Raw genomic sequence first — 144,179 nt, forward strand, 5'->3', positions numbered from 1 at the left:
ACAGATTCACTAAGCACTTAATATGACAGGCTAGTAAGTTGGTGCAGGCTTAGAGTACTCAGTGTGGAGTCAGGAAGACCTGAGTCCATATCTGACCTCAGATACTTACTAGTTATGTGAAAGTGGGCAAATAACTTAAATTCTGTTTGTCTCAATTTCCTCATCTGTTAAAATGAGTTGAAGAAGGAAATACCCCTTCAGTATCTTTGAAAAAAATCCCCAAAGTGGCTAAAATGAAAGTACTGAACAACATGACAGGCAGTGAAATAAGCTTTGTAAATATTATCTTATTCTATCCTCACAATAATGCTGGGAGATAAATACTATTATTTTCCTCATTTTACATTTGAGGAAGTTGAGACATATAGAAATTAAACACCTTGCTCAAGGTCACACAAATAGTTAAGTATTTGAGACAATCTAAATTTGGGTTTTACTAATTCCAGCCAAGTACTCTATCTACTCTACCACCTACATACTGAAGTGAGATAGATGCTGTTTTTTCCAAATTGAAATTTTGAGGAGCAGCTAGGTAGTGCAGTGGATAGAGCACCAGCCCTGAAGTCAGGAGGACCTGAGTTCAAATCTGGTCTCAGACACTTTACACTTCCAAGCTGTGTGACCCTGGGCAAGTCACTCAACCCCAATTGCCTCACTTTAAAAAAAATTGAAATTATGATGATTATTATCAAGCCTTAGAACATTATAGAGCCTTCTCGATGAGACCAATAATCACTCTAGAGGATGACCTAAATCTTTACAGTGGGTAAAAACACATGTATATGAAGAATTTCCATTTTCTAAGCTACCAGACATAGTTGCTGGGGTATATGGATAAATATTTAACAAATGACTCAAGAAAAAAAGTTGCATGAGACATACTTTCAAATATAATCTGCATTATTAACTTTTTCTCCATCACTTTAAGTCTATGCAATCAACAAAATAATAAATTAAGTCCTGATTTGTAGTATTTGACAATTTCTGTTGTATAAATGTTTGTACTAAAAATTCAACAATTTATTCTTTTAAGTATGTAATAGCTGACTAGCACATTCTTAGTTAGATAGAAAACCTCTGGAACTAATTTATCCATCCATCTATCTATCTATTTAGATAGAGAGACAGATTTGTGCATATATATATATTAAAGCAAAATATGTCATGAAACCCATGTATCAGCAAATATATATATCTATATATATGTGTGTGTGTATATATATATATATTTACTCATTTGTTGAGAAGAAATGATCGTGAAGTATATAGAAGCAAATAATACTTGTAGCTTAGTACTCAATTAAATTCAAAGCTGTCAACTACTAAGATAGGGACTATCTATTTGAGGAAAACTGATAGAAAAATTGGACAGCAATATTAAAGAGTTATGTTTAGACCACAAATATGTCAACCAAATTAAAAAGGCCATATTATAAACAAATTTTTAAAAATGGGAAAATATCTTCCAGATCTATGAATAGAGGAAAAGATCATGGCCAAAAAGGTATAGAGATGATTACAGAAGAGAAAATGGATAATTTTGCATTAATAAAATTTAAAAGGTTTAGCACAAAAATTTATCAGTACTAAGAATTAAATGGAAACAACTAGGAAAAATCTTTGTGGCAAGTTTCTGTGAAAAAGCTTGATTCTAGGATAAACTGATTCAAATTTATAAGAATATTAGTCATTCTCCAATCCATAAACAGTGTAATGACATAAACAGACATTTTTCAAGGGAACAAAATCCAGGCTCTTTCCAGTCATATTAAAATAAAACACTTCAGACACTAATAATTATAGAAATGCAAATTAATGAATGCAATTTTGAGGTTTTACCTTATACTGACAAATATGATAAAAGGAAAATGATAACTATTGTATAGACTGTGATGGAGGAAAGTATATTAAAGCATCAATTAGTAAGCATGTAAACATATAAGACCATTCTAGAAAACAACTTGAAATTATACATAAAAGTTAATAAGTAATACATTTCCTTTGACCCAGATCCAAAGATATCAAAGAAAAAAGGAAAAGATCTATATTTTCTTTTCTTTTTTTTTTCTTTAAATTTTATTTTATTTTATTAAAGTTTTTTTATTGACAAAACACATGCATGGGTAATTTTTCAACATTGACCCTTGCAAAACCTTCTGTTCCAAATTTTCCCCTTCTTCCTCCCATTCCTCCCCCCTAAGATGGCACATAGTCTAATACATGTTAAATATGCTTTAATATATATCTGTTAAATCCAATATATGTATACATATTTATACAGTTATCTTGCTGCACAAGAAAAATTGGATCAAGAAGGAAAAAAACTAAGAAAGAAAACAAAATACAAGCAAACAACAACAGAAAGAGTGAAAATGCTATGTTATGGTTCACACTCAATTCTTATAGACCCCTCTCTGAGTGTAGATGGCTCTCTTCATCACTGACAATTAGAACTGGTTTGGATCATCTCATTGTTGAGGAGAACCACATCCATCAGAACTGATCATTGTATAATCTTGTTGTTGCATATATAATGAAGATCCTATATTTTTAAAAATAGTTACAGTAACTCTTTTAGCTGAAAATCAGACACTAAGGGAATCATTTGAGGAATGACTAAACAAACCATGGTATATGAAGATAATGGAATACTATTGTGCTTTAGGAAATCATGAAAAAGATGATTTTAGTGATACATAGAAACATTTGTATCAATTATTACAGAGTAAATGAGGAAAACCAGAAGATGAATTTGAATTTCAACATCAATATTATAAAAACAATTTAAAGATTTGTAAAAAGTGATAAAGAATGAAATAAGAATCAGAAAACCTATTTATATAATGATGACAATATATAAAGGTAAATAACTTTGAAAACCATGAGAACTTTTAAGGACAAATGATGAAACATGCTATTCACCTCCTGATAGAGAAATGATAGACTCAGTGCAGAATGAGATATATTCTTTTTTTTTTTTTTTTTTTTTTTTTTTTTTTTTGCTGAGGTAATTGGGCTTAAGTGAGTTGCCCAGGGTCACACAGCTAGGAAGTGTTAAGTGTCTGAGGCCAGATTTGAACTCAGGTCCCCCTGACATCAGGGATAGTTCTCTATCCATTACACCACCTAGCTGCCCCAATATATTCATTTTTTAGACGTAACCAATAATGGATTTTTTTTTTTGGTTACAAGAGTTTTGTTTCTCCTTTTTCTCTTTTTTTCCAGTGAGTCAGAAAGTGAGAGGGAATGGAGTAGGTTTATATTAATTAAATAATAAGATTTAGTTAAACATCAAATTTAAAATAGCAATAAAACTGGATGGCAGAGAGGACACATGCTTCATTCTGAGCTTCCCTTCTACCCTCACTACTGATTACCAAATTCAGTCTCTGAAATAGTGCTTGACTGGTAGAATCCACAAATATTGGGAGTACAACAAATTACTAGCCAAAAATAATCTGGAAGATCGCCAGAAAAGGTTTATGTTGATCAGGCAGGAGGAGGTCAGCACAGGTAGGGAGGCAAAACACAGAGGCTAGCACAAGCTGAGCAGATGGGGGTGGGTGCAGTTTCCATGGGTGGAGAATTTTCAGGGAGGACTATACCCACAGGTTGGTTGCTCTGCTTTGCAGAGCAATAGATTGGCAGAGAAATTACACAAATGCAAAAGATAGAGTATACCCCCAAATGCCAGAGTTTCACAGGACCTGGCAACACCCACCCCAGCACAGGAGTGACTCAACAGGATCACAGCGCAGCCGCACTCTGAAGCATGGCCACTCTTTCCAGGGCAATTGCACTACTGCAGCAAAGCCATTCTTTGCAGCCTGTTTGCAGGACAGCCACTGTCCATTGTTGTCTGTCTCTGTTTAGTGGAGGAAGCCGGGAACCTCCTTGCCCCAAAGGCAGACCCCAAGGGTTTTTTTAAAAATTAGTATAAAAGCAAAGCAAGCTCTAATTATAAATAGCTTCTATGCTGAATGAGAGGAGATTTCCAACCCTGAGGAGACAGTCTCCAGAAAAAAACCTGGGGACATAACCTAGTCCCCACCACACAAGGCTCTCCTAGAAGAAATTATAAAAGATCTTTAAAAAGAGCTAGGAAAAGAATGGAGAAAGGAAAGAGAAGCTCTGCAAGAGAGTATGGAAAAGGCATATAATTCATTAAAAGAAAAATCTGAAAAAGAAAACAACTCCCTGAAATGTGAAATGGAAAAGGTAAAGAACTCCCAAGGAAACAGAACTTGTGAATTGGAAAAGATAAAGAACTCCCAGGAAAGTAGGATTTATGAATTGGAAAAAGAAAAATATTTGTGAAATGGAAAAAAAATTCCATAGAACAAGACAACTCATTTAAAAACTCAATTGGGCATATACAAAAAGAAGTAAAAAAAAAAAAGTAAATTAAGAAAATAACTCATTAAAAATCAGAACTGAACAAATAGAAATGAATGATTCAATGAGACATCAAGAATCAGTCAAGCAAAACAAAAAAAATGTTAAATATCTACTTGGAAAAACAACAGACATGGAAAATTGATCTAGGAGAGATAATCTAAGAATTATTGGGCTCCCTGAAAACCATGATGAAGAAAAGATCCTAGACATTATTTTTGAGGAAATCATCAAAGAGAATTGTTGTCATAGATGTCATAGGATCATAAGGTAAAATAGCCATTGAAAAAATTCATCAAACACCTTCTGAAAAAGACCAAAATAAAAACTCCAAGGAATATTGTGGCTAAATTTCAGAACTATCAGACTAAGGAAAAAATATTACAAGCAGTCAAAAAAAAATTCAAATACCAAGGAGCCACAATAAGGATCACTCAGGATCTAGCAGCTTTCACATTAAAGGATCGAAGGGAATCTGATATTCCAAAAGGCAAAAGAACTTGGAATGCAACCATGAATAAACTACCCAGCTAAGCTGAGCATTTTCTTCCAGAGAAAAAGATGGACATTCAATGAAACAGGTGAATTCCATTTATTTCTAATGAAAAAACTATAGCTAAACATAAAATTTGACCTCCAAATATAGGACTTAAGAGAAGCATAAAAAGATAAAAAGAATTCTTGACAACTGTATTTCTGTTACAAGCATAAATAAAGAGCACATGTATAATTTGATTTTACTGTTATAATATTTTTAAAAAGGGAATTAGAAGTGGAAAGGGGATTGTATCAGAAAAAGGGGAAAGTACAGGTAAAAAGAGGGAAATTATATCTCACAAAGAGGCAAAGGAAACCTATCACGTCTGGGGGAATTAAGGGAGGGGGAGGAAAATTTTGTAAATCTTACTGTCATCAGATTTGACTCAAAGAGAAAATATTAGACATATTTGGTTTACAGAAAAATATTTCTCAACTAATTAAAAAGTGGGAGAAGAAAAACGAAAAAGAAAAGGTAGATAAATAAAAAGGAATTTAGAAATAATAAGGGAAAGGTATAAAAAAAGAGGAGGGACTCTAAGGGAAAGGAAGGAATTCTAAAGAGGGATAGCTGCATGAGGCAAGTAGTGCCCATAAGTTTAATACTAAGGAGGGAAGTAAGGGGGAAAAGAAAGAGAAAAGTATAATCTGGGGATAATAGGATGGCAGGAAATACAGAAATATTAGTTTTAACCATAAATATGAATGGGATGAACTGTCTCATAAAGCAGAGGTGGGTAGCAGACTGGATCAAAGCCAGAATCCTACAATATATTGTTTACAGAACCACATTTAAAGCAGGATGATACATACAAAGTAAAGGTAAGAGGCTGGAGCAGAATCTATTATGCTTCAGGTGAAGTAAAAAAAGCAGGGATAGCCATCCTATCTCAGATCAAGCAAAAACAAAAATTGATCTAATTAAAAGAGATAAGGAAGGAAACTATGCCTTGCTAAAGGATAGCATAGATAATGAAGCAATATCAATACTAAACATATATACACCAAGTGGTATGACATCTAAATTCCTAAAGGAGAAGTTAAGAGAGCTGCAAGAAGAAATAGACAGCAAAACTATAATAGTGGGAGGTCTCAATCTTGCACTCTCGGAATTAGATAAATCAAATCACAAAACAAATAAGAAAGAAGATAAAGAGGTAAATAGAATATTAGAAAAGTTAGGTATGATAGATCTTTGGAGAAAACTGAATGAAGACAGAAAGGAATATACTCTCTTCTCAGCAGTTCATGGCATATATTAGGACATAAAGACTTCAAAATTAAATGCAGAAAGGCAGAAATAGAAAATGCATTCTTTTCAGATCACGATGCAATAAAAACTACATTCAACAAAAAAACTAGGGGAAAATTGACTAAAAAGTAATTGAAAACTAAAATAGCAATAAAACTGATTGAACATCTAAGTGGTAGTGGATAGAGTTCCAAGCTTAGATTCAGTAAAACTCACCTTTCTTAGTTCAAATATAGCCTCAGGTAATTACTGGCTATGTCACCCTGGTCAAGTCACTTAATCCTATTTGCCTCAGTTTCCACATCTATAAAATGAATTGGAGAAGACAATAGCAAACCATTCCAGTATCTTTGCCAAGAAAACTCCAAATGTAGTCAGGAAGAGTTGGACAGATTGAAATAACTGAGCAACAAGTATCTAAGTCTAATTATCTTAGGCACTATAGGGTCATTTGTGAATAAGTAAGGTTATTAGTGATAAAGGAAGGTCTGGAGGTGATCTGTGTGTCTCTTCAGGTAAACTGATACCAACACCCACACTAAAACTTACATGAGCAATTCTCATATATCAAAAGTTATCTCATAAGAAGGGGGACAGATGCTTCCCAGATTGTAAAGCTGTTTTCTGTGCTAGGGAGTATTGCTATCTATGTTACTGACACCTGTTAAGTATGTTTGGTATTCCTGTGCATAGTTGAAATACACAGATGGATTTTAAAAGGTATAATGAAAATGTTACATTTGGAGTAAGAAGACTTTAGTTCAAAATGCTGAAATTCATGAAAATGAATATATTTTAGAGAAGAATAAAATGCAACTAAGAGAATGAAATCACATTGACTCAATGAACTAGTATAAAAATTTTGTCAGCTAGTGTTTTGTTTCCTCACAGCAGACCAAATATCTGCAAATTAAATGTTAATATCCTTAAGCAATTCACCAAAATTAAAGTTAATTAACATTTTCAAAAGTTTTTTTTATATAAAACATTAAATGGTGAAACAAAGAAAAATTATGAAAACAAAAGAAAACAAAAAGAATTTCAGGAGACACAAAAAGTTCGATTTTATTATAACCATGTTGAATTTAATATACATTTTCAAACTGAACATAATAAAAGTTTATGATTTCATTAAAAACTAAATGAATAAATGAATGAAAAACATTTATTAAGAATTTATTATGTGTCAAGCATTGGGATAAAAATGCAAAAGATATTTGTATTTGAGGTAGACCTGGTTCTTTAATTCTAATACAAACACAATGGGTTAATATTACTGATGGCTAAAAAATATATTATCATCAGAAAAGTCACAGGGATGGTGAGGAGAACCATTGCGGAGTGGATTCACATGCCTTTTTCAAAAGCAATGGCAGTATTGAATTGTTATAGTTCCCAGAGAAATATGTGGAAGAAAAAAAGGGGGCATAAAGCTTATGGCAACAAGGCAAATCATAACATATTTGGGATAGGGGCTGAAAACAGTGTCTGGTAGTTTGGGGCCCACTAGATATGATGGTCTAGCTACCTGAACTTTAGATCATTAGCTCATCAATCATGACAAGCATTCTCCAAGCTGAAAGTTAAAAAGTTAGGTAGAATAAGCCCCTAGGATATAATCTCTGGAAGAGTCCCTAGATGATGTAATAACATAATGGGTATCAAGAAGATGACTGGCATGGAGTGATGGAATCCATTAGTCATGAAGTCTTGGAAACAACCCATAATGATAATTGATAGGAAAATTCTGGCTGTATAATTTCTAATACCATGAGACCTCATTATTTTTGGAATACTTTTCTAACTTTTGGATTCTTACTCCCTGTGCAAAACACACAAAAAGCATCAAAATACAAAGCAGAAACACACTTTGGTTTGAGGGGAAGTCACATTGAGAAGTGGCACAATCCAGTCTCTGTCAGCTTGCTGATAAAGAACTGAGTTTAAATGTGACTGAGTGGAAAACTTACTCTCTTGCCAAAGTATTCATTGGAATTTTGATAAGGTGATGATTTAGTAGTAGGTAAAAGTTCATAGAATTATTGAACTTAAGAGGAGGATTTTTTTTTCCATTTAAATTCTTTGTTATAAGGGAAGGTTCTTTGGGCCTGGAAAAGAGGAGGGATACAGGAGAAATGTAGGTATTATGTCAATCAATAAAAAAAAAACTATTTAAAAAAAAGAAATTAGAAGAGGAAAAGATGTGTTCTATCACTCCTTCATGTCTTGCATGACAAAATGTACTTTGCTATGTATCTTAGAGCATTTCAGATTTGCTGAGAATGCTCCCCATTCTCACCTCTACCTTCTAAAATCTCTGAATTCCTTCAAAGCTCAATTAATCCACCTGCAGGAGATCTTTCCCTATTCCTCAACTCCTAGGGCCTTCTCTAAGATTACCTTCCTTCTTTTCAGTATCATGTATGTAGGTAATTATTTACCTTCTGTCTCCAACCATTAGAATGTAGGTAGATAAGTAGTCCAGTGGATAGAATGGTGGATCTGGAATCAGGAGGACCTAAGTTAAAATTTGGACTCAGATACTTACTATAGTTGTGTGATCTTGGGCAAGTCCAATAGCTTCTGTTTGCCTCAATTTCCTCAACTGTAAAATGGTGGTAATAATAGTACTCACCCTCAGAGTTGTGAAAAATCTAATGAGATATTTGTAAAGTATACACAGTGCCCAGCATATAGTTTATGCACAAATACTTTCTTGTGGAAACTTTCAATCATCAGTATGTTAATTCTACAGCCCAAGGTAGGAAGGAGTGGTCTTCAGAAGGCGTGATTCTTGGTTTACCAGATTATTACTGACAAGATTACCAGTCAGCAATGAATTGGAGTGGTCTTATTCACTATAGTCTCAGGAGTTTGATCTGTAGGAGTTTCCTGAGGCTAGAAGCTATCTGGCAAAGGAGTGGTCAGAATAAGCTAGATTGGGTTTGTGAGTTTCCTGAGGCAGATTCCAAAACCAGAAGACCCAGGACCACTGATCCATTAGAACAGAAGCCCTCCTAAATCAGGAGACCCCAAAATCACATTATATCACATTCATCCTTTTCTTTGAAAAAAATTTCACAAATTAAAATTTTCTCAAAGTAATTTTCTATTAATAAGATTTAAACTTAATTTGAATTAAATTTCACGTTGATATTGTAAGCTATCCTCTTTTCTCTACCTATCTAAATCTTATCTGTTTTTAAGTTCAATTTTTAACAGACTTCCTTCCAGGAAGATTTTTTTTGAATTGTTTTTACCCTGAAGAGTCTGGACTACACAATAAAATGTAAAATGAAACTGAGGCAAGACAGAGATTAGGTTTTTAATATTTTAATAGTGGAGAATTTGGGCTAGCCAGTCCAACAGGACTCTTGTCCAAAAGATGTCCAACTCCTAGAAATTAAAACATAGACCTTTTATAGGGCTCCAGCTATAAGGGAAACAAAGGCAAGTGGGGAGAACACTGGATAAGTCATAACTTCAGGAAGGATCATAGCTTTAGTACTGAAAGGTTGGGGGTCAAGAAGGTTGGAAGCAAGAGATAGAGTCTGAATCAGGAGATAGTGAGCAAAACCCAGACATTTGAGATAAGCCAAATGGAGTATGACTTACTGGAATATGAGAATAGACAGTGCTTAATAGGGTAAGGAAGGGAGGAGTGGCCATAATAATTTTATTCAGGGTATAGCATAAGAATTCAGGGAAACTGAGGCATCACAATTCAAGGAAGTCGAAGCATTACAGTAATATATTATTATATGCTGGTTTGTCTATTTGCTGTAGTTTCATGTGTATTACTTTTTAATATTAATTCCCTGAGTATACAGACTGTCAAATATTGAAGTTGCCTAATATTTGGGGGTTTTTTTAGGTCATTCTCTTATTGGTACTTTATCTCATAAGGATGATAAATTTAGAGCTGAAAGGCTCAGCACTGAATGTACACATTTCACTTTTCAGATAAGGAAACTGAAGCCCAGAGAAATTAGTTTTTTGTCCATTGTCACTCAGATATAAGGACATTAGGCAAAATTTGAACTCACTCTTCCTAGAGTGAGTAAGGACTCCCATTTTATTCAAAGTAGAACAAAAAAAATCAAATGATCATTGGAGTTTATTCCCAAAATATATTAGTGAATTTCAGAATGTAAACTGTCTGAAAAATAGAATAGAATAAAAGAAGTCTTAGGAAAACTATTCTTCCTGTTTTTCCTATAATGTAACAATATTTAAAGCCATCTTCATCAGTTTCTTAGATTTCCTTATTCCTACATAGCAGAAGACAGGAAAGAGATTTTAACAAAATGTCTAGGGCTGAGTACAATACCTACCTAACCTGACCCCTTCTCCTAGACATAGATCAGCATTGAAGAGATCTATATCTTTTTCTCCCAAATTGGCTTATTTGGTGCAGCTGATATGTTAGAAACCATCTGTTCTCCCTTGTGCAGGAATTTCAAATGGTGACAAAAAAAAAAAAATCTTAGTGCTGAACTTCTGATGACTTCTGACTTCTCAACTCTTTTTTGTCAGAATCCTGCTTTTAAAAAAAAAAAAGTCAAATGCATATCTATAAATGTACCAAGACATAAGTTGGAATAAAGACAAATTTCTTATATAAAAGTCATCAGCCTTAGGAAAGAAAGAGAAGAGTTTCTTGGCTAATTTTCTTTGATGACGTGAATAGGTGAGATGTTTAAAATAATGTGTGGTTTTATGCGTATGCTTTCAAAATATTTGATATTAATCAGTGATTAGGTAATTATAATTGGGGATTGAAAAGGACCTAGAAAAACCCATCTATTCTCTCCCCTTACCTTCAAGAAGGATCTTAAAGTCTCTGCTATCTGGGATATATCCTATTTTATTTTAAGGTAGAAGTGGAAGAATGTATCAGTTCCCCTAACCTCACCTCACCAGTAAATCATATCAACATTTAAGAATCTGGACATTGTCTAACAAATTCCTCATATTCTTAGAGATAGAGACCAGTTGGTCACCTCTTTTATATAAAAATCTTTTTTTTTTTTTTTTGCTTAAAAGATTCATACTAAAACATTCTTTTCTCCAACCCAAATCATCTGAATTCCTTTAATTTTTTTCTTGTTTCTCATCCAACCTTTTGTCATCTTTATTATTCCTTTGTGGCAAGTCTTCCCAAGGTTTCTATTCCCTCTAATTATGAGATCCTTCAGAAAACACAAATTTCAAAGTAAAGAAGTGACAATGTTTTTTTTTACTCGTTTTCCTCTTATTTATGTCTCTATGCAGGGTTTCTAGAAGTTCCTTGAGTACTTTTGAACTTGAATAAGTTGGATTGAATAAGTTGATTGTATGCATAAAATGAAAACTCATAAATAAAACTTGGAAATATTCAACCAATGTTTAACTTATTAAATATCTACTGTGTGCTAAGCACTTTGTTGGGCATTGGAGAAACAAAGAAAAAAAATGAAATAATTCTTGCTCTCAATAGCTTGGAGGAGACAGCATGTAGATATAAACATATATTCAGAATAAATAGTTTCTGAAGACTTTTTTTTTTTGGTAAATAGAAGGTAGTTAGGCAAGAAGAATAATAGTAATTGAAAGGGTCAGGGAAGGCTCCCAGGCAGTGATTAATTGAATTTTGAAGGAAGCAAAGGTGTGGAGTGAGTACTTTTTAATAATAGAGGATTTTGCTGTTGTTCAGTTGTGACCAGTTTTTGACCCGCTGATGGTTTTCTTGGCAATTTCTTAGCAAGATACTGGAATAGTTTGTTATTTCCTTCCTCAATGTGTCCCCATTTTACAGATGAGGTAATGAGGCAAACAGGGTAAAGTGAATTGTCTAGGATCCCACAGCTAATAAGTATCTGAGGGCAGATTTGAACTCATCTTCCTGACTGTAGATTTGATGTTCTATCCACTCTACACCTACCTGACATAGAGGATAGCCACTGCAATATTAAGATAGTAGAATTGGAATGATGAGTATGTGGAAGGAAATAAAATATATGAAGACTAGAATGGCAGGAAAGAACTTGATCTTGAAGACTTAAATGCTACAGGAATGGATAATTGATCTTAGGAGTAAGTTACTGAATATTGAGTGGAGGGTTGAGAGATGGTTTGGAGGACAGAGGGAGAAGCCTTTCACTAATAGAACAATTAAGAGGCCATTGCACCGAATGTTTGTGGCAGCCCTTTTTGTAGTGGCTAGAAACTGGAAACTGAATGGATGTCCATCAGTTGGAGAATGGCTGAATAAATTGTGGTATATGAATATTATGGAATATTACTGTTCTGTAAGAAATGACCAACAGGATGATTTCGGAAAGGCCTGGAGAGACTTACACGAACTGATGCTGAGTGAAATGAGCAGGACCAGGAGATCATTATATACTTCAACAACAATACTATATGATGACCAGTTCTGATGGACCAGGCCATCCTCAGCAACGAGATCAACCAAATCATTTCCAATGGAGCAGTAATGAACTGAACCAGCTACGCCCAGAGAAAGAACTCTGGGAGATGACTAAAAACCATTACATTGAATTCCCAATCCCTATATTTATGCCCACCTGCATTTTTGATTTCCTTCACAAGCTAATTGTACAATATTTCAGAGTCTGATTCTTTTTGTACTGCAAAATAACGTTTTGGTCATGTATACTTATTGTGTATCTAATTTATATTTTAATGTATTTAACATCTACTAGTCATCCTGCCATCTAGGGGAGGGGGTGGGGGGTGGGTAAGAGGTGAAAAATTGGAACAAGAGTTTGGCAATTGTTAATGCTGTAAAGTTACCCATGCATATAACCTGTAAATAAAAGGCTATTAAATAAAATTAAAAAAAAAAAAAAAAAAAGAGGCCATTGCACTATCTAGGGGAGTGGGGGTGAGTGTCTAAGGTAATGTCTTTTCAAGAAATGAGAAAGGATAGGATTCCAGATGTCATAGATGTAGAATTGGCAGTATCTGACAGCTGGCTGAACAGATGAGGTGAGGGAGAGTGAAAGATCAAGGATAATGCTGAAGTGAGAAATCTTGTATAGAAAAGAATGGTGTGGCTCTTGATCCAAACAGGAAAGTGGGTGATTGGGTTTGGGGAGTGGTTACTGAGTTATATATTTTACACCTACTAATGTTGAGATTCTTCTGGATATCCTTTGGAATGTCTAATAGGCTGTTGGTGATGTAGGCCTGGAATGCAGGAGAGCTCTGGTGATTGGATATATAGATCTGTGAGTACTGAGCATCAAGCTGATAATTAAACCAATGGCAGATGATAAGGTCTCCAAAAGAGAGAAAAGAGCTCAAGGCAGAGACTGGGTATATCCACAGTTAGTAATCCCTTCCATTCCCAATTTAGGGTATGAATTAAATTTTGGATATGTTGCTAATTCAAGTTCATTCACACACAGATGAGGAAAAAGACCAATTCTTACCTAAAAAATTCTATCTTAAACATTAAACAAACATCTTTTCCATATTTGTAAAAAATAGGGATTTTCCCTTTCAACCTCAATAAATACAATGAATCCCAAAAGGACCAGATGGCTGAATAAATCAAACAAAAGTACAGAACAAGTTTTTATTCAACTTGAAAATAATAATAATAATAAGTGCTCTAATATTTGGAGAAATACAGGTGATGTCACACATAATTGACTAAATAATCACATGCACACTCTTGGGTGTATAAAATGGAGAAAGAAGTGCTGCTTGCACAGTCAACAAAGGTACTGACCCTCCAAGACTGAGAGCTACAACTAATGAAAATTTAAGAAATACTCCAGAAAGGTAGATATTCAGGAACCAGAAGTTGTGAAGTATCCTTTTGCCACATGTTTCCTCAACATTTATGTCTTGCTACATAAGTCTTTCAACACTTTGAACTCATTCTTCCCAAGGATCTTGTGTATACAGGGGGAGAGTATATCCCCAGTATTGGGAGGAAATGGGGAGGGGGGGTATTTCATTCCAACTGTTGTTACCTTATTTGCCTAGAAAATATCTTTTGTAAAAGCTAATAAGTTTGGATGATAATGAGGAATATTTCAATAGGAACATGCAAATGACAATACCAGAAACCCTCAGAGTTATTCCTAGAACCTTGAGGAAAATAGCATTCAATTGACTTTCTGGGGAATCCCAGCACATCAGTGTGTAAGAGGATTAGGAAAATAACCATGATTAATTAAAGTTTAAGACAACTATATGACAAGTACAAAGTTATTAAAGTTAAATAAGATGATTATTTAAAGTTTAAGACAACCAGCATGCATAATGGATTCTTATTTCAGACGAAATGATAAAGAAGTGGAAGCCATAGACAAAAAAATAAATTAAATTTTGTAGGTGACAGAAACAGAAAACATATTAACTCTGAAGAGACCATTTCCTTTAAATGTTACTTACAAGTTAATAATAAAAATAATGATATTTCACTTCTAATATTGAGCAATTCTCCCCCTCCCCCATTTTCTTGACATTAGGACTGGAAATTCAGTTTAAAGAAGAGCCCAAGAAAAATCCTGAAGCTCTGACCACCTTTACATACCATTGTATCATAAACTCCAGTGCATTATCTTAATCCATATGATTCTTTCCTGGAATTATGGCTTGTCCATCCTCCCAGTGTCCTCGCCTCCCCCACCCCCCTTTATTTGTCTTTGTTTCCCCTATAAGATTGTACTCAAGTTATTCTGTTTGCAAACCCTAGTTAGCTAAACCCTACATAAGTTCCCTGCCTTGTTTTATCTGCGCCAAATGCTTTGGATAAGAGTCCAATTCGGGCAGCTAGCATAAATACTCCACACTAAAGCTTAAAAACCAATCTCTGTCTCCCTCAGTTTCTCTGGTATTATACTACACAGAACTTTAAGCTTTGTATAGTGCTTGATATACATTATCTCATTGGACTAAGTATGTAAAAAATGTCTTAAAAACATTATGAAAGTTTTATGAATATGCAATAGATACCTAGCTACATTTTGGGATGTTTTGGAAATTAGATTGCTGACTCAAAGGCAGATTGTTTCATTTACTAAGGTCCATAGTTATCTTTCTATAGACTATTTATTTATAGAATATTAACTCAATATTCTTTTTCATTTATGCAATTTGTTTTTCCTGTTTCCCTACTCCTTCCCTAAAACCTTAAAGGGAAAGGACTATCATCCTAATATTCTGCATATCTACCCTCAAAATGCATTTGGTTGAATAATTTTTATTAGAATAATTCTTAACTAAAAAGGAGTTATATTTTGACATTGCAGACTTTTCCAGACACATTCCATATAAACATGTAAAGGTGTTGTTAGAGCTCATTTTTTTAAGCCTTGATACCATAATTAGGTGAGCACTTGTTTCAAACAATCAATCACTCAAAGGCCTTGGATGAAGTGCTAAAAAGTCTTTGAGCTAGAATAATTTTCTACTAAGAACTGACTTTTGATCAGGTCCTTGGCCAAATTCCAGGAATGTTCTCTAAATTATCAAGTGAGTTGAGAAAGGAGTGATTTCAAGAAATTAGAGGAAAAGTGGCTTTTGAGGAAGGATCCTCCCTGAGGGGAGAAGGTAAGGTTTCAGGTTTTGGATCCCATTTATAGCATCTCTTTCCTACTCCCTCCTCTCCTCCTTCTTTGGTTGGAGATGGAGAGTATGAAGGTCCAGAGGATTTGGATTTCCCATCTTCCCATCAAGCAATCATCAGCCCAAAATATCAGTGATTTACAATAATGTTGGAGTCAGGAACCAAAGAGTCCAAACTTAAAAAACCATTCCTTTCCAGGAAGGAAACTACACCAGGACTAAAGGAAATTTCCTGAGCACCCTACTAAGAGGAAAAAAAGGACTTCCAATAACCAAGAACTGGGAATTACTTCTTTGTCACATGTATTTTCTAAGCTTCAGTCCACTTTTCCCTGGACTCTGTGTGAACTTACAGGATAGTCCAATATAGATGTTTGAGGTTAGAGAGAGGGATGTTTTTAACAAGTGTTCTTATTTTTTTTCCTTAGTAAATATTTCTCTTAAAATAATTACTAATTACTTAGTGACCAAATTGCTCCGGAAGAGAAGTATATTACTGGGAATCAAGACAGAAGAATTTGAGAATAATCCCCCAAACCCTTAGGGATATTCTATAATCCTGAGAGGGAGATGTAATTAAGCTCTGGTGACTCACTGGAATCTATATAGGTTATCCATACACATTCATACTACACAAATGCAGGCTGGCTTATGAGTAATGTGCTAATCATTGGAAATAACAATATACAGACTGCAGCAACTCTTTTTATGTGGGCTATTATCTATCATATATATATACGCAAAAGTATATATACAAAAGCATATAAATATATGTATATATACATCTTTAACCATATATGTGTATATGTACATTTTCCATTTATAAAACTAATATATGTATGCATTATATAACTGGTATACATTTGTGTGTGTGTGTGTGTGTGTGTTGTGTATTTATATATAGTTTGTCCTTCATTTTTGAAGAGGACCAGTGACATGAAGGCCTAATGTCTTAACTTTCACATGAATTGAAGTGAAGCAGATCGTACCAAGTCATCAGCTTCACTGTCTCTTCCAGAGTCATCAAAATCAAGTGGCAAGGCAAGTCTAGACAAATGGCATTGGCCTGGGATGCAGAGGACAGCCCTGGTATCTTCAGTGTCTAAGCAAGCTCTAAGCTCTCCACAGCTCTGCTTCAGCTACTTTCATGAGGTTGGAACAAATTGTTCCCATCTGCCCATTCCACTGAGAGAAATATTACATGTTTGGGGTAGACACCCCTAAACTCGCTAGTTACTCTCAATCTGCTTTATCCATCTGCCCAAATGGTTTATTATGTCCTCTGTGAATTCTATAGCTTCTTGGAGCCTCAGGTAAAAGTTGAGTGCCAGGAAGACACCAAAGGTGGATAAGCAGTGTTGAAAGGGTTTGGCAAGCCCTTACACCAGAGGTAGTAATCCTCCCAAATTCCCCAGAAGTCACACACACACACACACACACACACACACACACACACACAGTAACTATTACACTTGCCTTTTAATTCCTAGCAAAATTAGAAGTCAATTAGAAACCAAAGTCTGTAATAATGATTGTTTTCCTTGGATTTTAGATATATATTAAATCATTCATTTGATTGGGTTTTCTGTAAATCTGTTTCTTTGTAGGTTGTTTTTCAACAGGGACAGAACAAAGCTCAGAAAACAGAAGACTGCCCTATTTCCATGGATTATAGACACTAATTTAAAAAAAAAAATCAGACTGATTTAGCAAAACAAGATTATTTAATCTTTTTTCCCCCGTCCAGACACTGTTGCTCTTAGTTCATTTACAATTTTATCTCCTTATGCCATGTGATATGTAATCAGAGGCCAGAGCCTCAACAGGAAGTCCATAGTAGTTTTTTCAAACAAACTTGAACAAATGTTTAATAACATTATCTAACAGCATGTTAAATTGTTTTGATGTCATTTTTGTGAAACTCAGCTCCAGCTCCACATTTTTATATGCCACATGAGTTTACACAAATCATATAATGTCTACTATGTTGGATTCCATTTTAAAAATTGCATTATATTTGGGATAAATCAAGTAACACCAAATTGTGTTATTTAGAATAAAATAGTGTCTTGCAACAGGGCTTTGATAACAAAATAATCCAAAAAGTCACAAATTATACATAATTTAAATCTGCTTTTGAAACAATCTCCACTAACTTCACTACTTATGATTATATATGGCTTTGAAATTGTTCTTGTCATTTTCACATTTTATCATTGAGTGAGCCTAATACTCTACTATCTTCTCTTGATATCACATGTATAGTAACAGACCATACCATTTAGTACTCAAATTTTCTAAACTATATTTGGAAAGTTCTTGACTATGAGCTTCATGAAATCAAAGATCATTTTTTATTAAACTTCTGAATTCTCCACAGTACCTAGCACAGTGCTAGTTATGTAGGAGGCTGTAATAAATGTTCTAATAGCACAGAGATCTCACTGATGAGCTATAATAGTGATAGCTACAGCCCTCTTCCATACCTTTGTCCTAATACAACTAGGGGTCTCCTTTCCTTGAGTTCCATTTACATTATATGGACATCAATAGCATATGCAGGCTCTCTATCAGTTACCTCTTAGTCTTGCTTAATGAGAAGTCCATCTTTTTTTGCCCTATTCACACATTTTTTAAATGACATACTTTATTGAAGTGGTTCTCAAAATGTGGTCCAGATAAACCTAGGAGTCTCTGAAATCCTTTCAGAGGCTGACTAATTCAAAATTAGTTTTTATTTCTAATATGACAAATATCTAAAAATATAGTCCACATAAAAACTCTTTGGACAGGTCCTCAATGATTTTTAATAATATAAAGATAGTGAGAATAAAGGTTTGAAATTCATGGCTTTATAGTTATCAGTCACTCAGACAAAAATTTAGTAAACACTCATTGCGTGTATCAGGAATCACATTAAGCTCCAGGGATTTGGCATTATGTACAAATAAAATAGATATAAGGTATAATGGTTATCAATTTAGAGGGAAAATGCTTTAGCATGAAGGGGAATTGGGAAAGGCTTCTTGTAGAAGGTAGAATTTTAGCTAGGATTTGAAGGAAGCCAGGGAAGCTATGAGGATGAAAAATACATGCATGAGAGATGGCAAATAAGAATGCAGAATTAGGAGCTGGAATGTAGTATATGAAGAACAGTCAGGAAGCTAGTGTCATTACATCAAAGGGTACATGGAGGGGAGGAAGGTATAAGCAGATTGAAAAAGTAGAAGAGGCCATATTAAGTATTTTAATAATTTAGATATGAAACAATGAAGGCTTGTATGTCAAAGGAGAGAATGGGGAGTACATGGGAAAATCAACAGGATTTGGCAACAGATTGGATATAGAGTGAGAAATAGAATGAGAGCTACAAACCTGGGTGACTGGGAGGATGATGGTGCACACAATGACAATAGGGAAGATAAGATGAGAATAGAGGAGGAAAGAAATACATTCATTTGGAAGGGTTGGGGAAAAGATGTTGAGTTCAGTTTGGTTTTTTGTTGTTGTTGTTTGTTTGTTTGTTTTTTTGAGGTCAGTTTGGGATATGTTATCTACAGAATATCCAGTTCGAGATGTCCAGGAACCACATAATTATATGTAATTTCTTTCTTTTCTTTCTTTCTTTTTTTTTTTTTTTTTGGAATAGGAATAGCTTGCTCCCACCCATTCTGTGCCTTTTGAGTGAATCTCAACTGCAATTCTTCATAGATTGTGCTGTTCCATAACTCACAACCATACCTTATCATCAGATTATTGGTGTTTAAAAAGATGGACCTTTGTTTCAGAGAAACTTGCAGTCATTAAAAAAAAAAAAAAAAAGCTTTGAAATTTTCTCAAAGACAATCCAGACCAGTCTCTCTGTTCAATTCTGAGTTGAGTTCATTTCTAATCCAATAATTATTTATTAAGCACTTTCTATGGGCCAGGCACAGTACTTGGCACTGAGGATACAAATAATAAAAAGAAAGACAGATACTGTTCTCAATGAGCTTACAATCTAATGGATTGTAGCCTTTGAACAATACAAGCTATTAGAATGTAAATTCCTTGAGAACAGGGCCTATCTTTCAGAATATATATGAATGTGTGAATATACATATACATATATGTGTATACATACACATACACCCAGTACATACATGTGTGTATCTGTATATGTACATGTGTTTACTCACATATACACATTTATATACATAAATATCTGCATGAAACACTGAAAAGCACTCTGTATCATAATCTGAATAATGGGTTTTCTTAATCTATTTATTTTTCCTGTGTGGGTAGTTAAGTCAAACTCTTGCGTCATTTAAGAGACTCTTGGATGCTTACTCACTCCTCACTGAATAAAGATCTCACTTTCACAATGCCAAAAGCTGAGTTGTTTATAGACCAACTAAAAATTGTGATTTTTTTTTTATCACAGGAGCAATCAATGTTATTTGATTTATTTATAGTAGTGGAAAGGAGTAGGGAGGAAGAAAAAAGTATTTATCAAGTGACTATTATGTGCCAAGCAACATGCCTAAATGCTTTACAAATATTATCTCACTTAATCTTCATAGTAATTCTATGAATGAGGTACTTTTTTAAATTCCCATTTTAGAGATGAGGACATTAAGGCAGGCAGAGTTTAAGAGACTTGTCCAGTATCCAGTAGTAAGGAACTGAGGTCTGACCTGAAATCTTTCTCACTCCGGTCCAGTGCTCCATCTATCTGGAAGGCACCCTAATATCCTCCAAGTGCAACCAATTGGTTATAGACTTGCCAAAAAGACCAGCTCATATGGAATTCATTTACTAATGTCAAAGATAAGCTACTAAGTGGCAATAAGCAACATATTAAAGGAGGAAAAATGGACTTTCCAGAAGGATATTTGACTCCAAGTGCTGACTATATTGCTCCCTAGGGATGTGACATTGGATAAATCAGAGGACTTCAGTTCAAATCCCACTGCTGATTTGTATTATTTGTGTCATTGCTTTAGCTTCCCAAATCTCAGATGGTCTCTGAAGTCTCTTGCAACTCAAAAACTAGATAGATAGATAGATAGATAGATAGATATATGCAGAGAGAGAGAGAGAAAGGTAGATAAATATAAAATTCCTTGGTCCTATTTCCTTGTGTGAAAATTGAAGAGTCATTTCAGATGATCTCTAAGCTTCCTTTCAGGTCTTTAAAACAACAACAACAATATTCTGTGAAGCAGGTATTTTAATGCATAAATATAAAGAACTGGATGTTTTGTTTCAGAAATTGAGATTTCCAGTAAATTATTTGGAATAATACTTAGGGCAATTTTTATCTCCTTTCACTCCAGGAATGAGCATTTGGGAATTCAGTTCTTAGAATATAGATATATTTTCAACTTTCAAATAAGATCCCAAAGTATTTTGCTTATTGGAACATGAGATAATGGTAGATGGAACAAATTTTGAATGTAATATTCAATCTTTAAGCCAGTCTGAAAAGAAAAGTTTAACAGTTTTATTTTGGAAATGTTTATAGGTATAATCTAAAGACCAAAATGGGATAATGAAGTTCTACTTATAAATGTTTATGGAAACAATCACTTCAGATTCTGGTGACAAAAGTAGCTACATCCCAGCAATATTGTTTCATAATAACAACAACAACAAAAAACCCTATAAAATCAAAAAATAACTATAAAATATTGGGGAATTAATTATTATGATAATATAACATGGATTATTTGAGGTAGGAAAAAAGAGTCAGAATTCAAATAAATGGAGAAAATTATGATTTGGAATATTAAAATAATTAAAGAGCTGAAAGTATATCCAAGGAGTCATAGAAGCCATTCTACTATTATCCATAAACCATTCAACTATGCTTTTTCTGATTTAAAAGCACTTCTATGTCAGCATCTCTTCTAGATTACTACAAAATGAACTGGAAATCTGCAAGTGGGCCAGGGAAGCTATCAGAGCCAATGTCAATGACATTTCCAAAATAGATCATTTTTGTGGTTAGTTTCAGAAAAGGATTCTCTTTTGAAGTTTCTTATTCTGGCCAGTGATGTCTATTTCAGGCTCAAAAGAGGAAATTTTGAATGTCTTCATTGCATTCAATTAAATTAAAAACATCTATTGGGTAACTACTATGTCTCTGACCTATAGCCACTTATGCCATAAATAGAATGCTTATACAAAGCAACAGCTGTGAATAAATTACCTATATCAAAAACTTACTTTACTTTTGAGGCATGCATATTAAAATGTAGATAAGTAACTCAGATTTACAAGACTGATGTCAAGTGGGCATATGAAGTATTCTAGCAATACCAAATCATAAGAACCTAAGACAGTCTTGAATTATAATACTAGATGAAAAAGAGAGTGGTTTAATAAAAAATGTAAAGTTAATCATTTTATCCACATCTGCTTCCTTTTACTTCTCTCCTTGAATGAATTTTAGGCCACTACAAAGCTAGCCCTACCGCTGAATAATATTGGCTGTATGATCTTAAACAAATCTCCTGACTTTTCAGTTTTTCTAAGCAACTCTTGAGGATTTGCAGAGATAATACTGACTTGGTTTGGTGTAGGGATTTTTTTTTTTTTTTTTTTTTTGCCTCTAGGAGATCCCTTTAATAAATGAAGTCACAGGTCCAGTCTCTATCCCTATCTTGTAAAGCAGATACTTATGTTACCATATAAATATAGTGGGGAGAAGAAAAAGATAGTGAAGATCATTGGCTCTTGAAACAGCTCAACATACAAATCCACCAAATAACACTTGATTAGTACATAGCTATAGACTAGGAATGCTTAATCTTTTTGGTGTCATAGACCCCTATGGAAATCTGATGGAGCCTATGAACCATTTCTCAGAATGTTTCTAAGTGCATAAAATAAAATACATGGGATTACAAAGAAAACCAATAGTTGCCAAAATATTTTTTAAAATGTCACAGACCCAAAGTTAAGAATCCCTACTTCAGATACACTTTATTTTAAAAAATTAGGTTCTGTATGTGAATTATTTATGGAACAATCTTAGTTATGGTTTTAAATAATGTTGTACATGGTTTTAGAGAAAAAGCTGCAAAACAAAAGATATTTCCAGCTGCCATAAATGTTGATGTTGGTGCACACAGCTGTCTTCACATAGGATAATAAAAAAGTTGAAGCTGTTCTTATAACAACATGCCTAGATTTTCAGAGAAAAACATTCCAAGTATCCAAAAAGCTTCTTGCCAATGGAAAAAAAAAAAAAAAAAAAAAAGACGATCATAAGAAAAAGTAGTTACTTAGAAATAAAATAAATCTGAGTTGCAAATGTCTTCAATAGTCTCATATTTAGGCTTTCAAAATGGGCATTTTAAAAGTACTTACCTTATTTAAAGTATATTTCTTAATTTAATGGCTTTTAATGGAATATAATTATGGCAAAATAATTTTTGATATTTTAAATATAAATTCAATAATTTCAATTATTTCCTTTTGTGACCCCATTTAGGGTTTCCTTGATAAAGACAGTAGATTGTCTTCTTTTCCAGCTCATTTTTTTTTAAATAGAAGAGGAAACTGAGGCAAACAGGGTTAAGTGACCTGACTAGGATCACACAGCTAGTAAGTAGCTGAGGCCAGATTTGAATTCAGGAAGATGAGCTTTCCTTACTTAAATCTACTTTGTCACCTAGCTGCCCTATTAAATAATTGAGAATGCCAATTAAGGATTAACGCTGACACTGGAGTTTCTATTAGGAAATCACCTTCCCTATGAGAAGAGTGGGAAATAGTATTGGATTTGGGAACACAAGTTTGAGTCCAGACTCTTCACCATTACTTGTGAGATTTTGAACAAATCACTTCCCTAATTTTAGTTTCCTCATCTCTTCAAATGGAGGTTGAACTGGATGGTTTCAGGATCTTCTGCAGTTGTAAACTCTGTAAATCTATACTCCCTTTCTTTAAAAGTGGCCACTATATCATCCTAAAACTTAAGAAAATAGAGTTTAAAAGAATTTATTTTGAGGTGAATTCAAATAATAGGGTTAAATGTGTTCAGAAAGATTAAAAATGAACATTATTAACAAGGATATAAACTGGTTGTTGAATTTATTTTGTAGAATAACTCTTCTTGGATCAGTTAACTTTAAGCCCAGTGACTCCATTTCCATTTATAAGCAAAAGTCCATCTTTTCAATACTAATATGTTAAATTATACCAGTTTTGCCATACATCAGCATGATATAGAATGAGTCTCTGAAGAATTAAAAATGAATGCCACAGAGGCAATAATAGAGAGATACATTGTGCATGTGAATTGGCTGTTAACATATAATCAAAGAGGAACATCAAAGGATATGGATAAAAGATATAGTAAGGAATTATAGAGCAGGAAGAGTAAATGGGCTGATCATGTGGCAAAGGATGACAAATGGACAAAGTAATTCAGTGGCATTTTTCTGTCAGGAGAAATCAAGAAAGACCTTCAGTATGGTGGGTGGACTTCCTATGGTGACACAGGATGCATGAGACTTCCACAAGACAGGCAGGTATGGATGGATTGAGATCTGTACCATCAGAACTTCAAATTACAATCATGGAAATGAGTGAATCTAAACACTTTATTTGTCTAACATTTTAAATCAAGCTCAGTTCAAATAAACTCTAGGAGAGTTTTTATCCACATCTGCTTCTTTAAACAAATAATGCTTCTTTAAATAGTCTCATACTATAGCAAACAGAATGAGGATACTTGGGTTTTCATGTAAAAATCAGGAGTCAATCAAATTCTATTTAAATTCCTTTATTTGGCAGCAAATGTATCTCTAGTGATTATGTGGTAACCCCTAGTCCACCCTAGGGAGAGAAAGGAAATCTACACATAAAACATACATGCCCAAGGGAGAGTTCTTAAAAAGTATTCTTTACACTTAGTTGGAGATGGGAGTCGTTTACTTTGGGCCTCCAGATGAGGTCCAGATTAGGGAGTTATCACAATTCTCCAAGTTGGGCTGTGGGGAAGAGGCAGGTTAACAGCTGCAAAGCTGGCTTCTCAGCTTTTCTTTTTGTGTAAGAAAAATTTCCTTTTCTGGTCTGTGTTAGAAACGCTCCTTCCTTTTGTGGAACTTCTAGGACAACATCTGGTATAACAAAGTATGATTTCCTATCTGAAATGTTTCCTGCTAACGTGTGTATGTGTAAAGCATATAGTCATTGTGGCCCAGATGGACACTTATCTATGAAGCAACTGAAGAAAAAAAAAAAAATGGAAATGTTTTTAGTTGGTTTTTTAGAGGTAAAAGCAAAGATCAAGGCATTCGGATATTGTGATATATAATTCCAGGTACGAGAGAGGTGTAGGCTGGGGCAGTTCTGAACTGCAGTGGACTACCTAGATCATATGTTCACACCGAGCTGAAGGGTAAAGAGACACTAAATCACTTAGAGAAGGAAATATAAGGCCAGGTTGTTAGGGAAGTAGGTCAAAACACCTATGCTGAATAGAGGGTTCAGGTCTATACAACATGGGGAGATTCAGCATTTCTTAAAAAAAAAAAAAAAAAAATCAAAGAATAATTAACTTTCAGGATTCATGCCAATTATCTACAGAGTGTCAGAATGACATTAAGTTGTTCTTTCAAGTGAGGAATCAAAGGCCTCTCTGAGGTGTTGACAGTTCTTTGGATTTTTTTTCTTTCTTTTTTTTTTTTAAGATCCTATATATGAAATTCTAATTCAGATCCTATAAGGAAAGGAGAACTTCTAATACATGAAGATCCCTCATCAATAAAGCAATGAATAAATATGCACATGTATGTATATATTTGATAGCAAGTAATACTGATTCACTTACATTCCTCAGAGTAAGGAAGATGAGCACTCAAAATGACAACATTCTAAATAGTAAAACTATAATCTTATACATATAAGGGGATATTCAACTACCACAAGCAGACATTATATAAAACATGGAAGAATTCAAAATTTTGTTAGACTAATACTATTCCATATTTTTACTTTTTATTGTGTGAATGTAGAAAAAGCCTAGTCTAAAAACTATTTTCATAAAGCAAAAAAGAAAATCACCAATTTTAATCACCAAAGGCCCCTCCCCCAAGAACAACAAACACCTTAGCTCATTTTATTTATTTTAAAAATATATAAAATGCTATAAAAGTTCCATCTTGTAAAAAATGGAATGAATTTTATCATAACATTCAGTACTACATGTAATAACTAATTCATAATACTTTCAGCCTGGTGTACATTTTGTTGTACCTCATTTTTGTCATATATGGCCTAAATCACTCCCAGGAAGTTATTTGGAAATGAAGACAATTATGCATTCATCTATACAAGTCAGACAGAATCCTAAGGAAGAGTTACAAAAAAAAAGAGAAGGTACTTGAAAAATGGACAATAGTCTGCTCTTGCTGTTTTCTCACAGGCTACAGGCAACAGAATTTAAGAAAGCTTTAGAGTGGAAAATCATTTTCATTCTCATTGAAGATTCAGTGGCAGCCAGTCAGCATACTGTATATTTTATTGCAAATGTAAATTATGAGAAAATAAGCCTCATATCAAAAAATTATGGCTATTTATGTGCTTTTTAAATAAAGTGCATGTATATTCATAGGGGAGGCAACTTAGATGCTAAAAGGAAAAAAAAAATACACATGTGGGGTTGAATAATTTAAGCTCATTTTTCAGTCTTTTAATCAATAGCCAGCTTCATGCTTCCATTCATTAAAATACTTCTCCATTGTATTCCTGAATTTCCAGGAACCAACATTTACTGTAGGTATGATTTTTTGTGGCTTTAGCCACTGGACAAAGCGTTTCATTTCCAGATAACTGCTGTGTTCACTGTAAGGAATTCCTGCAATACAAAAAAGAAAATGGTTGTTGCTTTATTAAAGTCACAATAACCACAAATAAATTTTGCATGAAAGAAACTTTTTAAAAATGTCAAAATCTTTTGCCAACCTTAATGATTTATATTTCCCATTATAGGTAAAAAAGATAAATTTACTAGCAAACTAGAACTAATGTATATCTTTGCTATAAGTATACATGATAGTCACTTTTATTTGGATTTTCTTAACTGGGTCCTTTTTTCTCATTCTAAGATACTCATTGGATAGCTTTTTCTTCAGAATTCTATTTTTGGTCTATAGATTCTAAGTTTTTGAGACAAACTATGGAAGACAAGAAGAGGGCTTGAAAAATCTTGATTTTTGCCAGTTAAAAGAAGAAGAAAAAAGAGACAAATAGAAAGCTGCTCTTTCCTATTACTAGCAGGCCAATGATTGTGTAGAGGAGTGTAATCACTTTGGAAAACTGGAGTCTAAAATTAGAAATTAAGTTCTTAGAAGCCAACAGGGCCCCTCTCAAATGAGCCCATTGATATACAAAAGAAACTTTTGCTTAAGCTTACTTTTTACTGAAGAATTACTTTGGAGGTAAAAACAAAAACAAAAACTGGGAAATTAAGACTAAAAATAACCCTAATGACAAAGGTCTGTTATTGACACTTTCCTGCTTTTCATAACCCTCCCTGCCCCACCTCCTCTACCCCCCATCCCCCAACACATCTGCCCAACTTCTGGACTATATGATTGCCCATTAAGAGTTTTTACATTTCCCTTAAAGTATACTATCAGTGGCAAAAATCAGGATTGAAGTATTATTTCTAATATTTAATTCTACAGTAGATAAGAGATTCCTTCACATCATCAAGTAATTTTATAAAATTTACCAGGCATTTTTTTTGATTACCAGAGATTATAGTTTATATAGTATACTCGTATTGAACAGAAAAAACCTTGAAATACTAGCAATTAATGTATTAATTTTTAATAAATCTTGTTTTCAACCTCTGGTAAATTGTAAAATCAGCATGGATATGAAAAATGGGAGTTTAAACACTTATACCATATATTGAAATATTTCCTTTGGTTTGGGGAACAATATCTGCTAAAGAGCCAAACTTCTCAGAATGTGTCCACCCTGTAGGTCGGAAAGCCAAAATGTTTTCATATTTCCCACCATATTTGTTCAAATGGTTCTGCAAACCCTGTCAAATAAAAACAACATAATGACCAATGGTATAAGTTGATGAAATATGAAATTATTATAAAAATTTAAAAGTTATACTATATTAAAACAATAAATCAATAGGAAATTTTCATTTTTTCACACATTAAATGTCAAGTAGCAACAATTAAGTAATGCTTCTAACAATGTACCAAAATATTCTTTGCTATTTATTTAGCTGAATCTAAACATTTAAGTCTGAGAATAGACTTGAAAAGATGGAAAGATATTACAAATAAATTCAGAGAACATATTTAGAGTTAGAAAAATCCTTATTGTTCATCTAGTTCAATACCTAAGGACCAGATAAAGACAATAAGGATCAATCTATTTACCAAGTGTCATGCCTTTGTAGTAGGAATAAAAAGAAAATTGCTTTGAAAGAGCCCATATTCTAACTGGAGGAGACAACATAACATTGAAGAGTTTCACTCAAGGAAAATCTAGTAGTTTTTAGGGGCATGAAGCATGATTAATAACAAGGCCCGAGTGTTGATATAGAACAATTTTAGGAAAGGAGAGCCTAATGGGATCTGGGTAGGCCTAAAGGCGTAAGAGACAATGCACATTAGGCAAATGTAAAAAAATTACATAATGAAAAAAAATGAGTAAGAATAAATCACAAAAGAAAAGACAAAAGAATTATCAGAATTTCATACACATAATAATGATAAACATACATTTAAAAGAGATCGAGCATACTCAAAAATATACATATCCAAATTAATAGAAAATAAAATGAGATCTTAACTCAGTTTCAGAAAATAAAAATGAACAAAGCAAAAAAGGAAAATCTCCCACATATGACATAGTATTTAATCTAAGTTTTAAAGGAAACCAAGGATTTCAAGAGGCAAAAAGAGAGGGAGAAAATGGAAAAAAAGCCAGAAAAAAAAATTAAGAAAAATGGGAGATGAAGAGAGAAGGGAAAAGAAGGGCATAGTACATATGGAAAGAAGTCGTAGAAAATTGGAAAGGCAGGAAGAAGTCAAGTTGTAAAGGAAATGCTAGACATTTGATTTTGGAAGTAATAAGGAGCTACTAGAGGTTTTGGAAGAGGAAGGAAGGGGACAATCTGGCATTTTGGTTTATGCCTATACAAGCTATAGATTTTCTCTCTCTAGAGGTCTTCAAAAAAAGACTAAATTACTGCTTTTATCACATGTGTAGTAGGAGAGGCCCTTTTCTAGTTATGGGTTGGACCAGGTGACCACTGAAGCCCCTTTTGATTCTAAAATCCTGTGGTTCTGATTCCATATCTTAGTTTATGGATATATGAATGCCAGTGTACACACATACATACATACATACACACACACCAGTATATCTTTTTATACCTATATGTGCATTTTCAGCATTTATTTCTGCATTGTTTTATAGCACTTCCTACTATAAGTCATCAAATTCCAGAGTCCATAGACCAAAGGTCATCTATCACCTTAGCCATTTAACCAGTCTACTACTGCTTGCTGCTACTAAAAAATTCACCAGAAAATTCACTCAGAGGTCACGTGTGTCTCTAACACCCCTTCGGTAATTCTCATTTTTAACTGTTTAGAGTATGAAGTATTACAATAATACGCCAACACTAGAATACTGGCACTAAAAAGATGGGCCTCTGTTTCAGGAAGCAGTTTGGGGTTGTGGAGAAATTTTATAATTTCTCCAAGATAATCCAGCCTGCTCTCTCTCTTGCTTAATTCTGGACTCACCTTAGGTCATCTGGTCACAGTGCCTGTCTAAGATACATACACAAACACAATTTCTAAAGATTTTCTATCTATCTGCACAACCTATTCTGTTGAGGCATTTTTCATCCATTTGTTTGTTTTTTCCTAGATGGATGGTTAGGGAAAACTCATGAATGATTAAAGGTCTCATTCATGAGGCTTAGTGATGTTCTGGGGCTTAAAAGCAGAATATCTAGAAACATTGGAAAACTTCATAAATTAAAAGAAGCCATACTATACATGGAAAATGATTAGATCTCCACTCCAACAGGGTAAGAATACTGTATTTAGCATTTATCTTTGTTTTATGCCTTGTATCAATGATCAGATGATCAAAAAAGGTTATCTTCCTTATTAAATCTTTCAAGGAATCCTACATACTTTTGATATATTTAAGACAGACACTTTGTTGAAAAATAATTTCTATGCTAGTATTTTGTCCTAACTAATCAAATGCTCTTGGAGAATAGTCAATAAATGATACATATAGTATGATTTTGCATCATCTCATTTTTTAGTCTACTGTAAAATGGTAAAGAAAGGGATCAGGGCAGTTAAATGGTACAGTGGATATCATGATGAGCTTGGAGTCAGGAAGACATCTTCCTGAATTGAAATCTAGTCTCAGATACTTTACTAGATGACTCTGGGTGAGTCACTTAACCTTGTTTGCCTCAGCTTCTCCATCTATAAAATGAGTTGAAGAAGGAAATGGCCAACCACTCTAGTATCTTTGCCAAGAAAACTTCAAATAGAGTCAAAAGAAGTCAGACATGACTGAAAAAGGATGACAAAAAGGTGTGGTCTATTATGTCTACCTGTTTCCTGCTACTATTCCCTCATCAAACTCTTGATGCATGTACAGATTTATGCTCATAACATTTTATATAGAGGAGGAAGCTGACAAATAGGTTGCTGATACTCTCTTAGGTTGCTGTTTTATCTTCTATAATCTGTTATAAAATGGTTTGGCACATGTCAGTAGGCATATTTCTCAGTTTCCAAAGACTTGTGTAAAAATACAAGTTAATATTTTACCACATTCATTTATCACTAGGCTTATAGTCAAGAGGTAGTGGTAAACCACAGAATATATATTTGAATTTCAAGAGGTTTGACCTAGATAACATGCACAGAAGGTATTTGCACTGTTTAAAAGATATGCTTACCCTCTAGATACAAGTTTGCCTTTTTAAAAATACCACCATTTTTAATGCAATGGAACAAACTGGATAAAATGTAGTAATTATCATGAAAAGGTATGATATGCCTTTTCATTATTGTTTTGTAGAGTCATCATAAAATTACTAAATTGGAAGTGATATAAGAGGTCACTAAATCCAATCCATACCTGAACAAGACATTCTCCCCTACATCTTACATGCCTGATGAGTGGCCATGTAGTCTTTTCCTTGAAGAAATTAAGTGAGAGGGAATCCATTATTTCACTCTGGGATAAGATGATCTATTAAGTCGTTTCCCCTTAAATCAAGCCTAAATTTGCCTTTTTAAAGCTACCAACTCATGCTTATAATTCTGCCCTGTAGGGGAAGCAGAACAGCTCAAATCTACCCTCTATACAAAAGCCCTTTAAATACTGGGAGACAGTTATCATATCATCTCTAATTTTTACATCTTCAGGCCAAACATCATCCATGTCAAATGGCAGAAAGTGTCATCCAAATCTAATGAACTTGCCAGAAGTGATATATAACAACAAAAACTAATCATGTAGTATGCCATGAAGAATGCATAGGTAAATGCAAAAGGCTACACATAAAACTATTTGTAGACAATGCCCAGTAAATACCGGTGAATATGGGAACTATGAAGAAAAGATTAAAATTTAAATGCAGACTAAGTAACATAATAACAATACTAAATAGATCAAAGAATAAATCAGATTCAATAAATAAATTAAAGCAATACTTTAAAAAAAATTAGATCTCAAGTCTAATACAGTGATTAACTTTGATCCCAGAAATTTAATAAATGACATGTATCACCTTTTTCTCAGAAAGACAGTGAATTACAAATGCAGAAGCAGCTATGTATTTGTCAGGCATGATCAATGTGTCAATATGCTTCACATAACTATTTCTTTGTTACAAGTAAAAGTTCTACTATGTGAAGGATATCATTAGAAAAAAATTTTTTTTAATATTTTTTTATTTATTTATTTTTTAAATATTTTTTAAAAAGTTCTCTAAAAGACATTTAAAAAATAAGATAATGAGAACCTGGAGTTAATATATCATGGAAGCCAACCTGGAATGGAACTTTTAAGAAGTATCACTTTCAAGATATGACCCATAGAACAAAATACTTCTCAAAACCAACAGGTCATTCCTAAAATTAGATTAAATAGAAAAAGGGTTATGTCTTTTTGAAGGTAACTTTGATTAATGCGCCCAAGATTTCAAAAATATGTTTATAAATTTGGCTTAAACATTATTTGTTAATGCATTGAAATTTTTGTTTAGATTAATGAAAATCAGCTATAAAAGTGTTACCATCCACAGTAACAGAAAAATTGAATAACTAGGTCAAAAAGCATTATTTTCCTCTTCCAAAGACACAACAAAAATATTTACTTCCTTTTCATGATAAAATGACAGTGCTATAAATATAGTAGCATATATCATGATAAGTATTAATATGGTACTTACTGTAACCACCATAAAAACCGCTTCCTAAAATTCCTTTTGAAAACCTATTACTTTGGCCTAGGATAATTAAAAAGTCAAAATCTATTTTATCTTGTTTTGATTAGGTCTTTAAAAAATATATATGAATTTCATTTGCTCTTTGATCTTAAATATCAAAACACTAGATATGAATAAAGTTTGGCATGTGAAAAGCTCTCAAGATATATTAGTACATAACAGGTATATATTTGAAGAATTACCTTAAAATTAATTTGCATCATGGGAAGAAGGTGTACTAATGCACTACTCCAGTCTGTAGTAATGAGAGAATTAACTTCTTGAAGCTCTAAGCACTGTAGTGTTTTGTACTTTTCCTGGGACATGCTTACTTTGGAACCCAAAACATCGGCAATTGCTATAAAAAAAAGGGAAGATGAGAAATAATGAAATTATATTATTTGATTAGAATAACTAACTTGAAATTAAAACAATTTTTAAAAACTCAGAAATGCATAATTTTTTTAACATCACCTCAGGGAAAAAAACTAAAGAAACTTGTTAGATAAATTACATGAAGTAAATCGTTGGAAAGGCAAAAAAGACTTTGTTAAAGGGATGAAATGTGATTAAGAATGCAGATAACATAAAACCTAAGAGTTAGAAGGAGGCACAGAGACTCCTAGTTCAATTCATACTTGAATAAGAAGTTCCTCTTTAATATTAATGACTAATAATAGTTATTCAAACTTTTCCTAAAGACTTCCAATGAGGGGAAAATGTTTATTATCTTGAAGGTATCCTGTTTTATTTCTAAATAACTTAATTCTTAAAGAAGTTTTTCCGTACCTCAAACCTGTCTCTTCATAATTCCTGTTAGCCTGAATGACCTTGAATTTTAAAAAGTCATCTAATTATTTCACCCCTCAATTTTATTAACTAAAAATTATACCTTGGGCATTTTAGAAGGACTAACAGATAAAGAATTCATTTTACAAAATACTAAAAGTAATACAATAATTATCAAAAGATTCTACCGACTGCAAAAATGATTGAAGAAACAAAAAAAGTTGTAACTTCATTAACTAACTTAGTTTTAATTCTCTAATATGGAGGAAAAGAGTTAAATAATAATCATCTTAAGAAATATGAAGACTTTTCATATCTTTCAGAAAAATTAAATGCTAATGGAGTATGAGTGTTCTCAAAGAAGCTAAATATTTAATAATATTAAGAATGACAAAACATGCATCTTTAAATATGTCCACTACGCTAAACATTTTAAAGTTCAAATATATTTCATATAAATTTCATCTTTAGCTAAAAAAGTTTAAAATGCAACTATTTTGGGGAGGGGATATTTAAAAGAGAAAAGTACTACAGAAAAAGAATCAGACCATTATATAATAAGGCAAATAGATGTAGATATATGCTACCACATACCTAGGAATATTTTCTCTTTTCCAATAGAATAAGTACCACAGACAACAAGAGTGCGTGGGGATAGGGTTACTGTCTCAAAGGCAATGTTGATAGCAAACTGGATGACTTCTTGCTGTGAAGGAAAAGTATATTCTGGGCTGCAATATCTGAAATATAGAAATGGGATACATATATTAATAGAATAACTGTGTCATTAAGCAGTATGCTGTTTTAGCAAATGAACACCCAAAACTACATATAAGCAGTTGTATAGTATACTAATATCACTGCAGTTTTCTTAATTACCTGCTGCTTTTCCATTTGTACTCAGCTATAGAAATTTAGTTCAATTCAGACATTATAAAGCACTATATAAAAGGTACTGGTATAAATGCTAGGTAATTTCTGGCCAAATTCTAAACTTTTAATACTTTTTCTTGCTGATATACTATTAACCATTCAGAAACTCTTTGAAAAGAAAATGCTATTTATTTTTCATTTCTTTTAATTACTTTTGGATGAAAAACTCAAATTATTTTGGATATAGTTCAAGAATCAATGAACTTTAATAAAAAAAAAAAGTAAATGAATTATAGAATGATTTTGATGCCTTATTATATCATAGAGCTTACTAACATTTATGCCAGTACAACAATGCCAGGTATGGTAGCTCTACTAAATAAAAAAGGTATACGTATGAACCTGACTCTTGACCTCCTAAGCCTAAATTCCTTAAGGACATGAAATGTTTTCATTCACTTCTGCTCTCAGGCAATTCTCCTCTTCTTGTATCCTTGTATCGCTTGTTTTTTTTTTTTGTTTTTTTTTTTTTTTTGCTAGAGGCCTCTGGTCTGATGTACTACTTCATGCTGGCTCCTCACCAGTACAATGAATGTTCCCTTCCCCCAGTTTCCAATACCTTTTTGTGTTATATTTCAACTTTAGAATGTAAGCTCTTTACAGGCAAGAATTATCTTGCTTGCTCATATTTGTAACTTCAGTGCTTAGCACAGATCCTCTCACAAAGTAAGTGTTTAACAAATGCTCTATTTCCAGCACTTAGCACCGTGCCTTACCCATACCATATCAAGATAAAAACTTATTAGATTAGGCTAGATTCTAATCAAGTTATCAAAGCATCTAGACAACATCCCATTTGTCCAGATAAATATAATATTATGTTTATATAGTCTATGGACTACATGGGCAGCTAGGTGGCCTGGAGTCAGAAAGATTCATCTTCTTGAGTTCAAGTTTGGCCTCAGACACTAGCTGTGTGACTCTGGGCAAATCACTTAATCCTGTTTGCCTCAGTTTCCTCATCTGTAAAATGAGCTGGAGAAATAGCAAACCATTCCAGTAGCTTTGCCAAGAAAACCACAAATGGATTCACAAAGAGTCAAACACAACTGAAAACATCTGAAAAAACAATGGACAATAAATCATTTACTATGCATTCAAACTAATGATATACCTGGGAATTTTACTTTACCAAGTACTCAAACGTCTGAATTTCAATAGTTTCACATACTCTTTAAAAAAAAATTAATAGTGTTTTATTTTTCCAAATATATGCAAAGATAGTTTGCAATATTCACCTTTGCAAAATCTTGTGTTCAAAGTTTTTCTCCCTTTCTTCTCTCCTAACCTACAATGATAGCCAGCAATCTGATATAGGTTAAACAAGTTTCATATATTCTTATAGTTTCCCAAAACAAATGTTTTTGGAATGTTTAGTTATGTTTAGTTACAAAAAAAAAAAAAAAAAAAAAATGACATTTTACAACCAATGGAGCACTCTTCAATGAAGGAGCAAAGTATTCTCACAGAATTATATTGTCACTGGAAAAAAGAGCAATACACATATAAAACTCTCTTACGTGGTGTCTAAGTAAAGTGTATGGACTTTCTGGCTGGCAAGAAGAGAATAGCGTTCCATGGAAGGATTTGCTCTGAAGTCTCCAGTGTGCAATGTAACAGTCCCATTTGGAAGATAAAAAAGGATCATAACAGCACCTGGACAACTAAATATCAAGACATTATAAATATGTACCCATTTCAGTAACAATGAATTAACATACTTCATTAACCAATCAGGAGGCAAAATTATGGTGCAGAGTAAAAAAATTTAACTCTAAGTACATTTAAAGATTATCAGCAGGAGATTTGAAAATATTCGAAATTCTGGGAAGCAAGGAGCTGGTGAGTAAAGTAAATCACAAGGAAGGAAAGTCATTATTTTTGGCCAAAAACGGACTCCTTTTAGATATCCTAAAAAGAAAATGATTGCAGTAGAGGTAGCAGGAGAGTGAAATGAACTCTTGGCTTACAATCAGAGAATTTGCATTCAAATGCCAGCTCTGCTACTTGTTCCTGAATAAGACACATAGCACCTCCAGGCCTAAATTTCTTTATCTTTAAAATGAAAATACTGGATCAGATGTTTTTTAAAAGGTTCTGACTAGTTCTAAATTTATGATGCTAGAAACAGAATTAGAAGATCTAGACAAGTCATTTTACTTCATGGAGGACTATTTTCGTTTTCTGAAAAATGTAAAATTTACATGCTTTACACACATGTATTTAAACTTGGAGGATTACTAGCAGGATTAAATATAAAAAAGTATGCAAAATGGTATATATTGTAAAGTCAAAAACATTTATTAACTGCCAACCACGTGCAAGATAGTGTGTAAAGGGCTGGGGATACAAGGAAAGCAACCTTCCGAATTGGTGAATGCTAAAAACTAGTCAAGTAATTAATTACTCTTTTCTTAACATTTGAAAAATAAGCTTATTTTGAAGTAACTTGCATACTTACTGATTAGCATCAAGCAAGACAACTTTGATACCATTTACTGTACACACAGTGTCCATTGGCAAAGGATGAAGGTATTGTTCTTGCACACAAAGCTTGTTCTTTACCAAATTGCTTGTTATCTGTAAAATAGGAAGAATTTGTTACAACTATAAGAAAAATTTTAATGAGATTAAGGTTCTTCATCAAACTTGCATCCAAATTCTTTAGAGGATATAAGAAGTAAATGCTCAAAAGTATTGAATTGGTAATTAAGAGGTTCAGAGCCCAGCACCAATCATTATACTAACAGCCTAATACTACAATTAGTGACTGCTTTAAAGAGTTTAGAGATCAAAAAGTAGGAAATTTTTAGTCATTTCCTTTCAGGAATGTGTAAAAGTTCAATTATTTCTTCATTCAAGTTGTTTATATGGTTATAGATATTTTACAAATTCTTTCATGTTACTCTTAGATAATAATTTTTCATCCTCTTACCTTACTACAATAAACTGGAAATGTAAATTTTTTTGACAAGCCAGCATAATGATCCGAATGAAAATGTGTGAGGAAATAGGCTGTACAGCCCTCTATTGCTCCATATTGAAAGGCATCAACAGTAAAGGTAGTTCCTAAAAGTCAAAAAAAAAAAAAAATTGCAAGTAGAAAATATCTTACTCTCAGTTCTTCAGCCTGTTTCTAATCAGTTGCCCTGATTTACCAAAAGTCCCAAGTACTGTAGAAAATACAAGAAATGATGACATTCTTGGGCAAAATAATTCTATTATGTAGAATGCAAAGTATGTTGTAAAAGCTTTCTTGTAAATAACTGCATAAAATAAGGCAAAGTGTTAAGATCCTAGTGAATTTTTAAATATAATACTTATATTAATATTTATACTTATGAAAATCTTTTGCTTCTAGGATAATTGACAAAAGAATATTAAGTTCTTATATCTAATGAGCATTAACACTCTGAAAAATTGACTCTCAGGCAAATAACTTCACAAAATGTGCCTATTGCTTCAATATTAATGTGTAGTATGAAAATTTAGGGCTGATTCTACCATGAAAGTATATTAACTTTGTTCTAAAATAAAATGGCTCTATGATGTACACAAATCATACATACACACTCAAGACTAAAATATAAACATAGAATAGCATAGTGACAAAGATCTAATGCTAGGAAAAACCTTAGCAGCTATATAGTACAATGTTGTCACTTTAGGATAAATACTCTGAGGTCTAGAGAGGGTGACATATAAGGTCACACAGTAACTTAGAGCTAGGTTAGGAATTAAGGATCTCTTCACTGTCAAAGCTCTTTCCATTGTATCATGCTGCCTTCATTAGACATTATTTTTTGATGGGGGTGGGTAGCTGATACCTATTATGATTGGCTTTATATTTCATTTGGATCATGAAATTATTTACTTCAATTATGTAATTCATCTGACATTTTCCTACTAAATCACCTATACTTTCGTCCCCTTTATGTGAAAAAGCAGAGAAACTTAACCATATTCTGATTTAAGAAACTATGCAATATTATATATAATATGTAGCAAAAAGATGGGAAATGTCAGGAGATATAAAGCACATAACATTATACATTTCGGAAAAAATAGGCAAAGAACCCAATGAAGCTCAAGAAAGGTGCTTGTGATTTACTTTAAATGTGTTACAATGTCAATTTACCTGGTATTTTCTTGTAGAAGGGACATTTCTTTTCCTTCAGTCCTCCTTCAGAATAACCTTTATCTTGAAACCTTTTTCTCCACTTCTGCGATCCACCTCTACCTATTTTATTTGTCAATTGTTCACCCTTATTCATGAGCTCATCAGTTTCTCTTAATTGTGTATTTTCTTCTATTATAGCTGACTTTCTAAATCTTTTTCTTCTTTGTGACCCTTCACAAGATGATTTCACAGAGGTTTCAGTTCTATTTAAGTTGTGTATGTCAAGTTCCAAATCATCCAGAGAGCCTTCCCTTTTTCTCTTGCTCTGCCCTGACTGTTTTTCATTAGGACTTGCCTTTTTTGTTCTTTTCAAAGAATTTTTCTCTGGTGTTTTCTCTTCCTTTGCTTTTGGTGGTAGCCCAAAAAACACACCTATATCCATTTGTTTTAATACTTTAGTTGATGGTCTTGTGTTTGAGTTGGGAGTACATGGCAGTAATACCTCTGTAGACATATGTGCAGTTGTTTTATTATGAAAAGCTTCCATATCTAAAACTGAAGCCTTATTACCTAGGTTACTATCCAATGCTTCCCTGCAGAAATTTATGTGATTATTCCTTTTACCATGAAAGGATGAATTAGATTCTTTTATCATTTCACTTTGAGTTGACTCAGGAGAAGTGTTTTCTTCCTTGCTTTCCAAGGACATTGACATGTCACTGTTAAGTAATTGTTGAGAAGCCCAACTGCAAACATCTGATTCTTCAGACGACATATTCCCTCTACTTGATTGGGATGACAACAGTTTTGGCTCATCAGACGCCTCTTTGTTGAATTGATATTCAGTAGAATTCAGCTCCCCAACTAAAGAAGCTGAAAAGCATTTGAAATGATTAGTACATGCTGTCTCAGAAGCCTTAATCCTCTCATTTTGGGAAACAGATTTAGACAAATCATTTAAAGAGTGGGCTATATTCAATTCTTCATCATATTTATTCTGGTTTATGGCACTTTTCATTTTCCTGAAGTCAGGCTTATAGTCCTCCTGTAAGGTTCGACAAAGTCTTCTAAACAGGATACAACTGTCATCCTCATCTTCAATGCTGCAATTTTCAGAGTTTTCAGCAATAAATAGTTCCTTTTGTGAATTCTCTAGCTGCTCCTCTATATCATAAGTTTCTTCATCACTTTGAAGAGGAGAATAGGATATTTCACAGTCGCTGAGATCAGCTTCTGGCAATGGAAGGTTCAAATGTTCTGAGCTGTTCTGTCTCTCTAATTCTTCATGAGGAAGAGGCAAACCAGAGCTCTCAAGTTTGTCATTATCAACAAATTCTGTGAACTGCATAGTCTGTTGGGATTTTGAGATGTTTGTGGAAAATGAAATCTTTTTATTAGTTTCATTTGGAGATTGAAGTTTTCTTGGACTCAATGTTATCAACAAGGGATCATTTGAAACATTTTTTGCATTCTCTGTTTGTTTCTGACACTGAGTCCATCTTTCCTCAAGGCTACAGAGAAAGCCTGATTTAGTATCATTGGAATCAAGGAGCTTGCTGCTTGACATAGAAGTTGGAGAGCTAAAACAATCATTCCCTGCTCTACTTTGAGCAAGCAGAAAATGAGCATAGCGCGTGTAATGAGAAGGAATTGTAGAAGTACAAAGAAGACCATCAGGACACTCTAAAAATTTTTTTTTGAGAGAGAAAAAAATTAGGATTGTTAGAGTAACATTTGATTATATTTGCATGTTAAATCCAGTAAAAAAAATTTTCAGTTATAAGAGCCAGTTATAAATTGGCATATTGAAACAAGTGATAGATTTAGTCAGAAAATCTGGATTCAAATCCAGATGTTCTGTTACTATGCATGTGACCTTGGGCATGTCATTTTCTCCTCTTGGTCTCAGTCTCAATTGTAAAATGAAGAGGGCTCAACTAGACGATCTTTAAGTTTCCTTATAACTCTAAATCTTACAAACCTACTTTCAGACATAAATTATTAATAAGATACACATCATTTCCCATCTCTGCATCTTCTCGTTGGCCATCCTCCACTCCCTCCTCACCTCTGCTCAAGAGTGCTTTTTGCTCATTCCACAAGTATGCCAGACATTGTGCTGGGAGGTGGTGTGTGTGTGTGTGTGTGTGTGTGTGAGGTGGTGTGTGGGTGTGTGTGTGTGTTGGTGGTGAAGGATGAGGGGTTACAAATACAAAATACGTACTTTTTTTTTTAAAGCCCAAATATAAAGTTAATACACACATGGTAGTTAAATACAAGATAATATGGGAGGTTATTAATATTGGCAAAGAGATGGAGAAAGCCCTCTTGCAGAAATTGACACCTGAGCTATTTTTTAAAGGAAAGAAAAGGACTCAAGTTGGGGGAAATAAGGAGATAATGTATTTTAGGAATGCAGGACACTGATACTGATGTGAAGAAATCAAGTACCATGAGTGAGAAAAGGCCAATTTGGCAGGATCCCAGAGAGTGGGAAGAGTCATATTCAATAATGGTGAAAAAAAAATGAGTTGGGGGCAAATTGTAAAGGGCTTTAAAAGTTAAACAGGTGAGTTTATATTTTATCTTGAAGAAAAAGAAACTGAAATTAATGAAAGGTCACAAAAAATCAAATCTGTGCTTATTAAGTAAAATGATTTTGGCAACAGCATACACGATGGACTTGAGCAGGAAGACTAGTTAGAAGTGGTTGCAATAATATATATGACAGATGATGAAGTCCTAAATGGATTTTCAATTGCACTTCCTTTAAGATGAAACTTCCACCATCTTCTGCTGGAAGCCTTTCTGGGTTCCTCCTTCCTCTCCCCCTTCCAATAAGAATATCAGTGCCCTCTCTCTCTAACTTTTCTATGTATGTATACATGAAAAACTTTATACATATAATGTACTTACTCATTTTATAATTGTGTGTCTATAAGTATTGTTTCCCTCATTAAATTGGGGGGGAGGGTGTTGGGCTCGTCCTATTCTCTTAACTTGTATCATTGGTGTGCTAATAAATGTTTACCAGTTCTCAAAAAATATCCCAAAAAGCACACAAGACACACAAGTGTAATTTGCAGTATTAATATTTTCTTCATCACTTAAGTCCAGAAAATCCACAAAACAATCAATCAATGCCTGATTTTTTGCTGTTCCCAATTTCTAATGTATCAATGTTCACAATGATAATTTACTAACAATTCCCAAGAGCTAGTTCCAGTATGATCTCTTGTATTCCTATTATCTATCACAGTTCCCTGGCACATAGTAGGGCCTTAAAAATACTTATTGATTGCATCCAATTTCCATAGTCAAAACAACAGGAATCTTTCCATTTGTGCTATTCAACTCTAATTAGAAAAGACAGACTCCAGAATTCTAAACAAAAAAAGACAGTAAATTCAAGCTTTGGCAAGATGTGATTTTAAAATATAGGCAACAATTCATTCTTCTTGTAAAAGAGAACATTGTGAAATTTAATGATTTTCTTCTCCTAGAAATTCTAGCTATAAAGATTCTTCAAAAATATAATGTTTCTTTCACTTTATATTCCTTCAAGAAGCAGCAGCATGAAATAATGAATAGAGGACGAGAATATAGTCAGAAGATCTTTTTTCAAGTCCTTTCTAAAATAAATAATAACTAAATCATGACAAAAAAAAAAGTCACTAGTCTCCTGTGTCCAAAGCAATTCTAGAAAACAGTAAATTACATTGAGTTTCCAATTTGTATTTGTGGAAGGAATTTCCACATTTGAGAGTTCTCCAGATTGCTGCAATCACAAATTCGGGCCAAAAAAAAAAAAAAAATCCTCCAAGGAAAACAACAAACAGATGCTAGCTAAATTCTCATTAATATCACTATTAAGCTGTTGAACAGGAAGCAAAGAAGAAAGTGAACAAGTATAACTGTCTTCTAGAACTGCAGAATATAAAATAAAGTTTAAGAAATTGCCAGTTTTTAATTTACAGACCAAAAGCTCTAAGAATACAGCCTAACAGCCCTAGTGTTTTAATTAGTTTAAACAAAGTTTAAGACAACAATAATTTGGGATATTGCTCTACAACATAACATTCAGCTGTGTCCAGAAATTATCCTGTATAAATCTCTGTCTACATATAGAACTAAATTAGAAATGAGGAATAAGTTTAGAATAAAATTTAACTGTTAACATTTAGGTCTTCACATTCTAGATATAATAATAGATTTATGAAAGCAGACAGTCAAAAATACTTGTAAAATATTCTGGCATATCCCAAAATTATTATAATCAGGTAAGTAACTTGCCCCAGGTCACAGAGCTAGTGTCAAGTTGTTTCTGGGGCCAAATTTGAATCCGGTACCTCTTAATTCTATCCACCTAGCTGCTCCTAAGACTTCCTTATATTAAGACTTTTCTATATCATGATAAATTCAGACTTCTTAGAAATAAAGCAATTGGTAAGTTAAAATATCAAAGGTTTTAGAAGTTTTTGTTAATTTTTTATCCTGCTTCTTTGAGTGGAAAAAAAAAAGGCATGTAAATAGCTGATGCAGATGTTTACTATAAACAATTAGATTATGGTCCAGCAATAATGACAATTGGCAATAACAAGATCTTGTAAGATTCTAAAGTGTCTTCTGAATCAAAGAATGATTATTTAAATATGGGACTCATGTTGTACCTAAATTATTAAATTCACAAGCAGGTCTGCTGATTACAGGTTACATGCCTTTAAGTAAATTAATTAACCTCTAAGGTTTTATCAGGAAGATCATATGAAATATAATGTATGTAAAACAAATTGCAAAATTTTTAGTGCTATGTAGATACTATCTGTTACCTTACATCTTATTTAGGTTCAGACTTTTTTGGCCCATGTATCCCTTGGGTAGACTGGTAAAATCTACTGACCAGAATATTTTTAAATGCATAAAATAAAATACATTGGATTACAAATGAAAACAATGATACTGAAATAACCTTACCAATTATTTAAACTGTTCATAGACTAGAGTCTGTTAAAAAATAATTACTTGCTCAAGTTCACATAAGTATGAGAGTTAATAATTTGACAGTGAAATTGGTAATGTTTTGTTGCCTCTGCATCTGAAATCTTATTAGAATTTTCCTTCTACATATTTTATCATGGTGTATACACCATGCACATTTACTGATTTCAAAGCCAAAATACTTACACTTTAAATGTTTTTATGAAATTATATGGTAGATGTGAGGAATTAAAAAAAAAAAAAAAACCTTTAAAAGCTTCCTTACAAAATTATTCCTGTTTATACCTTTCTTCACAGGAGAAGAAATCACTTTATTTACCTTTATTAAATCTTTTAAACTGTATCTTTAACAAATCTCAAGGAAAAAAAAATATTCCTGGGTCTCATCTTCCTTCTTCACTATAATCCATTTATAGTATCGTTCATATCCATCCTGGAGTCCCAAAAAGCTCATTTAATTTTCGTTAATTAATGTATATTTAGCACATCTCATCATTTTGGTCGTTTACAAATCATTTTCCTTCACTGTAAAAGCTTACCTCTTGTTGAGGATTGTTGAGCATCCAAACATTCAGAAACATGCCACCGAGGTGTCTGACCCAGCAGTAAGGAAAAAGGCATTTGGCAGCTAGGACAGTATCCACTGTAAACTGGATGCTGTTTTGTTGGGGTTAATTTTTTATTTGTCTTTCCAACTTTTGCTTTTGTAGTTACTTTACCCAGGGACTGCTGAATATTACTGGCACTATTTAGATTAGGTTCAGACACAAGTGTCTGAGAACCTCTTTCTCCTAAATACAATTCATCATTTTTAGGTTTTCCCTTAACTTTCACAGCTCTTTTGACTTTACTTTCACATCCTTTTAATTTGCAGTTACCATTTGTTGCTTTTTGAACAGAATTAGAAACATCTGAGTTCCCCAATTTTGGTTTTCTTATGGATTTATATTCCCAGATATCTTCTTCCAATAAGTTTTCTTCTGACATGATAAAGCAGTAGTGTCATCAAAACAAGACCAAACTTGGATGAAACGGGAGTTCAAATTTTGATACAAAATTACTGCATTTGCAATTTTTGTCTTTTTTTTTTTTAAAGAAAAGGACAAAAATTAAATTCACTTTAAAAGCTTCAAGTTTTAAAAATGATTAGTGTGTTAGCTTCAGAAAAGAAACTGCTTCAAAGAAAAACTGCAGTAGTTTTCTGCTTCAAAAAAAAAAAAAAAAAAACTGCAGGAAAATTTATGCCACAATAAAATTTTAAAGGTTTCACATATATAATGACCAATTATTTGTGGTTGCTGGTTCATTCTGATCGTTAACCAGAGTTGTTGTAAATAAGAAAAACATAGTCCTAAATGTAATAAATTAGAACTATTTCCAAATTCAAGCGCTTAAGAGTATTTCAAAATTCCTAGGCATTAAATTATGCCAAAATTCACTATTTCAACATACAAATAGTGTTGTAATAGGGACGTCCCTATTGTACCAAGTGAATATAGGTCTAAAATACTTAACACAAAGCTTGGTTGTTTTTTTCTCCTAGTTAACTGGTGCAAGAGCTGTTCCAAAAAGGAAACGACCCTATCTTTTTCGCGTTAGGATGTGGGTGACGAAGGATTCCTTGTGGCAGCACGAAATCGCATCACTATCATGCAAAGCAGCAGGCACCCAAAGGACGCGGCTTCCGGGAACGATCCGGCATCTCCCACTGCACAAAGAAAAGGACGGGGGTCTGAAGGTGCGGGGACATGTCCCTAACTCTTGGTGTGCTGGGGCGCTTCGGGGCACCCTCCCCTGGCACGGCTTGGGTCCTGAATGGGAAAGAGACCAGGGGCCCGCTGGGCGCCCAGGGTGCAGGGCCTGGCACTAAGGGAGGTGAGACAAGAGCCCCCCAGGAGTGAGCCAGCGCTCAGTCCTTTATCGGTCCAAGAGCCCGGCCCTTAGGGATTGTGCGGGCAGAAAGCCCAGCGGCACCCACACCTGTGCCTCCAGCGCCCGCCCCCGACCCCGCAGAGATGCAGCTGCATCCTCTCCCCCGCCCGCCTCCCCCCCGCTCGGCTTTCCCGCGGGCTCCTCACTAACCTTTCGTTCGCTCCGGTACTTTCCACACCGCGCGGAGGCAAAGACGATTCTCCCCTTCCGCTTTTGCGATTTTCCCCCCACCTCTAATTCAGAACGCGGCCTCGTCCGTTCTATTTACACCTCGATTTTTCGTAACTTTGAGCTTCTTCGGAGGCGGGAACATTTTCCCGCTCCTCCGGCCGTGTCGAATCGGCCAGTCCTAAACCGATACGGGGAGGAGGGGGGGCTTCAAAGTGAGCGCAAGGGAAATGTGGTTGCTTGAGTTCCACGACTTTGATTTAAATACGTACTTCCTTTTAAACCTCATGGGTCTGAGAGAAATCATCGACCTAGATAGGCTTTTCGGGATTGTATTTCCCGGGCCTTTTTGCCTACGAATCTGCCGTTGCGAATAATTACGTTCGGTGGCAGTGAAATGACCTAAGTAAGGGAAAGGGGTGTCCGTGTGTGTGTGTCCGACAATTTCGTGTAAAGTGATTTTTTAAAATAATTAAGACTTTGGTGCTTAAGACTCTAAACATAACAAAACGCAGGCTAGAGGTCAGTCCCGCCGTGGAGGGAGAGGTGAATGTGCCGCACTGAAAGCGAAGGGCTGACAAGACTTCCTCCCATTCCCTCCCCCTTCCTCCTCCTCCCTGCCCCCCCCTCCGGTCCCGGGGAAGGGATCCGGCTCGCGCAGCGGAGAGCGGCGGAGAACATGGCGGCCCCGGGCGCGCGCCTCTCGGCCCTGCTGCCGGCCCAGACCTCGCTGGAGTACGCGCTGCTCGACGCCGTCACCGCGCAGGAGAAAGACGCCCTGGTGTACCAGTACTTGCAGAAGGTGGACGGCTGGGAGCGGGACCTGGCCGTGCCCGAGTTCCCGGAAGGTGAGGGGGCCCCGCGCCGCCCCTCCCTGCCCGGAGCCGGTGGGGAGGGGGCCGGGAGCGGGGCCTGGCCTGTCAGCTACCTCCTCTCCGCGCCCGCCTCGGCCCCGCCGTCTCCCGTCTTCTGCGCTCCCGCAGCTTTCTGAGGCATCATCAGCCCCTTTTCTCCCGTGGGTCCCCTCGGGGGTATGTCCTGGGGCTTTCTGCCAAAATCCGAAGCTAGCCAGCCCCTGCCCCCGGGAGCCTAGAACCTATATTCGAGCTAGATGGAATTGTAGGCATCTGTCCTTTCCTCTCCCTGATTTCGGCGCCCCGCTTAGGGGTGGCCCCCCTGCTCCGCGCCCTGAGTGCCGCCGCTGCTCTGCCCCCCACGGCTCCGCACCCCCGCCAGGGTGCCCCCACTGCTCTGCGCCCCTCAAGCCTGCTCCCACGGCTCCGCACCTAGTGAATGCAGCCACTGCTGTGCAACTCTCAGGGGTGCACCTGCTGTTCTGCACCCCCGCAAGGGTGCCCCCACTGCTCTGCGCCCCTCAAACCTGCTCCCACGGCTCCGCACCTAGTGAATGCAGCCACTGCTGTGCAACTCTCAGGGGTGCACCTGCTGTTCTGCACCCCCCCAAGGGTGCCCCCACTGCTCTGTGCCCCTCAAGCGTGCTCCGCACCTAGTGAATGCAGCCACTGCTGTGCAACCCACTGAGGGTGTGCTTACTGCTCTGCACCCCTCAAGCCTGCTCCCACGGCTCCGCACCCTAGTGAATGCAGCCACTGCTGTGCAACCCACTGAGGGTGTGTTTACTGCTTTGCATCCCCTCAAGGGTGCCTCCATTGCTCTATACCCTATTGAGTGCAACCACTGCTCTGCAACCCTCTGAGGGGTGTGCCCATTGCACCTTCTTGGGGATCCAGCATCCATTGCTGTTTAACGGAGCTCTTCTTTGGCCCCTGTTCCCTGGCAGAGTGGACAAAGGAGAGGCCTTTTCTAGGTTTGCTGTGATGGAGGTGAACTGAGAGCTCATGCATTGTTAATACCCTTGAAGTAGCTAGGCTCAGTTATCACCCCTTGGAAAGCTGGGACCTGGCCCTTCCCTGGCCACAGGGCCCTTTTGTTTGCCTTGCCGAAACTGGACACCCACCCCTCAGGACTCTCCACTTACCAAGAACAGAGCCAGCTTTTCCTTGACAAAGCCCTAGTGGGTTTTCACAAAGGCATGTTAGTAAGTTCTAGAAGGTGTGTATCTAGAAGACAAGTCAAGTATTTATAAAGTGCTCACTATATTTCAGCACTGAGTTAAAACTCTGAGAAGACAAAGAAAGCAGGAAAACAACTCTGCCATCAAACTAATAGTCTGTAAGCCAGACGGAACCTGAAGAGTCCCTTCCTCTCATTTTACAGATGAAGAAACTGAGGAGAGAGACATTAAATTACTTCTTTAATATCACGTAGCTGGTAAACTCATGAGATAAAATTTGAACCCCGATCTACCAGATTCCAATTGTAATGCCTAGTCTGTTACATTAGGCTGGTTCTCAGGTTTTCTTAAAAAATGGACATTAGAGAGGATACAGATTTCTTTTGTTTTATATAAATCCTACTGTAACTTATACTACTTAAAATAAATGAATCTTTGGCAGGGGATTGAAATTTTTTAATGATGACTAATTTTGTTGTGATGATATTTGACTTCTAAAATACCATACCACTAAAAGCCATTGTTTGGAGCTTTGACTTCTGAGAGTCAGGGGAAGCTGAGATTTATTACAGATTGTCCTTTTTTGTTTATTCTCTGCCTCCCATTACTTTTCTTGCTATAGATAAACATTTCAACATTGTACAATACCAAATTTTAGTAGAACATTCTTTGAAATAAAGTAAGACAGATGCCCTATCAGATTAGATACATATCGTCCATGTATCCAAGCTTGTCATATGCTACAAAATCAATTGATATGAGAAGGGAGTACTTTTTTTTTTTTTTTTTAACTTAGGCACTTGGGGTTAACTGATTTGCCCAGGGTCATATAACTAGGAAATTTTAAGTGTCTGAGGCCAGATTTGAACTCTGGTCCTCCTGAATTCAAGGTTGGTGCTTTATCCACTGTGCCATCTTGCTGCCCCAAAGGGAGAACATTTCAAGCATGAGAGAACTTTAAGTGCCAGGCTGAAGAATTTGTATTTCTATAGACAGTGAAGATCTCAGAATACTTTTGAGCATGGGAAGGACATAATTAAAATTGCTTTAGGATGATGATTTTGGGAAACTAATTCATGACTATTGGAGACTACAAGCAAGGAGACCAATTAGAAAGCTTTGCCAATAGTCCAGGTGAGAAGGTGATAAGTGCCTGAATTTGGGTGGGAGTGGAGTTGGTAGATTTGAGAAAAGTGAACACTTGGTAACTAATTGAATTGGGACAGTGAAAAGAAAAGAATGAAGGGTGACTCGGATTGTAAACTAAAATAACTGGAAAGATGATAGTAGCCTTTCAATCAGTTAATCAATAATCATTCATTAGGACCTATAGCTTTGCAAGCTCTATTAGGTGTCAAGAATATAAATATATAAACAGTAAGAAGAACTTGGGTCTTGAGGAGCTTTCATTTCTACCATGGGAGAGAGAGAGAGAACAAGTATTCTCTTCTTTATCTGAGAATACATGTGTGTGTGTGTGTGTATACATATACATATATACACATGTAGAGAGAGAGTAGTTAAATGATAGTTTGGCAGGTGCCTCTAGAAAGCTCTGGAAAGAAGACTTCATGATGCTTGAGCTGTGCTTTGAGGGAAGAAAAGAATTCTATGACAAGGAGGAAGGGCATTCTGGGTGTTAAAAGATAGAATATTCTATGTAAAGAACATAGAGAAGGCTGGTGTGGCTGTGTAGAAAGGGAGTAATGTCTAGTAAGATTGTAAAGATAGGTTGATACCAGAAATAGGAAAATTTGGAGAAGGAATGGATTTAGATATAATATGATGGATTCCTATTGTAGACATGCTGAATTTTGACGTGCCTTTGTGACATCCATTAGGAAGTTGGAAGTGTAAACTTTGAGATTTGGGAGTCAGAAAACCAAGGGCCAAGATAGGCTCTTGGGGAACATAGTTACCAGGAACACAAGTAGAGGACTGACCTTGACCAAAGAGCTACCTCTATCTCAGAGAATTCAGCAGGGGAGATGTAAAGCAGGCTAGCTTTGATTCTCTCATTAAAGTAGGAGAGAAGTTCTGAGAGCCATTAGTGGTGACAGAAGATTAATTCCTCTTAAAGAATAGAAAAGTTAAAGAAGAGGAATAGGTTTGAAAGAACCATTTTCTGAAGTAGAGTAGAATCAAGAAAGAATAAAAGGATTTCCATGGAATAGAAATAGTCCTGTGGAAATTAGATAACATGAATTTCTAGTACATATTGTAGAACTTCCTCCAGGAGCATTCAGTAACATGATTATTCCAGGGTTAAGGATAGGTATGGTGAATGATGAAAAGTCATAGGAGCAAAGAATTCAGGGGTAGAAGATAATATTTGTTTGAAGTGGTAAACTTCAAGATTAATACTGTAGAGAGAATAGGGTCATTATGATAAGGATAAAGAATAGAGAGGTTTAGGAAGACAACAGAAGGAGAATGGATAAGTTAGGATCAAAATGGGAAATTTTAGAATTAAAGGTTTTAGAAAGAAAGATTCTGTTCAGTTATCATATATTTCATATAAACTTCAAAGATCAATGATTTCATTGGTGTTCTATATAGATCAAAACTTTTTGATGCCTTAATTGACAATTTAATGAGTTATTGCCAACAACTGTGGCAATGGTATTCCTATCTAAGTTGTTTGGGTCCTTTAAGAAGTCTCTAAACTCAAATGTTTTTTTAGAATGCTAAAAATTTTCAGTGAAGTAGGATCTGCTAGACCCTCATTCTAGCTGGAATAACCTTTGGAAAACCAAGTAACAAGTTAGAAAGGAGTATAATTTAGTGACTACCAAAAAGTTTATTCTGCTACTTTGTAGTCTTCTTTATGTTCCTTATCTCTGTAGCAAAACTTTTTTTTTTTTTTTTTTTTTTTTTTTTTTTTTTTGGTACAGCAGTGTTAGACTTTTTCAGTCTAGATCAAATGATCTTGAATCCAAATGAGTGGAATACAAGTTTAATGAAGTATTACTATTTTTTGAAGATTAGGGAATGAGGATATACAAAAAAAAGTCTGACTTTTTCCAGGAGGCTTAACATCTCTACTTGCCATCTCTAGTTCTGGTTGAGCATTCTCTCAAATTGATAGATACATTGGAACAGAAAGGGGAAATCAACAGACTACTTGTCACTTTGAGCCACTGCCTTTTATAACTGCATTGTTTTCCAATGTTTTGAGGTCCAGTATACCTAGTAATATTGTTTGTTTCCAGTCTTTCCTGATATTATCCATTGGCTTTCATGTAATTCGTTCTCAAATGATTTGTAATCTGATTCATAGTCTTCCTCTAAATTTGGGGACTCAATATATACCTGAATATCATATCTAATACAATGGCCTCTTAATTTCTCAGTCCTGTCTACTGCAATAAATGTTTTGTTCAACTTAGCCACCAGCAAAGGTAATTATATCTTAGGTCTCACCATTTTCTTTTTTTTTCCCATCATAAATGTTTGTTTTTCCACATTTATTTTATTTTTAATTTATAGTATAAAGCAAGCATTTTCATAATATAATATAATGAAAGAGATGATTACACAGGGAATTACAAATCTATTATGTACAACTTGCTATTTTAAATATATATTAAAATGATCATATAATTTTCTTTTTCTTCCTTTATTTTTTTTTTATGGTTTCTTTTTTTTTTATAGCCTTTTATTTACAAGATATATGCATGGGTAATTTTTCAGCATTGACCGTTGCAAAATCTTTTGTTCCAATTTTTCCCCTCCTTCCCTTCACCCTCTCCCCCAAGTGGCAGGTAGACCAATACATGTTAAATATGTTAAAGTATATGTTAAATACGATATATGTATACATGTCCATATGGTAATTTTGCATGATTTTATTTTTTAGTTTGGTAGATTGTCATTGATATACACACTTATTTTATATATTAACCCTGGGTTTCTCCACCTCCAGCCTTCTCTGCTACTACCCTCCCTCACACAAGTTTTGTTATCTGTCTCAACTGGATTCTTGCTATGATATTGAACTATTTTTAAGTTTGGGGGATTGGCTTTGATTGGCTCCCTTATCTTACTCTTGGAAGTGACTATTTGAAACTTTTCCTTCTCTCAAGTCCTTACCATACCACTTCCCCTTCTTTTTTCTGTAGAAAGACCCAACTCTTGCTTTGCTTGAAAGAGAAGTTAACAACCTCTTATTAATCAATGTGCTAGACTCTGTGCTAGCCAAGTACTAGTGAGATGTGGACAAAAATGTTTTGAAACAATCCCCGTTCCTACCAAGCTTGTGTTTTCTTGTGGAATGACATATACACATTTTTATGTTTCTTGGTAGCAAAAGCTTTTTAATCAAACGCATTTATTGTGTATGGTAATTATGTTTTAGGAGCTCAGGATACAAAGTCAGAAGTGAAACAGTCCTTGCTCACAGAGTCTAAACCTAATACAGATATGTACAAAATCCATACAAAACCATGAACAGATGCATCTCAGTTGAACATGCCTTAAGTCAGAAATTTGAGTTGCCTCTTAAATTTTTTGGCCTGTTGTACTACAATTATTTTTAAGACCATTTTATTTTTTTCTTTACGTTGTAGTTGAATTATCTATTTATTTTACAACTAAAAATTCTTTTATATTAATTTCAGGATTAGAATGGCTGAATACAGAAGGTTCCATTTCTGTCTATAAGGATCTTTGTGGAAAAGTAGTAGTCCTGGATTTCTTTACTTACTGCTGCATCAACTGCATCCACCTGTTACCTGATCTTCATGCATTAGAACACAAATACACTGATAAAGGTATTGTACTTCAATTAGCTATTAAGAAAATTTCCTGGCAAGTGTAAAGGAAGTATAGTTGAGTCATTTATTTGTGGATGACTAAACATTTGGCAAGACTTCAATGATTCTTGAAGTAATTTTTGATCTCTGCTAATCTAAAGAGAGCACTTTATTAAAACTTTTCATAAAGGGTTAAGTTTAATTATTGTGAGCCGTCTAATAAGAGGACCAACATTTAGAGCATCATTTCATCCTACCTTATAATTGCAAATGATTCTAAGATCAGTATAGCTTTTGTTTTCCTACTATATGCTCAAACTTATTTTTAAATGTTTTTAAATTAAAATATATAACTACTTATAACTTTTGTTCTTGACTACATTATGGTACAATTTTTAATTCAGTGTTATTGTTGCCTACTTAAATATAATTTGGCACAGATTGTAAATATTATAAAATATTATAACAGTTACCTTTTCTTTGGTCACAGCCATATATAAAATGTGTTTTGTGAAACCCAGTATTTCCCAGTGTGGTGATCTTCCCTGGCTTGTGAATAGATATTCAGCAACATGCAAAATATGGGGAGAAACCTCAAAGAATGGAGTAAAGGAAGATTATGAGTTGTAGGAATGTTGGAGGGAATGTACCAAAAGGAAAAGTAGCAGGTACAATAAAACTTAAATTAATTGAATTATTTAGATGATAGGGAATTGCAGTTTATTATGCTTTGTAAATTAACAATAATGGAAAGGATTTTGGACCCCAATTAGAAGACTGAGTTCTATTTTTGACTATGATATTCTAGATTTATGACTTTGGGATAATTCTGTCATTTGTAAAATGGGGGTTGGATTAAGTGATTTCTAAGGTCTCTTCCAATTCTAAATGCCAGTGATTCATTATGGAATGTAATTTTGATCTTTCTTTGGTGATTGAGAATTTTATGGTTCCTGAAGGATCATTTTTATGAATACCTATTACATAGTATTATATATATTGAATATATAAAAAATGCCCTCCCCCCCAATGTCAGAGTAATACCTAGGAATTGTTTATTTTAAACCTCTACTTTAAGATTTTTCTTTCATCATTGGCTTCTTGATTGATAAAAGGATAATTTCAGAGAAAAAATTCTAATTTATTTTTAATGGGGCTCCCTATTACCTCCAAGATCAAAAACAAATTCTTCTGGCATTTAAAGCTCTTTGCAACCGAGATACAACCTACCTTTCAAAATGTTTTCATTATTCTCCTTTGTATACTTGATATCCAAACTGACCTTCTTGCTATTCCTTACAATTGACAGTCCATTCCTGTCTTTATGCATTTGCATACAGGTTGTCTCTTTTGCCCCCTAAGTGTTTTTTATTCTTGTAATTGTATAAGCTATTTCTTATGCCCAGAATGCTCCCCTTTCCTACCTTAACTGTAAGTTCCTTGAGGGAAAGGATTATTTCACTTGAGTTTAGTGTTTAGTGTATCTAGTAGCCTGACTAATTGATTCAAATAGTTTTTATTTAACTAAAGAGAAGAAAGAAAAAAAAGGAAGTTTCTAATACTTAAGAAAGCATTATCTCTGGAAAGTCAAATTTACATAAAAATGAATGGCATCTTAAAAGTTTAGAGGAGAAAAGATGAGGATTGGCAGAAACAATTAGGAACTGCCTATATATTGATTTCATATCATTTTGGAATATGTAGTCATCACTATACTTTGCAAAAATAGGTGGGAAGATAGGTTTCTTGAGGAATTTGAAATAAACTTTTGCTTAAAGGGTAACTGATACTTAATGCTTATTCAAACCACTTCTTAGTCCTTTATGTGTTAAAAAAATCATAATTTTATTTGGCTATTCAAAGAATTCAATTTATACCATAATTGTTTTTAAGCACAATTTTTATTTGCACAATAGAAATATCAAAAAAAAATTTTACCTCTATTAATTATATCTTAAAACACCAACTTGTAAGTAAGTAGTCATTGGCTGTTTGCTAGATAGTTTACAAATATTTTGTTCCTTAATCTGTATTTGTGGAATAGACTAGATTAGGGAGAATCAGAAATAATGAAATTCAGTTAACTCAGTATTTGATTTAACCTAAAAGTATAAATTACTAAGTAAAGTAATTTAGATTTAGATTAGAAGTAGAAAGCAGTTATTCTACCATATTCCTTAACGAATTCAAAATGTATAAGTGACCTGAATATTAAAAATGAAAAGTTAGAAGAGAAGCAAATCATATTCCTAGCCAATGGAATGCATTCTTTCTTACCTCTGCCACTTAGAATCCTTGATTATACAAGGCCTAGCTTATGCTATCTGATAGATGAGATCTTTCCTGATCTTCTCTTCCTCCCACTCTGCCCTGTGTCCCACTAGATCCTAATGTGTCCCCTTCAAAATATCTTCTGTTTATTTTGTACATATTTTGTATTTATATGTGTACGTGTTGCCCTAAAATACTGTAAGATAAATTCCTTGCCAAACAAGGGGAAAAAGCAATGGATAAAATAGATAATTTTGATTATATGAAAAAGAAAGTCAGTCTATAGGATTAAGGATCTATTATGTAACTAATAGGTATAGCTAAGTGCATAGTGGATAGAATGCTGCTCTTGGAGCCAGGAACATTCATCTTCCTGAGTTCATATCTGGATTCAGACACTTAATAGCTGTGTGACTCAAGGAAATTCACTGTACCCCATTTGCCTCAGTTTCCTCATCTATAAAATGAGCTCAAGAAGGAAATGATACTCTAGTATCAAGAAAACCAAGCCAAGAAAACCCCAAGTGGGAGTATGAAATCAGACATGACTGAAAACAACTGAATAGTAGCAACAATGTAATCAACATTGTTATAGACACTGGTATTATTATGAATGCTAAGAATGAAATACTTTCTGCTCATTGAGCTTACATTCTTCTAATGGAGGAAAGAACAAATACATATAAAAATATATACTACAAAACAATAAAGTTACTTAATAAACACACAAAGAAGTTAAATACAAGGTGGTTTGGGAGGAAGAGCATTACTAGTTTGGGGTTCAGGAAAGGCTTTGCAGAACATGATATCGCTTCTGCATCTTTAAGAAAGAGAAGAACTCTGAGAAGGTAGTAAGAAAAGAATGTGTTGAAGGCAAGGGGGACAGTTTTTGTGAACAAAAATACACACACACACACACACACACACACACACACAAATTAATACATTTAAAGTTAGAAGGAAAATGCTTAATTGGAGAAAAAAAATCTTTGTATCAAATATCTCTTATAAGCGTTCAGTTATCCAAGTTATGAAGACAAGTAATAGAAATATATAAGACCAAAAGCTGTTGATCAATAGAGAAGTGATCAAAGGATGTGAATAAGTTTTCAAAAGAATTACAAATTGTTTACTAACTAATCTTTGTGGTTCAGAGTCTTTGAATTTCCCTTTTTATATTAGCACTACCCACTCCAACCCCATATTCTACCCTTCCCAAATTTCTAGGTTGTTTGCTCCAGCCCCCCACCCCTTCCTTTAACACTCTTTCCATTGTGCTTCATTCTCATTTTAATAAACCTTCTTTTATCTCAAGCATCACATTCTTCCCATCTTGTACTTAGTTACACCATTCTATAGTATTGTGTGAAACTTCTCTCATATCTTGACATGTGGGTCCAGGAAGGATGAGCAGCTTTTATTCTTTGCTGCTACTTTTGAACCATTCTTCTTTTAACATTCACTTCAACTCTATCGCAGATTCTTAAACTGTGATTTGTGACCCTACATGGAATCTTGTAACAATATAGGGTTTGTGAAATTGTGGTTTGTTACCAATAAATATTTGGTTTGTATACCTATTTTATATGTCTGTATAACCAGGGTCATATAAAAATTTCTCAGACAAAAAGGAAGCGTGAGTAGAAAAAGTTTAAGAAGCTCTGAATAATATCACTTTCTCTATATCTGGCCCTAATTATCTCCTAGCTCTCAGATTTTTCTTTTTTGAGTTCAATACCTGGATCACAGTATTCCTCTTTGTTCCAATACCTATTCTTATATTTGGAGTATTAAATATATATAGGCGCACTTCCTCTCAGTATTTCAGTAAGATGGCACAGAAACTAAAATGCCTCTAGCAGGAAAGTATAATAGTTCTATTTCTAATGAGGAGAAGATTATAAATTTATATTAAGAGAAGCAGTTACACCTAAAGTTTATCATATGTAACTTCTTTGGATTTTTACTAAATAAATTCTGTTTTCTTTGGATCAAAATGCCTTTTGACATCATTATCTGATATGACTGTTCTTATCTGCAGTGGTACTATTTCTGTTCTTGAAGTGGCATTCCCTAGACTATTTAAAATTCCAGTGGATATTCAGTCCATGTTATCAGTAAGCCAAAAATGGTCAGCTGTGTGAGGAAGTATTTATTAATTCAAAAATAGCCTGAACAAGCATTAACTTTATAACTAAACTTCCTTCTCTGAAAAATAAAGCTTTAAAACCATGTACATACTCTTGCAGGAATTAATCAGAATCATTTTTACTGTGAGGATAAAAGGAAATTTATAAATTTTAAGAGGCCTAGCTACCAAATTATAGGAGATGGTTCTAATGTTGAAAGATTTTTTAAGTTGCGTATGTTAACTGCTCTAATTTATAATAATTCAACAAGTATTTTTAGCAAACTGACCTGTACCTACTTTTTTATGCTATCGTCACCCCCAAACAATGCTTTTTGTGAGGCTATAATGATTCTATATAATTGCCTAATTCCCACAATTAACTTGTCAAGCATTACTAGAGCAAAAAGTAGTTTACTAAATGCAATTTATTCCTGTTTTTGTAAAAGCAAATCTCTTTTTGGCAAATAAATTAAGAGCCTCCTTTTTAAAAGGGATTTGCAAAGCATTTATATCTGTGAGTTTAAATTAGCTAGATTTAACAAAATATAACTAAAATAACTTGCATTTTGGTTGGGAAAAATGATTGCCAAATAATTTTTTTTTAAAAGTGCTATGAAATAAAAGTTTGAATGCTAATATTGAATAAATACTTTTATTACTGCTGAGTGAATACAGATATCTATATATAGTAAAACAACATGACAAACATTTTTGTTAAATATATAAAACAAGGCATAGATATTTTAATATAATACACAATAATATATTTCTAAAATATAGAGAGGTTTTGTCAGGAGGAGGCAACGATTTGGGGTATTAGTAAATTAAATTTTGAGGGTTAAAATAATTTTGAAGGCTTGACAGTTTGGGGCTCAGTGCAAACTGTACAATTCCATCTTCAAACAGGAAAATTTGAAGGACTTTACCAATTAGAGGATCCATTAACAGAGGTCCTCCATGATATTTTTAATAAATTGATTCCTTCCTCTTTACCTTACTTTAGCATAGATCATAATTTCCTTACAGGAGAGGTAGGAGCTGCTTCCCTACATTATTAAGTCAGCCACAGTTCAGTGAGTAAGCAGAAAATTGGGTGATACTTTTCTGACTAAACCTTTCAGATTCCAGGAGTCTGTGTTTGTCAATGAGACACACTATAACTTCCTCTTCAACTTTAACCATTATTTGACCCATTACTGAGAAAATTTTATAAGAGCGTCTGTTCCCAAAAGATTTGTTAATCAAAGTATCATGGTTATGGTTCAGTTTTGTTTCCTTACTTGAAGGAATTATAAGCTTGAGGAAAAGGTCAGTGTTTGATACTTTTATATTCTTCCTCCACATACCCAGTGATGAAAACAACATTTGGTGAAATGTGTGGTTGATTAATTTCCTGAAGACCTTAGGTATTAGTCAGTTTATTGGAGACTGTATGTAAGTTATTATTCTAAATGCTGAATTTCAAATGTGTAGAATAGATTGAAGTCCTGCATCATTCAGTAGAAATCACTGTGATCAAAGTAGGTTTAATGGAAGTAGAATTTAAGAATTAAGAATCAAAGCTGGACTTTGAAGAAAAAATAAAATTTAAATATAAGGAAATGTATTCCAGGAAAAAAGAACTGACTGCATGACTAAAAATCCAAAGGCATAGACAAATTGAATAAGTAATCTAACATAAAGTGCTCAATTGATCATGATGACGACAAATGAATTAAAATTGTTTTCCACATGGGAATATTGATGTAATGTTCCATAGATTATCTGGATCTTGTTGTCCCATACTTGGAAGATCAATTTTCTGCTTATTTCTAGGCCCACCACTCAAACATTTGCACTTCTCTTTGTATCTTTTTAAAAACTGAGGCAGTTTTATTTTGTTATATGCCTAAAAATAACTCTTGCCTATTTCTAGGATTCCTCCATCACCTCTTACTACCCATCTCTCTACCTGTAGTGCAATTGTTACATAGCTTAAGTGCCTCTTGTTAGAGTGGACCAAACTTTTTTTCCTCCCTCCTACATCAGTGGAACATAAGTTTGGCAAATCTTCCCAAGCCAAAAAGACTTTAAGTATGGCACAGATGATGGACTATTTTTTGTCCAAGAACTGGCCTAGTATAATTCAAGAGGCTTATCACTAGAATACCCAGCACCAGTTGATGGGATTTTATTTGTTTTGTAGCCTCTGCAGTTTATAAAGACCCTCTATTAAGTTGTAGAAAGGCAGATTACAGGTATTTGTGGAAGGAGTTTGGTCCTTGAAGTGCTGAAGTAAGTTAAATATATTCTCATTTGATTCTCAAAATGACTGATACATGGGATAATATAGATTTCATCTTCCCCCTTTTTATATATGAGGAAACAAGAAAAAAAGCAACTTACCAAGATCAAAAATTTAATGTCAGAACTGGACGCAAGTTCAGGTCTTCCTGGCTCAAAATCCAGGGTTCTTCCTATCATACCACATAATTAGAAGTTTAGGATTTCCAGAGAGGACATTATTTCAGTAGGACTCCAAAGAGTAAGAGAAGGCTTCCTGAAGAAACATGCATAGCATAAATTATTTTAAACACTTAGGGCAAGTGTTACCTCTTGGTGTCTGCCCTCCTGATATCCATGCCCCCAGACCATGTACCACCATCATATCTTGAAGCCATGGTGCAGGATGAGGATCTTAAGCAATCTTAGAAGAGCGTTTGTGACATAGGGCACTGGACTGGAGTTAAGACTTGAATTCAAATGTGGCCTCAGACCCTTATTAGGTATGTGACCCTGGGCAGTTCTTTTTGCCTCAAGTTGCTCTCATCTGTAAATTGAAGATGATAATAGCACCTGCTCCCAGAAATATGGTAAGGATCAAATGAGGTGATAATTGTAGCAAAGTGTAGTACAATGAGTGGCACATATATGGGCTCTATAAATATGTTAGCTGTTATTATTAATAGCAAGCATTTATTAAGTACCTAGGCACTAAGGGTGCCTAGTCTTGTCCTCAAGGAGTTTACAGTCTATTAAGAGAGACAACAAATACATATACAAACACAATAAAAACAAAATACATGCAAGGTAATTTTGAGGAGGGAAAGAACAGGTGGAGAGAAATCATCTCACTTTAGTTTTCTCATTTGTAAAATGAGGGAATTGAACTAAATGGCCTCTCAGGTCATTGATAATAACACTCACTTAAATTTATGTAACATAGTTTTCAGAGAACTCTTGCATATGTTGTCTCATTTGAACCTCAGACTAGCCCTGTAAGGGACTCAGGGCAGATCATCATATCCCTATTTATACATAGAAAAGTGAGCTTTAGAGCAAGTAAATGACTGGAAAAGCAGATCTGAACGAGAATTCAGGTGTTCGATTCTTACTGCAGTATTGCTTTTTCTGCTCAATATCTTGGAGTTACTAGGGAATGAATACTTTATTTTCTTTTTGAAGGTGAACGGGCTAAGAGCTATGTCCAGAGTCACATAGTAAGAAGGATTGGAAGCCAAAAAAAGGCCATTTCATTGCTCCATGGTTCCATCTTCCCTCAGTCTCCTATTGCAATTCAATCTGCATCCATAATCTGCCTCTGACAATGGTTTCCAGGCCAACTCAAGTGATATTCTTTAGCCATGAGTTTTCTGCTATTAAGAACATCTAAATCAGATCAGTTCTTCATTCAACTTAGCATTCTGAGATAACATGGAATAGGAGAAATTACATTTACTTAGGATTCAAATCATCTCCCTCTGATTTCTATCTCTACCTACCCACCTCATGAGGAACTACCTACCTTATGAGGATCAAATGAAATAATGTATAGAAAGAACTTTGCAAATCTTAATTTTCTCACAATTGACTGAAAAGTATAGAGAATAGAAAATCCAGTTGTGCTTACAATTTGTTGATTATAAAAAAGTATTTTACCCATAACAAAGTGCCTCTCCAGAAGTTGTCCAAAAACCTATCTCTTTCTGAACATATGTTAAGATTGTACAAGGTCACTTGATAGTTATAACCAAAGAATTTTGCAGTCATCTTCTCATTATCAAATATCAAGGGAGAGTAAATCAAACAAAAAGACATAAATCACAGAAGTGTTCCCTCCTGTCATACCTGGACCTAGCATTAACTAGAGAGAGAGAGTGGATTGGATTGCTTTGGAGAAATTGCATTGTCAGACAACTAGCATTGTCTAAGCACTCAGATGCATATGCATGTTCATATCTCCCCACATACGTCAGTACTGTGCTAGAAACTGGATCTAAAAATGCAGAAGTGAGAAAACATCTCCCCTCAAAGAGTTTGCATTTTATTTAAAGTGATCTTATGTTTCTTAATTCAAAAATTCACAAATGTAGCAAAGTATCAAAAATATTGTTTACTTTATAGCAACACCAAGATATGATTTGTGGAAGAATTTGATTGACTTCTCTGAGATTAACATCAAAAAGTTAATGATGTGTTCATAAATATGTCTTTTCCTACCTTAGCTTCCTGAAAATGGCTTTCTTGTTTTACTCCCCCACCCCCCATTTATTATAGTTACTCTATGCCAGTTTAGGTATTTGCATATTCTCATTGTCCTGAGTTGAAAGTGGAAACAGTTTTTTGGAACAAATTCGTTACGCAGGGGTTATTATTGTGCCTTATATGCATGATACAAAAGAATTGTATTGAGAATTTATTATTTATGTTATTAAGGTACTTTTAGTCCCTTAATTTCAAGGTCAATGTTAGTTCTAAAAAATCCAAAAAGTATATATTCTTATTATGAATCTCAAGTTTAGGGATAAAGTTTCTATTTAGAAAAACCAAATGATTTTCAAACCAAATGATACTTTCTATAATATAAAACTTAAATTAATTTCTTATTTTAACTCAGGTATTTATTATTATAATTACTGTCAAAACTCTCTTGGGAAAAAAATCTCAGTACAATTTTTTTTAAACATTAATAAATTTTATGCCTACAACATTGCTAGCATAAAACTTTAGAGGAGACAATATTTTCTCCTGATACTTTTATTTGTATAATATTCAGCTTTAATAATATTTTAAAATATTTTTACTTTACAATTGACTTTTTTTTTCTTTTGAAATTCATGACTTGCTTATGAAATGATTAGAAATGTTATTAGAATGTTTTCTAAGCAAATAGAAATTTTGGCATAATAATTCATATACTTTCATATTCTATGGTCCATTAATTAGTTGACTGACTCTACAATATGTTCTAATTTAAGATAAAAATAAGACTTGGATGATGACTTAGGTCGTAAGCTCATCAGATTTGCCATTAACATCAGCTGAAGGAGCCAAAAGAATTTTGACAGATTCAAGCATTGGATAAATCTTTTAAGAAATTCAAATGTATAAATAAATAAGCAAAGTCTTGCACTTCAGTGCAGAAAATCAACTTCCTTAGGAATTTTTAGTATTCAGCAAACAAGTACTTGAAGCAAGAGAATAAACTTCTAAAGTTTTTTTAATGGTAGAAATATAAAAGTGCATTTTAATTTTGCATTAAACTTATACAATGACAAATGAAAATGTCACACCTACTCTGAATGTCAGATATAATAAAGTTGATGATAACTATATTTTCTGATCATTAGAATTTGCTATAGAATCTCAGTCTTTCTCATCTGTAATGAATGAAAAGAAATAATAGAAGATTTTTTTTCTTTGAAGCATTCAATCATGGTGAAGGCTTTCACTTACATTTTTAAAACTATATTTTTAAATTTTCTCTAAGTAGAATTATATTTCTAGTTTCAAAACAAAGCTTGTTCTCTGTTAGTAAAGGACACATTATTTCTTGCTGAAATGAAAAAAAAAATTTTAGAGACTTTTATATCCAAAGTGATATTCATTGGAAGCCCTTTGTTGGAACAATATGACTAAATATTTATGTATGTACTTATCTATGTTATTCTAATCATCTCAGGATGGAGAATAGAATCACTTTGGACAAAATATAAATCATTTAAGATTTTTGCTCTCACCAAAGAAAAATTTATTAATTATATATATGACATATATAATTATGAATTATTTTCAAGAATTTTAAGAAATTTGAATTAAGATTTTAGATTTTTTTCTTTCATTGACAAAAAACTTTCCTAAATTTAAAGAAATAACTTATTATATTCATATGATTTGTTATTGAGATTTTAAGTGGAAATTTTTTCATTTTGGTTTTAAACTAGAGGGATAGCTGAGATGATAATGTATATTTTAATATTTTTAAAGCAGATGTTTAATGGGGTTCTATTATAACCAAAGCCTAACTAGCATTAGCTCTGTGAATGGAAGTATTTTTTAATGGTCTTTCTTGATCTACAGAAAGCAAAGAGCTTGTGGAGTTAATTCTTTAATGATGGTTAGAAAATGAAGTAATTTCAAATTTTTAAAAGTTTTTAAACAAGTATTTTCATTCCCAAGAATTGTGTGGTTTTAAAAAAAAAATGTACTTCAGAATTTTTCCAACAAATATTCATTGAAAGGATAGTATTAAAACATATACCAAAGAGATATTACACTTTCAATGAATCCAGGCTAATATCTCCCAACTTTTTTTTTTTCCTCTATGCTTAGTTGACATACTATACTGATTACATAATAGGAAACTCTATTCCTAAGGGTTTTTTCCCCAGCTGACTTATCTAAAGAAAAACATGTTTTAGTTATCATGATGGTCAAAACAAATTCAAAGGTTTGTTTCAAGAAACATCTTGTTCAAATAAATCTTACTCATTTATAATGCTTGGAAGGTATAGAGATTGGTGAATTGAAATCTTAAAAGAAGGCAAAATGGTAATAAATTCAAAATAAGACCATTCTAAGTTTGAGTTGTATAAAAAATGTGTTTTTCTACTAGTTTCCAAGGGAGTTAAAAATTTCTTAAATAGAGAAGAAATTTCAAAATTTAATTCCCTTCTGAAAAATCAAAAGGATATTTTAATCATTTTCGGAACAAGATATATTTACATAATCCAAAATTATTCTTGGCTTTTCAAAGAATTATGGCATCTCCAATGCCACATAAAGGGCATATTACAAATAAGATTTTAACATTGAGCAAGACTATCTTTTTCTCATAGTATTTCCTATAACATTTCCTTATAATTGTGTTAATGGCCTAAGAGAAGTAAGTCCTTTATCTTCTTAGATTGCTTTTTTATAGAATAATAGTTTTTATTATGTGTACTCATAGCATATATAAAGAGTTTTTCTATACACAAAAAAATGATGATTTGAATGTACATTTTAATTTGATTAAAAACATTAATACAGTATCAACAGATATCTCTACTTTTATCTAATTTCTGATTTTAACTAATAAGGTTTTTTTCACTCAGTAAAACATCAGTCCTTTTAAAAGTGTGATTGTATTCATACAATATAATGTGCATAATGTTTTACTTTTTCTTTTTACACTTTTCAGATGGACTTCTTATTATTGGTGTTCATTCAGCTAAATTTCCAAATGAAAAGGTTTTGGATAACATTAAAAGTGCCGTTCTTCGCTATAACATCACCCATCCTGTGGTTAATGATGCTGATGCTTTCCTTTGGCAAGAACTGGAAGTTTCCTGTTGGCCAACTTTGGTCATACTTGGACCCCGTGGAAACATAATTTTTTCTTTAGTTGGAGAGGGGCACAGAGAAAAATTGTTTTTATTTACTTCAATGGCTTTAAAATACTACAAAGACAGAGGACAAATTAAAGATAATAAAATTGGAATAAAGCTCTATAAAGATTCTTTGCCATCCTCTCCTTTACTTTTTCCTGGCAAAGTAGCAATAGATGATGTGACTGACAGTTTAGTGATAGCAGACACTGGACATCACAGAATTTTGGTTGTCAGAAAGAATGGACAAATCCAGCACAGCATTGGAGGTAAAATCTGCTTAAAATATTATGTGTAACATATTTTTATGATGCAAATTGTGAAAGTGAGATGATTGAAAATGAAAATTATAAATAAAAATAATTCCAAGCTTCTCCCATATGAAATTAATCTGGTCTATCATGAGTTTAAAGGAAGGTAGTGAATGCTATGCTGCAGCATCAGTGTGGTGGAATTATGTTTGGTCATTATTAAAACTCATTTACATTTAAAATTTACTCATCATTTTATCACTGAAATATACAATGATGACATTGTTTCCAAAAACACTTTTGTTCATTTATAGAAATACATCAGGGCAGGTAGGTGGCCTAGTGAATAGAGCACTGGCCTTCAGTTAACAGAGGACCTGAGTTCACATTTGACTGTAGACGCTAGCCATGTGACCTGAGACAAGTCATTTGACTCTGAAAATAAAAAACAGTATAAATATAGAAACTATTTCACTTTTCTATTAAAGAAACTTTTATCTTGTTAAAACAATTATAATGGAGTCTGGAATTTCATATTTAGATTATAAGTTTTAGAAGGAATTCTTACAAAGTAAAACCCATTTAATTTATATACAATTTCAATGCTTAATAGATTATAGGATTTTTGTGAAATGCAAGTTTAACTTATTTTCTGGCAGAAAACTATCATGGTACATTTGAAAAAACATATCAGAATATGTGGGTTCAAATCCCTTCTCTGGCCCTTACAACTTTTGAGATCTTGAGCAAATCACTTAATCTTTCCTGGGCCTCGATTTCTTCATGTATTAAAAAAATTGAGATTGTAGTAAATGGCCTCCTCATAGAACCTTGTGTTCCAAATTTTTCTCCCTACCTTCCTTCTACTTCCCCTAGACAGCAAGTAATCCATTATAAATTAAACATGTGCAATTCATCTAAACATTTCTACATTTATCATGCTGCACAAGAAAAATCAGATCAAAAAGAAAAAAAAATGAGAAAGAAAAAGAAAAAGTATCACTTCCTACAAGAGCTCTTTCATCATCCCTTCAACTACAAGTGCCTTACTATCCTCATTACCTTGTTTTTAATTTGTCTATGTATATGTTAATTCCCTTGATAAAATGTAAAACCCCCAGAGCAGAGGCAATTTAAGTTTTATCTTGATATCCTTAGTATTCTATTGAAATAATGTTTTATCTTGTTAGAAAGTTGTAATGGAATTTGGAACTTCATATTTAGATTATAAGATGTAGAAAATTTAAATAATTAACACTATTTTGCACATATTAGGTACTTAATAAATGCTTGTTGATTGTTATCTTTTGTTTATTCCTTTAACAAGGAATTGTTAATTCTGTCAGTCAAAGGAAACAATATTTTTTCCATTGTTACTAATAATAAATTAAGCATTTGCTCATTTTACACATTTGTCAGCTGACCACACAATTAAACTATTAAATATGTGTAGCAAACATTTTTATCCATTCCATGAATATTTCATTATAATAAAACAATGTAATTGCTTTCACTTTGGTCATTCTTTCTTCAGTTTCAATTAATATTAAAGACGGGCAGGGCTTAATAATTCCAGTTTAGCAGTTGCTTGATATTCAGAAGAATATTATCTGCTTCATAACTTGAATCAAAAAGTTTCCAAACACTTTTCAAAATACATTACAGAGTACCCCAGCTCTATCTACATATGTGAAAATTAGGGATCTATTGCTAAGTAGAAAAAAATGATCCCATGTAAGCCTAAAGCATTTATTCCATGATCCCAGTGTTAGTGTCATCCATAGAACATAGCAGTCAATGCAGAAGCTCAGCTGAATTAGGAACATGAGAACAGAACCATTTGGTCTATGCTCTCAAGAGACAGCTTCTTGGGGCAGGTAGGTGGCGCAGTGGATAGAGTATCAGCCCTTAAGTCAGGAGAACCTGAGTTCAAATCTAGTCTCAGACACTTAACACTGCCTAGCCACCCTGAGCAAGTCACCTAACCTCAATTGCCTCAGAAAAAAAAGAAATAGTCTCTTTCATTCTTTTTTTTTTCTTCCTCAAATACAAAATTTATTTTTATTATAAGGAAAGCAAAAAGTAATTTTCATCATCTAGAGATTTATTCTTTTATTTTGTAAGAAGTAGATCTGGTAAGTTACCTTGAAAATGTGTATGTAATGTAAAACAAGATGAAAACTTGGTAAAGCCTATAAAAGATTTCTTTTTAAAAGTTCCTTGGAAATGAACTTTCTATGTCTGTATCAAAGTCAGAAAAAAAGATAATTTTAATTAATTTTTTAAAAACCTTGTTTTGAGAGGAAATAACATTAAGAAATGAGATAAAATAATTTGGATATTTCATAAGCTCTAAAGAGCTATAAAAATGAAGAATAATAATTCATAAGCAAAATCTCTTGATTGATAGCAGAGCAAAAGGTGATTGAAAAATAGCATTGAAGTCAGATTCCATTATATTTATTATTTGTAATATTCATTAAAAATGAAAAGCTAGTTATTAATGTACATTACAATTTCGATTTTTAAAAATAAGAGAAAAATAGATAAAACAGAAAATTATCTTTTTTTAATTATTCATTTGGGTAAGTAATTTTTACCCCAAATATAATAACTCAAATGATTGACAGTTTTGTTTATTTAAATCTCCCTACAATGAAAATTACAATTTTTCCACATCTTGAGTTTCTGTGACCTTTAGTTTCTATGTTTATCGTCTGCTCAACTTTCTGGAAATGGTTCTCTCCAAACTTAGCAAGGCTAGATTCCAGGTAATAGACTATGTTTATTGTTCTGCTATTCTTTAGAGCTTCCACAGTTTAGTAAGATTTGCCAAAACTTGCACTATTTTGGAATTCAGGATCACCTCCATACCGATGGAACAGGACTTTTGTGAAATGGGAAAGGGGCACTGCTTAAATTTTTAAGCACCCTATAGCAAAATCTAATAGCCTCTTGACTCTCTACTGAGAAACTGATTCTCTTTCAGTATTTTAGTAGATAATTAGATTTTTAAGAGAACAAGGCACAGTCAAAAACCACTTAAAAATTTATCATGTTGCACTTAAGTATACATCATTATAGAGACAATTTTGAGAAATCTAGAAATAAGTTACAAGTATGTTCTAATCTCCCAAAATTAAAAAAAAAAGAGATTATTTCCCTTTCAATTTGGTCATGTTTTGAGGAGAAAAATTTTATTAACTGACTTTTTTCTATTTTAGGTCCTAACAGTGGAAGAAAAGATGGGACATTTTTAGAATCAACTTTCAATTCTCCTCAAGGTGTAGCCATAAAGAATAACATCATATATGTAGCCGACACAGAAAATCACTTGATAAGAAAGGTAATTTTTCAGTTTTTTAATTATTACATGCCAGTTTAAATGTTCTTAATAAGTCTATCTTTTTTCCTACTTGCTGTTTTATTATTTCAAATTTGAAGAAATGACTATGAATTTTAAATGTGTCCCTGTCAGTCCCATATCTGTGAGAATAGTTCCACTGTGGTGTAACCTATTTAGACTTTATCTGATCATGTTCACTTAAAGGCTTCCCATTTTAAAAGGAACATTGACAAACCTTAACAAAGGTCTGCAAGCCATGTCATGACAAACAACTGAATGAATTTGGTAATATTGGCTTGGAAAAGAGAATATTTGTAGGGATAGGACTTGAATAAGGATTAAATAAATAGAATTTGAATAGGGATTATTTTACATAATTTTAGAAGGCCAAATTAGAGCTAATGAAGATCATTAAAGCCAGGATTATAGAATAGAGATAGAAGAAGTATGATTTAGCTCCTCCAGTATACTTTCTCCAAAAAAATTCACAAATACATTAGAAATCCTGAACAAAAAATCCAAGAAAAAATTAGAATGAGTCATTTTTCAAATTCAGGTTCACTTAAGGAGAAGAGATCTTATGGGCACTAGAGATGGAGGTTCATCTGGGATTATGCTGTGTAGGCTATTGCTTTGCTCAGTAATTGAAAGAGGGCCAGGGTATATAATCAGGGCCAGACCAGGTCCCAGGCTCAAACCTCATGTTGGAACAGGTGAAAACTGGCAACTCCATTACTGACTACTCAGTTCAAGGTCAGAGATCCAGGGCAAGCCTAAGAGTAGACCTGCATATAGCAGGTTGCATTTCAAGAAGCAAATGGTTAAAGGTCCTAGGCAGGAATAAGTGTGGCTCTGACCCCAAGAGCAAAGTGAGGTGTCCCTGCTTGGAAGTTTCAGAAGACAGCTATAGGTTTCTCTTGGGTCTGCAATTCCTACACTGGTTATTCCAAGAGTAGGTGTTTAATACATGCTTGTGGTTTGCTTGATTAATTTAGAGTGAAAGTGCAAAACTGATGATTCAGTTATTGTAGTAAGATGTCCACTCAATGTTTCCTGGAAAAGATCTCACATTTAGAGTAACAGTTGCTAAGTTGCTATTTACAGACTAAAAACTGCAATATTTAGCATCTTCTGTTCCATTTTCTTTCTTCCATCACTATCACTGCAGAAGTAAAAAGGGGTTACAGAAGCTTAAGGGCCTTAAGCCAAGGGCCATTTTGTCTTTTTATTTTCATTGTATGCCATAGTCAAAGACCTTAACAATTAATAGCCCTCTCCCTATTTAATTATTCTAGTCTTTGGAAAGCAAGATGTAATTTTCATAGAACTATACCTTATGCTTTTGGAGCACAACAAAGTCTACTAGGTTTAGTCTTAAAAACTTTGCCTTAGTCTTCAAAAACTTTGTATTTCTGATTCACTGCCATGCAATAGTAGAGCTTAAGAGCAGGATTTTGTGGAATTTTAATTTCAGGGTCTCAAATATCTATAATTTTTATAAGACTCTTTCCATTTCAAAGTTTCTACATAGGCCATTTCTGCTTTAGAACTTAATAGTTGCTATAGCATTAATCATACTATGCCTGTATATACCACTTGATGCTGAAGAATAAGTTAATAGAACACTAATAACAAGTTAAAGCTTTTTGATGCTTTTCCTATTCTCTGAATTGGTTTAGAAACTATAATAGGTAAAAATAAAAGGAAAAGCATTATTATTCCTTGAATCAATGCCTATTAACAAGCTTTTTTTATAGTTTACTTTATTATCCCCATAAGCATTTAAGAAGAGAATTTAAAAAGCTTTTTAAAAAAAAAAAAAAAAGCTCAGGAAAAAAATAGGAAGTAAGATTTTTTTGTAACATAGAATATTGAATTTTCATTTTAAAAAATAAAATGAAATTGAAAATTTTAATGCTTTATGAATAGAATTAACTGCGTATATTTTAATGTGTAACAGTCTTTAACAGGTACTAAGTGTTTTGACTTAAAATAAGTTTCTAAATCTTTATTCTCAAATACTGGTACTAGAGAATCCTTAACTTTTTGTATGTCATGAATTCCTTTGGTGGTCTGGTAAAGCTTATGGACCCCTTCTCAGAATAATGTTTTTAAAGCATAAGATAAAATAATATGATTACAAAGAAAGCCAATTATTCCTAAATGCAGTTATTAAAATATTTTTTAAATTTAAGAACATTTGTCTTTGAAGGTTTTAAGCTTCATTACCTGAGTAATGGCAGGGGGATAGAAGAGATACAGAGCATTTGTAGATCATTGTAGTCTTAGTCAAACAATAGAAGCCTTGTAACTAATTATACTTTTTTTTTTTTGGAAGGAGAAACAAACAAGTGTTTATTAACTGTCTACTATATGTCAGGCACTGATGAGTGCTTTACAAATATCTCATTTGGTTGTCACCACAACTCTGTGAGATAGATGCCCTTGAGATCCCCATTTTACAGTCAAGGAAACTGTGCCAGACAGAGTTTAAATGATTTGCCCAGGCTCATACAACTTATAAATTTCAGAAAATAAATTTGAACTCAGATCTTTTTGACTCCATGCCCAACATTCTATCTGTTATACCATCTAGATGCCTGATATAACACTGAGAGTACCATTCTGTCTACATATTCTTTTAAGATTCTTATACCCAGAGGAAAAATATAAAATATCATGAACCGATAAGTCATAAACTTAATTTTTTCTAGATTGACCTAGAAACTAAAATGGTGAGCACTGTGGCTGGCATTGGAATACAAGGCACAGACAAAGAGGGTGGAGCAAAAGGAGAGGAACAGCCCATCAGTTCACCTTGGGATGTAGTTTTTGGAATATCAGGTACGTTTATCATATTTTGAATATTATTATCTATGAAATCCTACTTTGATACATAAAAGCATTTGCATTTTTTCTTGTTATAATTTTTCTAATACTTTTTTAATTCTGAGTAATGTGAAGATGGACTATCATTCATATTTGAGCCATTTAATTTAAAACATTAAAGAAATTAAAAGGATATCTATTTCTAATTGAGCACTTAATATGTGTGATATCATTATAATCAGACTTCAAATAAAAAATTTGACTTTTTATAGATGGTAATTTTTTTTTATTGTAGTGCCATGTAGTGGCACATGATCTTTTCTTTATCTTTAAAAGTATGAAAAGCATTTCACTGAAGTCTAAAAGTATTTTCTAACTGCAAATTCCCTGTCTTATTTCATCTTTGCCAGATTGTTAAAATATATGTTTAGTCTGCACCAAATTCAATGTGTACAGTGGATATTAATCTGAGAGATTCATGTACTGCAAGTCAACAATCATCTTTGGATGGCTTTTATTGTTGCCTGAATTTTAACCCTATTGAATGGAGGATATGTACTCAATATCCCATTAACCTTTCTTGATCCTTTAATCAGTATTGTCTTTAGAGAGATGGTTAAATATATTTGTATGCCCTTCAATGGTTGAGATCCAACTAATTTAGTAAACTGTTCAGATAATCTATACTACGTGAAATTATCTGCTTGCATAATATGCTCTTACAGTTCTATCATTTTTATTAATGTGCTATAAAATATTAAATGAAATATACTTATTCTTTAAAGTTATTCAGATAATGTAGATTTTTCTATGAGAATAAATGTAATCATTTGAGATAAGTATATTCCATTATTTATTGAGTATAAATCATGTGAGATTTAGCATTTCATAGTTAAACTTTGAGAAAAAACTATTATTGTTACTAAGCTATCCCTTCAAGTTAGGGAAGAAAAAATACTAGTAAACTAAAATAGAATTTGTGTTCATCATCACATATTCAGATCCCTAGTAACAATCAATTTTTAGGTAAAAATCTTCTAAGTGATATAGTTTGAGGTATCAGTAAAAGTATATATTGTTGCTACAGATTAATATGATGTTGGTTTTTTTTTAATTGGAGCTCATTAAAAGAGCTTTATAAATTATTAAAACCATTTCAAGTACTGCCTTAATTGAAAAAAATGTCAGTTCATAAAATATATGTATTCATTCAAGATCCAGACAACCTACTTTTATTTTTCCTTTCTAAGTTCACATAAAAATCTGTAAGAGTTAAAAAAGTAAAGGATTATTTGGAAATAGCTGTCAATTCCTATAGATACAGAGACACAATATTATATTCAGACCTAGACTATGGTATAGCTCATTGCAGGAACCTGAGTTCTCATTGCCAGGGAGATATTATTTGTCTCAGAAATACTTATCTGTTTCAAAATGCATTCCAGGAAACTCTCTGTACTTTTCAGTTCTATACCAGTGCCAATCAAATGTCTTTGTGATATAAGGTAATTCTTCCACAAAGAAATGATGATAATAGTTAATCAGTATTTTATTGTTATCTAATATTTCTTAGCTCATTTCACATTTTATAGTACTATCATCATATTTTTTAAAAGCTCCTTGTATGTTGAATGGAAAATTGCATATGCTTGATTTACAAAAATAATAAAATGGTATATTTAAAACACAACTTTTATGTTCAGAGAGGTCAGGAAAAAAATAGACTGCAAGAATGAATAAAACAGTTTTCTGCTTTCTACAGTTTCTAATACTTCAAGAAAGAGTTAAATTAAAAGAGGTTCAGTATATATCCCCAATGTGTATCAACTCCTTTGAATATGTGACTTCTGTCTTTTAGGTATTTTTAATCCATTAATGTATATTTTTCAAATAAGCTGTCCTATTTCATATATAGTTTATTAGCATTTATCAATTTTAAAATGAAAAATTATGAATGATAATGGGTTTGAATGTTTAAATACAAACTAATCCAGTTATATTAGATTAAAGGACTTGGAAAAATTTGCTTTTGATCAAGAACAATTTTAATCCTTTAGCATTTATGATAATTATGATCTGGGCATTATTTGAATCTCATTAGCTTCAAATAGACAATAGTCAATAAGGTAAGAGAAATAATTTTGATTTTTGAGGGAAAGGTTACAAGTCATATTTAATGAAACTTATGGCAGTTTTATATCTTTTTTCTAAAACATGTTTTAGTTGAGAGGTTTTCATCTTTAAAAATACTTTCTGCATTTCTGGATTATTATTTTCTATTTTTGATCAGAAGGTATTGAAATTAACTTATACTTAGTACATTGTTGATATGTAAGAAATATTTTTGATAGCCACATTCTTGGTAAAGGAACAAAACTTATATTACTCTTGTTCAATGATATAAAATTATGATTTTGATTCTGAAATCTGGCTTTCAACAGTATCATTACATATTACTAATTGTTAACTTTCATAAATATTATAAAGACCAAATCATTGTATTATCAAGATTTTTTTAATCAACTTTACATGGAAATGCTATATTTTTAAAAATTGGAGCAGATCTCGATTTTGAATAAGTTATTATTTGGCTATGCAGTAAATTCATGAATGAGTAGATGAATGGATGGATGGATGAATAGATGAAAAAAACTCAGACCTAAAATTGATCTTGTTAGTTCAAAGAGTATACAGTTTTATAATTCTTTGGGCATAATTCCAGATTGTTCTTTAAAATGGTTGGATTCATTCACTAACAATGTATTAGTTATTAATATTGTATAATTATAATATTAATTATATTACTAATATATTAGTATTAATTTTTCCACACCTCCTCCTGCATTTATCATCTTTCCCCTTCTTTCATTTTAGCCAATCTCAAAGTTGTTTTAATTTGCATTTTTCTCATCAATAATGATTAAGAGCATTTTTATTTGACTATATATAGTTTTACTTTCTTCATCCAAAAAGCATCTATTCATATTCTTTAGACATTTATCAACAGGGGATTGATTCATATTCTTATTATATATTTGGCAAAGTTCTCTATATATTTGAGATATAACACCTTTATCACAGAAATTATCTACAATCCCCCCCCAATTTCTAGTTTCCTTCCAATCTTAACTTTCTTTTGTTTATGCAAAACCTCTTTATTTGAATGTAATCAAAATCCATTTGTGCTTTCCTATCTTATGTTTCTTCATAAATTCTTCCCCCATCCATAAATCTCATCGGTAATATGTTCCATTTTCTTCTAATTTTCTTATGATCTCTCCTTAAATAGGATTACGTCTCCATTTGACCATATCTTGGTAAATAATGTAAGATATTGATCCACGCCCAGTTTCTGCTACATTGCTTTCCAATTTCCCAACAATTTCTTTTTACAAAATAGTGAATTCTTGTTCCAAAAGCTTAAATCTTCACTTTTGTCAAACACAAGTTTACTATAATTTTTATTTAGTACTTTGTATTGTATATCTGTTTTGTTCCACTGATCCACCTTTCTACTTCTTAGCCAGTACCATACAATTTTGATAATTACTACCTTATCATATAGTTTAAGATTTGGTATTGCTCAACTTCCTTCCTTTACTTTTTTTAATTAATTTCTTTGATATTCTTGATCTTTTGTTCTTCCAAATAAATTTTGCTATTTTTTTTAGCACAGTAAAATATTTTTTGATAATTTAATTGGGATGGCTTTGAATAAGTAGAGAAGTTTAAATAGAATTGACATTTTTATTATTTTGACTCTTCCCACCTATGAATTATTTATTTATTTAAATCTGACTTTATCTTTGGACTAGTTGTGTCCTTTTGAGGTCATCTAGTTCATGCCCCTGCCTCCGGGTCACAGTGTATCTAAACCTTCTCAGAAAGAGCATAGTCTTTCTTATTTTAAAACTTCTGAAGGGAAGATGGTAGAATACTTTCCCTCTGTAACTCTTTATAATTTACATGACAACTTAGTCATTTCCATCACTTTCATTCACTCTTGAAAATGCATTTACCTGCAGGCTAGTATTATTAGCTACACTTTTATACTAATATGTCTCATATAGGCTAACACTCACTTGAGATTTAGTGTGCCTTTACTATGGAGTGCAGCAAATATAGTTTTTTTCTGTGCTTGCTTGTGATATTATGCTAACAAATTGAATTCTTCTTGACTTAAGTGGATGAAGATACTCATTAGTGCAATTTCTTCTGAGCATATCAATAAACAATATGGATGTATATGACTGAGCGGGCATCTACTTTACAGCATTGCCAATGCAAATGAGTTAGTCCTTAATAAGCATGTTTGCAGGAATCATTTGCATGTGTTTAACATATGTATGATAAATATATTTAAATTAAATGTCTTTTTAAAACAAACAAAAATAAATAAATAAATATGACTTTATTTGTATAAAATGTGTTTTATAATTATATTCATGTAGTTCCTGATTTGTCTTGGTAGGTATATTCCCAAGTGTGTCAACTTTTAATTACTGAAAAGTGATTTATTTACTCTATTTTCTCTGTCTTTTATTTTTCTATATATTTCTGCTTTATTTGTGTATTTATTTTTTCATTACTCAGTAGTACCAATGAAAATGAACTTCATAATCCTATTTATCATTTAATAGTACAAAAAATTCTTATTTTGGATTTTTGAAGATATTAGATATAGTCCCTAGACTCTTCAAACTGGAATAAGTCCAAAAAAGGCTAAACTTACAAGACTTAAGATTTTTTTTCAATATATCATAAATACTAAATATAATCTGCTTGTTATATTAACACTGTCCTTCGTATTTTAATCTAAAGAGGAAGAATTCTATATATACATCTCTCAAAATGTTTATTCAAATAAACTTGTTGGATGCATGGGAATAAGTTTAGAGACAGGTCATTGCATAGAATTTAAAGGGTGAGTGTAAAATATTTAACAACTTTAAATATGTGTCTTTTGATACTCTGAAAAGTTAGGATTTCATGCATCCAATGATTTTGTAAAATTATTGCCAATAATAAATGGATAATTACAATAAATAATTATGTTCACTTTTTCTGTGGTTTAAATAGAACTTTTTTTCATTTTGACCCCATATTTCAGGAAGTTTTAGAGGTTTGCATGTTGATTTCCTTTTATATAGTTTCTTAATTTCTTTAGTTTTTTTTGGTTTTGTTCAGTCATTTTTTCAGTCATGTCTGACTCTTTGTGATCTCGTTTGAGATTTTCTTGGCAAAGATACAAGTGGTTTGCTATTTCCTTCTCCAGGTAATTTTCTTAGATGAGAATTTGAATAATTTAATTTTAAATGTTATTTTCAAGCATAACCAAAAATGATCATCTCCTAATTAGGTTTGATTTTGGCTAAATGAATGAGTAGAAAAAAATTATTAAACACTTATTATGTACAAACACTTGGTACAAATACAGAAATGAAATAGTCCCTACCCTCAAGGAGCTTACATTCTAACAAGGGAGAAGCAAGTGATTAGCAAAGATGGAGAGTTTTGATTGAGAAAAGTCATAGAAGCATGAAAGGAAACCATAGAGAAATGATTATCATGTCTTTTCCTTAACAGTGGCAGTATTCATTTGCTTATGATTCCAGTGCTGGAATGGGAATGATGAAAAAGGGTACATTTGCACAGTGATAGAGTAGATAGAAAATAACCAGAGTGAAATTTGAATTATGGTTTGCGCTAGTTGTATATATTGATCCATGTAACATACTCAACAAACTGAACAGTGTAGCCTCTCAGTGAAGAATTCCAGAGCATAGACCATAGAGAATAGTCTCTAGTGAGATAGAGCTTTCAGCAGCAGGGCAAATAGCAGAGTCCAGTGGTTTGGAAGGTTACTTTAGAAAGCCAGGTAGATGGCAAGAGGATGGCTGAAGTGGAATGTGAAATATGTCTGCATTAGATTTAAAAAAAAAAAATGGGCCATGTAACATGCCCATCAACATAGGTCCAGGGTAATTCCAGAGCTGTTTTTGCTGATAATCCTTTGTGATATTACCCAGTTATATTGTTGATACTATATAAGTATAATGTGAAACATATACATATAAACACATATATATATTTAATGCCACAAAATTACAATGTAAAAATTTTATTATGGAATTGAAACCTTGATCTACTCATGATTATATAATGACAAATTGGTAATTGAGTCCAGTTTACTTTAGTGTGAAAATTTCCATTTAAATTACTTTTGAAAAGTATTTACTTTTACAGCTATTTTTTACAGCTATTACATATTTAAATACAGCCAAAGTAAAGTACATTTTAGCAATAGGTTGCTTTGTTCTTTTGCATTTTTTAAAAAATAAATTGACTTAGCTTTTATCTTAAAGAATAGATTTGGAACTGCCATTAAAAGTTAGAAAATAGAATAATAGTTAGCTACTTGAACGTGTCATTAATAGAAAAAAACTCTTTCTCATTTCTGTTACTAAGTTCTCTAATGTAAATGACCTATTACAGTCTTCTTAATACAACTAGTTATTAGAAACAGTTTGTTTTCAAATATATTCTTTGAATGAGTTGCTAAGCCTAAAATCTAACTGATGGGACTACATATTGCTTGAACATTTAAACACAAAGCTTTGTCCTTGGAAATAGTTCAAAGACCACATTGTAGAAGCATAAAATCTTTTTGACAGAAATTAACCTATTTACATGTGAAATAAATATTTTTAAGGCTATAATCATAAATAAGGGTTGACTGAATATTCCTTAGAATGAGCTGTAAAAATATCAAAGCCAGTGCTATATGAAATGAAATATCTTTTAAAAATGTATCTCACATGGATGTTATAAAGTAAATTTTCAAACAATTTATTCCCTCAAATCAAAGTCACATTGGTTTGCCTAAAAATTAGGTTACTAACACTTGCTTAATTTGAAACCATCAAACAATCAATTTACTTTTGTTTATGAGAAATACATACTACCTTTTATTTATTGTCTTAAAGTTTCAGAAATCTGTAAAGATGATATCCTATGGATAGCTATGGCAGGGATTCATCAAATCTGGGCACTTTTGTTGGATGATGGGAGGCTGCCAAAGAAAAGGTAAGTGACAGAGTTCTCATTAAATTGTTAAAAAAAAAAAATCTTCTCTAAAACCTTATTGATAGTCTCAAAGTAAGATGTCTGACACATAGTAGGCATTCAACGTTTGATAAATGAATGATAGGCTGTTTAATAACTAGAAAGAGCATAAAACTGGTGATTTTTAACTATTGGAAAAAAGTTATTTAATGTACTGCTTGGTTTCCATTGCATTTTAATAGGGTGATTGCTCTTGTAAAATACAAAGTCTACTTAATTATTTATCAATGAAAAGGTATATAAATAATAAAGTATCTACCATATCCAAATACAGCCTTCATGCTAAATGTTAATAAGGTTAAAACGTAAATCAGCTAATCAGACAGCACTTATTAAGCTCTTGCTATGTGCCAGGCACTGTGCTAACTTCTGGAATACAAAGAAAGGCAAGGGGAAAAAAAGCAACACTTGATCACACAGAACATGCTTTCTAATGGGTGGTTGTGTTGGGGGAGACGTAACATGTAAATAGCTAAAGAGATATACAGAATAAATGAGAATCATCTGTAAGGGGAAGCAGCAGAGGGAAGTGAAATATGAGGTATGTCTTGAAATACACCAGGGAAATAAGAAGAAGCATGGATTAGAGAACCACTGCACTAATGGAGACTGTGAGTATCAAAGATGTGATACAAATAACTATAAGATATAACATAAAAGTACAATAAAAACAAAAAGCTCAGATGAATGAGAAATCACAATGTCAAATATTACATATGTTTAGTTTTGGAATATATTTTATGGTATTTTTGCAACTGGTTTACTTTCCAAGTTATGTTTTATGTTATCATTTATGTATCCTACTCTATTTGCTGGGCCTTATCCTCAGTAATAGGAATTCAGGTATAAATAATAGCATGATTTCTCTAAGGAGCTTATGTTAGAAATTTCATTAGAAATGAGAGAAACAAGGACATGAAAACATAGACAGTCTAAATACACAAAGTACAAGGTACTTGGAATAGAGGGGAGCAGATGCAGGGATCAACTAAGGTTTGGAGAAGATAGTGCTTGAAGAAAGAGAAGAATTCTTTAAGGTAGAAATAAGGGGGTAGTGCTTTCTAGATACAGGGGACAGCCAGTTCAAAGACATGAAATGGGAAGATAGACTGTTGTGTGTGAGGAACAAAGAAAAGCCAGTTTGGCTAGATCACAATATGGAAATGAGACTGGAATATAAGGTTGGAGACAAATTATGAAGGACTTTAATAGTGAAGCTAAAGAGCTTATATTTTATTGAGAGGCAATAGTCATTGGAATTATTGAATTAGTGTCATTGAATAAAGAAATTCTCTATGACATGGTGGAAAGAACAGGGACTTGGGTCAAGAAGACCATTTAAGAGTTTTTTATAATAAATTAGGCAGGAGAGAATTAAGGGCCTGAATTAAAATTATAGCTATGTGAGTAATGTGATAGGGTCAGATGCAAGAAATGTGGAGGTAGAAATGGCAAGATTTGACAACTAATTAAGTACCTTAGAGGATGTGAGAGTTGAAAGTAGGGGAAAATGACGCTCCATTTTTGTCTCTGACCATTTCTCTGGCTATCTCCCATGCCTCCAAAGCTCTTCTTCCTTATTTTCCTAGTGTCCTTTAAGTTCCAATTAAAATCCCATCTATTACAGAAAGCCTTTCTCAACCCATCTTAATTCAATTGCCTTCATTTCTTTACTTTCTGTTTTTCTTATATATAGTTTGTTTTGTTTTTATTTCATTGCTTATTGTCTTCCCCATTAAATTATGAGCTTCTTGAGGACAGGAACTGTCTTTTTCCCCTTTTTCTATCCCCAGCCTTCAGTATAGTGCCCAGAACAAAATAGGCTCTCAGTAAATGTTTACTAACAATTCCAAACATAGGAGACCAAAATAATAGTGGCATCTTCAACAGAATTAGGGGAGATTGGAAAGCAGGAAGATTTGGGTGGGGGAGTAAAGATAGTAAATTCTATTTGGACATATTTAATTTGAAATGTCTCCAGGACATCGGGTTAGAAATATGTAATAGACATATTGGTGATGTGGGACTGAATCTCAGGGGAGAGACTGAGGCTGGACACATATATTTGAGAGTGTTCTGCATTGACATAGTAATAAAATCTGAGTGATGATGAGGTTACAAAAAGATATTAAGAAAGATGACTTAGGACAGAACCTTGGGGAAGTAGGATGGAAGAGGAGTATAGACAGTTAAAATATAGTAGGATTGATTATTCAGCAAAGAAGAGTAGATGAGAACCGGGAAACATCACAAAAATCCAGAGAGGAAAAAGTATTTTGGAAGATAGGACAGTCAGGAGCGACAAAAAGAGCAAACAGGTCAAGAAAGATGAGAACTGAGAAAACACCATCACATTTAGCAATTACTGTATCTTCGACAATTTTGTAGATAACAGTTTTACTTGTGAGTATTGATGAGCCATATTGGAAAGATTTGAGGAGTTGACAGAGAGGAGAGGGTGTGGAGACAAGTGCAGATAGCTTTTTCTAGGAATTTTTTTCTGGAAAAGGAATGAGAGTAGGGATAATAGCTTGAGGTAATGGGGAAAAAAAGAGTGTGTGTACATGCCAGGGTAAATGTGCTTTGCTGAACAATGGGAAGAAGATAATCTAGTATGAAAAAAATTTTTTTAATGATTTACAGAGATGATTGTATCACATTACTTTCCAATATAGTATAATAATCCTTTTTTCTAAGGTGAGAAAGTTAATGTATTCCTGGAAAATTGTGTATAGAGTGATTTTTTAATAGTATGTAGCAAAATTTTTTTACACCATTTAGAGTATTATTTTATATATTGAATCAATAGTTTTGATTACAAATTATTTTATATTTAACACATTTTGAAGATGTCTTCAATTTAAAATGGCTTTTAACACTCTATTTTTCCCTACTCCAACTCCCTTTCTCTTTCTCCCAGTTGTTAGTTCTTTCCAGTCATTTTGTATTTATTTTTAACATATTGTATTTTCTTATCTTTAAATATGTTATTAGAATATCAGTTTTATTAAAATGTCAGCTTCTTGGGACTACCTGGTCTGACTTTTGTATTATATTTCTAAGGCTTAGAATAATGTCTGGCACATAGTATGAGCTTAATGAATGTTGACTGAATTAAAAATGCATTTATTAAGTGCTTACTAGTAAAAGCACTATGCTTAAATCCTGGGGATATAAATACAAAGGTTAGACATGTGCCTTTAAGGAATTTACTTTCTGAGGGTCAGGGAAAGAAATTATACATAAAGGGGAGTAGTGTCTAGGAAAGGATATTTCACAGTTTAGAGTTTCTGGAGCAAGTTTTTCTGATAAAGATCTCATTTCCCTGATTTATAAGGAACCCAATAGATAAATGATCAAAGGATATGAATATACAGTTTTCAAAGGAAGAAATAAAAGCTGTCAGTAACCATATGAAAATAATACTTCATTGAGTAATGATTAGAGAAATGCAGATTAAAACAACTGTGAGATTTTATCTCACAACTGTTAGATTGACAAAGATGACAAGAATAAAATGATAAATGTTGGAGGAACTGCAGGAAAAATAGGCATATTGATTGATATATTCTAGTGAAGCTATGAATTGGTCCTGCCATTCTGAAAACCAATATTGATACTTGCCCAAAAAGTCATTAAATTGCCCATCTTTCACCCAATAACACCATTACTAGATTTCTATCCCAAAAATGTCAAAGGAAAAGAATCCATATGTGCAAAAATATTTATACCAATCTTTTTCTTAGTAGATCCAAACTGGAAATTAAGGGCATAGCTACCTATTGAGGAATGGCTAAACAAGTGATTGCATCTGAATTTGTAATGAAAAATTACTGCACCATAAAAAATAATGAAATGGACAGTGTCAGAGGAAACTGGGAAGTATAAACTAATGCAGAGTGAAGTGAGTAAAACTAGGTGAACAATTTATATAGCAACAACATTATAAAGAAAAACGACTTTCAAAGTGCTTATAGCTGTGTTTCATGTTGGTTTATCAGTTGTTTTTATATACTATGGGCCAAATAATTCTTAGATGAATGTAATAGTGACTCATATATTTTGCTAATATTTGTGCTTTTGAGAGACAAAAACTCATTAAAATTTCTATATTTTAATAAGACTGGACATAGGACCTTGCTTTAGGAACATTATAAATCAGATTTCTTTAAGTAAAAATCTTGATTCAGAAAGTTGTTACTTAAAAAAAATTTTATAGTGACTTTTTTAAAAAGATAATTCTTTTTTTTATTCTGGCACTCATTAAGTATCATATCATTTTAAACTTAAAAGAAATCATATAGGTTATTGGGGTCAGGGGATGCCCATGTGTATGTTTTGTTGAATCCAGGAAGAACATGACTCAGGATTGAAAAATGCTTTTCATTGTACTGTCTTGCTTCCAAATGTAACATAGAGAATAAAAATCTAACAACAAATTAGTCATCTGCATATATTATTTGCCTAGAACTGTGTGATACATTTGAGACAATACATAAGAAGTATAAAAATATTTCTGCTTCTAGAAAGTTTACTGTATAAATGAGACAGATGATATATTTACAAATGAATTGTAATACAAAATAAATGTGACAAATATGTAAAAAAAAAAAAGTTTAAATTAAGTATTAAGAGTTCAGAAAAGGAAGATATCTCCTCTAGTAGGAAGAAAGAGCCATAAATCATAACCCAATTATCAGATCTTTGGGAGTTTTCTCTTCAGATTTCCCTATTTTACTAAATTACATAAAAAGGGTTATTGATAACACCTTTCTAAAAAATAAGCAAAATTATTAATATATCATTTATTTTATATGTCCTATGCTGAGATAGTGAATTCACTGCATGTCTTATGTTATTCAATGATTTCGTTCTAGAAACAGTAACAAATCAACTTTTCAGGTATGGTTTCAGGCTTTCCAGTTTCAGGCTTAACGTTTGTATTTTATACAATAGAAAGTAGAGTAGAGAAATTTGTTGTTTTATGTATTTGTTGATCTTTCAGCTTTTTTCCTTATGACATACCTTGGGCTACTTTCTCAGACTTACAGAGTTCCAGATAACATAGAAATACTGATTTCAGCTACTCACTTTAAAGAAAATTTAGCAATTTGACTAAAATGAAATTTATATGTAGCTATTTTTCTTAAAATAATGACACAGCTAGTTTATCTATTTATTTATTTTTACTTATAACAGACTTTGATTTTAATATATGTAGATTAAAGGTACTTCATTTTATTTGAAACTCCAGAATCTTATTAAGTTAACTATTTTTATATTAGAATTCAAACATAATTAAAAATGAAAGCATAATCTTTAAACTACCAAGAAAAACACAAGCAGTGGTATAGTGAAATGATATTATATTTAGTCATAAGACTTGGATTTGAATTTTGCCATTGCTACTTGTAACCTGTCTTAGCTTAGTTAAGTCACTTACTTCTCTGACTTTAAGTTTATTTATCAGTCAAAGGAAGACATAGATGAATTAACTTCTAATGCACTTTCCAGTTTCTAAAATTCTTTGATGCTAAGATGCAGTCAAAATGGTTGAGGTAGAACCATTGCAGCTATCCTTGGTCTTTTGAAAGAAAAACTGTTTTCTAGTTAGTGGTTTTTAGTTAATCATTTTGTCTTCCAGTCCTCCCTCTACAACCAAAACCTTGCTTGATCTTTGAGAAATTACTTCAGTTCTTTAAGATATCATTTTTTTTTTTTATGAAAAGTAAAGAAGATTTTTCAGAGACTATAGTAAATGGCTAAATGAAAATGTTGTGGAAGAAAACTTTGAAAAATGGCCTATGTGTTTGTTTAATATTCCAAAATACAGGCCATTGTATATATTTATTATTATTAGTTTTTTTTTGATAATCATCATTAATTTGATTATTTGAATATATTTGGTTTAGTAACTGAATTGTGTAAAATATATCCATCTTGATACCAGACCTATTGATTCGTTTTTCTTTAGTGAGTTGACAAAAGGAACTTGCCTTCGGTTTGCTGGAAGTGGTCATGAAGAGAATCGAAACAATGCATATCCTCACAAGGCAGGTTTTGCCCAGCCTTCAGGTCTTTCTGTGGCTTCTGAAGAACCTTGGAATTGCTTGTTTGTAGCAGACAGTGAGAGCAGTACTGTTAGAACTGTTTCACTGAAAGATGGAGCAGTGAAACATCTTGTAGGAGGAGAGAGAGATCCCATGGTAAGAAAAATTCCAGTTTTCATGTGTAATTTTATTTTAACCATTGGGAGGAAAGATAAGTATTTATTGAACTATAAATAGTTCTTCTTTCTTAAGAAAGAAACCCTCAGTTTAATACACAAGTTAGGACAGAAAGATACAACTACATGACAGAAACACATCCAATACAACCAACCACCGCAGACAGCTCATGGTCTACAGCTGTATGTAAGTGCTGAGCATTCAAAGAAGAAAGAAGAATAACAGGTTGATTACATGAGATATTGGAGATGAGAGATCAATAGAAAAGTCACAAGATTATAGACTCAGAAGTGGAAGAGAAGGGAATAAGGAGGAAAACGAAAATTAATCAAGCAGTTGCTATGTGCCATATGTGTGCTAAGTTCTTTTCACATATTATCTCATTTGATCCTTGGATCAAAGGAGGCCATTGATCCAACTCTTTATTTTACAAATGAAGAACCTGAAATCCAGAAAAGTTAGATAGGAACCATTTTGTCATGTAACAAAAATCAGACTGACGTCTGTGTCATTGATATGCCCACAACCAAATTAGAAAACATTTAAAAAGGTAATCGAAGTTAGAGGTTTGGTCAGCACTACTAGTCTTTCAATTTAGGTATATTTAAATTGAATATAATATATTATTGAATTGAATATAATATAATATAATTGGTATAGCCCTATTTAGACAAAAATCAGAGCTTTTCTTTGCCTCAAATTAGATAAATGAAGCTGTTTACTAAATCTGCCTTATATATCTAACCAAAATACTGTCATAATTTAATAACAAATGCCTTTTCTTTTTTTTCTAAAAAAGAATTTGTTTGCTTTTGGGGATGTTGATGGAGCAGGAATCAATGCAAAGCTTCAGCACCCACTTGGAGTGGCTTGGGATAAGAAAAGAAACTTACTTTATGTGGCAGACTCCTATAACCACAAAGTAAGTATAACTATATAATGCACTATTTTTTCATATGTAGCAATTAAAATGTTTAAAAAATCTGTGAAAGCCTCTTACAAATGCCATTTTAAAATATATACTACCATTGGCCATTCTTGAGAACCATATTTATGTTATTTCATTCTCTGTTATCTTAATTTCATTTCTAGAATGGGTCCCATTCTTGATAATCATATTCATATTATTTCATTCTCTGTTTTCTTGATTTCATTTTTAGAATGGATGCTATGTCAGACCTTAAAATGAAGGAAACGTACTTATGTCCATAATCAAGCATTATGAATTACAACTAATCAAGGCTACTGAACAACATATTCAATAAATGGAAGGAGTTGCATGTGAAAATGCAGGAGTGGCAGAGAGTGAATTGTAGGGAAGAAGGAAGTAAAATATGTTGAGGAAAATCACCATAGAGAGAGACATAGGAACATAAGGAGAAAAAAAATCCTACTAGAAAGCAAAACAAATATGAATGTTTACATTGAAAAACATTTTCAAGTATAATGATGTAATTTTTTTCTCTCATCCCATTACTATACAAAGCATATAATCATAGCTTATGTGATTTGTAACATCATATTGAGCCCTAATATTAAATTCTAACACTGCAATTCACAATTTGTGGATTATTCTGGGACATTTTAATCAGAATTAATGGATTTGTACTATTATAAAGTTAACAAAATTGGCAGCAGTTGTTCTTTAGGAGAGGATAAAATTTCTTGCAGGCCCCAAATTTAATTGAAAGTTAAAATTTGACAGATCCTGATAGTTCTGGATCTAAATATTTTCAAGATACATTTTACTCTAAAAGTTTCCAAAAAGCAGACATGATTATATATGATGGAAATTAATTTGGAAATTATTTTTGTTTCCTCTGCATATATGTAGTATTGATAATTCAGAGTTCTAAAAACTGTTAGATTTCATTTAATATCTCCCTGTAGTTCTTTTGAAAAGGAGACGAAATAAAAATGGGATAAATGAAATCATGATGATACTTAAGAGTTTCTGGATTTGAGTTGCCAAGTTCCATTCATTCTTTATATTTCTAAATTCTTATAATAAATTTTAAAATCTTAATGCACCTTGCCAATTTATTATAGTTGTGTTGTCTTTTATTAGAAGAGAACTTTAAAGTTTTAGAGTTATTATTGTTGTTTAAGGAAAGCTAGCTAATATAGATCAGTGTCATTTTTCTTATACTGCACAAAAAACTTTCTGAAATATTAAATGCTTTCTAATATTTCCAAAATGACTTCAGGATAACTTATCTGAATTACTCCCAAATAGCCTGTTATGATAGTATTAATCATGATATAGCAAATAATTAAAACAATCACAGATGACTTTTTCACATTTCAGCTACTCTTTTATCATCCACAGAAGTTTGATTCATTGCATCTGAGCATCTTAGAATATATTTCTAATTTTGTAGTTTGACATTAGTGTTTGTGATTTTTCTTTTGTTTTGTTTTTTTTTTAATTTCAGACATTTGTAGGGAAGAATTAGAGCAGAAATGCAAATCAGAGACAGTGCTAAGAAAGCATTCCTGGATTATTATTAGTAAAAAAAATTGACAAAAATACTCCTGTCATTTTACTTTGTTATATAACACTTAGTAAATATAATTTCCATACTTTGTACATACTTTTCTGGATTTCTTCCACTTCGTTTATTAAATTTCTGATTTCAATTAAATTTTTAAAAGCTGTAAGTAAATTAATGAATGTTTTCATATTGTGATTTAGGTCTAATGGTTTGGTGAAATTGGTGGCTTTGTTTTTGTTTTTTTGTAATCAAATATTAAATATTAGGATCTTAAGTTGACTACACTTTTTTCCCATAATTGGGAAGATTTGGTCTACTATAAAAATATTGTCTGTGAAAGCTCACAAATTTCTTTCTCCGTTTTCATCAAAAGTATTTATCCATGATGTATTTCAAGGACCATCTGATAAACATTTTGTAGCAATAAGAAAATAGACATTTTAGTAGTTGCTACTGTATTTTTTTATTAACTTGTTTTTAAATAAAAATGCCTTTCATATTATTTTCCACTCTTGAAATTTTCTTCATATTCTGTTATCAATCCATGAAAATCAATCCATGAATGCGTTAAAATCCAAAAAATTATTGTTGCCTATTGTTTGTTGATTTTTTTTAAAGCAGTTGACACTCGTTAGAATAAAGTATAATCTTACAGATTTTCCTTAAACAACAGGTTATGTTAAATGCAATGCAAATGTTAAAATTGTACACATTTTTATGGCAAATGCAACCACAGAAATAACTTTTCTCAACAATTCACTGAATATCATGATAAGTCAAGGGGTTTACTGGGAGAAAACATGGGTTCAAATTATAATGGTTACTAAGTATAATCCTAAGGACTTGGTCTAGATGGCCTCGAAAGTCCCTTAGAGTTCCAGTCAATCGATGATTCCTTTTAATTTTAAATTCTGTGAGTTTGAGTCTAAGCTACTTTAGGCTAAAAAATCTAGCTTTCTTGTTTTATAACCCTATTATATGGAATTTACCCTATAATAGACATTCAAAAGATATCTGTCAATTAAACGAAATAGGTGATGCTTCTTAAAAAAAAAAAAAAATTTAGAATAACTGCATAGCTATAGACAAAATATTTTTATTCCCAAATACAGTCTCCAAGAGAATTTAGCTTCTGGTCTTTGGAAGAAAATGGTAGATGATGGCAGAGTTAAAAGGAAATAGTATAATTCAGTTCTATCCCCGCCTTAGACAACCAAATTCTTAAATGACTCAATCATTAAACAACTGGTAAATATGACCCGTTAGGAGTGAAATTGAAAGGCTTCAGACCTCAGCCTTAAGAAACTCTCTGAGGGACTAAAGTAAGCTGACAGACATCATTAAGATTTAAAAAAAAAAAAAAAAAAAAAAGCCTCAGCATGAAATAAAAAAACTATCAACTCTTGCTGATATTTGAATGGGGGCGAGAGGGAGAAGACCAAAGAAGGGGAGATATTGTGGAAGAAACATTTGTCGTAGTAAAATAAATTTTAAAAGGCTCTCCTCTTAAAAAAGAATTGTTTCATCCAGGTGTCTCCCATCAGGACAAGACACCTTTGGATTTTACTAAGATAAAAGAAAAGGCCCCCTTTGTTTTGTTTTCTTTAAATGATCCAAAGGAAAGAGCTTCAACTAGAATGCTCACAATAGAGGAAAGCTTTATTATCCATGGTGAAGGAAAAGGTATAACGATTATCAGGGCAAAAGAAAGATCTTCAATTTGATTTGATACCCAAAGTAAAAGAAAACTAAAACTACTCCTGAGACCTCACCAACAAAATGCCTATAATCACAACCTCAAAGAAAAAAATCAGCTTATCTACAAGAACAATTAGAATTCTTCAAAGAAATAATAATTTTCATTCATTTAGTCATGCTATTAAGTTCTGTCTTCTCATTTTGTGGTTAAAGTATTTAAGCTTTAGCTCTAGTACTCATCTGTCCAATGTATAGTCTGAATTAATTTCTTTTGATTTGATTTCCTTGCTATCCAAAGGATTCTTGAACATCTTCTCTGGAATCAGAGTTCAAATGCATCAATTCTATGGAACTTTCACAGCTATTAAACACACACACACACACACACACACACACACACACACACACAATATAGCTGTAAATATACACAATGTAAATATGGACAAGGTGATGTCTCTGTTTTTCTCTCAATTTGTTGTAGCTTTCTTTCCAAGGAGTAAGCATCTTTTAATTTCATGGCTGTAGTCACTATCTGCAGTAATCTTTGAATCCAATAATATAAAATCTAACACTGCTTTCATTTCTTCTCTCTGTATTTTCTAGGAATTAATGGGACCAGTTGCCATGATCTTAGTTTTTTTTTTTTTTTAAATTATGCTTCAAGCCAGCTTTTCCACTTTTCCCTTTTACCTTTAACAAGAGGCTTCTTAATTCTTCACATTTCCCCATTAGAGTGGTATCAGCTTAATATCTAAGATTGTTGATATTTTTCCCTAGCAACCCTAATTCTGACTTTTGATAGTCCAGCCTGGCATTTTATATGATGTACTCTACTTATAAGTTAAATATGCAAGGTGTTAATAGGTGACCTTGTGATACACCTTTCCTAATTTTAAAATAATCCATTGTTCCATGTTTAGTTCTAACTATTGGTTCTTGCCCCACATACAAGTTTCTCAGTAGACAAGTATAATGATCAAGTACTCTTCTCTCTTTGAGTTGCCATAGTATGTTGGATTCACACATCCGAAAGTTTTAGTGTAGTTAGTGAAGCAGTGTCTCTTTGAAACCAGTCTGCATTTCTGGTAATCAGCTCACATATTGTTGAAACATAGCTTCCAAAATCTTAAGTATAAGCTTGCTGGTTTGTGAAATGAATGTAGTTGTTCAGTAATTTGAACATTCTTTGATATTACCTTTCTTTAAGATTGGGACTTAATTTGATCTTTTCTGATCTAGTGGCCACTGCTGAGTTTTCCAAATTTGTTAGCATATTGAGTGTAGTACTTTAACAGCATCACATCATCTTTTGGAATTTTAAATATCTCAGCAGGAATTCTATCACCTCCAAGAGCCCTATTATTAACAAGGCTTCCTAAGACCCACTTAACTTCATTTTCCAAGATATGTGGCTCTAGATTAGTAGCCACACCATTGGGGTTATCAGTGATATTAAGATTTTTCTTATATATTTCTTCCATATATTCTTGCCACTTCTTCTTAAACTCTTTTACTTTTGTAAATAACATCATTTTTGTCTTTTATCATGCCCATTTTTGCATGATATATTCCTGTAATGTCTCTAATCCTCCTGAAGAGAGCTCTTATCCTTCCCTTTCTATTGTTTTCTTCTATTTCTTTGCATTGCTCAATTAAGAAAAATTTCTAATCTGTCATTGTTATGCTCTGTAATTCTGCATTCAGCTGAGTATATCTTTCCCTTACTTCTTCCCCTTTCTTTTTCCTTCTTTCCTCAGCTATTTTTAAATTATCATCAGACATACTCATATATATATATATATATATATATATATATGTGTGTGTGTGTGTGTGTGTGTGTGTGTATACACATACATATATGTGATACAGGTATATATATTTATATATATTGCTTAGATTCTAAATATTTTAAAGAAGAACTAAAGCAATTACAAGTACAAATTGTAATAGTAGTAGAGAGGGGAATCTCAGCTTAGTTCTATCAGTTCTAGATAAATATAATCTAAAATAAATAAGAAATTAAGGAGCTAAATCGAAAATTCAAAATATTAGATATATTAGAACTTTTCTAATTTTTTAATGGAAATTAACAGTATATATAAATCACAGTTCCAACTTGTACTGTTACAAAAATTATGTCCTAGGACATAATAACTTCACAAATAAATGCAGGAAAATTGTTTTGTTTTTATTTTGTTTTTCTAATTACATGCAAAAATAATTTTAGCTTTCTTTTTTAAAAATTGTGAGTCCCTAATTTTCTCCCTCTCTCTCCTTTCTTCTTCCTGAGAAGGTAGTTTGATGTAGGTTATATGTGTGCAGCCATGTAAAACATTTCCATATTAGTCATATGGTGGGAAAAAATAGACCAAAAAAAAAAAAAGTTTTAAAAAAGTGTGCTTTTATCTGCATTCAGATTTTAGCAGTTATTTCTGTAGAGATGAATGGCATTTTTTCATCCTAGGTCCTTAAAAATTGTCTTGCATCATTGTACTGTTGAGAATAGCAGTCATTAACATAGTACTGTTTCTGTATGTAGTGTTTTCCTAGTTCTGTTCATTTCACTTTGTGTCCATTCATATAAATCTTTTTAGGTTTTTCTGAGAGCATTCTTCTCCCTTTTCTTATATAGCACAATAGTGTTCCATCATAATCATACACCACAATATGTTCAGTCATTCCCCAACTGATGGGCATCCCCTCAATTTCCAATTCTTTTACACCGCAAAAATAACTGTAATAAATATTTTCGTGCATATACGTCCTTTTCTTTTTTTGTTGTTGTCTTTGAGATATCTACCTACAAGTAGTGGTATTGCTAGGTAAAAGTTTATGTGTGATGTTACAACCCTTTGGGCAGTCCCAAATTGCTCTCCAGGGTCAGTTCACAGTTCCTTTCTATTAGTGTCTAGTTTTTTCCACAATCCCTCCTACATTTGTCATGTTCATTTTCTGTCATATTAACCAATCCGATTGTTGTTGTTATTGTTGTTTGTCCTTCGTTCCTGAAGAGGACATCAGATAGATGATGTCATGACATGAGCTGCAGCTGACAGTTGTGTTTTAATTTGCATTTATCTAATCAGCAGTGATTTAGAGCATGTTTTTATATGACCCACATACGAGTTTTACTATAAATATAGTCATATAGAGATAGCTTTGATTTCTTCTTCTTGCAGGATAATTATACATAGGTTTTAGTGATGAGAATGCCATGTACGTTAAAGAAAGGGTCCCTAAAAAAAATATTAAAAATCAACCACAGAGTAATCCTAAAGAATTGTTAGGTAAAAGAACAAATCACTGAAACAATGATCAATTTCATTAAAGAAAACAACAATGAAAACTTTGTTTTTGGAGTTGCAACCAAGGCAAACCTTAATGGAAATTTTGTATTTCTCAGTGCTTTTCAGAAAAGAGAAAGAAAAAAATCAGTGAAGGAGGAATGCTTTTAAAATATTAAAAAAAAAAAAAAAAAAAAAGAAACAGATTTTTTAAGTAAGTTAATCAAAACAGGCATTCTGAAAATTAAAGAAATTAATAGAACGTGGGTGAAAATGAATGAATAAAAATAGGAAACTGGTTTTAAAAAGTTAAACTAAACTTTTTATTAATTTGATTTTTATAAAAAACCAAATTACCAGTATCCAAAATGAAAAATAATTCACAAGTGAAGAAATAAAAACATTGTTTTTCCCAGAACTAAAATCAGCAAGATCTGAATTCAAAACCAGCTTCTGACACTTACTAGCTTATGTTTGCCTGAGTTTCCTCAACTGTAAAATGGGGTTCTCAATAACATCTACTTCACAAGGGTTGTGAGGATTAAATGAGATAATATTTGGAAAGCACTTAGCACAGTGTCTGATACATAGTAGTCATATATTTGTTCCTATTCTTCTCTTTCTCTCCCCCCAAGTATATGCCAATTAGACTAAATGCTTAAATGAAATAAATATTTACAAAGATATATCAGATTTCAAACAAATCAAATTCAGAGAGAAAGAAGTTGGAGAGGTTGGATTGAAAAAAAATTTCAGAATCCAGGTAGATTTACAAATGAATTTTTCCAGACTTTAAAAGAAATATTAACCCAATATAATTTTTTTTTCAAAAATAACAAGATAAGAGATCCTACCAAATATAGATAGGATCTTGAACCAGGGAGAATCAAAACAGAAGAAAACTATAGGCCTGTCCTTAATAAACAACTGCAAAATTTTTAAATAAAATTTTATCAAAGAAATCAAAGCTACATATTACCAAAGGTTTGCACTATGATCAGGTTGGATTTATACCAGGAATTTGGGATTGGTCTAATATTAGGAAAAGTATCATCTGCATTAACATTCTTAATTACCAAAAAATAATGTAATTTTGTCAATAGAGCTATTAAAAATTGATGAAGAATGAAGTAAGCAGAACCCAGAGAACAATTTATAATAAAAATATCATCATCCACCCTACCAAAAAAAAAAAGACAAAAGCAATTTTGAAAACTGTAAGAACTGTTATCATTGACCATTTCCATAAGACTGATGTTGAAACATGTACATTACAGAAAAGTGATAAATTTCAGGTACAGAAGATAAACATATTTTTCTATAGAGCCCATCATGAAATTTGTTCTGCTTAATAATACACATTTATTACAAGAAATTTTTTGTTTCTTCTTTTTTCCCCTAGTGGAATAGAAATGGGAGAGAAAATGGATTTCATTAATTTTTTTAAATTTGAGAGCTTGTGAGGGGCTACACATGTGAAATGATGATCATATAATATATGGTTTACTTTGATACAGGAGATCTTTCTCAAAAAGGGGGTAATCTATAAATATTTGTAATGAAAAAAAACATGTCAATAAAATTTTAAAAAGAAAAACACATTTGACATTTAAGTCCTTTCATTTGCAAATAGTTAAGGTTATCCGCATTATCATGTGATAAATTAGAATGAGATATTCTCCCTATGTATAGTAAAAATATCATTTCCTCTTTCTGGATCTTTTCAATTTATTGTTTTTTCCCTTAGATTAAAGTTGTGGATCCCAAAACAAAAAGCTGCACCACAATTGCAGGTACAGGAGAAGCAAGTAATGTTATCACCTCAACTTCTACAGAGTCAACTTTTAATGAGCCTGGAGGCTTATGTATTGGAGAGGATAATAATTTGCTATATATTGCTGATACAAATAATCATCAAATTAAAGTGATGGATTTAGAAACCAAAATTATTTCTGTGGTAAGTAGAAATTTTATGATTTGTAAATTAAACATTTTATTGGGCTACATCTGTTAATCAGCTTTCTTATAGAATTTAAAGTATGAACTGAACAAAATCTCTCTGTATCAAACGATTGAAGATAATTACTTGATATAGTAATTGCCCATAATATTTCTTGATAACCATACCAACAAAATTGCTTTAAGGATATTCTGTTATTCTTAAAATAAATATTCTATCTGTGCTGAGAGCTTGAGAAGGATATTGCAACTTGGAGAAGTATTGCTGGTCCCAATAAATTAGTGGAGGGGGTGGTTTAGAGTTCTGATTTTTTTTTTTTTATATTTATTTGTATGTGTATCTTTATATGTATTTATATATACATAAGAGCAATAACCTAGTATAAGGAATTGAGGGCCAGCCTTGGAGTCCAGAAAGAACTATGTTCAAATCCTATCTTGATACATAAAATCTATGGGATGATGGGCAAATCACTTAAGCTCTCAGTGTCCCAACTCTTTAAGACTATAAATTAAAACAAGTTATCATTTGCTTTACTGGAGGAATACCAACAAGTTTTGACACTAATGGAATCACAGTTCTATATATAGCTCTATACATATATGTGTGTGTGTGTATGTACATATACAGATATGCACCCACACACACACACACACAGACACAAACATTTATATTGATTGATGTTAAATTAACCTTTAAGTATGTAGTCTTAATTGATGATGGGAAAAATTATTAGTTAGATAATCTTGCCAAAAGAGGAATTGAGTCTGATTTCCTAAGCTACTAAAACATAGATAATATTAAAAAAAAATAATGTAGATTGAGTGCAAATAATTTTCTCACACTAATTCTTGTTAACAACTCTTTCTAGATATTTCATTTTAGTAGTAAAAGATATTAGGGAGTATAGTATAGTAGATAAAGTTAAGAGAATTAGAAAAAAAGAAATAAGGATATAAAGGAGAGATAAACACAACAGTCATGACAATAAAAATGAATAGAATGATTCTACTCATAAGAGGGGTGGAGTTGTGGTAGATTATAGTTGAAAACAGAATCCAACATACAGTTTACAGAAAACCTACTTGAAATGTAAATATTCACATAAAATTAAATGAAAGGATTGAGCAAAATTGTTAAACTTAAAGTGAATTTTTTTCATCATTGTTTTCAGGTAGTCTAGTAATTCTTAGATTGTCTCTCCTTGTATCTATTTTCTAAGTCAGTTGTTTTTCCATTGAGATATTTTACATTTTCTTATACTTTTTCATTTTTTTGTTTTGTTTTGTTTAGCTGATTCTTGATGTCTCATTGAATCATTCACTTCCATTTGCTCAATTTTAATTTTTAGTAAATTGTTTTCTTCATTTAGCTTTTTTACCTCCTTTTGCATTTGGCCATTTGTTCACTGTTTTTCCATTTCATCAATTCTGTTTTATAAAAAGTTATTCTCTTTTTCCATTTCGCCAACTCTGTTTTTCAAATTGTTTTCTTTTTCCATTTCACCAAATCTGTTTTTTAAGAAATGGTTTTCTTCAGTATATATATATTTTTTTTCCATTTCACCAGTGGTGTTTAAAAAAATACAGCAGTTGTTTTCTTCAGATAGTTTCTGTTTTCTTTTCCAAACTCTCCTGCAAAGCTCTCATTTCATTTCCCCATTTTTCTTGTAACTCTTTAAGATCCTTTTTAAAATTCTTCCAAGAGAGCCTTTTGAGTTGGATACCAGTTCATGTCTCCCTTTGAGGTTTTATCAGCAGGTGGTTTACCTTTAGTGTCCTCAGAATTTGAAGTCTGTTCTTCCCTGTCTCCATAATAGCTATCTATGGTCAGAGCTCTTTTTGCTGTTTTGCTCATTTTTAAAGGTTGAGGTCTACTTGTAGGGCAAGGGGAAGATTGTCCCAAGATTCTCCTACAGGCGACAGGGGTTCTATGCTCACCTGGGACTGGTGCTGCTGCCAGCTTCATCTGGGTGAGCGTGTCCATGTCCTGTTTATTATGCTGGGGTTCTGGGGCTCACTATTTGTTTTCTTTAATTGCCTCAACTAATCTGATGATCCACTGATTTCTGAATCAGGACGAAGTAAATAACCAATGCTGCTGTATTTTGGCTGAAAGCCTCCCTCTTCTGTGGCCTGTGCTGGGTTGCAGCTCCCCCATGCCCAATTGAGACAGATCTTTCCTGAAGTCTTTCTATGATATCTTTTGCTGGGAATTTATTATACTCCAAATATTTATGGATTCTGTCACTCCAAAATCTGTACATAGGTTTGATCTGCTATTGATTCTGAAGGAAGCCAGGAAAAGCCCAGACAAAGACCTCTCTATTCTCTGCTATCTTCCAGATGAATTTTTTAAAGTAGTGTATTTAAAAGAAATAGCAGAGAAACTACATTATACTTGATAAAACTATCATTTCTTGACATATATGCACTGAATGTCATAAAATCTACAAACTTAAAAGTTCATTGAATTATGTAGAGTAATAGAAAGCAGATAATAGTTAGCAACCTCAATGAGTTCCTTCCAAATTTGTAAAAATCTTAAAAACATTAAGCAAGAAATAAATGATGATATTCAAAAAAATTTTAGAAAAGGTAAGCATAACAGATCTCTGATGATTACTGAATAGAAATAGAAAGAAATATTTATATTTCTATATTGAGGATGGCAGCTTTACAAAAAATGACCATGTTAGTAGGACATAATCTCATAAAAAAAATGAAAAGGAGCTCTTTATGGATAACAATAAAATAAAATTATACTCAATAAAGGGCATTTAAAAAAATTCAAATTAAATAGATTAAAATTAATAAATCAAAGAATAAGTCATAGAAAAAAAGAGATAATTTACACAAAGGAGAGTGCAACAATGGAGTATCATATCAAACCTTTTGGGATACAGCCATAACAATTTTGAGAGGGAAATTTCTATCTTTAAATAATTTAATCAACCAATGAAAAGGAGAATGGGTTATTAAATGGCCAACCAACTAAAAGAATTAGAAAGGCAACAAATTTTAACAATTCAGTTAAAAACAATTATAAATTGTGAAAATCAAAGAAGAGATAAAATTTAAAACAATGAAGTTGAAATGGTAATTACTAGTAAGAGCCAAATTTTTAAAAGAAAAAACTAATTATGTCAACAAGCTAGTAGTTAATCTGATGCAGAAAAAAAAGAAGAAAAACAATGCCAGTATCAAAATTGGAAGGAAAAAAAAAAAAGAATTCACAACAAAGATGAAATAAACTTTTTTTTTTTTATTACAAACTATTGTGTCCAATTATATGCCAGGAAAAAATGATAACTTAATTAAAGCACATGACTTTTCTCTCTCTCTCTCTCTCTCTCTCTCTTTCTCTCTCTCTTTTTTTTAATTAAAGCTTTTTATTTACAAAACATATACATGGGTAATTTTTCCAACATTGACCCTTATAAAACCTTTTGTTCTAAATTTTCCCCTCCTTTCACCCCACCTCCTCCCCTAGCTGGCAGATAGTCTAATACATGTTAAATCCAATGTATGTATACGTATTTATACAGCTATCTTGCTACCCAAGAAAGATCAAGAAGGAAAAAAAAAATAAAAACTGAGAAAAAACAAAATGCAAGCAAATAACAACAGAGAGAGTGAGAAAGCTATGTAGTGTTCCACACTCTATTCCCACAGTCCTCTCTCTAGGTATAAATGGCTCTCTTCATCATTGAACAAGTGGAACTGGTTTGAATCATGTCATTGTTGAAGAGAGCCATATCCATCAGAATTGATCATCGTATAGTCTTGTTGCTGTGTATAATGATCTCCTGGTTCTGCTCATTTCACTCAGCATCAGTTCATGTAAGTCTCTCCAGGCCCTTCTGAAATCATCCTGCTGGTCGTTTTTTATAGAACAATAATATTTCATAACGTTCATATACCATAATTTATTCAGCCATTCTCCAACTGATGGGCATCCATTCAGTTTCCAGTTTCTTGCCACTACAAAGAGGGCTGCCACAAACATTTTTGCACATGTGGGTCCCTTTCCTTCTTTCAAGATCTCTTTGGGATATAATTCCAGTAGAAACACTGCTGGATCAAAGGGTATGCACAGTTTGATAACTTTTTGAGCATAGTTCCAAATTGCTCTCCAGAATGGTTGGATCCATTCACAAGTCCACCAAGCAGTGTCTGTTTTCCTACATTCCCTCCAACATTCATCATTATCATTTCCTGTTATCTTAGCCAATTTAACAGATGTGTAATAGTATCTCAGAGTTGTCTTAATTTGCATTTCTTTGATCAATAGTGATTTGGAACACTTTTTCATGTGACTACAAATAGTTTCAATTTTTTCATCTGAAAATTGTTCATAGCCTTTGACCATTTATCAATTCAAGAATGGCATGAATGATTGTAAATTTAAGTAATAAATTTACAATTATACTAAAATTTATATTTTAGAAATGAAACCTTTATCAGATCCTTTGGATGTAAAAATGTTTTCCCAATTTATTACTTCCCTTCTAATTTTGTCTGCATTAGTTTTGTTTGTACAAAAACTTTTTAATTTAATATAATCAAAACTCTCTATTTTGTGATCAATAATGATGTCTAATTCTTCTTTGGTCACCACTTCCTTCCTCCTCCACAAATCTGAGGCAAACTTCTAATCTTCTAATTTGTTTATATTATTATTCTTTATGTCTAGATCATGTACTCATTTCTACCTGATCTTAGTATACAATGTTAGGTGTGGAGCTATGCCTACTTTCTGCCATACTAGTTTCCAAGTTTCCTAGCAGTTTCTGTCAAATAATGAATTCTTATCCTAAAAGCTGGGGTCTTTGGGTTTATCAAATACTAGATTGTTATAGTCACTGGTATTTTGTCCTATGAACTTAACCTATTCCACTGATCAACTTCTCTATTTCTTAGCCAGTACTAAGTAGTTTTGATGACTGCTGCTTTATAATATGATTTTAGATCTGATACAGCTAGGCCTTTATTTGCTTTTCTCTTCATTAATTCCTTTGAAATTCTTGACCTTTTGTTCTTCCAGATGAATTTTGTTGTTATTTTTTCTAGGTCAGTAAAAGTTTTGGGGGAGTTTGATTGGTATAGCACTAAATAAATAGATTAGTTTAAGTAATCTTGTCATCTTTATTATATTCACTCAACCTATTCTAGAGTACTTGATATTTTTCCAATTGCTTAGATCTGACTTTATTTGTATGGAAAGTGTTTTGTAGTTTTGCTTATATAGTTCCTGACCTTCCCTTGGCAGATAAGATTCCCAAATATTTTATACTATTGAAAGTTATTTTAAATGGAATTTCTCTTTGTATCTCTTGCTGTTGGATTTCATTAGTGATGTATAAGAATGCTGATGATTTATGTGGATTTATTTTGTGTCCTGCAACTTTGCTAAAGTTGTGGATTGCTTCTTATAGTTTTTAGTTGATTCTTTAGGGTTTTCTAAGTATACCATCATATCATCTGCAAAGATTGATAATTTGGTTTCCTCATTACCTACTCTAATTCTTTTAATCTTTTTTTTTCTTCTCTTATTGCCAGTGTACAAATGCAAGATTTCTTGTGTACAAATGCAAGATTACCATGTGCCTTGACTGAGCAAAGGACAAGAGGAATGCTCATGTTTCGCACAAGGGATTTCTTAGGAAGTTGATTAATAACTTATTCTATTTCTTTTTTCTAAAATGGGACTGTTTGAGTAATTTATTTCCTCTTCTGTCATTCTGGGCAATACATATGTTTGTAGGTATTCCTCCATTTCACTTAGGTTGCCAAATTTATTGGCCTGAAGTTGGGCAAAGTAACTCCTAATTATTGCTTTAATTTCCTTTTCATTGGTGAATAGTTCTTCCTTTTCATTTTTGAGACTAACAATTTTGTTTTCCTCTTTCCTTTTTCTAATCAAATTAACTAAAGGTTTAATCTATTTTATTGGCTTTTTCATAAAACCAACTCTTAGTTTTATTTATTAATTCAATAGTTTTTTAACTTTCAATTTTATTGATCTCTCCTTTTAGTTTTAGAATCTCAACTTTGGTATTGATTGGGGGGTTTTAATTCTTTTTTCTAGCTTTTTTAGTTGCAAGCCCAATTCATTGACCTTCTCTTTCTCTATTTTATGCAAGTAAGCATCTAGAGATATAAAATTTCCCCTTATTACCACTTTGGCTGTATCCCACATATTTTGGTATGTTGTCTCATTCTCTTGGATGAAATTATTGATTGTGTCTATAATTTGCTGTTTCACCCATTCATTCCTTAGGATGAGATTATTTAATTTCCAATTACTTTTTGGTCTGTTTTTCCCTGACCTTTCATTGAATGTAATTTTTATTGCATCATGATCTAAAAAAAAATGCATTTACTACTTCTGCCTATCTGCATTTGATTTTGAGGTCTTTATAAAGTTCTAATATATGGTCATTTTTTGCATAGGTTCCATGAACTGCTGAGAAGTATACTCCTTTCTGTCTCCATTCAGTTTTCTCCAAAGATCTATCATATCTAACTTTTCTAGTACTCTATTTGCCTCTTTAATGTCTTTCTTATTTATTTTGTAGTTTGATTTATCTAGTTCTGAGAGAGCAAGGTTGAGATCTCCCACTATTATAGTTTTACAGTCTATTTCTTCTTGCAACTCTCTTAACTTCTCCTTTAGGAATTTAGATGCTATACTACTTGGTACATATATGTTTAATATTGATATTGTTTCATTACCTGTGGTACCCTTTTAGCAAGATAGAGTTTCTTTCCTTGTCTCTTTTAATTAGATCAATCTTTGCTTTTGCTTGATCTGAGATAGAATGGCTACCCTTGGGGTTTTTTTACTTCACCTGAAGCATAACAGATTCTGTTCCAGCCTTTTACCTTTACTCTGTATGTATCACTCTGTTTTAAATGTATTTCTTATAAACAACATAGTATAGGATTCTGGTTTTTAATCCAGTCTGCTAACCACTTACATTTTATGGGAGAGTTCACCTCATTTCCATTTACAGTTAAAACTATTAATTCTGTATTTCCTGCCATCTTATTAACCCCAAATTATACTTTTCTCTTTCCTTTTCCCCTTTCCCTCTTCCCCAATATTCTACTTATGATTACTACTTGCTGAAGCAGTCCTCCCTTGTTAGAGACCCTTCCCCTTTCTTATACCTTTCCCCTACTGTTTCTCTTTTCCATTCTATTTAACCTACCCCTTTTCTTTTTCCCTTTCCCCTCCCACTTTTCTATAGGGTGAGAGAAACTCAGTGAAACCAAATATATCTAATATTCTTTATTTGAGCCAAATCTGATAAGAGTAAGTTTCACACAATATTCATTACCCTTCCTTCTTTCCCTCAATTATAATAGACTTTTTTTTTGCCTCTTCCTGAGATGTAATTTCCCTCATTTTACTTCCACTTTCCCTTTTTTCTGTTACAATCCCCATTCCACCTCTAGTTTCTTTTTTATTATAACAATAAAATCAAATTATACATGTACTCTCTATGTATACCTATAACAGAAATATAGTTCTCAAGAGTATTTTTTATTTTTACCTTTAATTGTTTCTCTTGAGTTCTATATTTGGAAGTCAAATTTTTTATTTAGCTCTGGTCTTTTCATCAAAAATAAATTGAATTCACCAGTTTCATTGAATGTCCATCTTCATTCCTGAAAGAAAATGCTCAGTTTAGCAGGATAATTTATTCTTGGCATTATTTAAAGTTCCTTCATGTAATGTCTGGGCTAGCTTTCTAGAGGATCTTTGGACAGGCTTTGGCCTTTTAGGTGGAGAAGTGATGAAGGCAGGAGGCCCACCCACAAGGCTGGTCAAAGATGGAGTCTGGAGTCTGGAATCTGGAGTCTCGAGTTTTTTCTGTGCCTGTAACTGTGATTCTTCTGTGTCTGTGTCTGAGAGAGACTCTCAGTTCCCAGTCCTCCCAGCCCTTAAATACCTCAGTACATTATATCACTATAACAACTGAGCATATGCCAACTGCCCATTACATCACCATCACATTAAGTATTTTTTCAGAGAACCATTATCTCACACTGAGTAGGTGTTTAACTATAAGCACCCTGCTGTCCTTGATTCAAGTATACCTTTTCTGAGTCTCCGCCCTCTATATCTTCGCCTTTCAGAATATCAGATGCTAGGCCCTTTGATCCTTTAAAGTGGAAGCTGTTAGGTCCTGAGTTATCCTTATTGTGGCTCCTCAATATTTGAATTGTTTTTTTCTGGCTCTTGTAATATTTTTTTTCCTTGGGAGGATAGTTGTGAAATTTAGCCATGATATTCCTTGGGGTTTTAATTTTGGAGTCTCTTTCAAGAGGTGTTCGGTAAATTCTTCCAGTAGTCATTTACCTTTTGATTCTATGACATCTAGGCAGTTCTTTTTGATAATTTCCTGAAAAATAGTGCCTAGGCTCTTTTTTTCATCATGGATTTCAAGGAGCCCAATAATCCTTAGATTGTCTCTCTTAGATCTATTTTCTAGGTCAATTGTTTTCCCACTTAGGTATTTTTTTTCTCTTTTTTCATTTTTTTGGTTTTGCTTGACTGATTCTTTTTGTCTCATTGAATCATTCATTTCCTTTTGTTCAGTTCTGAATTTTAGTGAATTATTTTCTTCATTTACTTTTTTATTTCTTTTTGTATTTGTCCAATTGAATTTTTAAATGAGTTGTTTTGTTCTATGGAATTTTTTTTCCATTTCACAAATTCTGTTTTTCTGGGAGTTTTCATTTTCCATTTTATCAAATCTATCATTTAAAAAGTTATATACCTTTTCCAAACTCTCTTGCAAAATTTTCCTTTCCTTTCCTCATTTTTCTTTTAGCTCTATTTTAAGATCCTTTTTAATTTCTGCTAGGAGAGCCTTGTGTGATGGGGATCAGATTATATCACCTTTTGGGGCTTCATCTGAAGACAGTCTGCCTTTAGTCTCCTCAGTGTTTGAAATCTGTTCTTCTCTTTTACCATAAAATCTTTCTATTATCAGAGTTCTCTTTGCTTTTTTACTCAATTTTTAAACAAAATTAAGGTCTGCTTTTAGGGCAGGAGAGGTTTTTCCAAGCTTTCTCTGCAAGTTGCTGTGGCTACCCTGGGTCAATGCCAATTTCCTGGTGCTGGGTAGGTGTGGCTAGGTTTCATGATTCTGGTGTTTGAGGGTTCACCATTTACCTTTTATGTCTATGTTGGATATTTTATAACCTCTCTGCTGATCTATTGGCTTGCAACCAGGGCAGAGCAGCCAACACTGCTGTAGATTCCTTCCCATAGATTCTCCACCCCACTGCCCTGGGACTCTACACTGTCATCTGTGCTCAGCTGCTTCAGCTTGGCTGCCTCCCTCCCATTTCCAGAGCTTTTCTGGAGATCTTCGAAATTATCTGCTGCTGGTAATTTGTGGCACTCCCAATATTTGTGCATTCTGCTGGTCCAGAGCTAATTCAGAGACTGGATTTGCTAATTAGTCTTAGGGTTATAAGAGAAGGTCAGAAAGAAATGTGTGTCCTCTCCACCATCTTGGCTCCACCCCCCAGAAGTCTCATCACATGACTCTTTAAAAAAATTTAAAATACCCCAATTAGCAGAACAAAAAAAGAAAATTTTAAAAGCTTAATTTAAGGGAGGAAAAATTGAACAATCCACAAATGAACTCCCAAAGAATAAAACTTGAGAATTGGATGGACATTCTTAAAGATGAATTTTCTTATAATCTGGTCTAATTCAATAAAAGGTTAGAATAAAATAAAGGAAAATGAACAAAGTTTCATGACTGTGGATAGGGGAAGAGTTCTTGATGAAACAAAGAATAGATAAGTTCACAAAAGAAAATGAATAATTACATAGCATCTGTTCTAGCAATGATTTCCTTTTTGTCGGTAAGACAGGTCCTCATTTCCCCATCCATTATTTAAAAGGTGAAGTTAACAATTTGTTGACTGTTCTAACCAAAGAGAAGATACCAGCAAATGTCCAGAAAATTAAAGTATTCCATTATTACTATACCATGCGTCTGTGGCCAGGCTTGCAATCTGATACCCAAATTCATTACTTATTTCCTTTTTCTATTTCTATGATCTCTCTCTGGTTTCTTAGCTTTTCCTTCTTAATATATGGTGCTGCTGTATTCTCTTTTATTCCTTTTTTATAAAGTATATTCTTCCTAAACTGTATTCCAATCTTGGACTTTGTTCTATTTATTAATTATTAATTTTATTTATTAATCTTAAATTGTCTCTTTGATTTAATTCACTTTCTTTATTGCCCACACTTTGTGCATTGGAGTTTATCTAGCTGAGAACATAGGTTTTATTTCTGCCTCCTTTCTTGAATTTTTTATCATATGAACTTTTGGGTATCTCTACTGCTCTTCTTTTCTACTCCAGGTAGCTATATTATAAATAAAATAACCCATCAAACTTAATGACTTTTAAAATATTTTTTATAGCTCCCTATCATCAATTTCGAAACTGCTGTTGTTGATGGCCCATTTCTAGAAAAACAGAAGCTACCCAAACTTCCCAAATCTTCTCCAAATGTTAAGCTTTCACCATTGACTGTATCGCCTGGTCAGAGTCTTCAGTTTATACTAAGATTAGATTTTCCTGCAGAAACAAAACTAACAGAAGGAGCACCTAGTTTCTGGTTTCTAACAGCTGAAGGTGAGTACATTATTGACATTGCCAGTGGCATAACATTAATATGTTTCTCCTTCTCCCTTACTACCTGATATGATTCAAACGCTCACATATTCAATGGACATGGAATCAGGAAGACCTGAGTTCAGATTTTGCTTCAGACTTATTAATTGTGTGACATTAGGCAAGTCAGTCTCTCAACTTTCATTTCTTCATCTGTAAAATGGGGATAATAATAGAACCTACCTTCCAGTATTGTTGTAATGATCAAATGAGATAACAAATTGCTTTGTAAACCATAAAGCATTATACAAATGCCCTTTATTAAATTATAATAATTGACTTTTTTCCTTTAATATTATTTCTTCCTCAGAATTCTGTGAAAAGACATTAAATTTTTAGTCAGAAGAGCTAGGTTTATTTCTGAACTTAATATACTTATTAATATCTCTACCCTTAATAGCCATTTTGGCTATTCTTTGAAATTCTTCCTCTTATTTACTAAAAGGTAGTAATCCACCTAAAGCACATATCAATCATTGTCCATATAAATTGGAATGTAGACTTCTGAATGCTTGTTCTTGGTTTTGTTCTAGTTTTGCAAAGAAAAGAAATTGTGTGTGTGTGTGTGTGTGTGTGTGTGTTACCATATATAATAATGTTATTAAGAGAATTCAGTGCGACTGACAGCTGAATAGTATCAACATTGTTTGTACCTCATGGATTTTATTCTGTATTAAATTTTTACTGAAAGGAGCCATTATGAACAGAGAAATCTAAACCAAGAAATGTCTGTGAAAACTGCATATCATTGGATCGAATGTCCAGAGACTTTAATCCTTGGTCCAGCCCTGTTACTTTTTAATTGTGTGACATTAAATAAGTGACAAATTCTCTGTACCTTAGTTTTCTCATCTGTAAGCTGAGATTATTATTAGATTTGTAGATTCTAAAATTCTGTCATTTTATGATCAGCCCTCTAGTACTCACTTGGAGAAACAGGAAGAAAATTGAGAAAAAGACAAAATAAAAAAAGGCACTTGGATAAGAATGTCAGAAAGCTATTACATCTATTCTAACAAAATGACTAATTTGTAGTACTCTTAAAATTTCCAAAGAACTCCTGTAAGCCATGCTTGCAGCTCCAAATTTAAAAGGGAGTGAAATTATGTTGAGAAGTTCTTTTTAAATTGACACATTAATAAGTATAAGAAATTGCCACCTGAAGAAACATAATCATTTGCAGCATTTCTTGTTAAGCTTATACAATGAAATCATAATCAACAGAGATATTAAAAGAGCAATAAATGAAGGGTCAGAAAAACTGAGGTATAATTCTTAAGTGTGTGGAGGATCAATTCTCTTTCCATTGATTCATCTGAAAAATGGGAGTGATCTCTCTCCCTCCTATAGTTGGGTTGAATAAGAGAAGTTACAATAACATCCTACTTAAAGTCATAAGCTTTAATGCTAATCTCAGGAAACTGAGACCCAAGGAGGTTAAAAAAAAAAACATAATTAATTAGGGGCAGAGTTGGAACTAGTATTCAGTTCTCTTGACTGTTATTGCAGTGTTCTTTCTTCTGCATCATAGTCTCCTTCTTTGAAAGTTGGATTTACAACTTCAACTGTGCAGAACACGATTCTGAAAACAAAAGTCATTGAATGTGGCTTCTGACAATGCAGAATAGCTGACAAAAAACAATGGCATTAACACTGTATGCTTTATTGCTTCAGTGTATTACTAACTTATTTAATGACATGCAGTTCTTAACAATCTCGGTTGCCTTGTTTCCTAGCCAACACAGCACTTTCTAAGTAATCAACTAGAATGGAAATTCATTGTCACAAAATCATCGGCATTTCCCAGGCCAAGTATTTTGTCTTTTTTATGTTGACTGTTTTTTATTAAAATATATAATTTTGGAGAGTCTAACATAACTATAGAAAATTCAAGTTATTCAGCATTTTTTCAAATAATATTTAATTTTGCTAATGTGTTAGATTATAAATAATATAAGAGTATAAAATTACAGAAAATACTTAAGATAATTCTGTTTTCAGTGTTTGGCATACTTTAATTTCAATAATATGAGATTTATGTTTGGTATATTTACATAAAGGAAAAATATGAAGATATTCTATAGATGCATAATAGAAAAGGACTTTATTCTCTATTTACATGTAAATATGATCTTAATGATTATGTGTTTTATTTCCCAGGTAATGAATGGCTTCTTGAAGGACAGACTCCATCAGGAGAAATTAGGAGTCTTTCTAAACAACCTGTGATATCACTGCAGATTCCCTATAGTTGCTTGTCATTTGAATTGGTTGTGTCCATCTGCGTGTGTCTCTATTACTGTAGTGCTGACAGCAATGCCTGTATGATGAAAGGAATTCTATTTAGTCAGCCTTTACAGATTACAAAGACACACCAAAGTAACACACCTCCAGTAGAGCTGAGATATGTGTTTTAGATAGTTAATCCTCCACAAGTCAGCCAGTCACTTTAACTTATTGCTCACTATTTTTATACATAAACAGATGGCTTTCCTTCTGTCCCTTATCACTTAGTGTTTAAGACAAAATAACTTAAAATTCAATTGAATTTGAAATGTTAATTTTCTACCTATTTATTATGGAGAAATATCCACATTGTGGGCTAGCTAAGTCCTAAGTAATTGTTTGGACTATGGCTCTGTATGGAGTGTGGCTGTGTAATAATAACTATATTCTAAAAAGAAAGATCATGTTTGAAGTCCATATTAGGACTAGTAAAATTAGGTGCAATTGATAAAACAGGAAGTATTTTATTTAATATGCCTTTTTTAAACTCTATGGCATCTTTCAGTAAATCCACAGTATTTTTCATAGGAACCAAGATTAGATCTGCAATTTTGTAAAATTATCCAAATCCAAAGCATAGGTTCTTTTCTTTCTTTAATTAAAAATGGTTTGTCTATCACAGTAAAATTTTAAAGAGGAACTTGATGAGCTTATTCATTATTCTCTTCTATGAATATCTGAATTATACCGTGTTTAAAATATAAATTTACCTGTTTTATGCAAATTGAGCGCTGCTCTTAGACATCATGTTTGCCTTATATGAAGAGGATAGCCATATTACCAAAAAATGCAGAGATTGCATTTGGATGATCCTTTTTTTGAAAGCTACTCTTTGAACTTAGGCCAAAATACTTAGTATAGTCATACCAAACAATGAATGTGGTCCAGTAAATGTTTTAGTTTTGCAAGGAAAAGAAAAATTTTTGGTTACTATATATAGTAATGTTATTAGGAGAATTCAGTGTGATTGGCAGTTGAATAGGATTAACATTGTTTTTACCTCATGGACTTTATTCTGTATTCATATGAAGTGCAAATATATTTGGTTGATGTCTTTTGGTTTCTCTCTTCCAAAATTAAAATTCTATTAAGTTTGTGTTATGTTTTTAAAACAACTCTTTAAGTATTCAAAGTGGAAACATTCCTCTACTGTCAATAGGTATTGTATTATTTGTATTCTACAAACTAATTCTCCATATTGTCAAAGCTGAATTTAGGTTGTTCTGATGATCTCTCTTTTCTCTTTACTAAAAAGAACAAGCTTTGAGAACACTTAGAAGGATTGCTTTTTTATTTGTAAGCCATAAAAGCTTATTCTTTTATACTGTTGAAGCAACTGTAAAATATGTACTAGGATGAGAATGACATTTTCCCCTAAATTATAATTTTAAAAATATCTTCAAGGATTTTTCCTGACACCTTTTAGTTAATTGTTGAGCTGGTTTGTCATATCTGTTACTGTCTACAAAAACTGAACCTGCACACAATTTGATCAAATGTTTTGTCTTAAAAACATTAAGGGAACCATATTTATTGATTTAGTTGACAAATACTTATTGAGCATATGGAGAGTCATGCCTTTTTTTTTCTTTCATGAAACTGAATACCAGGGGATTTGCATCTATGTAACAGTATCAAGATATAAAATTTAAATAAGTATTATTGGCCTATTTTACCATATAAGTTGTCAGTTTGAAATAATTAACTGCTGTAATCTCTCATGGTTGAAATTCTAGTAAGGAATTAGCTTAATCGAGAAATTTCAGTTAGATTGTTTATTTTGCTAAATCCATCCTTTAAAAAGATTTCAAAATATATAATATATGGGAAACAATAACCTTGGATTCTGTCTTATTAGCTCATACATTCTTTCATAAAATGCAAGAAATGAATATTAATACCAAAAGATGGCATATTACTCCTATTGTCTTAGTATTAGAACTTGGCCAGAAAGAACAGTATTCTAAAGTCTCACTTGATTTATTGTATTTATCTTTTCTAGTTGGACAGGATGAGAATATTCTGGCTCATTCCTTTCCTGTTCCAAAAGAACATGGATCCTTTCATATGTTCTCCAAAATTATACTTGATTCAGAAGTATTTTTGATGGCAAATATATTTACAAATATTCTTAGTTATGTGCTCTCAAAAAGAATACTTATTATATCAGAAATATTTTCTTATGGTAATTATTTACAAGTATATTATTTTTATATAATTAAAAAATATTCAAGATACTTTATTTTTAGAAGTTTTTTTCTTTATCTCTTTCAAAATAAGTTTATTATCTTCAAATCTCTTTAAAGCATATTCTTAAGAATTATTATCACACAGTTAGATGCAGCTCTCATTGATAACACTTATTTACCAGAGGTTAATCAAATTGGTGAATAAACCGCAAGATAAGTTCTTCAAAACAAAACTAAAATGCTTAATACTGAAGAGAATAGAAATTTAATAGATGATCAGATTGAAGCATGTTTCCTACATGAAGAAAGAAAAGTATACAGTTGGAGTAATATTTCTTCAATTTTGCTGTATTCGTTGCCTTTTTGCACATTTGCAGTTGCTTAATTTAATTTGCCTAGTGATGGTGTTGTTAATCAGTAACTTTTGATGAAAAGGAATGTAACAAATGCCTATAATAAGGTAATTGCACACATTTTTAACAAAATAAATTAATATTTTTAAAGAAAATTCAATATAGAAGTAGTATTTATACAAAATCATTCTGCTGATTTTTGCCATGTTGGGCTTTTAAAAAAATCTTTTGTAATAGTAGCAGCATTGTATAGAATATATATATATATATATAATTATTATTATTATTATTATAGTATAGATAGAGGAAATTAGAATTTCCTCATTTTATTCACATGAACTTGGTGTTGCTGTAGTTCATGCTAAAAACAAATATTTATTTTAAATATATTGTCCTTTCTTGGTTAAGTGCTTACTCTTTTTACAAGGAAAAGGCAATGCTGATCTTAAACATAAGATTGAAAAAAACAGTACACGATAGGCTACTGTGATTGCTTGGCTCATTTAATAATTTTTATTCTTAATATTTAGTAAGAAGGCAAAGTTGAAATTCTTGAACTATTCATTTTTTTTTTTTTAATAATGGCCTACTACAGAGTTACTACTTTTCCTCACTTCCATTTGTTTTTGTGATAAATTCAATTCTAAGTTAATAATATTGAAATAAAGGTCAGGTTTTAATACAGTAAGAGATGATATTAGAAAAAACTAAAAACCTCACTATATAATAATTTTTTTCTTATCTTTTGATGCAAAAAAATACCAATAGTCTATATTAATATTCAAGACACTTATTTCTTATATTTAACTGGTTTAAATATATTTTTGACTGAATTGTAACTAAGTTACATGTGAAGACAATTTTCAAGCAGATGAACATAGTATAGCGTTCTGTATCTTTTAGACATCCTCTAAATAAACTATGGCAAAGTAAACACTACTATTTTGCAGATTTAAAAAAAATTACATTGATGTCTTTGGAACAGCTTTCTATTTTGTGCCTTCTTATTAACCAGTTTCAGCTTCCTAAACTGTATATTCTGAAGAAGTTTGAAAATGGGATTGATCTTGTCATTTTTGCTCTTTCATTATTAATTTATATACTTTGAGATCTTTGAGAAAAAATTATTTTGGACAGAATTTCTCTTTAGTAAGCAGGAACATAAAAATAGTGATATCTCATTGCATAACAATGCCTGTGGAATCCATGTTGTGGAACTAACTGTTGAGGTGTTTCTAAAGAAAATGTCCAATAATATACCAGCCCCCTTTTGCATAACCCAAAGTAGATAAATCTCATTTTAAATTTTATAACATGTTACAGTTTTATCTAAAATATAGAGAGCCAAATAAGAGATTTCTCATATATACTTTTCCCAAATGAAAAGATTCATTTTCTCTTTAAAATTTAGACTCAAAGATAAATATTTTCTTCTTTTATATTTTAAAGTTTTGATAATAATTAAAGTCACTGTTAGCTAACAGTCTATCAATATGTCTAATTTTAAAAATTACTTAGCAATGATTTTCTTTTAAAGGCAATTAAAAATGGTGGTATTTATCATAATAATGCTGAAATTGAACATTAATATTTTAGTTACATTGTCTCCTGAGCTTTATTGCTGTATCATTCAGGGTCTAAAAAAGTTCATATTTAATGGTTCATTTCTTAGATATTTTGTATACTCTTTTTTTCCTTAGATTCATACAGGGGCCCAGAGTACCATGAGAGATTTTACATCTTGGCAGATATATCCAGTTATTATAACCTCACATTGTGGGAGTTCAATAACTTTCCAATGTTAACTGTTCTAACATTGCTATTTTAATTATCCTTAGAAATATAATTAAGACCTTGTTGAAAGACACATTTTAAAATGAATTCCTGAGCCCAGGATTGTTTGGAATTCTTAAAGAGTTTCATGAATATTCAAGTACAAAAGATTTAATAATAGCCAGAGATCTAGAAACTGTTAATTGGCCAACCTGTTAACACATATGTGGCATTGTCTAAACTATTACCCAAATAAAACAGACATAGAGGGGCTACCTCCACTCCATGACAACATACTTCAGCATGTAATAATGTTACTGATTTCCCTTCATTACATTAGGCACTATTATAAAAACAAGGTAGTATTCATTAAGTTGTGATCCAAAATTGCTAAGTTTAGTAATGAAACCTTTTCAATTATCAATTCTTTGTGCCCATGTGATTATGGTTTTCATCAATTTTACCACAAAGTCCCTAAAAATCAGCTTTGATATGAGTTGGTGTTATATTTAAAGAATGATACTGTGGAGAAAATTCTGGGATTAGAAAGCAGAAATATGAATTGCAGTTGTGATTTTGCCACTACCTGGTTGTGTGACCTCAGGAAGAATACTTTATCTTCATAGGCTTTGGTTCCTCATCTGCTAAATGAGAGCCTTTCCAGATTTAACTTGGAGTGGTATTTTATAGTTACAGGCAGTTCAGGAAAAACATTCAGTTTATTAGCTACAACTGGTTAATAATAAGCAATATTCCCTTTTCCTCATTCTTACATGACACAGAGTTCCTTAACCTGGATCCTGAGAATATGTGAAGCAATATGTTAATTTGGTTTAAAAAAAAACAAAACCTTCCTTTAAAAAAGTTCATTCAGTAGAGTAATATAAAAGGAAATAATTTTGAAAGTGAGAGGCTTAATTTCATGTCTTAACTCAAAATCAATGTAATGAATAAACTCTGGATCTTTCTTGTATTAAAAATTAAGGTCAGACGTGCTGCTTCTGATTTGCTGTTTTTCCTGTAAATAGTTGAAATAAAATGGCAGTCTCTGTTCAGGTCTTCACCATGCACTCCTCTCACTTCCTAATTGTTGATTTGGTTTAATTATTTTCAAAGGTCAATATCATGAAGTGAGAGCTGGAAAGTTAAAACCCCAGATACTTGTTGTGGAATGTTTGCGTAGCTGTAGTTAGCCATTGTTTGATGTGTACCTCTTCTTCATTGGCATGCTGCTTTCAAGTATAGCAGAGGACATTTTGTTCTATTATAAATTCCAGAATAAGATATTTCTAAATTTACTTCCCTACCTAGACCATCAATCTAATGCTTTAAAACAAAACAAAACAACAATCAGAAAACACTTCAGTAATGTGCCCTTTTAACAGTTAACTGAATTCATATGAGTTAGATTTCTTTAGTTTTGGATAGCATGCATTCTGCAGCTCTCATTGCGCTGGTGATCTGTCTCTGTGCAAGTTTGGACCATTCCGTTTTGTTTGCTTGTTTTTAAGTAAACTTGCCATCACAGTGTGAGAATGATATGGACAAGACTAATGCACTGTGCTTCTCCCTCTCCCCCAATAACTTAAAAGTAAGTGAAATCTCAGCATCTAGAAACTGGAAGAATAGGTATTTCATTTGCATGGTGGTTTCATTTTATTCAACTTCTCATAGCAAAGGGACAAAATCAAAGTCTGCTTACTGAAGTATTATAGGACATTCATATAACTGTATATGATTGTTAAAGGTATTTTAACAGTCTTTGGGTCAGTGGGAGAAGCATGCAGTGGCTTTATGCAGTAATGCATACCCACTGTTGTATGGTCTGCCACACTTTACTAAGCCCCAGATATAGATATATTTTTTTTCTCTGAAAGGATTAAAATGTCTCCCTAAATGAAAGCTATTAAAATGCGTTATTCAGATATACCCATTTAAAAAACAACCACCACCTTATTTTCTCAGCATATCCTAATCCTCAGTCTTTACATGGCATACAAAACTCATTTTACCACTATGTGCTTATATTTGAGGAGACTTACCTAGATACACAAGTACCAGAGAATACAGGATGACTTGGTTACCATGAGTCATTATCTCCCTAAGCATATATATATCAGTTGACACAGCAGTAGGAAGCTAGCTTGGGATTTTAAAGTTACTGTAGTAATCTACATATAGATAATGGATAATTTAAGATTGATATTTCAACTTCTTATTTTGAATTGAACAATTTAAGACATTGCTTCAGACTGCAATCTTGAACTGGACAAATTGAGGAGCCTTAGACTTTTCCTCTTGTTTGTATCATATAAAAAAGTTAAAGGATTTAGTTTCAGAGCATGTAGTTGGACTGTCATGCTGTCCTTTCCCATCTCTGTCATTCCAAAGGTTTGAGTTGAATCTTTTGATTTCTTCTTATGTGTTCTCTAAAGATAAAATGCAGCAAAGTTCTATTTAAATAGAACACCGTAATTCTAGATACATATGATGTTAGAATTGTTCTAAAGAAAATATTTGTAAAGTACTTTATGTGGACAGATGAATATTTTTATACTGGGCTATTCATTTTAATATTTCTACATCTTCAAGCAGTATAATAATGTTAATGAAGTTGGACTGCTATGAGAGAATGGTCTTTATTCAAACAAGAGAAGTATAAAACTGATTGATCCAAAGTATATGCTTATACTGTACGCACTGAAATCTAATGTCTTCTTTTCTAAAGCTTTGTACTTTTTTCATTAAACAGATGAAATATTTTCTCTCTAAGACCATGTTTCTGTATTATTTATGCTTTTTTGTTGTCTTGTACTAAACTGTTTCATGAAAGAAATTTTATTATATGGATAGTCATTTAGTATAATAATTTTAAGTTATAGCTTAATATTTAAGATTTTAAGAACCTATTTAGTAGATAGCATTGAAATTTCAAAATGCCTAAATTTGATTGCTTTCAGTCTAATATGTACAATTTCCATTATAGATAGTCTGTATTCATGGCACTTTAAAGCTTACCAGTATTTATATAAATAAGAGAATTTGATTTATGAAAATTATCAATTACTATACTTGAAATCATTACATAACAAAAATGTAAGACTAGTTGGAGGTGCTCAATATATGTTATATGGAAGGGGCTAAGAGAAAACATATTAGCTGTTTTAAAATATTGAAGGATGGTCATGTAGAAGTATGAGAAAAAATTGCTTCATTCTGGAAGAGAACTAGAATCAAATCTGTGAAAATTGGAGGAAGTCCGATAATAGAATAGGCTACTCCTTAAGTTATACTTTCCCATCTCAAGATGTTAGATAATTGTTAATAATACTGTAGAATGGTTGATTTGAATGAGAGTTTGGGCTACACTAAGATCCCCTTTCAAATATTCTTGATTTCTATTTCCTAAGGAGAAATTTGTATATGTAGCCATAAGGCAGTTTTGAAGGTTTATGGCATCATCATAGTTAGAGTTTAGAACTTGATCTTAAATTTTCTTAGACCCATTCATTAATTACAATTAATACAATTAACAATGCAAGTTTAGTTTATACTAATTAAAGTTTAGTTTAATAATAACATTCAAAAAGTATTTTATCATTTATAATAATTATTTCTAATAAGAAGCAGGGTGTTGTAGTGGATAGAAACCTACCTTCATATTTGAAAAGTCTTGTTCAGCTTCTCACATGTATTGGCTGTCACCTAATTCCTCAGCTAACTATAAGGCCATAAAATAAAGAGTTGCATCGATCTCACAGGAATACCTCATTTGTTCCTTATGTCACTAAAATCAAAAGTCAGATCTCAATCCTTTTCACTAGTAAGTATTAATAACAGAGTCCCACCCAGGATGTTAATGCTTAAAAGGGTTTTATCCACTCTCCCAAATTTTTACAAATGAGACAAAAGGAAAATGATTTCCCAAAATCACAGCTAATAACTGTCAGAGCCAAGAATTAAATATAGATATTTTAACTCGAAGTCCAGTTATTTTCACCACAGCATTCTATCTTCAAAAAACTGATTTATCCAAGTAACCCCCTATACCTTAGTTTTCTTATTTGCTGTGGCTGAATTTATCTAGACTGATTGAGTGACAGAAATCTAGTTCTTTCTAGAGCTCATACTGGAAGCCATATTGGAACTATTAAGTAGCAAAGTTAGAGCTCAGTGATCTCATTTTTAAATTTGTGACTGACTTTATTTACCATGTTAGGTGACCAAGTAACATCCATAGAAATGTATCATCCCTTTGGTAATTTTTTGTGGCATTTCAACTGATAACCTTTGAAGCTTATGGATGTTGAAATTTGTATGGCATTAGCCCTGAAAGTTAAAAGGATTTTTAAATTTACAAACTCTTACTGTTCAAAACATGTGAATCAAAATCTTGTTAGCATCAGTGAAATTGAACTTTATTTTGTAAAATTAGAATAAACCTAACATTTTATAAGGAAGAGAACTACAAATAAAAATATTCAAACCCATTTCTTTAATTTTTTAATAAATTTATTTTTTCAATTGATTGATAAACACATTCTCTGCTCATTTTCTCCACTTTAAAAAATCACATCTTGTAATACATTTTAATTAACCTAAAATTCATTTAAGCTAGAATCAATTTTTCACATAGGTGTACTTCATGTTTTTACCCTTTTATTCACTAGCACATGTGAATAAAGCACATTTGCTTTTGATGGTTTAGGTAAGGGTTCAATTACTTAGTGGAAGATTTTGTTGTAACTTTTAAATCGTACCTTGCAACTTGTTTCCTTTCAGAGCCACGCTAGCCCTATAGAGCTAATTAGGAATTCAAGACAAGATAAAGTTTAAATTTAAATTTTGAATTTAAAACCATTCAGCAAATTTAATCTAAACCACTGCATTTTCTAGGTTTCCTGTTTTGATTCCCAAGTAATTTAAATAAAATAAATTTAGTCAATAGAAACCCATAAATACTAATTTAAAGTTATGGAAAAAATATGTGCCTTTCTAAAACATACCAATTTTTTAAACATGATTAGTTGTAAAGTCAGTTTGCTATTCCTATTGCAAATCATCATAAATTTTGCAGTCTTATATGAAGCATCTAGTTCTACATTTCTTTCAGTGTATAAAATTAGACATTTCACTCTACAATTCCTTATACCAAGCAATGCGCGCCACTTTAAGTTACACTCCTTCTATATCTGGCATTTCATTTCAATGACTACAACAGAGTTCCTTAGTGGAGTTGACAGGCTAAGGAGGATAAATATTTGAAGTATATTTTGTCTCCTCATCCTGGAAATTGAAAACAATGGCTTCCCTTATGTTCAGGAAACTGACATGGCCCAAGAATCAGCATTGCATGGGATCTCAAGGTCGTTAAGTTTGCCCCCTTTGTTAAAAACAGGCCTAAGCCAAAAAAGTCAGGGAGGCATTTTGTTCAGGCTATTAATGATATACATTAAACAAATAGGAAACTTTTTTTAAAAAGAATTTTTGGCTTAATTAGTTTTACTGATCTCTGGCAAGAAAGTAGGCTGATAATATGGATGGGGAAAGAACAAGTAAATTTTTTAGCATATTGGTACCTTGTTATACCAGATCCTGTGAAAGCTTTTTTTTTTTAACCTTCAATTTTGTGATTTCATCAGGGTAGGAAAATCCCAGTGTGGAAATTCACTCTACCAATGCAGATTAGCAATTTATCTGTAATTTAAGAGCCTTAGAGAAGTTGTCTGGAGCACAGTGCTGTCAGTGAAACAGCACATTAATAAAGCCTCATGAATATTTCCAATAATAAGCCCTCTGCCAAATTCTACCATAATAAGTTATATAATAATGAGGTTCCACTGTCATTAGAAAGATGACTTTTCATAGTGGATGGTGTTGGACTTAAGATCAGGAAAAGCTTTATTTGAATTCAGCCTATTGACCATAGCTATGTAACCAATCATGGCCTCTCTGCCTCAGTTTCCTTATCTGTACAAAGAATAATATCATTTGTTCCTATCCCACAGGGTAATCGTGATGCTTAAATGAGATACAATTTATATAAATTGCTTTGCAGTATATAAATGTTGTTGTTGATGATAACAATCTAACCCATATTTAGAGAAAATTCAACAACCTCTTTTTTTTTTCCTGAGGCAATTGGGGTTAAGTGACTTGCCCAGGGTCACATAGCTAGGAAGTGTTAAGTGTATAAGTCTGATTTGAATTCAAGTCCTCCTGACTTCAGGCCTGGTGCTCTGTCAACAGCCCTTTTCAGTATATATTCTAACTTTTAATTAGCCCATAAGAAATGCCTCCCTATATTTAATCTAAATCCCTTGTGCGAAACATGAGCATTCCTCTTGTCCTTTGCTCAATCAAGGCACATGGTAATCTTGCATTTGTACACACACACACACACACACACATATATTGAAAGGAATTAAATTACAATTTAGAGTCACAATTATTAATTTGAAAAAGAGAAGGCATAGAAAATTTAAGTCTTCAAGAAACAATCTTATTTTCAACATTAAACTAAACATAAAACAAATGGACAAATACTAGCCAAAAATACTCACTGCTGTCATGGAGGATGGTCTGAAAAGAATCAAAATAGAAGAGGAATTCCCTTGAAAAAAATGTTCCGATTTGCAGATAATGTTTGCTGTTCACATGAAATTCCAAAATGCTACAGTAAGATTCATGGACACTGAAAAGAATTATGTTCCTATATACCCATTATGTCTCTTGACTACATTATGCCATGCAATTATCAGTCCATTAAGTTGATTCATTAGCAAATATAACTCAGGCATTATAGATGAACAATACAGCAATATCAGAACTGACTAAAAGAAGGAGAGGGACTTTGGTTGTATTTGAGATATTGTTCAGCTTTCTATTTATTTTGATTGATTCTATAATTTTTTAAGTGAAAAAAATTTCCCAGTGTTTTCAATGATTCCAAGACACCAAAAAGAAAAAAGAAAATCCAAACATCCATTTAATGACAATTGATCGTGATTTCATAAGGCTATGAATCATAGAATAGCATGACCTCCAAAGAATTCAAATTTCAGGTGAATCAGAGACACATGGTAGTCATAAATAGGTTACACAAATTAAATGATTTTATGAACATTAACAATTCTAGATTTAAAGATTCATTCACCAAATATTTGTTCAGTACTTGCCAATGATTGGCACCAAAGAATACGAACAAATAAATCAGAATTAATCCTTTTCCTTAAAACTTTCAGCCTAGTAGAAGTCATAACCCATGCATTCAAAGATTATAATACTAAATATAATGTAAATATGTAAGAGAATTTTTTTAAAAAAAGTTGTTATGAGTTTCTACTAGAGAGTGAATTACTTCCATTATAGGGTTCAAGGCAAGGATTCACAGAAAAAATGATATTTGATCTAGTTCTTAAAACATAAGTAGAATATTAGTGGATAAAGATGAGGGAAAAGACATTTGAGTTTATATGAATACTAGGGGGCAAAGATATAGGGACAGAAAAATATAGGCTAAATTAATGAACCTACGAATAATGCAATTTGTCAACAATAACGAGAAGGAGTATAAGATAAATCTGGGAGTCTTATTTGAAATCATATCATGCTTTATTTTAACTTAGCATGTCTTAAATGCTAAGTTAAGACTTTATCAGTAAGCATTTGCAGATTTGATTTTCAACAGTGGAATGACATAATCAGAACTATTCTTTGGAGAAAATCACTTTGTCAAGGATAAGAAGAATGGACTGGATAAAGAATGGTTGGTATTAAGGAAGCTTATTACAACAGTACAAATATGAGTTAAAGACCTGAACTGGGATAGGGCAACAAAAATGGAAACAAAGGGACAGAAATAAAAGATAATTAAGAAGCAAAATTGACAAGACTTGGCAGCTAAGTGGGTAATAGAAGTCAAAGAGAGAAATCAATCAATCAACAAATATTTATTAAATGCCTACTATGAGCCAGGTATCATGCTGGGTTAAATCAAAGATATCCCTGAGGTTTTAAGCATGGGTAATGGGAGTGATGGGAGTCTTCAACGTTGGATGTGGTTATCAAAGGAACTGATAAAAATTAGTCCCTGAGGGAAAAGGCACTGATAGTGATCAGTTTAGTTCAGTAGTCTTTGGGGAGATCATCCAATCAGAAATATGGGTTATATCAAACTCCTGAAATCCACTCTCTGTAAAGGTCTTGGGCAATCTCACCTTGCCATGCCCTATCAAAAAATCCCAATCAGGTCCCTGAGGTTAAATTTTCCTTATAAAATTTACTTATGGGACATCCCATGGCTGCTGCCTTCCTTTGGGTCAGCCCGCCCTGACACTGCTTTGTAGAGTCTTTCCCCTCTTTCCCCTGTACTATATGGTATCTATCCTAATTCCACTATGCTTCAACCCCTCTTCTCCTCCTTACAGTAATCAGCTCTTTCAGGCTGCTATGTCCCTGTCAGGATTTAGTCTGCCAGCTAAGGACATACTCCAACCTTATGGAAGGCTCCCTTTCTACTGGATAATTGTGAGTTCCACTGAGGAACTTGTCTTTCATATGCTCTCCCACTCTACTTCACGCTTACCCTTGCTGGTGTCTATGTACTCCTTCATTTCATCTGTAACCCCTTCTCCCAAATCTACATTTTGTCAAAGAGTATGGCCCTTGTGAATTCTTCACATGAATTTTGGTGCTTATCATCATCTGCTGCTACATCACTCACAATCAGGAGGATGATTAAAGAAGGAGGAAATTTGTGGAAGAAGAACTAGGTTGGATAGAAAACTAATTAGTACTATTATGCTAAAAGAAATGATGAGCAGGGTGCTCTCAGAAAAACCTGGAAAGACTTACATAAATTAATGCGAAATGAAGTGAGAGAACGTTGTCACAGTAGCAGCAATATTGTATGATGATCAATTGTGAGTGACTTAAACTGTGTATTTACTGTGTACACTAAACAGTGTATTGCTAAATACAATACTCCAAAACACTTCCTAAGTATTTATGATGAAAAATACTGTCCATCTCCAGAGAAAAACCTGATGGAGACTCAATGCAGATTGAAGTATATTTTTTTACTTTATTTTTCTCATGGGTTTTCTTTCTTTGGTCAGTGTTTTCTTAAGCAATATGACTAATATGGAAACATGTTTCACATGACTGCACATGTATAACCTATATCAAATTGCTAGTCTTCTCAATGAGAGGGGAGAGGAAGGAGAAAGGGAGGAAATTTGGAAGTCAAAATTTTAAAAGTCAAATGTTAAAAATTGTTTTTACATTTAATGGGGGGAAATAAAATATTAAATAAATAAAAAGTTGATGAGGGTAGTTTGAAACATGGGGAATTTAAGGTATTGACTATATGTTCACACTGACAGTTGGAGATGCAGAGCTAGCTGAACATACATACATCTCAGAATCATCTACCTCTACATTCATCTATATTTGAGAGTCACAACTGAACCCATGTAAGTAGATGTGATTTCCAAGGAAAATAGTTTAAAGAAAGAAGGAACGAGACATAAGGAAGTATAGCAACTAGAAGATTGTTAGTGGCTTTACAATAAATTTCACTGGTTTAATTGGGACTAAATCCAAATTACAAATAGCAATAGAAGAGTAAGGTAGTGAGTAAAAACTACTCTTTTCAGAAATTTGACAATAAAAGGAATGAGAAAGATGGGATAGAAATGAAAAATGATAGAACAATTAGTCGAAACATTTTTTCCTAAGTCCAGGAAATCTGTTTCAGAGAAACCTGAGACTTGCAAGAATTGCTACTTGATGAAGTAAGTAGAACCAACAGAATAATTATATTATATTATATTATTTATATTAAGGATATAAAGATGAACAATTTTGAAAAGTTTAAGAACTCTAGCCAACACAACAGTTAAGGACAATTCCATAGGACTGGTTGTTGAAAGATGCTGCCCATTTCTTGACAGAGACAATGAATTCAAGGTAGAGGATGAGACGTGTATTTTTGGATGTGGCCAATATGAGAATTTGTTTTATTTGACTGTGCTTATTTGTTACAGGAGAATTTTTTGGAATTCTCCAAAAAGTGGAAAGAAAAAGTACACAAAGTGGAAAGGAAAGAAAGTAGATGCTTGTTTATTGAAAAATAGAATTTTTTTAAAGATATAATAGCAGGCTCATCACTTGATAACTAATAATGACATAGAGGTCACTGTGAAGTCTCAAAAGCTATACTAGTAGATCACAATCTCTGACAGATCTTACAAATCTTGAAAGTCTTTAGATATACTTTCATTGATGAGTTATGTATCACTAGACAAGCACCAGCCTACTTTCAGAAAGTCTTATCAGCATGGAATTACAGATTCTCAATGTTGGAAGGGACTTTAGGGCCCTCTAGTCCAGAGGTGTCAAACTCAGATAAAAAAGAGGTAAATATTGATTTAGAAAATACAAATTAACATTATAATGTGACAGTAAATTTGACACTTCTGTTAGTCCAATCCACGGTACAATGAATGAATGAATGGCTTTTATTACATCCCTGACAAGCAATCATCTACTCTTTCCTAGAACATCTTCAGCTACTAAGCATTATGATACTCCTGGGTATTAATTTTCAAATACCCACTTGAGTTCTAAAGTAGGAGAGTTCTTCTAAATGAACAGGTAGGGAGATCACATTGGTAAAGGTGTATCACCTAAAATCCATTTGGTGAAAATATGTGCTATGGAGAATTATATTTATGAATTATGATAAAGCTTAGGGTGCCATAAGGTAATATGACAGAATGAGAAAATGGTGATTCCAAAATAGAGACCTGGGTTTTGGTTCCAGTTCTGAAACATATCGGTTTGTTGTCTACTTGAACAAGTCCAGAGGATAATTTCCAAGGAACAGTTACCAGGATAGTGAAGGACTTCAATATCATGCCATATGAGGCTATTTATTTTGGAGAAGATTAAGTGGGACATGATAGCATCCAAGTATTTGATATTATATTCTCCATCACTTTCTAAAATCCAGGCAATCGAATAGTGAGCTTGTTTAAACTACCTCCAGCATACCTCTTCATGAATGGTACTATGCTTTAAGAAACAATGATTAAGAAGAATATAGGGAGATTAAGAAAATACATGAACTGATGCAGAATAAAGTAGGGATTTTAGGGAGGAATCAGAGGGAAACAGTAAATATGATGTAAATGGAAAGAACAACAAATGAGTCAAAATTGAGTACTATGAAGTTATCATGACCAAACTTAGTTCTGAAGAAGAGAAATGGGAACATATTTTACTTCCCTTCTTTGTAGAAATAGGAAACCATAGATTTTGAATCCTGCAAATATATTGTCAGAATTATTTTATGTGATTTTTTTAAAAAAGTTTGTTTAACTGGGGAAACTAAGGATGAGGGAAGAAGACTAGGGAAAGATCCTTGGGGGAGGCGGGGAGGGCAAGGAGATATCAAGTAATAGCAAGGCAAGTTATGGAGCAGAATTTAACTAAAGAGGCAGCACGGATAAGAAAGACGTGTATATGGGGGAATATATGAGTGTGTGTAAGTATTTATCTATATATGTATATATAAATATATCTTTTCTTAACTGCAGCTTGCTTGGGAGTGAGAGGAGGGAAAAAAGGGGCAAAGAATAAAGTAAATAAGGTGTGCAGCAGAGAACCAAAGAACAATTTACAAGGAAGTAAAGGAAAAAATGGACATTTATGAATATAATTTCTTTTACTAATATATATACCTTCTTGATCTGGTAATTTGTTATGTATTTTGAATCCTCCCTGATAGTCTGCTGGGCACATGACAATGTTCTCTTTTGTTTTGCTTTATTTTGTCTTGTACTCCTTTTCTGTTTTTGTTTTTCCTTACTGGTTTGTTTGTTTTTTTCAAATAAAATACATTTTTAAAAGTTTAACTTTTTTTTCTCTTTGTTACTAGGAATGATTTTTGGTCTAGAAGGAATATATTGGGAAATGAATTATACATGTGGAAGGCACTAACTGGGGAATATTTAACAAGTTCTGGTTTATGTAATGTATGTGCAGTAATCTAGTCCAACCCAATCATTTTTTAAATGAGAAGCTGAAGTCCAGAGAAGTGACATATGTGGTAAGTGACAAAAGAAAGATCTGACCTAGGTCCTTAGTTCAAAACTTTTTCCTTTCTTTTCCACTCTACTACAGTACTAGTTTCATGTCTTCTTTCATTGAATGAAATGCTAGAACTGCTAGATGTTGCACATAAATATTATAATTATTGATTTTTTTAAAAATATAAGCTTCCGAGTGACAGTAGGCACAGTGGATAAAGTACTGGACCTGGAGTTGGAAAGTCTTATCTTCCCAAGTTCAACTCTGGTCTCAAACACTTATTCGTTGTGTGACAGTGGACAAATCACTTAATCCCATTTACCTCAGCTTCCTCACCTGTAAAATGAACTGGAGAAGAAAATGCCAAACCATTCCAGTATCTTTGACAAGAAAACCCCAAATGGAGTCATGAAGAGTCAAACATGACTGAAAAGACTGAACAACATCCATGTGATGAATTTTTTAGGCCATAGCTCATTAAAAACTCTACTGAGCCCTAAAGATGTTACCATTTTGGTGGGAGAGGGAGTACCCCCAATTGATTGCATTAAAGATTCATGAATCATTAAATATAAAGGTGAGATCTTATCAAAGATAAGATTTCTTATCTTTAAAAGGTTAGAACCTAACCTTTTACTTTGCAAATGCACACTTGTTGCTTAAACAAAAGTAGGCCTCTAGGTCCTCAGGAAAGCAGAAAACTAAAGGAAGCTTACTCAACTCTTGTGTCTTTTTTCTGCTCCCATTTTTAAAGGTTCCATAGGGAATTGTTTTGTGGAGAACTATTTTCTGCTTGAAAAAATAGTATGTTTTTATAAAGCTTTTAAAAGTTTAAGTGCTATTAGAAACTTTTAAAGTATATTTTCCCCCCAATTATAAAAACATTTTCTGATAGCAAAACCTACCAGAATGTACTTGCTCAGTAGTAAGGAATGGGTTAAAATTCTTTTCCTCTTCACTACTGGGTGGTTGCCGATTTGTGTAGTATAAGAGGTTTTACAATACCCTCTTATGTTCTCTAAACTTTATGGTGCAGAGCAGACTTTATTTTAGTAAAATGTGGAATGAGCTGTGTAGTTACAGAAAGAAAGCAACCAGATGGAGGTATCTGGCTCAGATCCAGCCACTGAGCATCCTCTTCTGAAAGCTAATCAAGTTTCATAGGAGCATGACTTATGTGCAAGGACTTCCTTCCCCTAGTCCCAGCTGCCCTCAGAAGTCCTGGTTTGTTAAGACTTCTCAAGAGTCTCCCTGTCTTAATATAGCCCATATGAGCAACATAGAGCATTGTGTTAATGGTCCAAAAACCTCAGTCCTCCTTTTGTGGTAATGAACACATAATCTCTGAGATAGATAGAGCTGCAGTTGCTATTTATGCCAACTCATACCTAAACAAGAACTGAGCTTTGAAAGAATTGTAGCTTCAACAAGGCTTCCTCTTCTCTTCGAGCTAGAGTCTATGGGGCAATTGAACAGAGAAACAAGTGAACAGCAAAACTTATGGATGAGTTCCTATAAGACTGGTGGTCATCATGGCTATATAGACTAAGGATGCCAAAGTTCCATTTCTCTGTGTTGTAATTTCGACTGGTCTTTCTATTTAAACCAGCTATGAGATGATGAAAAGAAAACAGCTTGTGGTGAACAGATGATTGAGAGTGGGAGGAGGGGATTGAAAGAGAAATCCTATTTCATTTGAAAACTTTATTTCTCTGTGCTTATTTTATAACCTCTCTACTTATATTGCTTTTGAAACATAGAAGTATATACATATATTATCTCAAATAATTAATAATTAAAATAATGAAATGATTATCAAGAAAACCCCAAATGGGGAGCAGGATACCCTTAAATAAAGTCATAAAACAATTCTTGAAGTTGCAGAACCACAAATGGACAGGGAGAAATAATTTTCCAGCCAAAAAAACCTTAGAAAGTCCATAGGAAAGGCCTGTTACATCTATCACAGTCTACAGGATTACAATCCATTGTGGACTGTGCCAGTGTAGACCAGGCCGCAACAAATCAGGAACAGACCTTGAGAGCCACTAAATCAGCAGCAGCAACAGCAACTGCTCTTATCCCCCAAACAATACAGGAGTGGAACAAATGATCAGAAAGAGATTATAGGAGTCTCTCTGCTGTCACTGGGAGCAGGACTATTGCTTTGCCCATGTTACACCTGGGTCACAACCTTGCATGGTAGACCCAGGAAAAGGAGGAACACTAGCACAGCAGAGCTTGTGGCTACAGTAGAGCACGGATCCTTCTCTCCGTTTCTGGGCAAAAAAGAATGCTTGTGATCGCTTATGGATCAGAGCATAGGCCAGGAGAGTAATAAACACCTTTCTCCTTAGATCATACCATTTTGGAAGAATTGGAAACTTAGAAATCCCTAGAAGTATCTCTGAAAACAGCTGAGATGCAATAACATACGCACTCAATGAGAGATAGATATCTATCTTACCATATAGTTAAGTAGGAAGGGAAAAGATTAAAGAAAGGAGGGGATTGGGGCAAGGGAACTGGGGTGATTAAGGGGAAGGCAGATTGGGGGAAGCAGTAGTCAGAAGCAAAACACTTTTGAGAAGGAAAAAAGGTGAAAGGAGAGAGCAAATAGAATAAATGGGTGAGGGGGAATAGGATTGAGAAAAATACATTTAGCAATCATAACTCTGAAAAAAATTTTGAAGCAAATTTCTCTGATAAAGGCCTAATTTTTCAAATATATAGAGAACCATAAAAATAAATGATCAAGAGATATTAATAATTTTCAAAGGACATAATCAAAGCTATCTATAGCCACATGAGAAGGTGCTCTAAATCACTGATTGAAGGAATTCAAATTTAAACAATTATGAAGTACTATCTCATACCTATTAGATTGGTTAATAGGACAAAAAAGAAGAATTACAATTGTTAGAGGAGATGCGAGAAAATGAAACATTAATGCACTGTTGGTGGAATATGAACTGATTCAACCATTCTTTTTGAAATAATATTTTATGTTTCTAAATACATGTAAAGATAGTTTTCAACATTCACTTTTGTAAAACTTTGTGCTCTTAATTTTTCTCCTCTCCCTTTTCTCTCTGCTCCTCAAGATAGCAAGCAATCTCATATAGGTTAAAGATGTATAATCCTTTTAAATATATTTCCATATTTTTCATGTTGTGCAAGAAAAATCAGGCCAAAAAGGAAAAAAAAAACACAAGAAGGAAAGAAACAAAAAGGTGAAAATACTATGCTTTGATCCACATTCAGTCTCCATAGTTAAATCTCTAGATGCAATTGGCATTTTCCACCCCAAATCTATTTGAATTGCCTTGAATCACTGCATTTCAACCATTCTTTAGAGCAATTTGGAATTATGTCCAAAGAGCTATAAAAACATGCATACTTTTTGACCTAGCTGTGCTATTAGCTCTGTATCCAAAAAGAGATAGAAACAAAAGGGAAAAGACCTATATGTACGGAAATATTTATAGCAGCTCTTTTATGGTGGCAGGGAGTTGGAAATTGCAAGGATGGCTATCAATTGGGGAATGGCTGAACAAATTGTGCTATGTGATTGTTAGGGAATACTATTGTGCTATAAGAAATGACGAACAGGATGTTCGCAAAAAAACCTGAAAAAACTTAACATGAGTTGATGCAAAGTGAAATGCATTACGTACAAAGTAACAGCAAAATTGTAAGATAATCAGCTGTGAATAACTGAGCTATTCTCAGCAATACAATCAACCAAAGCAACTCAAAAAGATTTATGATGAAAAAGGCTATCCATCCCCAGACAAAGAATTGATGGTGTCTGAATACAAATTGAAGCATGCTTTTTTTTAACTTTTTAAATTTTTTGGATTATTTTTGGGTCTATGTTTTCTTTCATAAAATGACTAATATGGACTTTCATGACTACACATATATAACCTATATCAAATTGCTTGCCTTTTCAATGAGGGGGTTGGAAGAGAGGAAGTAAAAGAATTTGGAACTCAAAATTAAAAAAAAAAAAGAATGTTAAAATTGTTTTTACATGTAATTGGGGAAAAATTAAAAGTACTAAATAATTTTTTTAAGAAACCCAAATGGAGTCATGAGGAATTGGACATAACTCAACAATAATAACAAAACAATTATTCATTAAAAGCATCAGGAGCACCATCTGAATTGTCCAGTGTCAGCAAAACAGAGGTCAGTATTCTTTCTCCTTCTTCCCCATTAAAAACAATTAAATTCAAAGTCTGCCCTTCAATTTCTTCTATTTAAGGGAAGAAAAGCACATTTTCAGGTAGAACAAGTTCTTTATAGTCAAGAGAACTACCTGCTCAAAAACAACAAGAGAACAGCATCCCCACTGAGAGACAGCAGGGCTGCTCCCCAAATGGAGCTTCTAAGACAACATGACATGAAGCCTAGAACTATATTTGGACAGTTCTAAAATGGTATCTGAAAAAGTTTTCCATCAAATGGCTATCATGTTGGATGAGTGACTGAAGACCATCTGGCTAATAGCTGCAGGTTTCCTGTAAGGGCGTTTCTTCACTGAACAACAAAACCCCTATTTAACCAGAGTCCACAGCCACAGGCAGCATTCAGAGAAATCAAACCCAAAATGAATGGACAGCAGAAGCAGCTGCTAAGCAGTTTGGTGTCTGCACAGAGAGTAGCCAGGAGGATCAGGGCCAGCATTTACCCTGTTGGGATACTCAGCTATGAGGAAAAATATGTTTTGTTTTATACCTTTTATCAAGGTGGTGAGCTAAAGTTGATGGACAAACTAGACCTGTCCAAACACAGCTGCCACCCCCATCCCCATCCCCCAACATAGGGAAATAAAAAAGTGAAGACTCCAGGCCTAAGGCAGGCTGTTTCACGGAGTGGCAGGGATAGAAGGACCTCGGAAGCCAAAAAATCCAAGGTTTGGTAACCAGAGTGTAGGCTGTGGAGGTGAAGGATCAAACCCAGAAATTAGTGCCTGGAGTAGAAATGGGATCAAAATATTTAGGAATCACAAAGTCTGAGCCCCCTCCCTCCAAGAAGTGAGATCTAGGGTAAGGCTTCTGAGGGTTAGATCCTGAGGTAGACACCAGGGGACTGAGTTTGGCAACTTCTTTTAGAAGACTCTTTATTCTGAAACATAAATGTGTGTTTGTCTCTCTGAAAGACAATGATGTAAACAATCTTAGCGAAAAACTTACATATTTGGAACAATGTTGGGGAGAGATCAATGAATTATTGAAAAGCCTGAATAACATAATATTTATGAAAATCCATTTTCTTGATTTCAACTACAGTCAGCAGCCAACTTGATTAACTAGTAGCTAGGCAGTGCAGTGAATAGTGTCAGATCTGGAATCAAGAAGTTTCATCTTTTTAAGTTCAAATCTTTTGTCAGATACTTACTAGCTGTGTGACACTGGGCAAGTCATTTCACCTTGTTTGTCTCCAGTTTCCTCATCTGTAAAATGATCTGGAGAAGAAAAAGGCAAACACTCTAATATCTCTGCCAAGAAAACTGCAAAGGGGTCATGAAGAGTAGGAAATGACTGAAAACAACTGAACAACAGCTTGAAAACAACTAAACAGCTTGATTAAGACTCTTTGAGAAACTGCCTCAAGGGAAAGAGAATGATTTCTAATTAAGCATCATTTGCTTACACGGAATTAAAGTTTTAAAGTGTTTATAGTTAATTCTGGTTAAATAGCTCTAACATCAGTTGGGTATGTATGTGTGTATGTGTGTGTGTATTTGTGTGTATAATTTCTCTTTCATAATTGTAAGAAATCCCAAGTCCATATAATCCTAAAACATAACAAAATAGATTGAGATCTAGAAGGTCTAACAACTTTAAAAGAGTGAGGAATATTTGCCAGAATAAAGAGTCTTCTAAAAGAAGTTGACAAATTAACAGGGAGCCTGATGAATGAGGAAAATAATTCAAAGTTCCAGCTGTTATTAAGGTAACTCATTGCTCTAGCACCAAGAAATAAACACAGGAATCAAAAGAGCAAAGATTCTTTAATGTTTATTCCCAGATTTTCTTTCTATTTGTTATTTCAGTAATGTCTTCTTTACTGTTTTTCTATATCTATATGTACATATACATACACAGATTCACATATAATATATATTAGTATATATGTATATAGTATATGTATAGTATAGAGAGATATGTGTATATATACATATATACATATGTGTATACAAACATATATATATATATATACATATATACACTTCTATAATAGTCATTATTATGTATGTATATAATAATAATTATTTACTTATAAGTACTTCCATTTATTGGAAACTTATATTTGCTTAGGTAGGACTAGAGTTCCTAATCTGGGGTCCATGAACTTTTTTTTTTAATTTATTACTACATTTCAATATAACTATTGGTTTCCTTTATAATATCATATATATGTATGATATTATAATATAGCAATATATTATCATATCACATCACATTATCATATCATCTCATAATATATCAATATAATATCAAAATATCTATAGATAAAATAGATAGATGGATAGATAGAAGACTGGGCCTGGAATTAGGGAGACTGGTCTTCTTGAGTTTAAGTCTGGCCTCAGATACTTAACTAGCTACTTTTAACTAGCTAAATTTAAAAGTTTAATTCCATGTAAGCAAATGATGCTTAATTAAAAATCATTCTAGTGACCATGGGGGAAAGTCTACTCTACTTGCCTCAGTTTCCTCATTTGTCAAGTAAGCTGGAGAAGGAAATGGCAAATCACTCCAGTGGTTCTTGGCCAAGAAAACCCCAAATAGAGTCATGGAGAATAGGACACAACTGAACAACAACTGCATAATCGTGAGTGCTGAGAATAGTATTGTCAGCAGCAGGATGCAAAACAGGATTCTAGACCTGAAAGTGCTCTTAGCCTGCATTTGAAAATGGATATTTGCACCACTCTCACCTAAATTCCATCACAATCTATGTGGAGCTTATACTACAGTATTTAACAATATCAGGGAGATTAGAGGGACCTGAAATACAAAGTAGGGTCAGCACACAGTCAGCCTTGTAGTTGAATGAATGTAATATTCTCACCGGAGCATCGACTGAGTGAAAGGAGAGGAAACACAAAGGAAAGGATTGGCTTAAAGGCCGTGTTTCTATGACTAATTTCCATGTAATTTGAGTTATTCCGCAGTGAATTTTGTGCTGAAGGAGAGGTTAACTGCCCTGGGATATTACAGAAGTGCATGATGTAAACATTATCCGGCTCTCCCTCCACCAAGCCCCTCCTGAAATGCTACTCAGCGACAAAGCTGGGAGTAATCTGTGGTCCCCTTTATGCCACATTATTATTGAGAGCTGGAAAATCACTTTAGCTGGGGTGCTGGACGCTTTCCACCAATGGTGGAGAGTAGGAGGGAGTGGTGTAATCGGGCCCCATAGAGTACCCGGAGAACCTCAGAGATAACCGAGGTCACCAATTGTTTATAGAGCTTGCCTTTTTCTGTGTCTCCCCACACCAAACTTTCCTGAGAAGTGCTGAGTAACAGGAGAGATTGCCTACACTTGCCCTCAAAAACAGTTTAGTCTTAGCTCCTGGACAAATCACACTCATGTCAGAAGGATTTGGATGCAAATTTGGAAGCCTAAACTTCTCAAGCTAAAGGAGCTAAGTCCAAGAAGCTGTTTCAAGAGAATAAAAAATCCTTCTGCTATTCAATATGTACTCCTCAGAAGGAGCTAGAAACTTCGTTTCAGATTAGGATTCCAAATCCAGAGCAGAATTATAGACTTTAGAAAGTTGGGAAAAGACTTTAGAGTTTACTTAATAAAATCTTCACCTAAAGCGTGCCTCTAACTCTATATTGAGTTTTCACACATGGGGGAAACTGAGGCATGATACTAAATTATTTCTCTCGGGTCAGAGAACTATATAGAGTTATTAAAGATGCACACTAGCATCCCAGTGGGATGATGGTGTCCTATACCTAAATTTATCTCACTGCAAAGGATGAAATTTTTTCAATTCTATTAACTCATGGATATGTCCCAGAAGGAAGCAGAAAGAGAAGTCTCAAATAGAAATTTGAGTTGAAGGTTGGAGGATAAGGGGTGGGGGGAAGAGAGAGAGAAAATGTCAAGTCTGATGTATCTCAGGCAGCTCAGAACTTTGCTGCTATGGATGTTCTTCCTGGGGCATCTTTATATTCTCTTATGAAAGTAGTGGAAATTTTGCATTATCTAAAATTTCCTCTTTGGCAACATAAAGTTTGGTCTGACTTTTTCTTCTTTGTTTTTTTTTTTTTAAATGCCATATAATTCTCTGGTTTTTTTCCTTCTCATGAAATAGATTTTTTTTTTTTGCCCAGCATCCCTCACTTCAGAAGATCTGACAACCCCTCATAAGCCTACAGACTTGGTGACAGATCTATGATTATATTCAGAGTCTTGTCACAAGAAGTGAGCTCAGGCTTTGTCGCTGATTTTAAAGCATGCAGTGAACTCTGTAGCATCCTAATGAATGCTCCCCCCTTCCCGCCCCAAAGCCCAAAATAAGATAAGAAAATTTGGTTTTGGCATGTGGGTGACAGAAGCTATCACTGATAAATAAAAAAAAAAGAAAATGCATACCCAGGGCCGTGCTTCACTGAGGAACAGCCCCATAGACCTAGAGAAATGATGGCACAGATGTTAATGTGAGCAAGTGTTGGGTGGGATCCTAGAAAGAGCAAAGTTCTGAGAGTCAGACATCCCGAGTTACAGGTACCACTTGGCCCTTGGACCAGCTGTTATGTGACTTACACTGGGGAGCCCCAGAAGGCAGAAATAGCACTGAAAGGTGGAAATTGTCTGAGGTGGATTTCTGTAATATAATAAAAGTCTTTCTTGCAATTAAAGCCTTCTAAAATTGGAACAGGTTGGATGGCCATCCAGCAGGGTTTTATGAGAGGGGCTTCATTCCTGCTTTCAGTGGGGGATTAGGCCAGACAATGGCTTTTTCAACTCAAGATTCTATAATTCTAAAACCTTGTACAAGGTGAAATATGCTCCTGGACTAATATACAAGGAAACCATGGTTTGAGTCCCAGCTCTTTGATTTATAACTATCTATTATATATTTATATTATTTTATATTATATCATAATATAACATTATCTATTATATATTTATAGCTATCTATTCCGTAGGCAAGCCATTTCCTCTCTCTAAGTCTCTGTTCCCTTATTTGTGAAAATATGGTTTGAATTAAATGTTGCTCCTAGACTCTGAGATTCAGCTAAAGTCAAAGTAAGTTAATAAGCTAGTAAGTTCTTTAAATGTTGCATCTCCTCAGGAAGCTAATACAGTAGGTGCCTAATAAATATTTGTCGAATGGGATGCAATGGAATTTGTTGAACTATAAAAATTTAACCCTACTGGCACATCCTATAAAATGGAGAGGTTTACCCAAATTCTCTGACCCATAAATCTCTCCCTTTATATCCCACTGGGATATTATGGTACCAACTGGAGGACCTCATGCCTGCTAAGTGCTTTGAAGCACATTTTATAGATAAAGATACCAAGGACCACAAATATCATTTGAATCAACATCTCCCAGCACCTCAAGTTCCCATCTCCATTCACTGGTCTGCTTCTTTCAGGCAATAGCAATCAACAAATGCATTTGGACGCTGCCTCTGGGTTTGTTGTTCTGGGATTTGACCAAACAGATGATGAAGCTTATGCTATTGACTTGGCTTAGATAGTTAATTTCCATACCCAAGCTAAAAACTCATTTATAAAAAAACTATCCAATCTGGACTCAGATCATGCTGTCTCACCATTTCACAAAATCTTTCTTTGAATAAGCTGACTTCTTGTCTGTCCACTCATTGGTCTTTCAGTCCCACGTTTGGTGAAGAAAATGACTTTTTAAAATAAATCTCTTTCAAATGTAGTAATTTGTTGTTTGTTTGCTTTTTCCTTTTGAATCACCCTGAAAAGATAACCAAAAAAATGATACAAAAATACATCCAAGCCAGTTTGCTATCAGGGACAATGCCCTCAGAGGTCCCAAGAGAGGTTTAGGGAAGTCCCAGACAACCCTGAATTCCTTTAAGTGGCTACCTAATGATTTCTGGTCCTACTAGGTTTCATTGGCTGGAGCAAGTTTAATACCTGTTAAATTAACTGATAAGAAGAGTAATATTTGGCTCCCTGTAAGGCTCTGGAACTTCAGATGATCTGTGGGAAGTACCAGAGCCACTTCCTATATGCCGGAAAGAATAACAATTTGTAATGAGTCAATGAATGCAAAGCTTACTTAACTCTTTTTGAAACACTGGGAAGAGAGAGGTAAATGTCCTTACCTAACTAGAAATGGTGGTGAAAGAGAAGATATTGTTTCTCCTATCTCCAGAATTTTACCTAGGGGCTAATTCCCAGACCACTCCACCTGATCAGAAAGACACAGCTACATCACTAGGAAAAGACCTGAACAATGGCAAGTGTTCCTTACTCCTTATGTTTTCCCCAATATTAATGTTGGTTGTTCAACCTGTGAGGACAAAAAAAGTACGATTGTGTTTAAAAACAATACTACAAAACTTTGGGAATCCTAGAGCCAGTCCCAGTCTGTGGCACTGAATTCAGAGAACATCCTTTTCTCCTCCCCATCCTTTGCTGCAATTCTTCTAATTCCTCTGTGTGGACCTGCAGCAGCAGAACAATGTGCCCTGTGACCTCCGCCTCCTCTTTCCATCTGAAATATGACCTTTGGCTTCCTCCTTGGCTCAACTCAGTTGGGAGGGTTCATTAGATATTACAGAAGGTGACCCGTGCAGGCAAACACACACATACACACACACACACACACACACACATACACACACACACTATTTTGTGATCCACTGACTAGAAGAGCGTGGACATTCATGGACTAGGGTGGAGAGGGAGTGGAGATTAGGCAGAAGATACTGAACTAGCACATCCCAGCATTTCAGTCTTTGACCTGCCACATAAAGCTCACAGACCTACACGTGTGGCTATCATGGGAGTTTGCTCAAGTTGCCAAAATAAGATTTAAGCCAAATTCTTCTGGGTCTAATTTCAGTGCTCTCTACCACATCACGAAAGGAGGGAAGGATCAATATTTAGTCTCCCATTAGAAATTCATTTATATTTCTCCCCCAGAAATCTTTTCACTCTCAGCATTTCCAAGGTTCAAATACTACCTCTCCTACTTATTATTGGAAAATCTTAGGCACTTAAGTTATTTCTTGCCACTGGAATTCAGTTTCTCTTTTCTAAAATAAGGTGGCAATGAACTAGATGAGAGCTAAGGCTCCTTCCTGTTAAGTCTGCCTGGAAAAGGAGATTCTACACGAATAAATCCTAAAGCAAATAATGAGGAGAAGGGAAGCTGTGACTGTTGTACAAAATCAACCATAAGTGTTCACTTATGCAGATCAGCGGCTACTGCAGCCTAAGTAAATAAAATGAACGCGGTGTTGCCCTTTACATAGACTGCTCTATGAGCAAAACAGAATTGAAGGAGCTCAAAAAAAAAAAACCCCACAAGATGCACAAATTTAGAGAATCCACCCCAAATGTTCACATGGACTATTTGTGTTCCATCTGTGGGAGAGCCTTCTAAGCTCATACTGGTCCAATCAGCCACAATCAGACACACTGTAACTTGACTCTAACACAATGATGTCATTTTGGTCCTCTTCAAAAACAAGGAAAACAACTAACCAACATAGACTACTGAAGAGATTGCTCTAATCTGTAGGAATGAGTGCCCCCAGTGTATAACACAGGTAGAGTGGGCATTCGATATTTGTTCCACAATCCAACAAATATACATCGGATATTTCTTACATACAAATGCACTATGAAAGACACAAAGAAAAACAAGAAAAAGCCATGACTTTTCTCTTCACAGAACTCTGTATACAATATGGAAGAGAAAATAGGTACAAAAATAATTCTAATATGAGGAAGAAAGTAATGTGCAAGAAGAGGAGGGACAGATACAGCTCATTAGGGGATTCAAGAACAGCTTCAAGAAGGGGAAAGCATTTGAGTTGGTCCCAAAGGGCAGAAAATATTCCAAAAGAAAAGAAGACAAAATTATAGAGACTGAGAGTTTCTATATAGACTCTCAGAAATCATCTGACCTGACCTTATTTTATAAATAAAGAAACTGAAGCTGAGGGAGGGGAAATGAATTAATTGACCAGGGTTATAAAGGGCCTTAAATGCCAGACTAAGCATTTGAATTTAATTTATTAAGGACATGGGTATGTAGTGGGCAAATTGGATGGTCTTTAGACCAATAGACCAACACAATCAGAGCAATGCGTTGGAAAGATTAAAGAGCGGTGTGTCACAGTTAGTGGAGAGCTGGCCTTGGAGTCGAAAGACATGATTTTAAGTCATTCCACTGAAATATACTGAATGGATGATCTTGGTCATTTTTCACAGTTCTAGGCAACTCTAATACAATGAGCTGCAGAGGAGATTCCAACCTGAATTGATAGAAGTTTCTTCATCTGAGACTTCCCTAAACTAGTGAAATCATTGACCAAATCCTTATTACTAGCCTTGTGAAAAAAACATATGGCATTGTGGATAGGACCCTGACGGAGTTAGAAAGGCCCAAGTTAAAATCCTACTTCAGATATTTGCTAGCAATGTGACTGTGGGCAACTCACTTAACCTCTCTCCATCTCAAATAAGGAGAGGAGGCTGGTCTAGGTAGCCTCCAAACTGCCTTCCAAGTCTCAATCTATGATCTTATGTTTGCTTTTAGATGCAATGAGCTTGAAGTGGCACCTAAGGGAAGGCACCCAGAAAGCACAAGAAAATAGAAGACTTGTTTAGGAGAGGGATCCAAGCTTAAAGACAAGGCTTGGACTCATGTGGAGAAGAGATAACTACAGTTATGGGATGAGATCACTCAAAGAGAATCTAGCACAAAAAACAAACAAACGAAAAGGAAATGGGCCAAGGATAATATTTAGGTAGTACCTAGATTTAAAGAGTTTGAGGGATGAGAGACAATGATAAAAAAAAAAAAAAACTTAGCAGAAACACGGGAGGAGCACCAAGAAAATGAAAAATCCCAGGGAAGAGGAAGTTTAAAGGAGTCCATGGAGGTGATCAACAGTATTAAAGGCTGTACAAATATCAAAGATAATAAATAGAAAACAATCATTGGATTTGTTGATGTATGACTTTGTGAAAGCAGTTTCAGGAAAGTAGAAGTCAGATTGAAAGGGCTAAGGAGAGAAAGGAAGTAGTAAAGGCCCTGGCTCTGTAATAATAAATAATAATAATGATAATCACAATCACAGTTAACATTTACATAGTGCTTACTACTTGCCAGACACTTTACAATTGTTATCTCATTTGAATCTTATAACAACCCAGGGAGATAGAAGCTATTATGATTCCCAATTTTTACAGAAAAGTAAACCAAGTCGAAAAAGAGATTAGGTGCCTTGTCCAGAATCATACAGCCAGCAAGTGGCTGAGGCCATATTTGAACTCAGGTCTTCCAGAGTCCGCACCCAAAAGTCAGTTTATCCATTATGTTCTCTAGATGCCTTGCTATAGGCAGATGACTTGAGAACAAATCTCACCTCTTGACACTCACTACCAGTGCCATCTTGAGCAAGTTGTTTAGACTCTTTATCCACAAAATAAGGAGGATGGACCCCATGGCTCCTCTTCTAATAGGACTTTTTACCCTTCTTGCTTTAATCCTTTAATCCCCTTTGTAAACTATGATTTCCAATAGCTATTGATGGAGTGATCCAAACTCATCCTAAATAGATGGCCTGGCAAGTCCTGGTTGTAATTTGTAGGGAATCTAATAATAGAAAGAGCTAGATAGGTGATTGCCTTGATATTCTTTGCAGTTCTAAGATCAGTCATTAAAGGCAAGCATGTGTCCTAGCTAGCCTTGCCTCCTCGCCAAACCACTAAGAATCACAGTAATCCAGAGCTTTAAGGAACCCAGGAGACCATCTATCCACCCCATGCTCACCACTTAACCCCTACTATATTATAACTGAAAAGAGGTTATCCAATTCCGTTCAAAGACCTGTGAGGAGGGGGAGCCTATTATCTCCCAATTACTACTCCACTAGGGAAATTTTGGGGAAGCTCTTCTTCCCCTGTTGCTTCTGGCTTTGGTCTATGATCTTAAATAGAACAAATCTCATCCCTCCTTACATAACAATACTTCATACACTATTCTAAAGTCTTTGCCAGGCTAAAATCCCCAGTTCCCTTCCATTGGTACAATGTTTACAATTGTTATTTCATATGAATCTCACAATAACCCAGGAAGATATGTGCTATTATTATCTTAATTTTTACAGAAAAGTAAATCAAGTCAAAAAGAGATTAAGTACCTTGTCCTTCAACATTTGTCTAAGGTGTCCCCCTACTCAATTAACTCAACTGAAACCATGTTACCTCCTGAATTAAAAATAAAGACCTCTGTTTTGCATGTAAAGATCTTTATAATCTAGCCACTCCTTACATTTTTTAAGTCTTTTTTACACTTTACTCCCTTACAAGATACATTCTAAGATAAAGAAATATTGACCTATTTTCTATTCCTCTCACATGACATGCAGTCTCAAAAATTCTTGCAGTGACTGTCCCCTATGCCTAGAATGTTTTCCAACCTCATCTCAGTCTTCTAACTTCCCTAGCTTCATTCAAGATTCCACTAAAATCCTGCCTTCCATTGCAAAGTTTTCCTGGGCTCCCCAACTACCAGTGCCTTCCTCTTTGAAATTACCTTCCATCTATTCTGTGATTATCTTGTATGTACCTAGTTATTTTCATGTTGCCTTCTCCATTATAATGATAGCTCCTTCAGAGTGCTGACAGTTTTTGCTTTTCTTTATATCCCCAGGGACTAGCTCATAGCAAGCACTTAATAAACCTCCTAGTTACCCTTTTCTGGATGCTCTCCAGCTTGCCAATGTCCTTCCTAAACTGTGGTACTCAGAAGTGAACAAAATACTCAGGGTGTAGTCTAAGCAGAGCACAGCGTATTGGGCTTATCACCTCATTATTCCTGGAAACTATGCCTCTCTTAATATAGCTTAAGATTGCATTAGCTTTTTTTGGCTGCTACATTAACCTGCTGTTTCACATGGAGCCCGCTAAAAACTCCAAGTCTTTTTCAGTGAAACTGCTTTCTAATCATGTTTCTCCCAACCAATTCTTGTGAAGCTGATTTTTCTGGACTGATTTTTTCTGGAGTTTCTGTCTTTTCAGAACTTTCTGCATCCTGATTTTGTCATTCATTGTGTTAGGTGTGTCTCTCCTGTTCTATCTCATTTAATTATTTGATAATATGTCTCCTATGCCTTTAGAAAAGTCTTGGATTAAAAAAAAAAAAAAAGTTAAACTGGGCCAAGCACAGATCCCTGGGACAATCTACTGAGATTTTTCTGTCTAACCAACATCAAACTATCAATGATTACCCATAGAGTCCTACTATTCCACCCATTTTAAAATGTTATCCTCTAGTCCACATCTCTGTCTTTGGAATAAAAATAGTACCAGGTACATTATGAACTTTTTAACAATATTTAGATTTTTTTAAAGTATAAACTATATTTATAGTATTCCTCTGATTTTCTTGTGGTTAACTATGAAATAAAAGGAAATAAGATGACTTTGACATGACCTTTCCTTGGTGAAGATCACTCATTGTAATCACCACTTCCTTTTCTAGACATTCACTGTCTCTTTAATGCTTCATTATAGAATTTCTCCAAGAATAAAAGTCAAGCTTATTAGCTTATGATTTGCAATTTCTTTTCTTTTTTTCATTTTTTAAAGAAAGAGACAATATTGCGTTTCTTCAGCCTCATAGCTCTTCTCCTGCTCACTACAACTTTTCAACTATTATTGAAAGTGATTCAGCTGTTACATCTACCCATTTTTTAATTACCCAAGAATGTAGTTGGTTCATGTGGACCATGTGACTTGAATCAGCAAGGGGAATTAATTATTCTCTTTCTATTCCATTTCTTATCTTGGATATTTACTCCATCAGTCATTTTGTGCTGTCATTAAAACACAACTTTTCCTTTCTGGATCTCCTATCAGTAATGGGAAGCATCAAGGAAAACAATCTGCTGCTGTGGACTTCTGTTTCTTGCCCAAGACTATGTAGTCTTCAGCCATACTTTGCAGTTTCCTTCCGGAAACAGCATGTGTGAACACATGAATCCCCAGAAGTAGGTGGTTTGGATAAGTCTTTAGAGATTCTCTGTTATGTCTTGTATATGTCTGGGAATACCATAGATCTCTCTCTCTTTTTGTTATTAGTTTGATAAATAACTTCCTCACAGCTCCTAAGCAGGGAATTACCAATCACTGCTACTTTTCTTTATCCCTCTAACCCTAACTGAATAATCTCTTGTCTGATAATGTTTTTGACTCTACATTATCATTTCTTAGAGGATAAGCAGTTGCTTTCTCCTCAAAGCATCAGCTCTCTCCTCTTCAAGAAGACCCTCAAATTTATTTAAATTGAATTATATATTATATCTCCTTTTTCTAAGGACCTACAAGATGTTATTCAGTCATTTTTCACTCAGATTTGACTCTTTGTGACCCATATAGGATTTTCTTGTCAAAGATACTGGAGTGGTTCGCCATTTCCTTCTCTAGCTTGTTTTAAGATGAGGAACTGAAGCAAACAGGTTTTTTCACAGCTAGTAACTGTCTGAGGTCAGATTTGAATTTTAAAAAGATGAGTCTTCCTGACTCTAGGCCCTGAAGTCTCTCCACTGTTGACCTATATGTACAAAAATATTTATAGCAGCAATTTTGTGATGGCAAAAAACTAGAAGATGATGGACTGTCCAAAAATTGGGGAATGGCTAAACAAGTAATGGTAAAATAACGGTTTGGTCATCTATGCTTATTGTGTATCTAATTTATATTTTAATATATTTAACATCTACTGGTCATCCTGCCATCTGGGGGAAGGGGGGGGGGTAAGAGGTGAAAAATTGGAACAAGAGGTTTGGCAATTGTTAATGCTATAAAGTTACCCATACATATAACCTGTAAATAAAAGGCTATTAAATTTAAAAAAACAAGTAATGGTATATGAAGATAATGAAATACTATTGTATGGTAAGAAAAGATTAATTGGCTTCACAAAAACTTGGGAAGATTTATATGAATTGATACAAAGTATAGTGAGCAGAACTAGGAAAAGAATTTCTTCTTCTTTCTCCTTTTTTTTTTTTTTTTTTTCCCCCTGAGGCAATTAAGGTTGCATAACTTGCCCACACACAGCTAGGAAGTATTAAGTGTCTGAGGCAATATTTGAACTCAGGTCCTCCTGACTTCAAGGCTGGTGTTCTATCCACTACACCAAGTAGCTGCCCCAGAAGAATTCATTCTTTTAAATTTTTAGTAATAGCTTTTTATTTCCAAAATACATCCAAAGATAGTTTTCAACATTTATCCTTGCAAAATCTTGTGTTCCAAATTTTTCTCCCTTCCTTCCTCCCATCCCGTCCCCTAGACAGCAAGTAATCCAATATAGATTAGGCACTTGCAATTTTTCTAAACATATTTGCACATTTATAATTCTGCACAAAAAAATCAGATTAGAAAGGAAAAAAAAATGAGAAAGAAAAAAAAAAAAAGCAAGCAAATGACAACAACAAAGGAGAAAGTTCTATGTTGTGATCCACATTCAGTCCCCATAGTCCTCTTTCTAGATGCAGATGGCTCTCCAGAAGAAGAATTTATACAATAACAACAGTATTGCAAAGATAATCAACTTTAGAAGACTGAGGACTCTGATCAATACAAAAACCAATCACAGTTCCAAAGGACTCAGCATAAAACATGCTGTCCACCTCTAGAAAGAGAGTTGATAGGTTCAGAGTACAGACTGAAGCATATTCTTTTCTTCTTAATTTTTATTATTTTTACATGGCTAATTCAGGAATTTTTGCATAATTATGAATATTTGTAGCAGATTTTCTTTTTCTTCCCTTCTCAGTAGAAGGGGGAAGGGAAGAAAAAACAAGAGAATTTGAAACTGAAAACATAATGAAATTGAATTTTCAAAAAAAATTTTAAAGATCTCTTTTCTCTTCCCACCCTGCTCTATCAAACATTCCTCTGTTCTTCAAAATCCTAAAAGCATCAATTTTTTTTCTAAACTAATTCAGAATTTTTTTCTCCCTACTGAAGTGTTTCTTCTTATTATTTGTTTTTAGGAACAAATTATTGCCCCCAGATAACCTGGACTTTGCAGAAGCATTCCACAAGTGCCTTCCCCTCTTCTTCCAGGAGAGAGATCAACCAAGGCTTGGAACATAGAAACTAATTATTTGGCTGTGGCAAACAAACAAGTGTACTTCACAATTAAAATCACTGAAAAATTTTCCCTGCTTCCCCATACTGAATGAAATTATTAGCCCTATTGTCAGAGTTGCTGGTGGGTATCTACATTTCACCCCAAGTTACCATTAACAGTTACCTCCACAACCTTTTTAATCACTTAACTTAAAAACCACAGCAAACTTTTTTTTCTTTATCAGCATTTCCCCATTTCCTTTTGCTTTTCTCACTATTTTTCTTTCATTAATTTTTATTTCCCCCCATCCCTCTGCACTAACCTCTCTTCCTGAGCCATGCTCTGACTACCCTGACAAACTCTGCCAAATTCTATTCTTCTTGGCATCTTAGGGCTGATTTAAATCTCTACTTTTGATGAAATCTTCCCAGTTTTACAGCCTTTCTCTTCATTAATCAATCCCCTTTGCCCATTAAGATCTAGCCCTCTAAATCCAGGGCTGAACGCAGAAATTTTGTACTAATTTGAGCATCAGAAATAATTATGAAGCACATAAAAAAAATTTTAGCTGAGCAGATTACTATAGCCAGTCCCTTTTTCTATTGACAAGAAAATTGTTTATGTCAAAGGCAACATTCCCTTCTATGTCAAAAGGCTATACTGACAGAACGCCCCTCCTTCTCACAATCCCAGGAATGTCATTGCATTCCTGATCTTGAGGTAGTTAACTCTCAACTAGACTGGCCTGGGGCCTTGTAAATATATCTAGCTTGGGCTAGCCACAATTACCAAATGCTGTTGCTTCTTTCACTGATATTATGGTGGGTTGGATCATAAAGGATAAAACAACCAGAATGAAGTGACTTTTCTCACTCAGATTACCAAGAGTGGCTGAGTTCTCATGACCAACCTCATTCCTTATTTGACTTCCTCTCTGCTTTCCCATCTCTTTTTCCTTCCTGAAAGTATAAAAACTTTTCTGTAAGTTCTTTTAGTGGACACCCATGAGCTTGGATATATGGGTGATCCAGGGTAGCAGGCTCATCACTATTTATCTTAACAAAGACACTTTTTCCTTCCACTTAAGAATTTGATATGTTTCTGTACAAACACTACCATTATCACTGGCTAGCCACGCCCACCCTAATGCCTTGAATTTTATCATGCAAGTGTTGAAAGGTGTAGGAATACTGGAAGTGACTGGGTATGTTCTCATTGGCAATTTCCCTGCATGATCAACACAATAAGGAGGTCCCTCTATCTTGTGGATGAATAAATTTTTCACTTTTTCTAAAAGATTTTGGAAAGAAGTATGATTATGGTAAGAAGGTTCTGATCAGGGCCATCCTAATAATTCAAAGTATTGTTTATTGATGATACAGAAAGTTTGGGGCAACAAAGATCACTTTCAAGTCATCAGCCTGTCCCTGATGGAAGTGATAGAAGTGGTTGACATCTGTATCTGCATCAATATATTCAAACGTCTACATGTTCACAGCCCAACTTGGACTGACAAACATTCACTTATGGTCTGGACCACTCATTGATTTCACATTGCTTTATAGTACTAATTATTTTGTTATACATATTTGTTTTTCTAGATAGATTGGAAATTCCTTGATAGTATATACCTTAAACTTCATCATATGCTCAACAGCAATTAGCAAAAAGTAGGTACTCAATAAATTGATGTATATCAATAACCTCAATATAGCTCAGAGAATAAAGTAGAATAATTGGATGTAACCTACCTATTTAAGTTAATTAATGCCTAATCTTTTTCATGGAGAGAAGTTTTCATTCTGAATCAGTTTGATGGTGGAAATAATAGTGAACTAAAAGTCAGGAGACCCGGGATCTGGATCTGGTGTCAGCCACGGATTAACTATATGACCTTGGATAACTCACTTATTTTTGTAGGTGCTCAGTTTTCCTGAATGGTGAGGGAGGGAACCTTGGTAGGGAAAAGAGCTGTAATAAATTATCTTCATTCCAGTCCTAACATTCTTTAAGAAAAATGAGGCACCAAAAAATCATACAATTCATATAAAAGGCTAAAATAAATCTTGTTTCATTTTTGTCTGCTAATTTGTATTATCCATACTACTCTTACCTCCATTAATATGGATAATTTAACAGTAAGCATAATTAAATACTCGTTTCCCTAACCATGTGACTCACTATAGGCACAAATGTTTTTTCTTTGTACTCTGTAGACTTGTATGTTATTTGTCCCTCCTTCTTTACATTTGGAATTCCTCCATGACGAGGGCTGTCTGCCTTGTTCTGTCTCAAGCCTTCAATGTGTGTGGAGGTGCTGCCTTTGTATGGATCTGTGATGATGAACCTGAGTTTGGCTGTCAGCACCATACTGGACTGCTGCCTGTTCCAGGATCAGTCAGGGCTGAACTGCCAGAATCTATAATATGAGAAGAAAACATTGTATTCAGTGTATTGATTTACTTTGTAGATGTGTTCTAGATACACGGCATCATCTGATTGAAAACTTGAAAGGGAACCAATTCCCTAATTTTATGAAAGATTAAATTTATGTCTAGAGAATTTAAGTGACTGGTCTAGAATCATAGAATTCATGGCAAAGCATCTCTTTACTCACAGTATGCTTTTCTTTCTGCCACATCACTGTGAAAGAATAAAGCATTGACACAGGACAGCCTTATCTTTACAAATCACCTCCAAGTTTTATTTTTGGATTTTATTTGGATCCCTCTTTTGCACTTCTTGTATTCTATTTGGCATTGTAGTTATTTGTTTAAATACAATTTTACTTACTAGGTGGCATTTTCATGAAAATAGAGATTGTACCTTATTTCATCTTTGTGTGCCCTATGTTTTATACACAGTAGGAACTTAATAAATATTTGAATTAAATTGAAGTAAGTCTACTGTAGGAATTCAGTAATCAGTGGAATCATCTAATAAATTTTTTCATAAAATGAAATTCCCCTACATTATTGTTTTATAATTTGTTTTATTTTATCTTTTATTGATATTATATATTTTTTCTTCACCTTCACGTCCAAAAATACTTCTTTCACCTCTCCTACTCGGTATCCATCCTTTATAACAAAGGGCTTTTTAAAAAATGCTTCAGCAAAACTAATCAACAATCTATGCCATAAGCCATACCCATGGTCATTCATGTCTGCA

The 144,179-nt window shown here is 33.3% G+C and overlaps 2 protein-coding genes across 4 annotated transcripts; one reads left to right on the forward strand and one right to left on the reverse strand.

Annotated features, from left to right (window-relative positions):
* Positions 1–25,886: 25,886 nt before the first annotated feature.
* On the reverse strand, positions 25,887–45,652 carry DCLRE1A (DNA cross-link repair 1A). Of its 2 annotated transcripts, XM_023495782.2 has the most exons (10): positions 45,202–45,652; positions 43,659–44,827; positions 38,140–39,804; positions 36,937–37,070; positions 36,463–36,581; positions 35,522–35,665; positions 33,663–33,808; positions 32,483–32,637; positions 27,683–27,824; positions 25,887–26,627 (listed from the first exon to the last, which is right to left on the reverse strand). In XM_023495782.2, exons 2-10 carry the CDS (start codon positions 44,104–44,106, stop codon positions 26,467–26,469), a joined length of 3,114 nt encoding a protein of 1,037 aa, XP_023351550.1. In that variant the 5' UTR covers positions 44,107–44,827; positions 45,202–45,652; the 3' UTR covers positions 25,887–26,466. The 2 variants fall into 2 exon arrangements, with proteins under 2 accessions (XP_023351550.1, XP_031811734.1); XM_031955874.1 differs by lacking the exon at positions 35,522–35,665 and having other exon boundaries at positions 26,428–26,627.
* A 39-nt stretch (positions 45,653–45,691) lies between these two features.
* On the forward strand, positions 45,692–108,950 carry NHLRC2 (NHL repeat containing 2). Of its 2 annotated transcripts, XM_031955875.1 has the most exons (11): positions 45,692–46,067; positions 51,874–52,026; positions 63,852–64,307; positions 67,514–67,635; positions 70,350–70,479; positions 77,451–77,550; positions 83,564–83,795; positions 84,616–84,738; positions 93,041–93,250; positions 103,716–103,929; positions 106,129–108,950. In XM_031955875.1, exons 1-11 carry the CDS (start codon positions 45,770–45,772, stop codon positions 106,383–106,385), a joined length of 2,295 nt encoding a protein of 764 aa, XP_031811735.1. In that variant the 5' UTR covers positions 45,692–45,769; the 3' UTR covers positions 106,386–108,950. The 2 variants fall into 2 exon arrangements, with proteins under 2 accessions (XP_031811735.1, XP_031811737.1); XM_031955877.1 differs by lacking the exons at positions 45,692–46,067; positions 51,874–52,026 and adding an exon at positions 52,062–52,676.
* The last annotated feature ends 35,229 nt before the right edge of the window (positions 108,951–144,179 follow it).

Source organism: Sarcophilus harrisii, chromosome 2 (assembly GCF_902635505.1).
Source record: "Sarcophilus harrisii chromosome 2, mSarHar1.11, whole genome shotgun sequence".
NCBI lineage: Eukaryota > Metazoa > Chordata > Mammalia > Dasyuromorphia > Dasyuridae > Sarcophilus > Sarcophilus harrisii.

What these genes read in the sequence shown, in the direction of transcription:
- DCLRE1A (XM_023495782.2), bottom strand. Translation starts at nt 44,106, where the DNA reads ATGTCAGAAGAAAACTTATTGGAAGAAGATATCTGGGAATATAAATCC. An exon ending in TCAACAATCCTCAACAAGAG is followed by an intron (nt 39,805 to 43,658) that starts GTAAGCTTTTAC and finishes AAAAATTTTTAG; the next exon opens with AGTGTCCTGATGGTCTTCTT. An exon ending in ACACTTTACTTAGACACCAC is followed by an intron (nt 33,809 to 35,521) that starts GTAAGAGAGTTT and finishes TCTATATTTCAG; the next exon opens with ATATTGCAGCCCAGAATATA.
- NHLRC2 (XM_031955875.1), top strand. Translation starts at nt 45,770, where the DNA reads ATGTGCCGCACTGAAAGCGAAGGGCTGACAAGACTTCCTCCCATTCCC. An exon ending in GGGAGGCTGCCAAAGAAAAG is followed by an intron (nt 77,551 to 83,563) that starts GTAAGTGACAGA and finishes GTTTTTCTTTAG; the next exon opens with TGAGTTGACAAAAGGAACTT. An exon ending in GAGGAGAGAGAGATCCCATG is followed by an intron (nt 83,796 to 84,615) that starts GTAAGAAAAATT and finishes TTTCTAAAAAAG; the next exon opens with AATTTGTTTGCTTTTGGGGA.